Source organism: Myotis yumanensis, unplaced genomic scaffold, assembly GCF_028538775.1.
Source record: "Myotis yumanensis isolate MYYU_CA2020_CCGP unplaced genomic scaffold, mMyoYum1.0.hap1 SCAF_5, whole genome shotgun sequence".
Classification (NCBI taxonomy): Eukaryota; Metazoa; Chordata; class Mammalia; order Chiroptera; family Vespertilionidae; genus Myotis; species Myotis yumanensis.
This window is the reverse complement of record NW_027223756.1, coordinates 19,845,409-19,954,032: the sequence shown is the minus strand read 5'-3', so window position 1 is coordinate 19,954,032 and position 108,624 is coordinate 19,845,409. Positions and strand designations below refer to the sequence as shown.

The window sequence follows — 108,624 nt, the reverse complement described above, 5'->3', positions numbered from 1 at the left end:
GCCCAGTATATCCCAGGCATTTGTTTGTATGTAGAAGAATTTTATGTGCCAAATTTCATTTCTTTTCACAAGCTACTCCATTGTTCTTTCAGTTCATGTCATCACCCATGCCCCAAGTCTAAGTTGTCTGCTTCCCTTTTTCTTGCTCCCCACATCCAGTGTCCAGCTAAGTCTTGCCAGTTCTACCTCAACAGTCTTTTCACATCTCTTCCTCCTCACTGGGACAATTTCAGTGGCCTCTCAGCTTCTTTGACCTCTTCTTACCCCAGCCTACTTATACCCCATGCTAGATTCATCTTACTGAAACAGCTCTGACTATGGTCCCATGTAAGTGTTCTATCTCCCCTGCTAGACTGTAAGCTCCTGATGGGCAGGATCTGTGTCTGAGTCGTATTTGTATCTCCCTAGTGCACATATCAATAAATATTTCTTGAATTAATAATATAAAGCCTGTCTTAAGTGAAGTGATGTTTTCCAGATCATATGTAGGTTTCTTTCTGGGGTAATTGCAAGACTTCAAAAGTTCTTTAACATACAAAGTTGGTTGAATAATAACTATGGATTAACCACAAAGAAAATTTCAGAAAACTTTAATTTTTTTTCATTGGAATCAGCATGGATATGTGTATATGGATGGTTCAATAAATATATTTTTATATACATGTATCACAGAAATTTTACATTCCATCTTCAAACTGCAGAAATAGACTTTTTTTTTTACAAGCCAAAAAATAATTGCCATAACTTTTATGACTTCATGCAAAACAGGGAGGAGTAAGGGGCAAAAGGGAATAGGTTGGTTAAGGTTAAGAGTCCTGTAAGAAGTAAAAATGTTACATTAAGGAAGCGATTGCTTAACACGCTGCTTAAGGTGGTAGCCAAACAAATCCTTAACTGCAGCATTAAGGCCATACCAAGTTTATACATATATACAAAGAAATTTCCATATAAAAGACATACTGTCACATTTTCTTGTGGGAAAGGATGAGGAGCTTTGTGAGTAATTCTGACCCAGTTTTCCAGGCCACGTAATTGTTTAAGATTTCCCTAGGCTATTTCTTAGAACTCTCTTTTACTTTGGCTAGCTGTCAGTTACTACTCTGTGGGCTTACGACTTTTGTAGTCTCTTACGTGGAAGTATGAGTGATCTTGAACTTCCATCATAGGTGATCAAGCACTTTGTAACTTAACTAATTCACACTGCCCAGCGCAGCATATATTTTACATCTCCCTAAAGTATGGGAATCACAGAATTGTAACTTCAGTTGTCTTACCTGTAGCAGTCTCCACAGCCTGTGCTGGCATTGTCACCTGAAGAATTATAGGTGCCCTTCTGTCCTTGGGGTTAAAAATAACTTTGAGTAGCTATAGTGTAATGAATTGATGTGTGAGGTTTCAGGTAACATATGCTGGAGCTCTTGAAAGTTAATAAATACTAAACATTTACCCCACCCCCTGTCACAACACATTTCAGTTGGCAGCTACCTTTTTGGAAAAAAATAAATGTAAAAATGTAAAGTCACTTGCAGAAGAATTCTGCCTAAATATCAAATCAGGTAACTGTTAAGACAAAGGGTAGGTCTTTTGTGCGGATACCTAAACTAATGAAATGGAGCAAACACGAAGGGTGTGTCCTTTGGAGATGGCTGCAGTTACGCAGGAGCCATTTGCTTTGGTGAGACTTGAGATCGGACACTGGTTCTATTGGCAGAAACTAGCCTCTTAGTGGATAATCTTGAGTAAAAAAAAAAAAAGTTAAAACTAAGTTTATGATAAATCATTTAAATAAAATACCCTTTCCCCCAGTGAATGAGTGAGCCTTTATTTGATAATTTCCAACTCACTTTGGACTGTTTTAAATCAATCTAATACTGCTTTCTCATTAATGTCTTAGCTGTGAATTGGATATCACCAGTAGTCCTGTTCATCCTGTTATCAGGTATGCCTCCTGGGTGTTCACAAATATGGCTGCAAGTTAATTTGGTCTCCTCCCATGGGTTGGTTCCCTGGGCCAGTCAAGTGTGAGAATGAGGTCTCTGGAACTGGCCTTCCTGGGAGAGAGGACCAAATAATTTGTGATTTGGAAGCACTTTAGTATGTTTGAACACTTAGAAAGTGAGCAGTCACTGTCCCTTTCAATCATTCACCAGCCGCTCTTTGCCCAAATGACACTAGTTCTTTATATTGAAGTAATTCTCCTCAGTTTTAGAGAAGTGATTTTAGCCAACAGGTCGATCGTGACAATGAGATCCAGACAAGGAGACCTGGACACCCTTTGACAACCTTACTAGAGGGCTTAGAAGTATTACGGGTTTTTTCTTGGTCACTTTGTGGTTCACTTCGTACATTTCAATGTAATTACAGAAGGGGAAGATGTCCAGTTTTTCTAACAGAGGCAGGTGAGGTCCTTGCTGTGACTTGTCTTGAAATTAGAATTTGGCTGCATAGTTTTCTTGGATTCTTTTTGAGACCTTTGCACCATTGTTTGTCTAATATGCACAAGAATCACATTGGGTAGGCGTTTCATCTGTCCAATAGACAAGTAGGATGCACCCCTTTGGGATTTAACTATTGTTAGTGCTGAAAATACTATAATGGATTAAGTCTTGGAAAATAGAACGATTAAAATATGAAATAATATGACAAATTCATGGTATAAGTTTTAAATTGAATGCTTTGAAATGCATTATGGGAACACCCACTTTTTTAGCTTCTTACTATATTCTGGCTAAATGGCATGCTCAGAGCATGGTACACATACTTTTGAAAGAGGTAGAAATACCTAATGTGGAAAAAAATTGATTTCAGCAAACTACTTATTTGATATGTAAGCACCACTTTTAAAAAAGATTTGGGCCAATCATTTACTAGGGTAGGTAATTCTAATCTCTTTTCCCATAGTATTCTTTTTAAAGAGTTTAATCAAGAAAGGCAACTCTTTCTGAAAGAAACTTTTCATTTTACACACTAGCAATGACTTGATTAAAAACCAGTTACATTTGTCTTTTTAAAAAATTCATATTTGGCTTTTTTCCTCTTCACACCTTTTTTTCTTTATGAACATGACTTCATGCTTTGATTAGGGAGAGATGCTTTAGGCTGGGAGAAGTCATTTTAGATGCAGCTGAAAATAAAAAGGACATGCTAGGCTATACTTTCCTTCCAGGTCAGCTCTGTTTTCTAATTCAGTTTAACAAAAGGTAATAGTATTTGCACCACAAGCTCTCCTTTAGAAGTACCTGCATGTACTAAGTACTGGCCTGCTGGCTGGCAAAAGATGAAGCTCTAGAAAGTTTTTCAGAGTCACCATAAACCAGCAATCTCAGTGTAGAGTCAGGACTTTATTGTATCTCTATTATCCCCTCTCCAGTGCCTACTGAGCACAACCTAAGTGCTTCCGATATGGCAGGGTGAATTAATGCCCTTGAAGATGTGAATTTCTAGTGGGTACTATGTCTGCTTCTAAGATGAAGGAAAAGGTAAGTTCCCCCAAATAAGTATAGAGACTCTGAATGAGGCTGGAAGTGTCAGCTAATGGGAAGGAGATAGAATGAACTCTCGGCCCCTGAAGGTGTGCCCCGGGTCTGTTAGAACTTTAAGGTTGTTATGATGTGCTCCATGCTTTATCTGTGCCTACCGTTCACAACACTTGAACCAAACGGATAATCAACGGTACTTTGTACATGCCCCTTGTTTTTTTTTACCTCCATGTTTTTACTCCTGTTATTCCCCCTGCTGGAATACTCTTTCCTCACCTGTCAAAATCTCAGCTGTTCTTTAAGGTGCTACTGCTCAAATGGCCCTCAGGTCTTGAAAGGCTCCATGATCTGTTTTCTGTCCACTTTGGGCACCCTCTTTTCTCGTACATATTTCCTGCATTCCTCATTAGTGATTGTTTTGGAAGTTCTACTGTCCCCTCTTACATTGTAGGAAAAGAGGCTTTTATTCTGATGCTCTGCTTTTACACTGCACTTCTTGCCACAGTGATTTAATAAACAGCAGGTGGGTGGATGACAGGCAGGTGTAGGGAGGTTAGTCCTGGCTATGACACGAACTATGGAGACCTCCTCCCTGAGCTTCCACTTCTGACATGACCCCGAGAGGCCAAGCTGCTTTCTCCATGCTGAGACATTTTGAAAAATCATATCAAGGCAATTAATTACATAGCACATAGCAGTTACCTACACACCCAGTGACCCTGACGGCTCACTCAACAGGCCATTCAGAGTGCCCTTTGTCTCACCAGCATGCAGAGCTATGCAGGACTGGCCCTGGCCTTCAGAGCAGTGGCCCACACATTCTGGCATCACTGCTGTAGCTCATGGTCCTGTTCTGCCAAAGGCCAAGCTTCTGGATGCAGGTGGAGAGACATGGACAGGCCAACCGAGTCCTAGGAACTGGAGTAAGCAGAGGCCTTGTCCCGTGAACTGGTCTGGCCTAGTTTGTGCACATCAAGTCACTTAAGGGATTGTTAGGTCAGAAGCAAAAGGATGGGAAGACAAGCAGCAGCTTCTACTTAAAAAAAAAAAAATTTTTTTTTAAATTCTCACCTGAGAAATGTGATGTGAGAGAAACATGGACTGGTTGCCTTCTGCACACACCCTGACCAGAGCCAGGGCCAGGGCCAGCGAGGAGCCTGCAATTGAGATATGTGCCCTTGACTGGAACCGACCCCGGGGCTCTTGGGTCCACAGGCTGACGCTCTATCACGGAGCCAAACTGGCTACCGTCTGCCCCCACTTTTATTACTCATTTCAATGGCATCTCATAGAGAGGTGCTCCCTCTTTACCTGAACACCTGCTTGGGGTAAGTAGTTAGTCGTATTTAAAAGGTGAAACCACAATTATATAAATCCAGATAGTAAACTGCTATGGGAAATAACTTTAAGAGTCTGAGCTCACCTATCCTGTCCTCCAAGAGCGGTTCCTGTGAGACCCAATTTCTCGCCTCTGAATTCTTTCTCTGGTCTCTATTACCACATTATCCCCTGGGTTGGAGGACTCCTATCCAGATCACATATCACTTCACTAAGTTTAAATTCTGTAGTTAGGGACAGTCCTCTGATTCCCGTGCCTTGCAATGTTTGTAGGATGTGCCTCGTCTTAGTTGAATGAATGTTTTAAAGGGATTCCAGATTTAGGGAAGACCTCCAGAAAAGGTGAAGTCCTTACTCTTGATTCCAGGCAAATCTAGGCCACTCTGGAAACACAGTTAACTCCTGCAGGACTGTTAGCAGGGAGTGTGTTGTCACTGTCCTCCAAATGCCATCGATTCCCACCTGCCTGCTGCTCACCCTGCTTGGGTTCTTCCATAACTCGAGCTGGAACATGGCCTCACATCAGCTCTAAATCCTTCATGTACCAGACACTGGATTAGTAGTTGCTCAACCTTTTAAGGTGGGCTGATAAGTTTATGTTGCTTATGACCAAGTTCTGAGAAGATGAAGACCCAAGATTGTCTAGTTTGGTTCTTGATCTAAAAGATGATGGATTTCCATCCTAGTACAAGATAGTACTCCCTGGTATTTAACAGATTATCGGAGTTAAATTTTTGTATACTGGAAAGTACCAAAGGCTCCATAATTTTTATTAAGTTATAAGATTCAGTTAAAATGGACTAATCTAATATATTCTGCTTTTTAATGACAAACTACATCAATTACTTATTTTTATAGTCAACAATTTGGGAGGAAGGTGGGTGACTGAGGTCACAGGGTGAAATAATTTGTTGAAGGTCAAAAACAGAAAGTGGAAGATGTAAACCTGTCAAGCCTGTTTCCAAATCTTAGCTTCCCATTGTCTTTAGAATCATGTCCAAATTCTGCAAAGTTTCGACTTGGGCTGGTGAAAGGAACTTTTGGAGCCCACTGTCCTCAACTGTAAATAAGATCAGGGCCATTGTGGAAATTCTGTTATTTAATTTAAAAACACACAGGAGGTGTTCAATAGCAGTATTGTGATAGTCCAGGTTTCTTCACAGTCTGCTACTACTCTGCATGTGAATGGCAACTATTCGCAGAACTTAATATGGTGCCTTCTGTTCAGTGGGTGATCTCATCTCTGGGTAAAAGGGATGCAGGTGCTTGATCAGTGTAACCAGGACTAGAATTGAGGTCTCTAGAGCGTGCCCAGGCGCAGCAGTGAGCATAGAGTGATTCACCAGTGAGGAGGGCCTTGAGCTGGTCTTGAGATGTCAGTCAGCTGCTCCGAAGGATTTGGCCTTTTGGAGCCTGTCTGGGTTTGGAAAGAAAGCTCTTTGATGACCTCTTCTGGCAAACAGGAAGAAGTGATAAGAGTTTCATAGCGATTGAGATCCTGAGAATGCTTTCCAGTTTGCAGTGTAGGGGTGGAGTTAGCAGTCATGATGTCATTTTACCTGGACATTGGACCTGTGATGTGGAGATTACTGTCCCTGAACACATAAAGAAACTGAAGGTCAGAGAGGTCATGGTCTTGTTCAGGATAGTGTGCCTTTTGGTAGTTGCACTTCCAAGCTAGTGCCCTTCCCACCATATGAGGGAACCTGGGATGGATTTAGAGGAAAGCTGAGAGGATGAGATGTAGAGTGGGGCCACCTTAGAGTCTGGGAGAAGTCCTCCTATTCTTTTCTGCAATTAAAAGACAACTAGAGAAGTGGCCTTTTGAAAAACTTTACAGCTGGGAAAACCCTTCAAGCTTGACTACTCCTGTTTTACTGATAAGAAAATTGAGGCCCTAGGAAACGGGAAAATGTGGAAGCATTTTAGATGACTATCTCTATTAACCACCTGGAATACACAGTTACCATTTTGCTATATTTGTTTTATAGAAACAGCTAGCCCTTTTAGAGGGCTCTTCTTATTTTATTTATTTTTTGAGGTCTTTTAAAAAACATCCCTGATTTGAATCTTTTTCAGGGGCAAAGAAGGAGTGACTAGCTATATGGTGATGGTAGGAAACGGTTTACAATATGGTTTCCATATTATTATGGGAAATATGAAATTCTTTACAGTGTTAATTTTAAGTCTTAATTTTTAGCATTGGGAACAAGAAAAAAAATTGTCTGCAATATTCTCATTAATTCCAGGGCCAAATGAAGGGAGACTGAGAACATTTGTCATGTCACCCTATAGATATTTTGAAGAGATCCCGTTGAAATAGAGCATAAACACATCCCTGTTGGGAAAGACAGGAGCAGTGTTTTCTGATGACAAACAGTGTTTGTTGGAGCTACAGGAGTGTGGAAGCAATTTCAGGGTTGCCAGGGTGAGGTTTTGTCTGGGGGTGGGGAGTGGAGACAGCTGGAGTGGAGAGCGCTGGCCCAACTCCAGCTACACCTGCTGTAATATTTTTTCTTTTTATTAGTGTAGCCTACCTAATGGCATGAATTTAGATGACCCTTCCCCCTCCCCCAATTGTCTGGAGCAGTCCCATTTTTTTCTGCCTGTAACTACACCTACATTAACGGAAATATTCTTCAGTCTTGCTGGAAGTTTCTGGTTATATTTAAATTATGTCTGTTTGGGGGCTGGGATCAGGCTGGGAGGGGACTGGAGTCACTGTAGTCACTTCCCGAGGGCAGTTTCACGGGTTCTGCTCTGACACATTTCTCTTTGATTCTTCCAGAGGCTCTGGCAGAGCGAATTCACACAAGTGCCCTGGAAAGTGGGCCACAGCCTCCACAGGACATGCCTGCTAAAATGCCCGGTGCAATGTCCTGGTGTTTGATGGCATTCGCAGGTGAGAAGCTAGTCTGAGAGGCAAGTCCTTGGTGCTGGGAAATACCTTGACTGATGGCAGGAAAGTGAAGACTGTAATCTCCTTGAGGGCCAAGACCCCTCTGTCTCAACCTCTCCCTACCCGTCCCTGGAAGGCCTGGGAGGGGCTCTAAGTGTGACAGTGAAATGGGGAAATAGGGAAGCATTTTATAACACGCCCTCCCCATGAAAGTATCCAGAGTTTGGCTTCGAAAATTCTCCTTCAACCCAACCCCCTCTTTTTATTTTTTGTTAATCCTCAACCAAGGATATTTTTCCATTGATTTTTAGAGAGTGGAAGGGACGGGGAGAGACTGAGAGAGAGAAACATCGATGTGAGAGAGACACATTGATTGGTTGCCTCTGGCACATGCCCCAACCAGGATCAAGCCTGCAACCAAGGTACATGCCCTTGACCAGAATTGAACCTGGCACCCTTCAGTCCGCAGGCCAGTGCTCTATCCACTGAACCAAACCGGCTAGGGCCAATCCCCTCTTTTTACAGGGGAGTAGGCCAGCCAAGAAACGTGAGCCCAAGGTAGCGCCAGTACGAGGACCTTTTCCAACTGACCTCTGTCTACCTTGGAAGGCAGATGTGTTTAAATAGGACACTGGGTTTCTAAGGTTGCATAAGAAAGCAGCTGGATCTGAAAAAGAGTGGCAGGCCAGGAACAAGGCAATGCAGCTGACTGTGAAGCAGCTCAGGTGTGGGGATGGGGACCCATTATGCCTGGAACCTGCCTGCAGCCAGCAAGTGCTTTTCATCCTCAGACTAGTTAGCTGGTACTGCTCTGTAGCTGGTTATTGGCCTTACGTAAAATACCATTTTTGTAGCTGGGCTCTCTGAAGGGTATATTTTTGGCTTACCATTCTCTATACTCTGACTTCTCGACCCAGTGTTCCCGTGGAGATTTTCAGAGCAGTGAAATTTCAAACTGCACGGGCCAGAGGAGGGAATAGAAACCGCAGCCTTAAAACAAATGAGACAGGAGCTCCTAGGCCCGTTCTAGTCCCCCACATCCCCGCCCCCTCAGAAATAAACCAGCATCCTCTGGCAGAGCTTAGTCTCAAAATGAGATGCGCAGACTGATGAGACAGAGGAGATGCAGACAGAGGGAGGCGGTGGGAGGAGGGGAGCAACGGAGGAAGAAGTAATGGTTTGGATGCTAGCTGAAAAAGCCTTAATGATCCTAAAAATTATTGGGCAATAATTTCTACTTTGGAATTCATTTTGCTGTTCCAAAGAATGATAAAGCACCTTAATTATCACTTTAAATAACCACACAGCTCCATCTAAACAGCATGAAATAGCACCCACGTATGAGCAAACCCGTCTCCTGCCATTGCTGTCTTTACAGCTTGAGAAATCCTTAAGGAAGCAACAGGATGAAAAATTGATAGAAGCATCATCTAGCCTGGGCCCTCACGATTCTAGGCCACTCAGGCCTGGGAGAGATGCTTGCAGGGCACCCTTGAACGCCTTGGTATCCTCAGATCTTCAGCGTGGACAGTCAGAAAAAAGTCAGTGCTTTCATTCTCTTGATATTGGGTTAGGGTGGGGAGGGTAGCATTTCAGGATATTTAAAAGTGATTTTTAAAAGTGATTTCTAGACTTGAACTAAAAGAAGAGAGAGGGAAGAACAGAACTATCGATGTAAGAGAAACACATTGATTGGTTGCCTTCTGCACATGCTGTGACAACCCTTCAGTCCACAGGCCGACTCTCTATCCACTGAGACAAACCGGCTAGGGCTTGAAAAGTTTGAATCTACAGGGATTTCAACCTATCCAGGGTGTTCTGCCTGTTGGAATTTCAGGATACTGTGAGACCAAAACCTTTCCAATGTACGCTCTTCCTTACACTGATACAAGTTGTTAAAAGTAAGCCAGCTCAACCAAGCAAGGCCTAGTTCTTTTATACTTCCCGTTGGCCAGGATAAGCTCCTGCTGCTAGCTTCATGGAGCTGCAGGAAAAGAGGGGGGGTCCTTAATTCAAACTTCTAGAGTGGGTTTCTAAGAGAAGGGGCTTGGAGCAAAAAAAGCTAAACTATATCTTAAAAACCTATTTCCTGCTTGTCTATTTAGAGAATTTTTGGTCTATTTGGTTCATGAATTAACGATGCTTTATATCATGGGTAGAGAGCCATTCACTCTTTCTCAGCAGACCTCACCAGCCCTTCAGAGAAACTTTCTGGTTAATCCGAGAAATGGAGTCCAGAGAGAAAACCCCATCTCCCCAGAGCCTTGCAGAGTGGGGGTAGAGTGTGCAGCAGGTGCTGGTTGAATAAATTAGCTTCCAGAGGGGTGCTCATTGTCTAGGCCTGGGCTTCCAGCTGGACTGGGGAATGGCAGCAAATCCCAGATTTTAACCCAGTCCTGAAGCTGGTACGATTGCACCACTACCGAGCCCTCTGCTTGCCAGCTGTTCCTACGAAGGAGGCAGTTCCTGCAGACACAATGACAACTCCCTTCAATGTCAGTGTGTTGCAATTAACTAAGGAATCTAATTTTCACAAAAGACCGACTTATCAGTGATTGTATCCGCTTACCTGGGGCACCAATCTACTTGGCAACCTAACATTATAGAGCCTCTTTTTAATGATGCTCATGAAAATGGGTACTTTGAAGGAAAGGAACCATCTCCTGCCATATTTACTTTCTCCCCAGTACAAAAAAAAAAGCCTTTGAAAAAGATTGGTGAGCTTCATAGAGGGATACATTTCTTATTTATCGAAAGCTTAAAAGAAGAAATAATTTGGATCAAATGACCTTTTGTCTTTCTAGACTTGAACTAAAAATAGAGTTATATCCAAGGTATCTCTCGTTAGCATGCACACTCAAATTTTCTTTCTATTCACAGCCGTCCTTGGTCATTCCCCATAGCTTCAGCTACGAGCAGATTTTTGAGTGTTTAAAAGGACCAGAGGGTGGCAGAGCTGAGTCATTTATTTTGGCTGCTCTTGAAACAAATGAGATACATTATAAACTAATAGGTGGGAAGTTACTGGTATTAATCTGTCTACTTAATTGCTATCTCCTAAATTTGGCTCCCAGGAATAGCTGCAGTTTTGGGGGTGGGTGAAATCAACTCCTCTGTGCCAGTATAAACTCTCCCTTCATGCATAGATACTGGTCTATACATGTGTAGGGTGTGAAAACCAGTGAACCACTCATTACACCTAAATCAGTTTCCCCCTCACAGTGGCACTTGGCAGGTGTAGTGCTAAGCCATGGTATCCTAAACCATAAATTCGAAAAGTATTGTCCTATTTTTGGAGCCACCTAAAAAGCATTTGGCCTAAATCATCTAGTTTGATTTTCTAGAATGATGAAGTCCATGAAGTTTATTGCTGAATTTTTACTGACATTATACACGAATGAGAATGTCTTCTTGAGCATGCGCCCTGTAGGCATGATACCAGTTTTGACTTTATAATGGTTGATGTTTACCCCACCACGGGTCCCCCTTTGGTAAAGCAGAGCAAGAGAAAAAATGAAACTGCCAGTTTTTCAGAGGAGGGCAACAAGATTGTGTGGGTCCACGTACGTGTGTACATATGTGCGTGTCCACCGGGGAGGTTCAGAAATCAGGGTTACATTAAACTGTTTGCCGTGTGAATGTCCCGAAGACCAGCTCAAGCACAGTTAGAGCGAGGAGGGAGTTAGAGGCCACCTATGCCACTCTCCCCACGTGCATTTAGAGAAAGTAAAGGTTAGTCATTTACCCCAAGTCACCCAGCAGGTTAGAGGCAGGCCTAGAATTCAGGTTCCTTTCCCTGCTGTAAGGCATCCACTCACATTTGTTTTCCGTGAGGGATGCCATGTTTGGAATAATCCGAGAGAAGATTCCAGTGACATCCCCGGTCTGTGTCCTAAGGAGATCATTCGGTTGTCTGTTGGATACTGTCTGCTAGACCTGGCAGCTCCCAGTGGGCCCGCAAGTTGAATATGGGCAGAAGGTCAAGGACTCAGCCAGGCTTGGGCAAATGGCCCGGGGAATTCTGTCTCAGAGAGATTCCAGACACTTCATTCAGGGAGCCCAGTTTGAAATCTGCGGGTTTTGCTGTTTGGGTGGAGGCGGAATGTCTCAACAATTGGCACTGTCTCACGTCCCCGGCGGGGCCTGGCGCCTTCGTTGCCTGACTCACCCAGACTTCAGGCTTTCCGAATTCAGACCAGCAATGAGTAAAGTAGGGAGAAGGGCCTCTTTAATTTTTTCATTAAAAAGTAATTTTTCTTTTAAATAAAGTGCTAAGTGAAAGGGGCTAATAGCCTCTTCGAAGACTCACGAATGGAGCTTCCCCCTTAAATAAAGTGAACATCGTGCTGGCGAAAGGCGCTAACAGCAGCTAAGGCGGACATTCTGGTCTTGAACTGGTGGTGTTCCAATCCCTCTACTTAACTTTTCCTCCATACACACAAGTTTATGGTGGGAAAGGATGGTCTTGGATGAGAGACCCCCCCTCTCCCCACTTGGCTCCCCTTTGTCAGTGCTTCTCAGAAAAAGATTCCAGGTTTTGCCCACATCATCCGGGGCCAGAGCACAGTTCAGCTCTCTGGTCTGCACAGCCCCGAGAAGGGGAGGCATGACTCACTGGCCTTGGAAGCCCCTGTAAACAGCTCTGTCCTTAAGCCCCAGAGTCAAATCCCTTTTTGGCTGCATAGTGCATCTCCCTTACCTAAGTCCTTCTAGAATCTAGATCCTTGTCTTGGCCTTTGCAGGTATCAGCGATTGTGCCTCAGGGAACAGGAGAAGAGTCCCTACGGGAAGGTGCTTTAGGGAGGGGTTAGGCTCCCAGCCTCTCATCTGGGTCCTGCCCCAGGTTGGGGACACTCTAAAGACAGAAGTGAAACCCCAAGCCGCAGTACAAACTGATTGTCAGCTCTGTCTTACCATCGACTGACTGAGCCAAAGTCAAGACACTAAAGTGCAAAGAAAGAAGTGGAACCCGGTATCCTGGTTACTGACCAGAGCGGGGAGAAGGCTACAGCCCGTGGTGCCAGTGCTTCAGGCCTGGTGGGGTTGGCAGAGAGGGGCAGAGGCTGCCGGAGATAGCCCCTCTTTCCTCTGCAGCCCCCCTTGCAGGCTGCTATCTGGGGGCAGCTGGGCCTTTCTGCTGGATCTCCCTCCCCTTACAATCCATGTTCTAGTCTCTCCTTTTTTTCTGGGGTGCCCTCCCTATCCGGGGTTAGGTCTGGCACATCAGAGTTAGAAGGAAAGAGAAATAGTTGTCCAACTTTCCTAAATGTTAAAGCTAAACAAAGCACCGAAAAGGAAAAAAAAAAAAAAGACTTATAAAAATATAATGGGGTCACCCCCCCAAGCTCCCACATTATTTGCGGTACATGAAATGTCAAAATATAATGAACAGACTTTCTACACATTCCCATTTCTTACCACCCGTATATATCTAAGCTGCAGCAGCTTCAGTACCCGCCTCTCTTAAAACTTCACTCTGCAGAACCACCTGTAATAAATTCATTCATTCCACCGACCCCACCTTCCCAAATATATAGCCATTTGCAATTCCAAAGAGACTTTCCAAAAAAATAGACATTTGAAAAAGTGCATCTGTTTACACTCAAGTCTATGCACACTATTTCTTGAGATTATTACTTTTTTTTTTTAACCATAAAAAAGATTGCATATTGGCAATATAATGAGAAGATCATGGTGGCGTTTCTGGGTGGCGGTGGACGGTAAGGGGGTGCGTGCTGGAGCACAGAAGCGAGAGGGCGCAGAGGGGGCCGAGCGCGAACCTTAGCCTGAGACGTGAGGACTGCGCAGGGTTATCTGCATTCTCCATCCTTGCGCCTCTGAAATGTCCCATCTCCTTAGTCACTCCCTTCTGCGCTCCAGCTCTTCCCACGCGCACTGCCACGCTCTGGCCGCACAGCCCTGTGGAAGCAGAGGCGGAAGCTTTGGCATGTGTCCACCTGGGTGGGCGTGAAGATAAGCATGGCGTTTGGAGGGGTGTGAGGCGGCCACACACCAGAGCAAGATTATTTGTGACTGTTTCCACTCTGGGAAAAAGTGTCCATCACTTCCGTGACTTTAACAATTTAAGCAGTTACTAGGCTGATAGGTTAAGAAACATCGTTTGTTCTTGTGGGTTTGCATTAATAGTAAGCATGAATATATATCATATATTACATTGCTTTCCTTCTGCTCTGGGGCAGGCTGCACTCTCCTTCCAAACAGGAAAACTGCACAGCCCGTGGACCACCCCCGCCCCCCAGAAAAAACCCCAACCCTCCCTTCCTCCCCACCCCTCAGTTCCTATGTTAGAAACCCCCTCCCCCCAGCTCCCAGTGGTTAAATAGAGAGTGCCACATTGTAAGACTCATGCATCGCTGCCTCTTGCTATCGCACACGGTGCAGAGAGAGAGTGGGATCTTGTGTGCGTGCCCCGCCCTCTCCCGCCTCTTCCTCGCCTCTCAGATGCCTGTGCTGGTCCTACCGCCCGCTCCCAGCCTCCCCCGTCCCAGACCCGTCACTGGTTGTGGACGTCCTCCCTGCGGACGATCTTGTAGATGATCCAGTAGAACATGTTGAAGATGAGGAAGGCCATGGGGAAGCCGATGCGCGATACTTTGTCGATCTTCTTGGCCCTCTGGATGAAGAGTTTTCGCATCTCCTCCGGGGTCTTGGACGGCGCAGGAGCGGGGTTGGTGGTGTTGTTGTTATTGGCGCCCTTGACCGAGATGCCATCCTTGGCCTGTAGACAGGCTGGGCCCATCCCATAGGCAGAGAAGTTGAAGCGGCCCTCTCCCGCCTCATCCTCCTGGAATAGATTCAACATGGGGCTCTACTTAAAATAAGACAGGGGCTGGGCACCCTCCCTGCAAGGCACTCCCTGGGGCCAGGCCATGCCTTCTGGCCCTCCCGGCCTCCCTGCCTCCCTGCACCACTCCAGGATTCTGAGGCTTCCTGGCTGGCTGGGGAGTTATGCCTTATAGAGGGGCGCCGCTCGAGTGCCTTAAACAGATGCAAACCAGGGGATAGAAACGAGGCATAGGATCCTGAGACGCGAGTTCGCCTGTAAGCTCTATTACCTTCTCACTGTAGGACCTTAGGCAAGTCACTTTCTTCTGTGAGTCTCAGGGTTTATTTTATTGCATTTTTACCTACAAGTGGGGGTAAGAGTCATCTCACTACCTCAAAGGTTCTTTTGCCCATCAGAGGTCAGAGATGAGTACACACTCAGGATGCTGCTTTATTGGAAATCCAGGGGACAATTTGGAGAGATCCCCTGCTTTGCTTCTGTTGCCTCCTTGCCCTCCTCCCCCACCCCCATCCCCAGTTAATATCTTCTTGTGTGTGGGTGAGGGTGAGGGGGTGAATTGTCCAGCAGGGAGCAAGTGCTGTGGGCCTCACCTGCATTTCTTAAGCCGGGAAGCCACAGCTTCTTCCTACTTCCATGTCCCCATATCCCTGGCAGTTGTGGCCTCAGACATAGCTCTGGGCCTGTATCAGGTTTTCATTCAAGGCCCTTCATTATTTGGCTCCCACTTACCTTTACAGCAGTGGTTCTCAACTTTCCTAATGCCGCGACCCTTTAATACAGTTCCTCATGCTGTGGTGACCCCCAATTTCATTGTTACAAATTGAACATAATTAAAACATAGTGATTAATCACAAAAACAATATTTAATTATATATGTGTTTTCCGATGGTCTTAGGCAACCCCTGTGAAAGGGTCGGGTCGCGACCCACAGGTTGAGAACCGCTGCTTGACAGGCTTTTCTCTCCCTGTGCACACCTGCCAGCATTGTGGCACTTCCTGAGTCATCCCTGTGCACCGCACCTCCCTTAGGCTCACATTAACACGCCTGCTGCCCTGTCTTTCTCGTCTCTCCCTCCCTGAGCTAAGTCATCTTGCCTGGATCAGAATCATGGAGGCCCCATTGTCTGCTCTCATCACGTGTAGCTTTGTGTTCTATCCATGTGAGCTCTGAGGGAGGACCCTGCCTGCCTATCCAGTCTCATCTGTGCCGTTGTCTCCCTGGCATCCTGTGCTCCACTCACCCTGAAACATTTCCATGGGGTCAGAAATACCACACTCGCTCTCTAACTCCGGGCCCCTGCTCCATCTGTCCTCTCTGCCTGGGGCACACTCCCACCTTCAGTCCTGCTTCCAACTCCTTCTCTTCCACTGAATTAATTTGTACTCAGAAGCCTTTGAGCCCAGAAATAGGCTAGGAGTCCCTGCATGTTGTCCATAAGGTCCCTGTACACTGCCCCCTACCCCCTTCCTTGAAGCTCTTAACACATTGTATTCCTCAATTGATGTCTACCTCTCTCATTATACTGTAAGCTCTGTGAACTCAGAGTAAAGTCTATCACATTCATTGACCCCTCAACACTGAATGAACATATGAATAGGGCAAGATCACTTAGCTCAGAAACGGAGAGATGAGAAGGATGAGGGCAGCAGGCATGTTGGTAGTGAGCCTAAGGCAGGGAGTTGGGGATGCACAGGGGCAACAGAGAAAGTGCATAAATAATAAATGAGAAGATGGCAGCGTAGGTAAAGGCCGGTACTCGCTGCCTCCCACCACCACATCAAAATTACAACTAAATTACAGAACAACCATCATTCAGAACCACCTGAAAGCTGGCTGAATGGAAGTCCTACAACTAGAAAAGTAAAAAAGAAAGCACATTGAGACTGGTAGGAGGGGCAGAGGCATGGAATGGGCTGGTCCAGCATCCACGTGTACCATTTTTTTTTTAAACCGCAGAAGCCACTGTGAGGAACAAGGAGTCCCAGCCCCACACCAGACTCCCCCACACCGAGGGTCCCAGAGCTGGGAAGAGAAGTCCCTGTAACTTCAGGCTGTCAAAACCAGCAGGGATTGTGGCCGAGGACACAGAGGATGCCCGAGACCCAGGTTTTTCTCTTAAAGGGCGAGGCATGAAGTTACTCAGGCTCGCTTCCTCTGAGCTCCAGCGCCAGGAGGCACTGGGAGATCTAGACACAAAGGGGGGAACTGGATTGTCTGGCTTTGAGGTAGGAATTTGGGGTGGCTCACAGGGATCATTGTTCCTATGCCGAGACTTTCTCTGCCCCAGGGCTGACTGGCAACCATATCTGAGCCCCATCAATCTGGAACACACTGTTTGCTCTGCCCTGGTGATTCCCTGAGACCCCGCCCCATCCAATTTGTAGCCCCACCCAAGCTGTATGCAGCAACTTTTCCATATGAATGGCTTATCTTGGCTCAGGCTTCAGACTTTGCTAATATCTCTCAAGCTGCATTTGGTATCAGTGTGCCCCAAACTTATCAATAAAAGGCCCAAGACCTGGCACCAGCACCAGCCTGCTTTGCTTCACAGCTAGGCCTCACCTGGGCACTTCCAAACCTGATACAAATAGGAGGAATCTACAGATCTCTCTGTAGCTCCTGCTGGGTGGCCTCAGTCAATGACTGACTTTGCACCTCCTGAGAGGCCCCAGAGCCAGTGCACCTGGTAGACAGCTTCAGACCATAGCAGATTACAACTTTACACATCCACAAGCAACACTCAAGGGGCAGACTCAGCACCAAAGCCCCACTGAAGCAATCCTGCTCCATAGGAGTGTCTCCTGCACAGCAGCTCTCCCACTGTAGTCACAGCTTGTCCTCACAGCCAATTGGCTTGGAGGTCAAATCCTCCCAGTGACACCCACAGCAATCAAATGTGAAGATGAGGCTGGAGAGAAGAGTGGGTTCTCTGATCCTCCTGGGGAAGTAGCGATGGACCAGGTGTGGGGCCAGTTTGCTCCCACAGGCTCTCCAGTGGCATTTGGTGGTTGGTGACTTTTCAGAGATGGCCTGCCAAATATTCAATCCCTTAGTGAGAGAATCCTCTCAGGGGAGGATCTTTCCTGATGCCCCTTTCTTGGAGGTAGGAAGCAGAAGCCTGGAATGTGGACATTCTACTCTGAGATCTCACCTTCTGTGGTACAGTTCCCCTCTGGAACCACGCCCACTGAAATAGTGCAGCCTTGCAAGAAACACTAATAAGCACCTTGCAGCCTGCCATGCTTTGGGTTTTTAGCTAGTCATTATCTTGGTGCCATCAGCATTTGCTCCATCAGTTCTGTCTTCGGGTGCAACCTGATAATTTCTGCAGTGTTATCACAGTTGAAAGAGTGACTGCCTATAGACCCAATTGGGGCCTTATTTATGGGAGAGGAAGCCAGGACTTCTATGACTTTAATTCCTGTTTCATGCCTGCCTTTCCCACTGAGAAGGATGGTCCAGCAAAACAAGTATCACAAGATAAGGCTGCCACCAGCTGTCCCTCCTCCCTCGGGCAGTGACCCAAGGGCCTACCTTGTGGTGTCTTCGCTTCCTCCTGAACCGGAGCAGCTCTTTGTGCTGCCGAGACACGAAGTTGACAGCAGCATACTCAAGCAAGGCAGAGAACACAAAGAGCAGGCACACCGCCATCCAAATGTCAATGGCTTTCACGTAGGACACCTGAGGCGGGGTGGGGGAAGAACACAAGGGAGTGAGGGTAGAGGAGGGTGGAATATTGAGTATGGTGGAATGTTTTCTGCTGCTCAGTAACTCCTCTCATCCCCCACTGCTGTCCTCTCCTCAGCTGGGATATTAGGGTGGAGGCTACAGAAAACAAAGAAAAACACATCAAGAAGGACCGGGCAGAATATTGGGCACAACAGAACACGGTGCCTGGACGAGTACTGGCAAGAGGAGGACGGTGGGCCCAGGATTAGTATTCAGTGGAACAGAATGCTGTGTTTAGTCTCAGGGTGAAGGAATGGGATGCCACACCTAATGTCAAAGTGGAGATTGCCAGGAAATTGTGGAGTAAGAGCTTCAAAAACTCGCTCCTCCATCAAAGCCACAAGAGAACCAGCAAAAATGGTCACAATAGCCCTGACTGGTTTGGCTCAGTGGATAGAGTGTCGGCCTGCAGACATAAGGGTCCCAGGTTTGATTCCGGTCAAGGGCATGTACCTTGGTTGCGGGCACATCCCCAGTAGGAGGTGTGCAGGAGGCAGCTGATCGATGTTTCTCTCTCATTGATGTTTCTTTTTCTTTTTTTAATTTTTTTATCAGGGAATCAAAACGTTTATTTTCATTCTTACAAATTCTATAGCAGGGGTCCTCAAACTACGGCCTGCGGGCCATATGCAAATACAAATATTGTATTTGTTCCCGTTTTGTTTTTTTTTACTTCAAAATAAGATATGTGCAATATGCATAGGAATTTGTTCATAGTTTTTTTTTAAACTATAGTCCGGCCCTCCAACGGTCTGAGGGACAGTGAACTGGCCCCCTGTTTAAAAAGTTTGAGGACCCCTGTTCTATAGAAATAAACCCAAATGAAACAGATATGTACATATACATATGTACAAAATTTTACTTCTGAAAAAGAATCTATAAAAGTAGATGGTTGAAAATAAAACAAAATGAAAAAAACAAACAAATAAACATAAATGGATTTAAAACCAGTACTATGAAACTGATTTTCTCCAAGTAAAGTAAGAGTAATTTTAAATTGATGGTTGTGGCTGGTTTTCCAGGTTATTTACATATTTTATTGTGGTCATCTATATCATCGATGTTTCTAACTCTCTATCCCTCTCTTTCTCCCTTCCTCTCTGTAAAAAATCAATAAAATATATATATTTTTAAAAAGGTCACAATAAACTTTTTTCAGAACTCTGGTAATTAGCCATTAGACAACTGAATCTCACTGAGAACAGCAAGCTTTTAGTATTTTAAAAAGCAGCTTCATTGAGATATAATTCACATACTGCACAATGCACACATTTAAAGTGTTCACTTCCATGATTTTTTATACATTCACAGATAATGTGCAACCATCAGCACAGTCCATTTCAGAACTTTTATCACCTCAAAATAAAAACCTAGTAACTTTTAGCTGTCATCTCTCTATTGCCCCAATTCCCCTACCCCGGTCCTAAGCAGCTAGTAATTTATTCTCTGTCTCTATAGATTTCCCTGTTCTGGACATTTCATATGAATGGAATAATATGTGACCTTTTATGACTAATTTCTTTCACTTAGCATAACATTTTCAAGGTTTATCCACATTTTAACATGTATTAGTATTTCATTTAAAATATATGTATATATATTGATTTCAAAGAGGAAGGGAGAGGGAAAGAGAGAAACATTAATGATGAGAAAGAATCATTGATCATCTGCCTCCTGCCCCACACTTGGGATCAAGCCTGGAACCTGGGCATGTGCCCTGAAGGGAATTGAATGTGATCCCCTGGTTCATAGGTCGACGCTCAACAGCTAAGCTATGCTAGCAGGGCAGTATTTCATTTTTAATGGCCAAATAATATTCCATTGTATGAATCTACCACAATTTGTTGATTTATTCATTAGTTGATGGGCATTTGGGTTGTGTCTACCTTTTGACTTTTACGAATAATACTGCTACAAACATCTGTACAAATTTTTGTGTGGACATATGTTTTAATTTCCCTTGGGGCTTTGTGGTGTTTTAAATTGCCCCATTTCTATCCCCTTCCCTCAGCTCCATGCCAGCCTTGAAAACCAATGTCCTGGCAGCCACTGATGGGGCAGAACAGAGTTGGAGCTTGTGCAAAGCTCCATCTCCAGAGGACTGTCATTATTGGACCTAATGCGGGGCTCACTGAAAATTGCTGGCCCAGTGTGACAACCTCTCCCTGGGAGCATTTGATGAAAACAGTGACAACTGTTGAGCATCAGGTAACCATCGAGGCAAACAATAGGTTGATCAAAAAGCTTAAACAGGAAAGCTAGGGGTGAGATGTCCACAGGGGGCTTGAAATTACGGTGTTATTCCTAATTTAATAATAATTATTCAATTAATGTTAATTTTTTAGATGTCATAATATCATTATGATCCCTATTCTTTATTGTCATGATGTGGGTAGGTTTCAAATACTTGAGCAAAAACTTCATCTATCTACCCACTTCCCTTGCCCATCTACCTATCTATATATAGAGGGACAGAGATGAAGGGAATGAGGCAAAATGCTAACAATTGGAATGCAGGTAAAGGGTGTTATAGTGCTCATTGTGTGTTATTTCAGTGTTTCTGTATCAAAACAGAATGTTAAGTGTGGCATTAATTGGACATTGTGCAGCACATTGCATTTAAAATGAGGCTGAGGGAGCAGAGGGTGGTGTCTGGCATTGGGAGCAGTGCAGAATGTTGCATCTAGTGTTGGATGGATAAAGCAGAATGTGTCTGCAATGACAGCAGGGAATGTAGGCGGAGGCAGTGCCTAGCATTAGAAGAGAGCACAGCAGAATGGGGCACCCGGCATTCACAGCGAAGGGAACAGAACCTTGGATCTTGAGCACGGGGGAACGGAGGAGTCTGTGATGTTTGGCATTAATAGTAAATGAAGCAGCACATTGTCTGATGTTACAAGTGAATTAAGCAGAATGTGAGCTCTAGTGTTAATAGTGAAGGGAACAGAATGGTACATTCACAGCAAGGGTGACTGGAGGAGAGTTAGTGTCTGCTGTCAGTAATGAATGAAGCGGAATACTGTGCCTGGCCTTGGAAGAATGGAGCAGAATGTTGTGTCTAGCCTAGAACGAATGAAGCAGAATGCGTACCTGGCATTACTAGTAAACGGAGTGAAATCTGCGGTCTAGGGTTAATAGTGAATGGGGCAGCATACAATTCAAGAGTTAATAGTGAATGTGCTAGAAAGTGGTGTTTAACATTAGAAATATAAGAATCAGATTGAGGTATGTGTAGAGGAGGGTTAGCGTATCAGGCATAACATGAGGCTGCTATCTTACAAAGGACCTGCTTGCAAGGCTGGCCCTTGGAGGACATCTGGGAACTTGGAATTGGGGGTAGTTCCCACTTTCCCTAACTGATAAGCGTGCTTGGGCTGCTTGTACAAACAACATGGTTTATGCTGAACATCTGTTTTCCTTCTGGGGGTCTGGAATTTTGTTATGTGCTAGGCACCCAGCACCCAGTAAAAACCTCCAATAATGAATCTTTAAAAAAAAAATAAGTTTTTTTTATTGATTTTAGGGAGAAGAAGGGAGAGGGAGAGAAACATCAATGATGAGAGAGAATCATTGATAGGCTGCCTCCTGCACACCCCCTACTGGGGATTGATTTCACAACCTGGGCATGTGCCCCAACTGGTTCATGGGTCAAAGCTCAACCACTGAGCCACACTAGCCTGGCCCAATAATGAATCTTAAATGAATCTCTAAACACTTTCTCTTTCTGTCTCTCTGGGCAGAAACATTTCACACTTGTGCTGCCTTTCGTTGCTGGGTAAGAGGGTGCTCTCTCTGGTCCCTCATGGGAGGGAGGGAGAGAGCAAGGAAGCCTGCCCAAGGATTCCTCCAGACTCTGCACATGTCACTTTCCTTGTCATCTAGCTGTGCATCCTGGATATACCACTGTAAGATGTCTTAGCCTTGAGTACAACTATATGCTGAGTCTTTGAGTCCTTTCAAGTCTCTGAACATGGGGGTGGTCTTGGAGACCCCCAAGTCAGAGTATCTACATTAATGGTGAAAGGGGTGGAATGTTGTACTCAGCACTAAAAGTGAATGGAGGAGTTGAGTGTTAACAGTAAATGAAGCAGAATGTGTGTCTAATGTTGGTAGAGAATGGAGCAAAAGGTGTCTGGGGATTGCATTGAACAATTGCAATTGTTCTTCCTTCCTTTCTTCTTTCTTTCCTTCCTTCCTTCCTTCCTTCCTTCCTTCCTTCCTTCCTTCCTTCCTTCCTTCCTTCCTTCTTTCCTTCCTTTCTCTCTCTCTCTCTCTCTCTCTCTCTCTCTCTCTCTCTCTCTCTCTCTCATTCTTCCTTTCTGTCTTTTGCACTTGTATTGAACATAATGTTAACTCTGCAGGAAGGTTTTGGTGAATCAGAGTGCTGGATCCTGCCAAGTGTGGTAGATAAAGAAATAGTGACTAATTCCTCGCGTTGTCCTTATCGCAGGCAGGGGAGGGAGATGAGTGTCCTCCTACCTGTCCAGGTGCTCCGTGCGCTTGGGCAGTGGGACTTACCTTGGGCAGGGACGCTCGGGAGCCAGAGCTCTGGGTGGTCATGGTGAGCACGGTGGTGATGCCCAGGCCCACACGGGCTGGTGCAGCATCCATGTTGATCCAGAAGGAAATCCAGGAGAGGATGACAATGAGCAGGCTGGGAATGTACATCTGGATCAGGTAGTAGCCCATCTGTCGCTCCAGGTGGAACCGAGCCTCAATGCAGGTGAATTTACCTGCAAGAAATTATAATGAGAAGGCAAAGTAGCCTAGTGGACAGGAACAAGACTTTGAGGTCAGAACAATCTTGTCTATGGAAAATTGGGGATGATGATGAAGATGACAATAATAATAATAATAAATACCTACCTCACATGTTTACTCATATGGTAATTGTGATGAGAGAATGAGATGGTGCCTATAAAGAACTTAGCACAGTCCTCACACATCATTAGTGCTCGGCAATGTCAGTTGCGATCCTCATCCTCACTATTTTGTTGCAAAGAGTGGGCCTAAGTGGACCATTCTCTTTCCTTCTGCCAGTTTTCTTCCCAAAACATGACTTGATCCTGTTACTTCCCTTTGTAAAACCTTTCTTTCCTTCCTTCTCTCCTCATACAAGAAGGTCCCCATTACCTGCAGGGAAAGTTCAAACTCTTTAGTCTGCCTTTCACAGTGGAGCTCTGCCTGTGTTTCCATCCCACGTCCCTCCTTTCTTCACCTTAATCGGGACCACCTACACTCCATCCCTTGCCTTGAGCAGTTCCTCTGACATAGAGACACCAGAGGTCCTCCCAATACCAGCTCTTCCTTCTGCCTTAGGAATTGGGTCCATTTCGAGTTAGGTACCCTGCTGCCTGGAATAAAGACTATCTCCCAGCTTTCTTTGTAATGAGCTGGGACCTCAGTTTAAGTTACTTGCTCCAGGACTCACAGGAAGAAAGGGTCGGAGCCACTTTAATAAATATATAACCACTAGTAATAAACCCAGAGCTCTATCCATCATGTTGAAGCAATGACTGAATGAATGTTTGAGATGATCTCTGGCCCTGGTGGGGGTGGGACCTGCAGAGGGTGGCCCCTCGCACCTACCTGTGTTGTAATGCTTGGTGCAGTATCTCAAGTCCTTCTCCTCCTTCAGGATAAACTGAGGCAGAGTTAGTCCATCTGCCACCTGCACAGCTCCCTGCTCCTGCCACTCAAAGATGAGGTCATTCATGGTATAGCCAACTGGGATGGGATCAGAAGAAGAAGAAGCAGTCACCACCCAGAAGCACTTATTTGAGGCGTGTCTGGCTTTAGGGTTAGAGAGAGAGGCATCAGGCACTCGAGGGAACTCATGAAACCATGTTGCTTCCTCCCCCCTCCACACAGGAAGATAAAACTGGTTTAATTGTTTATATTTACCCCACAACCCTTCTCCCTCTCTCCCTACAACTCCCAGCACCCTACCTTAGCGTGTCCTGTTGCCCCTGCCCCTTACCTCCTGGTCAAGTTTAGTTGACATCTGCTATTCCTGCCTGTACACCATCCTTGCAAGCTCCCTCTTTTGCTCACAGCAGACTTTCCTCAGGGGAATGACTCTACGGGATGCTTTTGAGGTGGGACTATCATTTGGGGGCCAAAGTGTGAGCTAGGCCACGAGGCCTATCAGACTCTCTGCCCCAGGACTTTGGCCCTTGGGTGAAGTCACAGGAGGCTCAGAGTTGGCTGGTGCTGATTGTCTCCAGAGGTGTTGCTCCGAGGGGAGGACCCATTAGTCCCTGCTGCCTAAATGCTCTGCCCCAGTTTCTGTACTTCTGGTTTCTCCTACCAGTCCATGAGGAACCACCATATCTTTTCACTTAATTCTATTTTAAAAATGCGTCTGATTGCTCTCTGGCTTTACAGTCAAAGAATCCAGCTACCTACCCCAGCTGTTAAAATCCTGGTTCACTTGATCTCCATAAAGCCTTCTCCAGTACCGTCCCTCCTTCCCAATCAGAAGGAAGCCCGCTTTCTGCCACGAGGCCACCCTCTTTTCTACTTCTAATAGAACACTTACCACTCGCTGCCCTGTGTTAGCCAGTCATCTGTCTCCCTGCTGGAGGGAGCATTCCCTTAAGTTCAAGGACCATGCCTTATTCCAGCTATTTCCCTGTCACTCCCGGGGAGCATGTTCATGAGGGACAGGGGACAGTGCCTCTTCGGAGAATGCTGCTGGCTCCAGTGCTGGGCCTCAGACAATATAAGGGGAGTTATATTTCTAAAGCATTTTCTAAGAGCCAAGCCCCTCATCTGGCCGTTTGAGCTATTGCAGTAATCTCCTGGGGCCCAGCGGTTAGGAGCAGCTGTGTGGGGATTTCTGCCAGTCCTGTGGGTAAAGGGGAGACTGGTTCTTTCTAGAGGCCTCACGTGAGGGACTCACAGCTTTCCAGTTGCATGATACATGTCTGGACGTCCATGGGGAAATTCTTCAAGTCCATGGGGCAGGCCAGCGTCAGGGTGATTCTGGGGAGAGAAGGGAGTCGAATGACGCTGGGTCCACAGACCAGGGAAGATGTGCCTCCATTCTAGTTACTACCAGAAACCACTTAACTCGGAGAGGTCAAGGGGTCAAGGAGGTCAGGGAATCAACATATGTACATTTCCACACTTCAGATATGTAAATGGTTCTCAGAGAGATGAAGGTCACAGAGAGTCAATAGAACTTCTGTGTTTCTTTGGAGTCTGTCTGGCTCCTAGGGGCCTGCCTTTAGCAAGGTGCCCGAAGACCTGGAGGCCGGGGGCTGCCCCCCAGTCCCGCTCTTCTGCAGAGGCCTCGGGTAGGGGCAGGGCCTGAATGATCCTTGAGCAGCACCAGGCCTCAGGCATTCCCACGTGCACTGGCAGCAGGTGCCGCCAGTGGTTCTTGACTCCCTCACTTCATACCCTAGGCCAGTGGTCGGCAAACTCATTATCAACAGAGCCAAATATCAACAGTACGATTGAAATTTCTTTTGAAAGCCAAATTTTTTAAACTTAAACTATATAGGTAGGTACATTGTTATTAACTTAATTAGGGTACTCCTAAGGCTTAGGAAGAGCCACACTCAAGGGGCCAAAGAGCTGCATGTGGCTCGCGAGCCGTAGTTTGCCGACCACTGTGCCTAGGCTCATCAAAAGTTATTTCAAAAGATCTCCAAACAGCTGGTGTCCAAACACAGCTGGCTCACATCTGTGGGCTCCTGCTGGTGTCAGCTGGGAAGTGGTGGGCACCCCTGGCTTCTGGGCTAGCTGTTTATTCTGGGTTGTTCAACCCTTGCAGAGGGCTGCAGCCTCAGACCCAGAGGAAGCCCCCTTAACAGAACCCTCGGTCTGCAGCTCCAGCTGGAATACAGGTTTCTGCTTGAATGGCCTTTGCCAACATCTGAGCACCTGCTGCAGGGGATGGAGAAGAAAGAGCCTTAGATCATCAGGCCAACTCCCTCATTTGACAGGTGAGGTGCAGAGGAGGGTAGGGAAGGAGGGACTTGTGTAAGCCGATGGCTCAGGCAGGATTTAACCAGGTCTCCCAGTTGGGATGCTGAGCGTGGATGCTGGCTGGCTGGCTTCCCAGCACTGCTGTCCTGAAAGGCACCGAGTTGGTAGTGATCACTCAGTGCTGGCACCCTGGCTGCACGTGGTGAGGCACCAGGCCCTGTGTGAACCTCTGCCCTTTAGCTCACACCCACAGCTCCCTTGTGGGTCCCTTCATGCACAAAGTAGAAGCAAGAGGGGGAAAAGGAGAAGGGAAGGGAGGGGGAGATGAGAGAGAGAGAAGGGAAGAGGAGGAGGGGGAAAGTGAATGCAGTTGATTTCTTTAAGGTGGGGCAGCTGTCACACTGGGTTAATTTCCTGAAGTTGAATGACCTTGGGAATATCACTTTCTGCTGATTTGTTCCTCTGTCATGCTGCACTGGGGCTTAGCTTCCCAGAGACATGAAACTAGCCTGGCAGCAGCAAGAACCAGGTAGGGTGACCCTCCCTGACCGCCAGCCAGCCACCCACGGTCTTGGTGCCATTTCCTGAGCTCACCACCCTTCCAGTCTGGATGGGCACTGGGTGGGGTGGGCCCCCAGGTTTGGAAGGCGTCTGCCTCCGGTTCCTCCCAGCCTTCCCCTCTGTGGTGCTACTTTCCCTGCAGAGATTTCTAAGCCTCCTCTCCCAGCCAGTCTGCTTTTCGGCCACATCTGAGGATTGGGACCTGTGCAGCCTCTCCTATGAGCCTGGACATTTAAAGCTCACCTTCCAGCCCAGTGGTTGAGCACTGACCTAGGAACCAGGAGGTCATGGTTCAATTCCCAGTCAGGGCACATGCCCAGGTTGTGAGCTGGATCCCTAGTAGGGGGTGTACAGGAGGCAGCTGATAGATGATTCTCTCTCATCACTGATGTTTCTATCTCTCTATCTCCCTTCCTCTTTGAAGTCAATTCAAATAAAAACAATTTTTAAAAGCTTACCTTCTAATGGAAATGAAAAGGTTTAGTCCCCTGAGGAATGGGAGGACGAGAAGGGGGAGTCATTTAGGATCAGTGCTCCCTTTAAACCCTTCCAAATAAAAACATCTTCATTCAGCAAATATTTGAGCGCCCATTGAATGCCACACCCCTGTTCTTTAAGGTTCTGAGTGGACATCAGATTAGCTCTGGGAACTTTGCTAAGTACTCAAACTTTCAGCTCCTCACTTGTCTAATCTGCAAAATGGGCACAATAAAACCTACTTCATTGGGTTGTGAGGAGGATTAGAAATCATCTGTGTAAAGTACCCAGCCTAGTAAGTACATTTCAGTGAATGGTGATCTATAAGAATCATATGGACATTAGTCATTTTCTTCATGTCTTGGGGGACAAGATTGGGAATTGGGTGGGGAGGGGTAGCAGGAGACTCTGAAAGTTTGCCTCTGACCAGTATCTGCAGGAAGCTAGGGAAGGGGGCTCAGCTTCCTGGACCTGATGCAAGGTAAGGCGGATGGGAAGCATTTCCAGAAGGGATGGAGCAGCCCTGACTGGTACCTGTGAGCAGTGCCACTCATTGGCAGGCCATTTATGGTGAAGTTGCTGGAATTTTTCAGGTTTTGTGCCTTTGCTCCTGCTATTTTAAAAAATTTCAGTAAGAACATTTAACATGAGATCAACCCTCTTAACAAGTGTTGAGGCATTCAATACAGTGTTGTTAACTATGGCACCGTGTTGTCCAGCGGTTCTCTAGAACTTATGCATCCTGCATAGCTACATGCTCCTGCTATCCATTGTTACCTTTGCACCCTCTTTTTCTTTATCAAAATTCTGGGTAAGGGTAGGGGCCTAACTTTAACCCACCTTCTCCCAGATGCTTCCTGAATCTCCCTGGTTAGAATAAACCACTTGCCCCTAGGACTTTGCCGGGTATTTTATTCGCACTTGCTGAGTGTATGTTTCAGGCTGGCTCTGCCCATCTGGCGAAGGTGTCAGGTTGCCAGGGCCCCTTCACCTGTTTGACCCGCCTCTTTTGTCTGCTCCCAGAAGACAACGGGGCAGGGCAGGTTCTGAGGATGGAGGCGATGAGCCGTGGGCTCACCTGATGCTGTAGAGGACGTTCCCGCTGCGGGAGATCCGCAGCAGCTTGTTGTCTGTGGTGATCTCGTGGAAGTGGGCCCCCTTCTCATTGGCGAAGAACAGGTCGGGTTTCCAGATGGAGTCCAACATGGACGGGTCCAGGTCCAGGGAGTCGTCGGGGTATTCGTTGTAGGCCAGCCGGGGGTCGTTCCACTGCTGCCGCAGAAAGATGTTGACCCTGTAGTCCTGCAGCCGGGGGACAAGGGTTAGGCCCTGGGTGCCAGCCCTCCAGGGCCCAGGTGCTTCCAGCCTGTGTCCCCCAAACCCGCTGGAGGATGTGGTTCCCGTATGGTGGCAGCTTAGTGGGAGTCGGACATCAAGTCCGTGCATCAGGCAAAACCATAGGAGTCCTAACTATCCCAGAACGTTCTCTAACTGCCCCATCGCGTATATTCAGCTTGAACTGAGATTATTTAAATGTTATTCTTTCTTTTATGAAATTAAAAAATATAAAGTTCAGGCTGATATAAGTGCCTGTTTCCATCCTGTTCGATAGGAGAGGTAGTATGTTACAGATAAAGTTGAAGTTCCCCTTTTATCATCAACCTGTCAGTGCAGTAATTCTCACGTGCACCCTGGTTTGAGAGCTGCTAGTCTAGACAGATTGAGGGACAAGAGGAAAGACTAAAAGCTGATGCCTGGAACTAAAGTCCTTAGTTCCCATTCACTACCTGTGAAGCAATTAGTGGTAGGGCTAGGTCTCCAAGGCTGGGAACTGGGTAATAAAATGAAGAAATAGTTGCAAAGAAAAGTTTTAAATTTTTGTTAGCAAGGCATTATAAACCTGGGTCCCATGTCTATCATGACACTGCAAGTAAAATTTAGGGTACATCTGAGATTTTCCCAGGAACAGGACCATAGTTCTCTCTATTGGATTCCCACAAGAGTTTAAAGTCCTCCAAGATGAATAACCTCAGCTCAAATCCAACTTTAAATGCTTTCCTTCAAGACATGAGCTCCACTCATGAGCACCCACTGCCGATCTTTCCCGGAAGGTGCCATAAATGAGATGTGCTGTATTTCCTTTGCGGTGCTGCTTCTAAATGCTGATTACTCAATCTGTCATCAACAGGAATGAACCAAAACGAACATCCCCCCTCCCCGCCCTCCCGCCAAGTTCCTCCCAGCAAAGGCCTCATTCCGTTTGCCTACAGAAATATCAATAGCTTTATAAATGTTCCAAGGTATTTTACAGGATTGTTCTATAATTTAATTGAAGCCTCTCCCTCCAGTCCCATAGAAAATGACATTTAGTCTCATAATCTCATGTCTTATACGTCCCTTGGTGGAGGGAGAACTTCAGGCCAGACCTAGGTGTTGACAGTCAGAGACAGCTCCTGGCCTGGCCCCCTCTGACCAGGGGTCTAGAAACAGCTTTCTCTCCTGGATTTTACAGGAGAGAGAGAGAGAGAGAGAGAGAGAGACTGACTCTAAGGCAAGTCCTATCAGAGTAAACATACTATGAATGAATGGTTGGGCAGAAAAAGCCTTCAGCCCCCAGCTGTGCTTTTGGTGTTCTTGCCAGTGACATGTCAAGCCTGTTTACGTGGCTGGAAGGAAGAAAAGAAAGTGGCATTTCTTAAAATGATCTGTTAGGCAGCAGGCGCTGTTCTAGATATTGTCACATACATTTAATCATCAAAAACCCCCTAGAAGTTAGACATCCAGATCCCCATGGCGAGGAGGGTAAGGAAGCTGAGGTTTAGAAGGGCTGAGAAACTTGTCCCAGGCCAGGGCTAGTAAGTGGCAGAGCTGGGCTCTGCATCCACAGCGTCTGACCCTCCATGAGCACATCCCCCCCACGGGGTGGAGAGCCGGCTCTGTGCCTGGCTATGCTCCTCCCATCCTCACAGCCTAGTGGATTCTGCCTGCTCAGCTTAGCCTTACCTCCTGCAGGAGCCTTCCTGCCCTCAGGCTTTCCTGATCCCTTCCTTTTCTGATCTCCCAGCAAAACGGAATCACCAGAAACGTTTAATTTAGCACTTCCTCACTGTGTGTGTTTTATCTCCTCTCCTTGATGGGCAACAATTTGAGGGAATGAACTTAAGCTTATATTTCTCCCGCACCAGCCCACCTACTCACCCAGTCATTTTCTAAGATCACACAGCAATTCAGGAAAGGACCAGGGATTAGACCTGAATTGCTCCTCTGGGTCTCAGTGTTAAAAAAAAAAAAAAGGAGCTAGGCTAGATGGTCTCTTAACAACCCTTTCAAATCTAATCGCTAATTGTTATTAGTTTTGTTTGTGTAATTAAGAACATTTAACTGAACATCTAGTAAATGCCAGGCACTGTTCTAGGCACCAGAGAATATACTGAGAACAAGAAAGACATACTTATGCAGACACAGAGCCTACAGCATAACGTCTTCACCGCACTGAGGTAAGGGCTCTGTAGGGATTAAGTACAGGGAACTAGGGAGAGAGAGGAGACAGCCTCCCCATCTAGACTTGGGGGTGGAGGGCAGGGAAGGCTCCAGGAAGACACGGTGAGACCAGATATAGTTGAGCCAAAGAGGAAGGGCATTTAGGGCAGTTGGACCTGTTAGAGACAAAGCAAGAGTGTAGTACTCTGGAAGGACAGCAAGTGAATGAGGTGGGGAGGGGAAGCAGGCAGGGCTCAGGAGCCTTCCTGAGGACTTTGGACTTCATCCTGGGAGCAATGAAGCAATGAAGAATTTTAGCTATGGAGGGACATATTTATGTTTTCATTTTATTGCTGATATTTCATTTTTATTTTTTAATAGGAAAAGGACTGTATTTATTGATTATATACATCTATTAAACTGGTATATAGTGGATACTTTAACATACTACACATCATTTAACACTCATATCATTAAAAACTAGCTTATTATTTCCATTTTACAGTTCTTATTCCCATTTTACAGTTGAAGGCATTCAGGCTCAGAATAATTAAGTGATTTTCGTGAATTCATGAAGGAAATAAGTGGCTGGATTCTAGGCCAGATGCTTGCTGCTAGACTTTATAAATGCATAATGCATTTCCATTAATCTAAGTATATGTATGCAAAACATATTTATAACACTCTTTCATGGACAGGAATAGTCTCTATTTTGTTATTACTGATATTTAAAAAATATTTTACTCTTTCTTATTACAGAAGTAATACGTGCTGATTGTAAAAATACAAATATATACCACCTAAAAGAAGAAAAACAGCCCTATAGGGTCTCATTATGAAATGACGAAGGAAAGGCACAAGCTGAGACCTGGAGAAGGTATCTGGGTGTCCTCAGGCAGCCATACTTCCCCTCAGCAGCTGCTGCTCAAGCAAGTGCTGCCATTGACTTCTCCTGCCTCATTGGTACACAGCAGTGGGAAATGCAGTTTGGGAGAGATCAATGTAATTGGTGCAATAGCCTGAAAGCTAAATGCTGTTTTGCTCACTTAGCCCTGTGCTCACATGGGTTGGTGTTCGACATGACGGGGCGGGGGGCGGTCCATGTTCAGGTCCATGGGCCGAGGAGCAACATTTGAATCCTCCACCTGAGAACCTCGAGCTCCACCCCCCGTAATGGTTTCTAGGTCTCACACTCTCATCTAAGTCTGAGGCGGGAGGGATTCCCAGAGTTCTAGCTCAACAGTCTTTAGCACTGGCTCACCTTTCTTGCCTCTGAGATTCCCTGATGGTCTGATTTCTGGAAACTGGGCAATTGCCATGCTTGTAAGACCAAGGTGGAGCATTAACTAGTTCATTTTGACATTCAACAAATATTTCTTCAGGGCTTTCTGTGTACCCTCTGTCCATTGTGTCTAATTTTGGTTGGATTGTGTCCCCCCCACCCCGTTGTGTCTAATTTCAGATTCCAATCCTCCCCAGTAAACTCCTCTAAACTCACCATTGTTGTGAAGTAGCATGCACGAGGTATTTTAGTAGGAAAGAGCTAAGAACCTGATGAGTGTGTTGGTGGGAAGGGGTTGGAGAAGCCATTGCCATCAGAACCAAGAGATATCATCCAACAGGTAGGCAAAGAACAAGATTCTTATACCTGCTTAAGTCTCAGCAAGCACTTCAGCCCTCAAAGGGACGTCTCTTCTCTAAACTCAATTCAACTCTATAGACATTATGCCCTGAGGGAGAACAGTGAGGGTGGAGGCACACGGTCTTGATTTCTACCCTCACAGAGCTTGAAGTATCTAGCAGGCCAGGCAAGATATGGACCCAAACATCTACCATGCAAAACTGAAAGTGATAAGGGTCATTGAGAGCAATACCTAACAACTGCCTATTAGGTATTACTCTCAAGACATGGAGATTATTCCCAGCCAGGCTGGGTGAATCTGGAAGAGCTTTTGGAGAGAAGGTGGCATTTGAAAGGACCCTATCAGTCTATTCCATCCCCCTGAAGTTGGCTTCTCTAGATCTGGTATTGTTCTGAGATGTGACCAGTACCTGGTTTCAGCTGGAAAGGAGGCCAGTGATGTGTGAGGAGGTAAATCAAGGTACACAGAGACTAAAGAACTATTTCTAACATCACACAGCTATCAGTGTCAACTCTGAGATTTGAACCCAAGATGTTAATGTCAGAGCCCAAGTACTTAACCATGAGACTACACTACCCAGGATCTCCCAGACTTGCACTGAGCAACAGTTTGATGATGCCCAATACCATTGGATACTACCTCTGGCTGCTGTTATGTACCTGTGGATTTGTAGAGACCCACAATCAGCAGGAAGGACAAAAAGCCTCTGTCCCAGGTCCAGCAGTTCACTGGCACTCTTACTCATTCCTGTGCTGGCCCTCCAATTTGACCCATTGTCTGCTCTACACTGGAGTCCAGTACTGGCAACTCCCCAGATCCTGACTCATTGCCTCCTTGGCTCCGGATGCCTGCTCTGTGCCCTGAACTCTCCTAAGTCACCACCCTGCCTGTGCATTCTCATTTGGATCTCACACAATCAGAGCTACATTTGTTGTAAAGAACTGTAGATGGTTTGAACCAGTGGAGCTGAGCATCTTTGTTTGTCTCTAGGGGATCACTAAAGCCCAGCGTGAGTTTAACAATTACACGAACATGCTAATAGCAGCTACTTTTATTGGGTGTCTAACACTTGCCGGAACTTGATATACATTCTATCTCTAAACCTTTCATCAACCCAACACACTGGGTATTATTACACTCATTTTACAGGGCAGGAAACTGAAATTCAGAGAGGTTAGACAGAGGTTAAGCATCTTGCTCAAAGTTCCATAGCTGGTAGGTGCTAGAGCAGAGGTATGAATCCAGGAGTGGGTAGCACAGACATAGTGCATTGTGTCCCACCGAACTCGTGAGATAGGTTGGCTCATACATATCCTGATAGTGTCAGGTGGGGAACTTTGCACTGGCCTGTTAAGCAGTGAGATGGATTCATAACTGGTTGCCAAAGGTTGCAAATTGAAGGGCGGATGCTAACCTGGAAAAAGGACAGTGTTGGCAGTCCAGGCACCATAGTGAGATGCTAACAAATGTGGAAATGTGGAAAACAAGGTTGCTCTCTGAGAGTTAAACTAACAGCAGAGATGAGTGTGCAGGAGAGGAGTTGGGCGAGGCTCAGCATCAATCACAGGGACCTCTGTGCAGTCGCCATGATTGAGGACTGGCATGTGTTGTGATTTAGTAAGTGGAACCTGAATAGATTTGATCGTGTCTTGTTTAGAGAACTATTTTACAAACATGTGGGAGACATTTATAAGTAGTACTAGAGGCCCAGTGCACAAAATTTGCGCATGGGGGCGGGCGGGGAGGGTCCCCTCAGTCCAGCCTGCACCCTCTCCAATCTGGAACCCCTCGGGGGATGTCCAACTGCCGGTTTAGGCCCGATCCCAGGGATCGGGCCTAAACTGGCAGTCGGACATTCTTCTCACAATCCTGGACTGCTGGCTCCTAACCGCTCACCTGTTTGCCTGCCTGATCACCCCTAAATGCTTCTGCCTGCTGGCCTGATCGCCCCCAACAGACCCTCCCCGCCAGCCTGGTTGCCCCCAACTGCACCCCCTACCGACCTGGTCGCCCCACGTAGCCTGCTGCTTGGTCGTTTGGTCGCCCCTCACTAACCCCCCTGTGGGGCCTGGTTGCCCCACACAGCCTGTTCAGTCGTCCATTCAGTTGTGATGGTCACTTAGGCTTTTATATAGATAGATAAGAAAGGGCAGGCGGAGGAGCAGGAACCTGGCAGCAAGAACCTGGCAGCAGCACCTGGGGAATAGGACACTGGAATGCTGTCACCAGAAGGAAGGGGTATGTGTGGCGAGGTGAGGAAGGTGTCTTAGACCTCTCTCTAAAAAGGTCTGCTGAGAGTTCCTTCAAGACTGTCTTTTTCTCCAGTTCCAGGTACATCAGAACAACTTTTGATTGGCTCCCCTAATATTCAGAGAGTGGCCAGGGTGCGCGTTCATGGAGGACGAGAGCATTCCTCAGTCTAATTAGAATGGAAAGATCTGTCGTAAATGAAAATGACCTGGCAGTCTCACCCGCTTCAGTCTTCTGTGGGCTTGAGTGTCACGAGTCAGCCTTGCTGAATCTGATCTGATAGATCAGATTGGGCAATCCTAAACGCATGCTGGTGATGCCTCCCTTGGTGTTGTTGGGAGAGAGTCACCCCGCAGGTGCTACCAGGCGCCTATGATTTCGCTTTCTGCCTGTGACAGACTCTAGTGGCATTTCTGAGAGCTCTCTCCATGGCCTTCTCTTAGTCTCCAGTTTACCAAGGCTTTGCAGAGTATTGAACCATATCAACCTGGATGACATTTAATATAATTTTTCTTGGATTCCCCCAACCCACGAGTATAAGAAGTGACCTAGTATTAACTGTGTAGAAAGACTGAGGGTGTCATGGAAAAGTCAACCATATGGAAGGATCTCATCCACAATAGCAACCAATCCCACAGACTCTCCAGGAATAAACCTAACAAGCAATGTGTGAGATGTATATATTTAACAAACAACAACTCTTCAGCTTTACTGAAAAGAATAAGGGAATACCTACATAAATGGAGAGACACATCATGTTTATAAAATGTACTTAGGATGTCACTTCTTCCCAAATTAATCTATAAACTTGATTTCAAAAATTGGAGGCAATTTTTATAGGCTTTGACAGGCTGATTCTAAAGTTCATGTGGGAAAGAAAATGAGCTGAAAAAGTCAAGAAAACCTTAAAAAATAACAACAGAGGACTATCTCTACCAGGCATAGAAATATAATGTGAAGCAAGTAATGAAAATAGTGTGGCATTGGTGCAGAAACAGACAAACAGAGCAATGGGGCAATAAACGGAGACTAGAAACAGACTAGGTATCTATGGGGATTTATTTACTTGTTTATTTTTTATATGGGAATTTACTTTATGAAAAAGATAGCATTTGAAATCAGTGGAGGAATAATGGCTACTTAAGAATGATGTTGGAAATATTACTATCTAATCAGAGAAAAGTAAACCACCACCAAATACTTTACAGAAAACTAAACTAAACCAAATGGATTAGGGACATACATGTTAAAAAATAACCTATGATATTATTCAAACTGCCCAATAAACATATGCAAAGATGCTCAAATTCACTAAGAATCTGAAGTAAAAATTAAAAATGACTGTGAAGTACCATTAAAAAAAACTTACCTGGTAAAATAAAAAATAAATGGTAATATCTTGGGTTAGCAAGGGTGAGGAGAAATGAACACTGTTGGGAGGACAGTAAATTATTAAAACTTATTTGGAAGTTAGTTGGGCAATGATATCTGTCAAAATAATAAAACGAAGTGCATGCTTTTTTGATAAAGTAATTCCACTTCTGGAATATATCCTAAGGAAATGGGCAAAGAGCTATGCACAAGAAAATTCATTTGTAATAGCAAAAAGCTACATAAGCCTAAAGGTCCATCAGGAGAAGGGTGGTTAAAAACCATGAAATGATGTTCAGACCATGGAATTTTACAGGTAGGCCATAAAGTCTGGAAACATAGATTAAAGTCATTTTGTCATATATTGAATATAATAATACTAGTAATTACCTATTATGTTTCCAGATTTGGTGGTGTGTGGAAAGTTAGGAATGAGGTAGACCGACATGTAGTATGTGGACAGATTTCAGGCCATGATGGAAGTGAAAAACACAAATTGTACTGCACCATCCTATTTCTACAGAGATGTGTGTGTCTCCACAATGTATGCAGAGTCAAGGAGAGGACCTAGTCGGGTGCACACTAGATTGTTTGTCTGCATTCCTACTTCTCTCTTTCTTTTTTTTGGACTTATTATAAAGTTTGTTGTAATAACAACAACCAAGTGCCAGAGTTTTGCTGTCCATAAGCATGCTGTGGATAGGCGGTCACTAATCCCCAGGGTCCTGTCCAGTGTGCCTGGCTCTGAGCCAAGCTAGTCCGACCCTTGGTAAGAGAGGCTGCAGCTTATGACCTGATAATGGAAATACTTGGATTCATGCCCAGAGGACGCCAATACACACACACACACAAACACAGACACACACACACGCTCTCTCATTTGTTTACATATAGTTCCACATGAATTGGGCGATATACGTGTCCCCATATGTGCACACTCCCATGCACACCTGCGCACATGTATAGACAGACTCATACTCACATACCTATTCACATGTAAATTCTCTTTCACTTATTCACATGTATTTGTACATATATGCACATGCACATGCATAGATACACATATAATATGCTGCTTCATGCTGATGCATACTTCACTATGTGCTTATATATTTGCAAATATCTACACACAATTACATAAATGAAAACAGTATCATTCATGTACACTCACTCTTAAATACTTTCTCATATTTTTACATATATACATACATATATACATACACATATACATGCCCATTCATACTTATACATATTCACATGTACATTTATAACCAGAAATGTACATACTTATTCCTACGCATGGCCATACACATTTCCCTTTGAGGTTACATGTGCAAATACATTCAAACTAGCATATACTTATGCACATGCCTATGTGCACATTTGTACAAACAACCCCACAATACACTCATGTGCATGTATGCTACTCAGACACATAGAGGCTGTAGTGCACACTCGTAGTACGTGTGTCCAGACAAGCTGGTGGTTCCTGGAAGATTCTAGCTCCCGATCTTGCTCTTGGAGACTGCCGGAGGGAGACTCTCCATCAGGAGCCCCTTCCCACCTCTCCCTCATTCACTTCTGTTCCAACTTCTACCTTTGTCTTGCTGCTCAGACTTAAAGAGAATCCCTGGAAAGGTCAGGTGAAGGACAGGCAGCCTCCGCCCTCCGCTGATCTGGAATGGATCGAGGCCATTGCCGCTTTGCTGGCTGCCTGTCTCTGCTCTCAGGTCTGGTGAATAAGGCCAGGCCCTGGGAAGCAGACAGTCAAGCTCGGGGACTCCAGCTGTTTATAGAGCTGCTGGCACTCCTGCTGCTCCTGCAGAGCAGACACAACCTGGGGAGTTTCTGGCACAGGATACGTCCATATTACCAGGGACCCAGGGTGCGCAACTGCTCTTCACGTGATTGGAGAGGCAGAGCCCCGGCCTGGAACTGGGGCCTAAACATGTCTGTTCAATAAGTTTCCTTTCGGCCTTGGCCTGTTTGGCTCAGTGGATAGAGCATCGGGCCCATGGACTGAAAGGTCCTGGGTTAGATACTGGTCAAGGGCACATACCTTGGTTGCAGGCTTGATCCCTGGTCCTGGTAGGGGCGCATGAAGGAGGCAACCAATCGATGTGTCTCTCTTACATCGATGTTTCTCTCTCTGTCTCTCCTCCTCCCTTTCACTCTCCTTAAAAATCAATGGAAAAATATCCTCAGGTGAGGATTTTTAAAACATTTTTTTTCAGCTCTAACTCCCTATGACCAAAGCTTTCTGATCCGTAGTTTCCTTATCTGTAAAATGGGAATAACATTTCCTGCCCCAGGGGGGCTGCTGTGAGTCTAAAGGAGAGGGTATATGCAGAAGTACTCCGCATACTGCCTAGCACACAGTGGCGTTTAATGTGTGGTTGTTGCTGTTGTGTTCTGAGTGACAAGGGAAGAGGCTCGGATGGGAAAGTGGCCCACATGGTTTGGTTGGTGGGAGCTGAGGGAGAAAGAGTTGAAGGGAGAGTCACCCTTGGCTGCTGCAGAGAGCACCCATTCCATGCTCTGTGACCTCGTGACCTTGCTCAAGTGATGTCACCATTAGTCATCAGATTCCCTTTCTGTAAAACAAAGAACTGACTTAGATGGTTTCTTAAGTTTTTTGCTAGTTCTGAGATTTTTAGATTGTTTTCCTCCCCTAAATCATCTACAAAGCAAATTAAACACATATAGGTCATTAAGAACCCAGTGTGGGGAAAATCACAGTACTGTGGATGTGCAAGCTGGAGAATGGCAAGTCCTTCCTACTTTGGATTAACTTTAATAAGTAAGAGGGACCTCTCCCAAGGAAGCACATCATTGCCAATCCTGCATTTCCTGCCTAAGATCGTTGATCTCCTCCCTGGGGGCCTCGCTAGTTATCTCCTTATGAAAGTTGACAACCCTTTGCAGTAATGTGAACAAGACTCATTGGAAGCCTGAACTAGCCTGGCACAGGTGGACGTCCAGAAATGGGTGCTTTAGAGGACTTTATGGAAGTACCGTCTATAGTACTTGGTTACTGGCTTTTCTTACTCTGCTCATAAAGAGATGACTTTATTTTAATCCTCACCTGAAGATGTGTTTATTGATTTTATTTTTCCATTGATTTTTAAAGAGAGTGGAAAGGAGGGGGAGAGACAGAGAGAGAGAAACATTGACGTGAGAAAGACACATCAATTGGTTGCCTCCTGCACCCATCCCGACCAGGGCTGGGATTGAGCCTGCAACCCAGGTACACGCCCTTGACCAGAATCAAACATGACATCCTTCTTCCTTGGGCTGATGCTCTATACACTGAGTCAAACTGGCTAGGGCTACTTATTGATTTTAGAAAGAGAAGAAGGAAGAGAGAGAGAGAAACATTGATGTGAGACAACACTCCAACCAATTAAGCCACCAGCCAGGGCATAAAAAGATGACTATAAATGTCCTTTGTTATTTTCTCACAAGTGAAATCACTCCCTTCAAAACAAGCATAATAGATTATTTTTGTTTTCAAGGAGTGAGAAAAACATTTAAAGTTTCATTGTATCTATTTATAATTACTAATGTAATATTTACTCCTTGTAGAAATTTAAAAAATATAGAAATGCTTAAAGAAGAAAATAAAATTACCCATCAGTCTATGATACAGGGATAATTGCTTTTAACATTTTAGTATTTTTTCTTCTAGCCTTTTTTTTCTAGTGTAATTTATTTTAAACTTTCTACTATGGGACTTTTTAAAAAAATATATTTTATTGATATTTTACAGAGAGGAAGGGAGAGGGATAGAGAGTTAGAAACATCGATGAGAGAGAAACATGATCAGCTGCCTCCTGCACACCCCCTACTGGGGATGTGCTCACAACCAAGGTACATGCCCTTGACCGGAATCGAACCTGGGACCCTTCAGTCCACACGTTGAAGCTCTATCCACTGAGCCAAACCGGTTAGGGCTATGGGACTTTTTAAGTACATACAAAAGTAGAGAGTAGAGTAGAATCAACCCAACATATCCATGTCAGCTTCTATACCCAGTCTTCTGCTATTCTGCAGTTGCACTTGAACTTTACAAGTAAGTCTTTACGTTTTCTTTTCATCTAAAACTTTAGCCCATTGATATGATGTTGTTTTTGTAATCCTGAGTGTTTGGCATGTGCAAGCCCTGCTGGCTCTTTGGCCATTTTCAGATATATGTGCTCACCTAAAACATGGAATAGGGCAGTAAAAATGTTGAGTTGCTATACCACCGGAAACCTGCAAGCACACCAGATCCCCCACCTCCTTGGGAAGCCCAATGCAGAGGGGAACTATTTCAGGGAGCGAGAGATGTCCCACAGGAAATAGCAGCTTGTGTTTTGATTCACTCACCATAGTTGTCTCAGCAATGGAACCAAAGCTGTTGATGAAAATGTTGCAGCTCACATTCACCGGGGGACCTGCCAAACAAGAGAGATACCTGCTTTAGCTCCATAGTCATGAAGAAACCCACAGGACAGGACCCGTGCCTGAAACACTGACCTCAGGGATGGACACCCCTTGGTGAGGAGCCCCTTGCTTGTTCTCCACCCCACCTCCGAGCATCTGGGACTCCCAGCCACACCGCTCTGCCAGATTTCCCTGGTCCCCGAGTGAGCACCAGGTACAGAGCACCAGTGTCTGAGCTGGGATGTACTTTGATTAACACAGGATGATTCATCTTCCTGCCATATGGTTGAAATCCCTTCCCCAAACCTCACCGGCTGCCTTCTAATTTGTGGCTGAAATGTATTTACGGCTACAACATTTGGAGGCCATCTTGGGAATCACAAAGAACAGTGAGTTCCTTGCCTTGAACTTACGAACCACAAATGATTGCCTGAAAGGGTGTTGATGGGAATTACCAGCTGAGGAATCCAGAGGGAACCTCAAGGGAAGTCCATAAGTCTTTGTTAAATACTTCCTAGGCAGGGTTTTTGAATCCTGCTGCAAAAGATAGGAGAGAAGTGGAGGAATATTTGCTCTTTGGAATCATATTGCTAGAGGGACTTCTGTCCAGTTGAAGCTAAATATCTTCTTTTTATGCTATTAATTATAGCACTTAGCATTTATTGAGCATTACAGGGTTTGCTGCTGGGCTGAGTTTTGCTAACATGGATCTCCTATCCTCTCAGTGACTCCATGAGGAGGCATGGTTATTACCTCCATTTTACAGATGAGGAAACAGAGGCTCAGAGAGGTTTTTTGTCCTGAGCCATACAGTTAGTAAATAGACAAGTCAGAGTTTGAATTCAGATTTGTCTAATTCCAAAGCGAATGGTCTTCAAGGCTGTACTTGTAAAAATGAGGTTGAGAGAAAGGAAGTGTCATGCTCAAGGTCATATAGTGGCAGAATCCAGGATTTTAAGCACTGGGCATCCACATGAGCTGACAAAAGGGCCAGCCTAAATAACCAGAAAGAAATGTGAGACTGTGGCTAAGAGTGACATAAGCAGTAGGATCCTGGATACAAGAGAAGTTCTGGAGACTGAGGTATTAGGGAGGAACTCATGAAGGTGATGACCTTGAACTGACCTTGAAGGTGGGTAAGACTTAGATTATAGGTCATAATCCTGCACTTGAAGATTGCAATGTGCAATTTGTGAAATTTTCAGGTCCACTTTCTTGTTGATCCCCATGAGGGCCTGTGGTAGGCAAGACAAACTTACTGTCCCTGCTGTTCAAGTGGAGCACAGAGAGTCTTAGCAACTCACTTGGGCTGATTTAGCCAGCAAGTGGTAGAGCCAAGACTTGAACCCAACTTTCTGATTGTGGAAAGAAGGAAGCAGATATCCTAGTGTCCTGTTACCATGTCCTCTCTGTCCCTCTTGAAAAAGTAGCCCAAGCATTTCACCCAAGCTCAGCCAAGATTTCCTTCTTTTCAGAAGTCTTGGTGTAGAGGGTGGGACTCAGTCTGGTGGTGAGAATCCAGGTTTTCCCTCCAGGGGAGTGAGGATCCCTGGGTTTTGGACACAGCTCAGTGCTCATTGGCTGTTTCACCTCAGGCCCGCCCCTTCCTTGTTCTGGGTTGCAGTTTCCCCATCAATCTGGGAGAGTAGCTCCTTATCTGGGTAGTCACTCTGTGCTCCAGTGGTTTGGAATTCCCTTATGGAAGCTAGTCATTCAACTAACAAGGTTATAAGACTTCAGGTCTGGGAGGTTTCTTAAAGGTCACCCGAACTGATGTGCAGGCAGGGCTGTTGGAGGTAGCATCACCAGGAGAACTAGTTAAACTGCAGATTCCTCAGCCCAACCCCAGACCCAGTGAAGCCAAATCTCTGGAGATTAGCCCAGAATCTATATTGTAATGAGCTCCCTGGGTGACTCTCATGCGCAGCCAGGTGTAGGAACCTGCTATACCAGCTACCCTCTCAAAGCTCAGTGCTTGAACACCCCCAGTAGTGGGAACTCATTTTGTCTTGAGTGGTCCGTTCCATGGTGATAGCTCTGTCTGCTAAAAAATGTCTCTTATGCTGAGTGGACATCTGCCTCCTTGTCACTTCCACCTAAACGAAGGCCCATTAGATTTTTTTTCTTTCTCATTTAGACTCAGACCCAGGTTTTTCTTTCATTTAGCCTCATACCATTAAGATGCCCCAAAGAGTTACTGCCTGTGCCTTGAATCACGTGCACAGACTTCCCACCCAGCCCCTGCAGTGTCTGGCACTGTGATTCCCCTATAAAGTAGGTCCTGATTTATGTGTGCGAGAGGGCGCCTGCCCAGAAGACCCCATGGGGAGGTGAGAGTCATTGACATACATCTGAAATGAAATTATCCTCAAGAAAATTACAATCTGGCTGCCTTTGGCAGCAGGATAATGTATATATTTCATTAAATATTAAAGTTTAATTTTGCTTTTGTGTACGTGTTTGCATCAGGCTGTGCCCCTGATCCTGGGAACCATTGTCCGACAGAGTCTTGGAGGAGATGCAGACTATCAGAGCCGGAGGGGCCTCGGCTGCTGGATCATTTCGAAGATGTGGAAACAGAGGCCTGGTAAGTGATTCACTCTGGGTCACACGCATCAGGTAAGTAGTGGGCATTCTAGAACAATGCAGGCCTCTTCCTATTGTGTTGGGGTCTCAGAGGCCTTCTCAGGAGCTCTGTAGTTTGTGTGGGGCTTTGGAGGAATCTTATTGGTGTCTGGGTAGAAGTGTGAAGGGACCATGGGCATCAGGGGCTGGAGGTCCCCTCCTCATGCCAGTGTTTCAGTCCGTAACACCAGGGAGAGAGAAACCTTGTTTCCAGCTCCAGGCTGGGTTCCGGGAAGCTGTACCTTGCTCAGAGCCCTACTTGGAGGGGACTGAAGGAGCTAGAGATGACACAGTGTCGGGAGACTAAGATGATCTAGATCTGTAGATTTTTGGGTCCAAGTGTTAGAGGAAGGCTTTCAGAGTGGGGAGAGACTGGGCCCTGATTCAATGGTTTTATAGTCTGGGTGAAATTTTATTTCTTAAAGATGTTCACTGCTAAGTAAGTAAGCCAGTAAATAAAAGAATAAATGACCAGCATTAGATAAAGAACTGAGTCAGAGTAGCTAGCTGGGTTAACGTCCCTACAGCCTCGACAGCATGACTCAGGAGTCATTTAACTGCTCTAAACCTTAGCACATTTGTTGGTTCGTTCGCTCATTCATTCATTCATTCATTCATTCACAAAAGGTTCATTGAGGGCCTTTTATGTGCCAGGTGCAATGGTATGCACAAAGGATACCTAACACCTGAACCCGGGATGCATACATATTCAACAAAGGAGTCCCTCTTTTCTCAGGAGAGCAAGACCACGGCACTCAGTATGGAGTTCTGAGAGTGTCCACTAGGGGGCGTAGTGGACTGGAATTCCTGAAAACTGGACACAACCTGATGGTCAATTCTCCAATGTGTTTGATTTAGACAACGGCGTTTCTAAAATTTGTGACTTAGCTGCCAACCTTAAAGATTTCACAAAATCCCAGACTCAAGTCTTGGAGGGCCAGCATCCCAGGGCCTGTGTTTCTACCAGGCAGTTACTACTGCCAGAGCTGAGAAGTAGGTACCCTTAGACTAGCCCTGTGTTCTCTAGTTTTCTTTTCTCATGTTCCTCCTGCCTCACTCATGTGCCATATCTGTCTGGTTCCTCTGAGATTGAGACCCTGGTGAAGGGCTTGGGCCCAGTGCTATGTATGACAGCAGCTTTGGTCCTGACTTACCTGTCCTTGAGGGGACCAAGGTTATGCTAACAGTGCTGGGAGATGTGGCCTTGGGAATAAAGTGCTGGGGGAGCGAAGGAGCCTCGAGATAAGCAGGGTGGAGGTGGGCCCTAACCTCAGTGTGTCTCTCAGACAGTTTTCTACCTGCAGAGCACTGAGAATGGGGGTAAAGTGAGCAAATACTAGGAAGCCATACCAGCTGTCACCTCCCTTGTTTGGTTTTGGACTTGAGCTAAAAGGAGTAGTGAGGAAGGGCATCTGGAATCAAGATTGATGAGGAGGCTGACAGTGGGTGCTTGAAATAAGATTTTTGCAGGGGTGCTGGGAGGAAGGTTCGTGAGCACAGGCTCCTGGGAGGTCCTAGGACTGCACCTGCGGGGTTCTGCTCAGCAGTGTGAGGTGGGGACAGCCTCCTAAGGCACCAATGGGAACCGACTCCCTCTTGTTGAGATCTCCCAGGACTGTGAGAGCTAAAAGAAACCCCTCAGGTCACCTTGGGGAGGGTTTGTAAATTGGCTACCCATAAGGCATATTTGGCTCACAACAAACATGTTCTGTTTGAATGCACATATTTTAGGAATCAGGAAACTTTGCATAAATCTTCATTTCTGGCTCTTCTCGGAATACTGGGTGACCTGGCAACACGGGGCCTACATTCCAGTTGGGTAACTGTGGGCGGGGCTAAGAAGAGGCTGTCCCCTTTAGAGGGCCTGCACCTCTATTTCTCCATAGTCTCTACCACTCCCTATTGCTTTCCCCTGGCTCCCCTCACTCACTGAAGTTACCTACCTAATTCCTGTAGGCATTTGAAATTGTGACTCTGGTTTAGACTAGAAAGTTTCAAAAATTATTTGTTAATCCCTGGGACCTTTTCAGGAGGTGAATTTCAGTTGGATGTCTCTTATCTAAAACAAATAGAAGTGGACCGCTCGAGGAGAAGCAGAGTGGTCTTGGTCACTGTGCTCTCTGCTCCTCCCTTTGGGAGCACATGGTGGGAGCCCCAGAGCTCCCACAGATAGCCAGCTTCATCACTGCAGAGATGAGGAAATTGAGGCCCAGAGAGAGGAAGAGGGTTATCAGAGTTCAGAGAGTGAGTTTGTGCCTGAACCAAACCTGACCCCGTTTCTTTACATGTCAAGTTTATCTATCTGTCTGTTATACCAGAGGTAGCAAGTAGGTTTCAACTCACACACAGATTCCTGGCAGCCAGGGGGCTGTTAAGTTTGAGTGCGGTTTGGGTGGGTGTGGTGGAGGAGCAGTCCGAACGGATTAATAGCATCTGCCTAGGGCAGAGGGGTGTCCTGGGCTCCTGACATGTATGTACCATCCAATCCCATGCTGCTTACTTTTAATCTAGGAAAACAGATGCCTGGGGATCTGGAAGGAAAGTTTTCTCTACCTTTAAAATTGGGCCTGATCCTGGCATCATATCCAGAGGTTCTCCCCATGAGCTTATCCAGGAAGTCCGAGGGAGACATGGGCTTGGGCGCGGAGCGGGCGGCATCAGCCTCCTTAGAAGCAGCAAGGCTAAGAAAGGAGAGAGGAGAGCAGAGGGTTAACGGTGGCCCTTTCTTATGCGTGGTCAGATCCCAGCCTGGCCCAAGAAATAGGTAATATGGGTCCTTAATGAGGGAAGGCCCAGGCTAAATTGTTTATCCAGCCCAAATATCAGCCGGCGTGGGATCCTGGCAGGCAGCCGAGTGTCTGACCGCTGCTGAGACGCTGCTGCCTTTTCTAAGGCTGCAGCCTGGGGATCAGAGCAATCACACTTGGCTGCAGGTCTCCCCAGGAGAGGGGAGAGGAGGTTGAAGGGCTAACCTCCCGCTAGGCCCAGCCCTGTGTTTTGGGTGCCTGAGCCCTGCCCCATGGGTCCATGGAACAGTGAAAGAATCTTAGAGATCAAGTAGTCCCAGATTTCCCCAAAGTTTCTCTTCAGAATTGGTCACTAGTTGAAAAAAAGAAAAGTTGCCTAAGTCAAGCGCATTCAGGAACATAAATTTAAACAGGCATCTTTACCTGAGGTCTTCTCAGAGCCTTTAACAAGCTTAGATGCTATATGTATGGGACTAGTATCTCATGAAACACACACTTTAGAAAACCTCAGTTGGGAAAATGGAGGCACAGCTGGTGGGAGGGACCGGCCCCCCATTCCCACTCAACGAAGTGCTTTCAGGCTCTTATTCACACCATAGCAAGAGTTACTGAGGTCTAAGGACAGTGGCCCCCCACCTGCTGCTCTCAGTCAAAGGCGCGCAGAGTTCTAGAGGAGTCAAAATCGTCAGCCTCAGGGTTGGAGGACAACCATTTGTGCAAATGAGCTTTTCTAGTCCTGAAATGCCACCAGGAGTCCCCTGAGCTAGGCACCCTGTCGTGTCTGCTGAGGGGCTGGTACCTTAGAGGGAGTGCAGGTATAGAGACGTGCGCCTGTGTTTGCCAACTAGGACATTGGCTCCCCAAACATTTGCTCTCCACCCCTCTTGTTCATGCCCCGGCTCCTTTTCTGATCTTATCAGTCCTGTTAAAGTGATCACCTCTAATGGAGGACTCTCAAATTGATGTCCCCATGCCAGCTTCTCGCTGGAACCCCCTTTCCTCATTTGCAGACACCTGCAGGGCGTGTCCATCTAGACATCCTGTCTGTGCCTCCGGTTCCTCTCCCACCCTGCATGCCACAGCTTTCTTCCTAAACTTGCTTCTCCAGACCGCAGCGTCCTCAGATGCCCCGACATCTCCCCATCCTCTAGGACTGGAAGCATCCCAACGATCTTATCTCCTTGGCTCCCTCTCCTCGCACACCCCATCACTCAGCAGGTCCTGGCCATGCTACCTCGCAGTATAGTTACTTGTGTTTGTGTCTTAAGACCAGGAGTCATGGTGCTTTTATTTATTTATTGTTTGTTCTTTTAATCTCCTACTGTGTCCATGATGGTGTTTCAAAAACATAATTGGTGCTCAGTAATTGCACAGTAAATGAGTGACTGAATAATTTGCTACTTTAATCAAATATCCTGGCGAGTAGTATATTCGTAAATATGCATATGTGGATCAACAATTTAAAAGTGATTAGACTATTATATCCATTAATCAAAAACTACTGAAAGCAATGCCTGGTATTCCTTTGAAGATTCAGAAGGCATTCCAGGGTGATATAGACACTCATGTGTAATAATCTGGAGGTCCCTTATTCATAGACTGAAGAGCTAGTTTTGATTGACAGGACAAATGCGTTTTACTGTTTTCATGTGTGTGACTATGGATGTTTGTGAGTTTGTGTGAAGTGGATGAGTTTTCAGGTGTGATGTGTATGCATGTTATGTGTACAGCTGTGTGGGTGAGGATGGATGTGTGGGGATTAGAGTGTGCATGGGGGTGTTTGTGGATGGATAGTGGATCCTGTTACATAGATTTGTATGTGCAAAAATGTGAATACCTGGGATCATGGTGAAGTATGCTATTAAGTGTGACATTTAGTGTGGGCATTTTTGTGTGTGTATATGTGTATGGATTATAGGGTATGAATGTATAAGATGCCTTTGTGTATGTATGTATGTGGTGTGTACATTGCATGTGTGTGCTTCTCAAATGCATTGTGAGATGTAAAATAGGATAGTGCAAAAAAGAGTGAAAAGAATGGGTGATTTGGAATCAATGATGTCTCATACTAACTGTGTGACCTTGGGGAAGTTACTTAACATCTCTGAACTTTAGTTGCCTCATATGTCATTTTAGTTTTACACAAGGAGTAGCTGACGTAGCACAGGTAAAAAGCAACACCTAGTTCTTGGAACAGAGCAGACATTCAGTATGTTGTCTTGCTCTTGACTTGTTGTGTGTGTGATTGTGTGTGTGCGTGTGTGTGTGTGTGTGTGTGTGTGTGTGTGTGTTTGAAGCAGTTCAGAACCAGTCTGGGGACTTCTTTGGGTCCCACTGCTTTCAGCTGCACCACGGACCCCACGTGGCTGGGACATGCTGCCAGGTACCTTCCATGGCCCACAGGTAGTAAGTACCACATTCCCAGCCTCTTCTCCATTCAGCACCAGACTCACAGTTGCCCTGCGGCTCTGGTGTGAGCAAAGGGGACCACAAGCAGGCAGCTGGTGATTTACGACTTTTCTGCGGCTGTAATTCACTTCTAGAACCTCTCCAAGAATGGCAGTTATGAAGCTTTCATAAGCTCCTGTTCCCTGTCCAGCCCCTCTCTCAGATAATAAGATTTGAGAACATAGTACTCCCTCCCAGCAGTTACTAGAGCACAGGTGATCTCATGGCCCTTAGGCCTCTTTCATAAGCCTGAATCTTATTAGGTGGCCCAGTGAGAAAATGAATTCACCCCAAATTATTCCTCACCATTTGCTATTAGCAAAATGTGCCATTTAATACCTGAATCCTCCCCAGTGCTGAAGAGTCCTCTGGTTACCTGAGCTTGAGTGTCTGAAAGGTACTTGCAGCCTGGTCACCTGGTACAGACTCACGGGAGGGGTGAGCTGAACTGGAGGGGATGGAGACTCTGAGAGGTTAGGTAACTGGCCTCAGGTCACACAACACTTTAATGAGAGAAGGAATTAGAGCACAAATTTTCAAGTGTTGACTCACCCAATGGTACCATGTATGGGAAAGCCTTTTATAAATGGTGAAGAGGATAAATCATGGTAGCCACTATTATTTCTAATTGTTTTTGAAGCTTGTTATATTCTATTACATCCAAGAAAATCAAAACATGTGTCTGACTTCCAGCAACCCTATGTATACAATTCTGAATTTATCACACCTAAAAATGGAGGAGAAATTGCTGTGAATTACCAAATGAGCCTCTGTTTTGCAAAGTGATTGACGGAAGTCTTTGAAACTTTGCGGTTCTCTAGTCCATACCCTCCCATGTATCATGTAACAGTGGTTTCTAAATTGCCTTGTTTCTTTTAAAACTACCCTTGTAAAAAAGGGGACTTTATATTACACCACTCACAAATGAACAACCAGTATTACTTGCCATAATAGAAATAACCACGGTAGTGAATACAGTGAAAACAAAAAGAGAACAGAAGTTTAAAATTTAATGTAAATGATGTTGATTGCTAACAGGACTACCTCTTACTGCCCTGTCTGAAATTTCCTCAATTCTTTGTGAATTACAAAGGCTCCATTTTAATGTCAAAATAGCCACACCCCTCCACTTGACAATCATTGTACCTTTCTGTCTATCTTTAGATACTGTCCACAAAATTAGTTCAAGCTCCCCTGTAGTAAATCTGTTCTCTGTGCACCTGTGCAGAGTAAACAGGCATTAACGGGCCCTTGCTGCACAGTTGGAACCACTACCTGTGCTGAATGCAGACATCTGCTGATAGACTCAGCTACTGGACAGAGAAGCTGGGGATGGAGCCAAGCCATGAAACATGTGATTGTTAGGATTTGCTGACCCTGTACAAGTATTTGGAAGTGATGCAAATTGTTTCAGGGATTACTGCAATGCAATGTAGTGAATCAGACTTAGTTTAGACAGTTTTGATTATAGTAATTTCCAGAAAGACAGTGAGGTCTTCTGGGACCAAGTGTTCTGCCCCTTGTAGAGAATGCTTATGATGGTGGCTGACTGGATGGAGGTAAACTATCACCATTCAGTTAGGGGATTTGTCACCCAGGAGACTTAGGTACTTGACCTCCAATTTTTTAAAAAAATGTTTTTTATTGATGAGAGAGAGAGAGAGAGAGACAGAGAGAGAGAGACAGACATGGATCAGCCGCCTCTTTCACACCTCTACTAGGGATCAAGCTTGAAACTAGGCATATTCTCTGATCTGGAAATGAACTGGTGACCTTTTGGTACATGGAATGATGCTCAACCAACCAGAGCCACACCAGCCCAGCAAGGACCTCCTGTGTGACCTCCTCTGAGTCACTCCCCCTTTTGCTTTCAGTTTCCCAAGCTATAAAATGAGGGGGTTAGAATAATCTCTAGGAGTCCTACTGGCCCTAAATCATCATTTTATTAGTCTACAATATTCTTTCTTTTTTACACATCTGGTCTTGGGATTTGAATTTCTCAGAACTCCTTTGTGGGAATCTGAGCGTGTTCATGTCTTGGTTTTCCCCCATCCAGTCTCAAGATTTCTCCCCAGTGGACCAACTCATTTTTCAGGGATTTGTTGGAAGAAAGGCCAGATCAATGCTTAGATTCTCATTCTTCAGTTGCGACATCAGTTGGAAATAGGGAATCAATATGGAGCTGTCAATCTGAATTTCAAATGAGCTGGGGGTAGCAATGATACTGGGGAGAAACAGTTTCAATCACACCCTGCATGGCACCACACCTCCAAGAACCATCTGGGTTAGCAGAGAGGGTCCCCCCATGAGATTCCATCTCTGCAGTTCACCATGGGCAGAGAAGTCAGGAGCTCAGGGGTGGGAAAGGAGAGGAAAGGCAAGGCGAAGACAGAGTGTAAGTGGCTGAGGATAACCAAGGGAGGGACAGGTAGAGCTGGGGAGGGAGCTGGAGGTGCGGACTTAGAAGGGAAGGAAGATGGGGGTGGGGAGAGGAAGAGGCAAGTGAGAAAGTGGAGGTGTTTGAGGTATGGCAGTGAGCACAGGGGACAGGCACCCGACTGCACTTGGTGGAAGTGTGGGAGTTTCCAAGAGGCACGTGGAGAAAGTGGCGTTTTACAGTAAAGCTTGAAGGCTGGGAATGAAGTTGGCCTGGAAGAAAGAGAGAGGAAGAGTGTTTTGGGTAGAAGGAACAGCGCGTGTAAAGTCTAGAGGCGAGAAAGGGCTTGGAGAACAGAAAGTTTCGTGTGTGTATGAGAGAGGAAAGTAGGGAGAGAAGGAAAGAAAGAGGGAGGAGAGAGAGAGATTGAGAACAAGGATAAGAGGTGAGGATGGAACGCTGAGTCTGTGCGGTTGGAAGTAGTAGGGCTGGAACCCAGTTCTCTGCTTTACCATGGGTCTGAAAGCTCAAGGAAGATTATCCCTCCTTAATCCCTTTGCAGTAAAAACAATCCATCCAGTTTCTCAGTTGTTTCTGGTTACAGTGACTTGTGGCCTGGCCAAGCTTGGGAAATGGGTCCAAAGGCACCTCCAAAGACACCTTACCTGCAACTTGCCCTCTGACTGAGGCTAGAATGTCTGTTCCCTGTGCTTGGTCAGAGAGGTAGTCCAATGAACTGGTGCTTATTTTGTGTAGAAATAATCTGGTCAACTAGTCAAGGTCATTTGAAGGTCAGCCCTGTGTTGCCATGGGCATTTACTTAATACACAGTTATGAAGGTCACTGTGGAATAGAGCAGAACACATTAAAATGGGGGCTGAGAACCCCGGGGGTAGTCTTGGCTCTGTTTCTAGCTTTCTGTGTGGTCTTGGGCTAATTCTTCTTCCCGGATGGTCCTCAGTTTCTTCTTCTATGAAGTGGCAGTTCAGGATTAGGTCAGGCGCAGGGGACAGTTTTACCTTGTGTGCCCACTCCATTCTGGCAGTGGCTTCCCAGAGAAGCATTCTGGGGTCCAGCCCAGCAGGGAAGGGTAGCAGGATGGTCACCACTCTCTGCCAAGGGACTACATTGCAGAGTGGAGGCTTGTCTCATTTCTACGGGCCCTCTTGCTCAAAAAGCCTCTGATCCTGATGGATTAAGCACTCACTGCACGCATGAGGCACCGTGGGGGAGACACCGATAAGTATGCCTCCGCCTCCATGTGGGCAGAGTTTGAGTCTGTCTTGTTCAGTGCCTGGCGTGCAGCGGCAGTCATCATTGGTTGAATAGCCTCTGCCCTCTGATTGTTTATAGTCCAGCAGGTAGAATAGATGAGGCACAGAAACAATTATAAGAAGTTGCCACCCAGCCTCGGGGGCATAATTGGACTGCCATGGTAGTTCAGAGGAGGGAGGCGGGGACAGATCAGGTAATTTTCCCGAGTTTTATTAATTAAGAAAGACCCAACATTTGGCAATGTTCCTGTTGTGTATTTGGGAGAGAAAGCTTTCTGCTGCCCATGGGCTGTCCTGGGGAAAGGTGGTGGGAAGGCTCTGGTGACCTAGGCTCCCGGGGAGGGTGGGGCTGAGTGAAGCTAGCACTCTCTGGCCTTATGGGCCGAACCACCGTCCTGTCCCTGGCTCTGACACCCAGGGACTTTTGGGTTTTGGGCAGCACGAGCCCTGCTTGGTACTCTCAGCTTTTCCTGTAGGGTTGGAAGTAGTTGCATCCTCAGGTCAACATCTGGCTTCCCCCGGCCAGCTGTGCAATTTGGATTTTATCTGATTGCAGGAAGGGGCTTAGGCTGACATGCTTAGGCCTGACATTTTATTACTCTCATTCCATGATCTGCTAAGCACCATGGGAATGTCACAGTTGTCATGCTCTGAGCCCAATTTTCCCAGGGACCAAGACATCCTCCCTACTTCCTCACTCACCTCCCACCTCCCACAGCTCTATCTGCCTCCTATAAAGAACTTTTTCCTGGGTGAAAATCACAGGCTTAGTAAAATAAAATCTTGGAACTTTGCATCTGGTTCTTCCCTTGCCCCCAGGGAAGTGTGATTCTCCAGGGATCTCTCACACTCCTTATAACTTCTTCCAGTTGCCCCTCTGGCTAGCTTTCCAACCCCTAACTCTCCTGCTTTAGTTGCTGTTCCCCACCAAGCAGGACCAGCTGCAGGGTGAGGAGAATGAGGTGCCTAGCAAAATTTAAGGAGGCACTCACTCTCAGGGTTGTGTAAGTGGCAGCTCTGCACTCTCAGGGCCCGAGAAGGAATGCCACCTTAAATGCTGTGCCCTGGTTCACTTGCCTCACCCCAGTCCTGCTACAAAATCATAGACCCTCAAACCCAGTCATGGAGGGTAGGATTTCCTGTAGATAATCCCATGTATTCAGCTGGAGAGGAGTTTCTACTTCTCACAGCCTCTCATTTTATTTCCAAAAAGCTTCGCTTTTATTTTCTTGTTTGGTGGCAAAAAACACCGTTACATATCTTATCGTTTTGTCCTGCCAAACAGCAGGTGAGGTAGGGACGTCTGTCCCCATTTTACAATAAAATTGAGACAGAAGATGCGTGTCTTGATGTAGCTCTGGCATACCACACGGCTTTGGTTAAGTCATGTCGATGTTTTCCCTTTCTCACTTCTCCTTCCCCTGTGTGCGTGTTTCAAGGCTGGAATCGTGGCAGTCCTTGGCTCAGCCGTCAGCTCTCTGACCTTCCTTCCCCTTGGCATTGAGGTGATCAGGTGTCATGTAGACAAGACCCCGAAAGAATGATTTTTGCAAGCTTCTTTCCAGGCTCTTAATAAATATGGTTTTCATGAAGCACGGAGCCTGGCACATGCTCAGGGATCAATAAATATTTGTTAAATGGGTGACATACACCTTGTATTCCAGAGGAGGTTGAACTCAGCCGCGCAGGGGCTTGGCATCGGTGATGTGATTTGACTGGAGTAAAGAGCCCCACATTCTGCCCCTTTCGTCAGTCCCTGGGGGAAATACCTGATGTCCTCTGGGAAAATCCAAGGCAGGAAAACAAGAAACGAAGCCATCCCTTTTCTTTTAGGAGCATCCACAGCCTCTCACAGAATGACTCAGGCTAGCGGGCCAGGTCAAACCTATGTCTGCATGTGAACCTTACACTTCTCCCCATCTAGGTCGCTAGTTATAATTCTACAGTGACCATCTCACTTGGCCCTGGCCATCCCTGTATGTCTCACTTGGGGACATTTTTTGGTGCCTCTGACTCTCTTGGCTTAAGCCTGTGGACATCAAGAAGGCCCCCAGATGAGTCAGGGGTGGGGAACCTTTTTTCTGCCAACGGCCATTTAGATATTTATGACATCATTCAAGCGCTGTACAAAACTATCAAGTTAAAAATTAGCCTGCTATATTTGGTCAAACATTTAATTAACTCACCCCTAATGCTTTGGCAGGGCCAGGCCAAATGATTTTGCAGGTCTTATATGGCCCACAGGCCTGACGTTCCCCACCCGTGAATTACAATGCGAGGAGTCCAGCGGGATTCTTCAGAGGCTTGGATGCTGAAGAGCAGGCCTGCGGGGGTTACTCTGCTGGAGTCAAAGCTCTCAGCAGGCCCCGCATCATCAGCATGCATCCCACGAGCTGGACAGGAGAGCAAATGGCTCTCATTACCTTCAATGCCGCTTTCTTTTTAATCAGATAAATCTCACTGGGAAAGTACCTCTTTGCAGAGAATGGAGCTCAGGGCTTCTGGACAAAAAGTTTGGGGAAAAAAGATTGCATTAATCAGCAGGGATTGGTTATTTGAGGTTGCAGAGACTTGGGAGTATAAATATTGAGGAGAAGTAATAATAGGATGAAAACAGATACAGACATGATATTAGCTAATGATAGCAATAGCTGCCATTCCCTTAATACTAACTGTGTGCTGGGTACTTTAGATATGTCACTGCATTTAATCTTCCCAACATTCCTATGAAGATGACATTGTTGCCTCCACATTACAGGTGAGAACGGCGACACTTGCGTTTTTAGAGGTTTAGCTGAGGTCGTACAGCTTGTAAATGGCAGAGCTCCCCGGGCAGCTGGTCTCTAAAGCCCACACTATTAACCACTATACTCTATTGACTCTTCCAAGTGCTAGTGATTTACAAAGTCCCTCTGAGGACCTGCACTAGTCCACAATAGAAACGTATGCAAGGCTCTTCAGAGCTGCAAGTGAGAGTTCAGGGGGCTCCAGGAACTGGAAACTATGGACAGAGAACAATGCTACGATCACGTGCACACCGATAACGCCTTCAGTTTATATGGCACTTCCAAATCCATCACTGCATTTGATCCTCATACCATCCCCTGGCAGCATCCCCATGGACAGGTGCTGACACGGAGGCTCACCTGAAAGGTTAAGGGTCTCGGGTGGCAGGGCCAGAATGTGACCAAGGTCTCCCTCCAGATCTGCTCTGGGGCATCTTCCGCTTGACTATCTTCAGTTCATTCCCAAATGACTGGAAGGGGGAGGGCGAGCCCTTCTTGACTATTTATTAAATCGTCTCTCAGAATTTCTCTGCAGTCAGTTTGCCTTTCATTTTCTTTTTCTCCATCTCAGTTCACTCATCTTTAAAATACAACCTGCCTTTACCAATTGTAGGTGGATTATTTTTTTTTTAAGAGAGAAACATCGATTTGTTGTTCCACTTATTTATTCATTCCTTGGTTGATTCTTGTATGTGCCCGGACTGGGGATATAACTCACACCCTTGGCATATTGGGATGATGTTCTAACCAATTGAGATACCTGGCCAGCGCCTTGCAGATGTTGTTTGAATGGCAAAAGCTCATAGTGCTTTTACAGATGCTGTGGAGATAAACTCTTTTTATTCTCAGAAAGAGTTTATTTCCATTCACTAGGCATGTTGAGACAATCCTCATTTCATTGGAGATAGTATTAATGTATTACTTCATTTATTTACTTATTTATCCAGAATAATCATGGCTGCCTACTGTATGTCAGACATCAAACTAGGTGATTGAATAGAATATAAATGATAAAATAAAACCAGCTAGCCCTCACTGAGTGGTTACACAGTACCAGGCATTACACTAAAAGCTTTATCTGCAATAGTTAATCCTGAATGTAATCCTATGGGTTGGGTATCATTATTCCCATTTTAGTGATGAAGAAACTGAGGGTCATAGAGGTTAAGTAACATATCCAGTTACCTCTGACCCCACAGACTTCTCTCTTATCTCTATCAGTAATAGACACCTATATCATAAAGAGGTAATATGCAAATTAACCCTCACACCCTCACAAGATGTGACCAGGCCGGCAAGGGGGTTAGTGAGGGATGACCAAACGACTGAACAGCAGGCTGCATGGGGCAACCAGGCCAGTGGGGGGCCCATGAGGGGCGACCAGGCTGGCAGGGGGGGCAGTTAGGGGCGACCAGGCAGGCAACCAGGTGAGCGATTAGGAGCCAGCGGTCCAGGATTGTGAGAGGGATGTCCGACAGGGATGTCAGGCCTGGGATCGGGCCTAAACTGGCAGTCGGACATCCCTCAAGGGGTCCTGGATTGGAGAGGGTACAGGCTGGGCTGAGAGGACTCCCTCCCATGCACAAAGTTTGTGCACCAGGCCTCTAGTATGTCATAACCCTTGCTTTCCACGAGCTCCGAAACTAATAGAGAAAAACCTATGTGAAGACAAGCAAGTGCTTGAATCCAGACCCTATTAAAAAAACACATATCTTTTCCCCTCCCAAGTCTATACTAGTTCAAACCTTCAGTGAAAACCAAGCCAGGTTGCAATGAACCCATGGGAAATGCATCAGCAAAACGGGCTGTTTATCCCAGAGAAAACATGTTTTCATAAAGTGAAGACCATGTGTGTGGTCTTTAAGGATCCAACAGACTGATTCAAAGGAGAATGCTGAGAAAATAAATCCTTTTCACTGGGCACTGAGGAAAAATGGTTTTAGATTGTAGAAAGAGCCACTTGGATTAAAATCTGAAGTTGCCTTTAATAAACTGACTGACTAGGTCTGGCTAGGCAGCTCAGTCGGTGGGAGCATCATCCTGTACACTGGGAATCAAACACCAAAGGTTGCACGTTCGATTCCCAGTCAGGGCACATACCCAAGTTGCAGGTTTGATTCCCGGTTGGGGTGCATACAGGAGGCAACCTACTGATGTTTCTCTCTCACATCAGTGTTTCTCTCTCTCTCTGTCTCCCTCCCTGCCTCTCTCTAAAATCAATATAAAAAATAAATAAACTGAGTGACTAATCTTCAGAAAGAGAACACTTAACTGTGGGCTGAGAGGGTTAGGTGAAGTGGGTATTTGCATGTAAATAAAGAATTTACGGAAGCTTGGGGCTCTAATCAAGCTCTAAATAGCCTGGCCCTCTGTTGATTCCCTGAGTCCTCAAGACAGAAAGCTGCAGCTCTGCTCAGTGGATTGGAACTTCTTTGTCTCACTCAGCAGGTTCCAAAGTCTTGGGGAAGAAGTAGGGAGAAGAGTCTTAGAATTATGGGACCTGATCATCTTGTGCATTTAAAAGAACAGACATTTATTGAGCACCTGCTATATCAGTAAATGAATGACCGAATTAAGACTGTAATGTCAGTGGGGATGATCCTCTTCATTTTATAGACAAGGAAACAGACTTAGAGATGAACTAGCAATGATAGCAATCACTACCAACGATTGATCTCTAAGTGCCATGCACCGAGCTTTTCCACACGTGCTTACTAATCCACCCAACAACTCTGTGAGGTAGGTACCATTGTCTTGTCTATTTTTCAGATGAGGAAACTGATGCCTGGAGAGGTTAAAAGCCTAATCAAGGTGCTTAGGTGGCGGAGTGGATACACGAATCTAAATGAGGTAGAATTTGGCATAAGTTTTGGAGCAGCTGTTCAAATGTGCTAGAACAGCTCGCTCAACTCGAACATGCATTGTTGTAAGTTCCTGCTGCTCTGTGGTTTAGTATAAGCTTCTGCAAGGAGTATTTACAGAGCAGGATGTAGGAGAAGACGTGTGAGTGAAGCCTGTGGGACTTAATGAGATGAAAGGAAGGTAGATGGATGATGAGGGAAGGATAAGGAGCTGTGGCTAGTGTCCCTTCCTGGTTTCAGGATGAAGGGGGCAAAAGGACCACAGAGGTTACTGCTCAGTCTTTCTTTCCCTTCTGTGGTTTCTTTCCTTTCTCCCCCATACCTCAGGATTCTCTGGCAGGGCCACCTCTTTGTAGCTCACAGGGGAACCAAACAGGGGCCCCAAATTCCATGGCCTCCTGCTTCTTGTTGCATGTCACAGAGGCAGAGAGACGCAGCCCAGGGCACGGGACAAGCTGTGGGTATGGAGTCCACTTCTGCCTGTTCTGATCCTGTCTTATGTGACCTTGAGCAAGTCCTTTACTATCCTTAAGTGTAGACACCTCCTGTTCTAACTTATAAATTACTATTTGAAATCATGTTGAGGAAAATGTAAGACACTACACAATTAAAAACATTTCTGGACTGAAACAGGGGCATGCTCCAGGGTGAAGCACATGGACTCCCATCAAATCCAGCCTCTGCCGTTGACCAGCTTGAGGCCTTGGACAAGTTACTGACCCTGCCTGTCTTTGTTTCTGCATCTGTTAAATGGGGGCAAGGGTAGTTGCGGCTCATAGGGTTGCAGTAAATAAACCATTCTTTTGCAGGGCTTACGTTGGTGCCTGGCAAATTGTAAATGTGATTTTGATTAATGAGAGACTTGGTTGATCTAGGCTACATAATGGGGGTTGAGCCTATGAACTTCTTGAGGCTTCTCTGTGCTTTGTGCTAGAATCTTCAAGGACCACCCCCTCTCCCACCTGGAGGAGTCATCCCGCTGTGCTCAGAGTAAGTAGTAAATTAATAGCATTGCTTTGGCATTTCAATCAATAGGATTAAGGTGATCTGATGGCGACAGAGCAGTAATTGCTGCTGCACAGATGGAGACGGTCCAGTGGCAAAGTCTGCGCTTCACAAGCTGGCTGGCCGCCCTCAGATTCTTTCCACCCTTAAAAAAATAACACTTCCCTCTGACAACGAGAGCAATAAATGCACATTGGAAAAATACAACAAGGTTCAAGGAAGAGTATAACACGCGCCTGGAAATTTCATTATCTAGATACCTACTGTTAACATGTTAGTAAATCTCTTCTAATTTTTTTTCTTCTAAAGGTTATAATCAGTTTCCCTCTGCTTTTTTCCCGAAGATTCTAAATGAGCATTTTTCTCTCGTTATTAAACCTTTAGAAACACAATTATAAACGACTGCCTATGCCAGTGTGAGGCTGTAATAGTATTCATTTAGCTGTCTCTCCCTTGATGGGCATTTATATCATTTTCAATTTTTAGCTATTATAAATTATGCTGTGAAAAGCCCCTTGGTCACAAACCTCTGCTCATGTCCTCGAAGCAAAATTTTGCTGAGTCAAAGGGTATGAATATTTCTAAGGCAGGAAAGCTCTGTCTGTGTAAAGGAGTGCTCCCTACCCCAGGACTCGGCTCCTCACTGCAACCTAATTCTTCCTGAGGCGGGGGTTGTCTGGAGAAGAATTGTTTGTGTTGTACACGGTCCCACATGGGGCACTGCATTTCTATTATTATTATTATTATTACATTTCCCTGCCTATGTCTTCTGTTTGTGTCATACTCAACTTTTTATTTCTGAAAGTTCTTTCACATTATAAACATCCCATATGCAAGAGGTAGGGTAGTATGGAAGACTCAAATCTAATTCTGCAAGTCACTTAACCTCTTTGAACCTATGTATCATAAAGCGAAGGTAATAACGGCGCTACTAGGATTGTTGGGGTGAATGGAGCAAATATGCGTCAAGTGCTGATATAATGCCAGGCACACAGAGACCACTTTGTATGTTAGCCATTATTACAAATAAAAATGAAAGTTCCTGTTCACCAGATTCAAATATTCTTCACTACAGTTTTGTGCCAGTTTAGGTTACACCAGTAATTCTGAAGAACTTAGAAAAATCTAAAGACTCAAAGAGTCAGGTATGGCAGGAAACACCGCATATGGGCTGTACTTCAAATCTTGGCTAATTGTTTCTATTCCATCCTTGGTCCTGCATTTTAAGAGGGACATTAACAGGCTGGAGCAGATCCAGAAAGGAACAACTGGGCTGGTAAACAAACTTGAAATTGACCTGTAAGGAATAATGAAAGACTCCCTGACTGTTTGGCTCAGAGAAGACAGACAGATTCTTTTCCACAAATCCCTGTTGGGGAAGAGGGATTCAATTGAATAAAATAATGTTCTTGAGTATTAACCATTTGCCAGACACTGAGCTAAGCCCTTATAAGCAAATATTACTTATTTTTTTCTCCAGAAGGCTTAATGGGGTACCAATTTGTATACGTATTGTACAGATAAGGCGATCGAGGCACGGATGGCAGAAGTGACTTGGCTGAAAGTTAGATGGCTAGTTGATGGTAGGGTAGGAATAGAACCAGCTCTTTCTGATCCCATGGTTTAGGTGCCTTCTACAGCTCACTGATTCCTTCTAGGTGACCAGGGACAGTGGATGGGACTTTCAAAGACGGAGATGGCTGCCTAATGCATGCGAGGAAAGACTATTTTGACCATTCAGTCTACCCAGTAAGAGAAGAGGCTGCCTTCTGGAGTTGGTGAGTTTCTTCTCATTGAAGTATTCATGTACATTGTAGAGACTGAACTCTTAGTAGCACGCTATACACATGAACCAGCTGAGGAAGAGGCTGGAATGGTGACTTAACTACTTATTTGTATGACCTTGAAAGTTGCTTAACCTCTCTTGGCCTCAGTTTCTTCACCTGTAAACTAGGAATACGTAATTCTAATTTTAGGATTGTTGGGAAGGGTAAAACATTCAGATAAATTGTTTTGCCAAGAACCTGGTATTCTGAAGTGGCTCACCATATGCTGAGTGAACAGTTACCTATGGTCTTGCATTTGCACCGGTGCTTTTCATTTTAGAGTGGCAGTCTCTATTCCCGTCTTCATTGGGGTCAATTACAGATTTGGAGATGGCACCTGTAGGGTTGGTGTCCACCTCACTTCTGCAGAGGCAGGTGTCTGCCAGGTTCTGCCCCCTCAGGCAGAACTTTGAAACAAGGGCAGTGCAGTATAAACAAAAGGATGTTTACACGGAAATGGTAAGCAACAGAATAGATATGATTGGGTAGAGATAGAGCCAGTTCACCCTATTGACCAGTGATCAGATGGGTTTGGTGAGCGCACTGTGTGCCCAACACTGTGCCATGGGGATTAAGTATAACCAGGCATTGGAGGCACTGTCTTTGTGGCCAAGGACTCGAGGCCTGGGATGGCTCAGACACTATGAAAAGATTGGAGAAGAGGACTGAGTGTCATCTGTGCTAAGGCCTATGGCACCGGGAGGTTAAGGAAGGGATGCTTAGAGGCAGGAAGGAGGAAGAAGACCTTTGAAGACTCTTTCTGTCCTGGGATTTTCTCTGTCTGATGGGTCCCAGGATTGAGTCTTCCCAGGCACCGGGCACTGTGCAGAAATGTCCCAGGGGTAGCTCCCTTGGGCACATTTCCCTAGTCTTTCCCCCAGGACATCTCTCAGGGCCAGGAATATGCCAATCATTGTTGTCCATGGTCAGGCCCGGAGGAGAGGAGCTGTCCTGCTTCCTAGATGAGAACAGGGCAGCATCCTCCCTCCCCGCAGGCCCCTGTTCTTCAGACATTAGCCTCGGCTTCTCCCGACATCAGCCCTGGCTCCCATCAGTGGGCACATGAAGTTGGAGGCCTGAGGATGAATCTTTTATTGTTTTTAATTCTTGATGTGAGAGTCCTTCCTTCTGCGCTTTCAATAAGATAATCAGACTCCAACTCTTCTGGGGAATGCCCGCCTTTCTTTCTCTCCTGGTTTCCTCCTCTCATCATTCCTCCTTAGCATTTGCTTCTGCCCACCTGTGTTTCTCTCCCCTTCTGCTCCTCTACCTCCTTCCTTTTTTTTTCATTTGCTTCTAAATCCTAGAATAATGGCGCTAAGAGAGATCTTGAATATCATCTAGTACAGCCCACCCACCCCTTTTACAGGTGAGAATGCTGCTCAAGAGAGGGAAAGGGACTCACAGTGAATTATTGGCTGAACCAGTGAAGACCCAAGCTGAGCGCTCTTGCCTCTTTATTTCTCTGCGTGCCCCCTCTTTTTCTCCCTCTTTGTTTTTCTGCCTTTTTATTTCTTATTCTCTCTTGAAAATATGTCCCATTCATTACTTGTTCTAAAAACCCCAGTCTGTAGTATAACCTGGCCTTCCATTGTGAGTGACATTTCACTTCCAGTGCAATGATGTCAGTGGGAAAGCAACTCCCATTTGCCCAGAAATCCTTCCCAACACACCAGCCTCAGCCGCTGGCCTTGTTTTCACTTGTTCCAATCAAGCAGGCACTGGTTCCGATCGCTCCAAATGTGTTTTTCTCTCCACCTGTGCAGGTTGTCTTTTATTAAGGTGGGCTCTGCGTTTGATTGTGTGCCCACGCTGATATCCTTTAAAAAAAATCTATCTTCAGCTTTCAAAAGTAATATGTACATTGTTGTAAAACATTCAAGCACTTCTGAAATATTTAATGTAGGAAATAAAAGCCCCCCTGCCCCCCAAGTCTCATTCATGACAACTCTAAACAGTTTGGGGTCCATTTCTCTAGACTCACTCCGCCCCCATATGAGAAAAATAAAACATTTGAAAAATAAAACTGGGATCCTACTATACATTTTATTTTGCTGCTAGTCTCTCATCCTGGATATTTTGACTCTTCTGTGTGGAATGAGGCTATCTGCCTCTGGCACTTATTGGCTGTGAGAATTTAGATCAGTGGTTCTCAACCTTCCTAATGCCGTGACCCTTTAATACAGTTCCTCATGTTGTGGTGACCCCCAACCATAAAATTATTTTTGTTGCTACTTCATAACTGTAATTTTGCTACTGTTATGAATCGTAATGTAAATATCTGATATGCAGGATGTATTTTCATTGTTACAAATTGAACATAATTAAAGCATAGTGATTAATCACAAAAACAATATGTAATTATATATGTGTTTTCCGATGGTCTTAGGCGACCTCTGTGAAAGGGTCATTCGACCCCCAAAGGGGTCGCGACCCACAGGTTGAGAACCGCTGCTTTAGATGCATCACTGCTCCTCTCAGGGTTTCTGTTTCCTCATCGGTAAAAAAGGAACAGTCTCCTCCCACCTGCCATCTCCTGTGATTAAGGCCCAAGTGAAAGTGTAGGTGCCCTGGGCCCACTCTGGTGGACTGTTCTCTGTCCCATTATCCTGTTTTACTGGGTTTATAGCATTGACCATGGCCTGAAATTCTGTACTTTCCCAAGTCGTTCATTGGTTTATACTCCCTTACTCGTCTGTCCCCAGAACTTAGAATAATTGCTGGCATATTGTAATATTTTTGGGGTCATGAACAAATTATCCACTCTCAGCTGGGCTTCCAATTGATGAAAGACCCTTTGGGGGAGAACAGAGCAGAGCAGGACAGGGCTGAGCTTGGGTAATGGTGAACAACTGGTCCACCCTGTGCCTTGAGCTCCACCTCGCCCAGCTTGCTTGTTCTGCCAGCCCTTTCCCTCTGCCTGCATCATTCTCTCTTGGCACTCGTTGCCACCTGGTGAATTAGTCATTCTTTATGGCCCAGTTGAAGTGTCCTGACTCCTATGAGATACTCTCCAACTCTGTACTGTCTCCCACCTCCAGGCAGAGTTAGTCAGACTCTTCTTCATGCTCCCACAATGCTTTGCGCCTATCCCTCTTGAATAATAGTGATCCCAGCTTTCCTGCTTTGCACAATTGCTATGTGCCATATGCAGCGCTAACACTCTCCGTGCCTTCTTCCATTTCATCCCTAGGGCAATCTGTCAGGGAGGGATCATCACCATTGCCATTTTACAGATGAGGAAAACTGAGGCTGAGGAATCTTAAAAACAGTCTTGCTCCAAGGCATTCAGCTAGCAAGTTGTGTAACCAGGATGCTAGAACATATCTGGGTGATTCCCAAGCTGGAGTTGTTAACTGCTGGGCCCTTTGTGGGCCAGCTTAATTGAAGAATTATGCAACGACAGCTGGGAAGACCCATTGTCTTTATATGGTCCAATCTTATTTTAGGGATGGGAAGACTGAGATTCAGTTACAAAGTCAGAGTGGGGCTTGTGGGGGGGCGGGGTGGGGGAGGAAACCTCCCTCTAATCTCCAGGCTGCCCAGTTTGAGGCAGTATGGGGGTTACATCTTTTACTGAACCTTGCCACCCTGCTTTTCAGGAAGTGTAGCTTTTTATATTTTAAGGCACATTCCACAAATTCTTTCAAGTCCCCTTTGTCCAGTCATGATGCAATCTTTCCTTGGCTCCTGTGAAGGGTTTTTCTTTTCTACTAGATCAGCGGTTCTCAAACTGTGGGTCGCAACCCCTTTGGGGGTCGAACAACCCTTTCACAGGGGTCGCCTAAGACCATCGGAAAACACATATATAATTACATATTGTTTTTGTGATTATTCACTATGCCTTAATTATGTTCAATTTGTAACAATGAAAATACATCCTGCATATCAGATATTTACATTACGATTCATAACAGTAGCAAAATTACAGTTATGAAGTAGCAACAAAAATAATTTTATGGTTGGGGGTCACCACAACATGAGGAACTGTATTAAAGGGTCGAGGCATTAGGAAGGTTGAGAACCACTGGACTAGATGGTTTAGGTCCCACCAAGAAAACTATCTCCCCTGAGACCCACCCTCTCTGTAGACCAGGCAATGGTGGCAGGCAGCCTTGTCTGAGGTGGCTCAGGTGGTTTGAGAGGCCCAGAACTGGGACAGCTCTGCCAGACAGCAAGGGTAAGGCTGAACAACTCACTGCAGCAGCCACCGAGCCAGCCAGCGCTGAGCTGCCATGTCTAGCTCACTCGCACTGTGACTCATTTCTTGGAGCAAAAAGGGGTCACGGTGAGATACAGAAGTGCTTTGGGGTTGGCTGGTGGGAAGCCTTCTGATCCTGGGCTTCTGCAGAGCCAAAGAGAGGAGGACAGGAGCAGGCATGTGGGGACAAAGCCATTCCATTGAACAAGCACTGAATATCTAATATACATGAACCACAGGGATGGTGCTACCCACGAGGGGAAGTGGGACAAGCGGAAAATTCTGGGTAGTACTCTTTGTCCTCTTGTTGGCCTTTCACATGCACCAAGAAAGTCATTAAGTTCCCAGCCATGGAAGGGTGTATGATCCCACAGGAAGGTTAGAAGGGCACCTAACCGTATATGAGACCACTTAGAACAAACCAAGTACCAAGGGTGAAGCCTGCATTTCCAAAGGGATTTATGAGGAGAGTCCACGCGCAGTTTGGGGTAGGGATGGTGGCCGTCCAGGGGATTCCTCATGGAGAAAGTGATGCTAGGGGTGGATCCTGAGGCTGGGATCACAGAGAAGTGGAGAGGGAATTACCATTTGTAAAGGGCTTGCGCTCAGCTGGCGGGTGGGGGAGAGGCTCCAAAGGTGACTTTATTTATCTATCAGTGAGGTTGTTATTTCCATTTTTTAAGAGGAGGAACTTGAGGATCAGAAAGGTTGAGTGAGCAAACTGCCAAGACAACAGAGGGTGGAAGTGACAGAGGCAAGATTCAAAATTCAATGAGCTTGAATCCAAAGGGCAGAAATGAGGAGAGGGGCTTGTCTAGATGTATGGAGGGACAGACCACAGTGTGAGAAAAGCACAGAGTAGAGAATACTGTGCCTGTTACAAAGACCAGTGAGAATTTGGGCTGGAATTTGGTCAAGGAGCTGGAAATGGAGGGGTGGGGGGTTGGAGGCGGGCTGGATTGTGGCAAGCTGAGGGTTGTGTCATGCTGAAACCTGGTGTTCTCGGCGGAAGGCAGCACCAATGCAAAAATGAATGAAATGGCCGATTATGTACAATGGCAAGGTATTGACAAGTGAGAAGAGGGAAGTTGTAGAACATGGTGTTTAGTATAATCCCATTTTTGCAAAACAGAAACAGTTTACTATTGTAGCAAAGCAGGTGAAGGCTCCCTGAAGCCAGACTGCTTGGGTCTCAGTCTGTCATGCTGTTCCCAAGCGAGCAGCCCTAAGAAAATTATTCCAGTTTTCCGTTTCCTCATCCACAACCTCATCCATACAATGGATGAGCAATAGTATCTGGTTTATAGGATTGTTCTGAGAATTACATGGCTTTTATACACATGCAACTTTTAGAAAGATGCCAGGCACAGAGTAAGCACTCATGCTTTTGTCATTATTATGTTATTAAAATCATTTGCATAAGATGAATATCCAACTGTATAAGTGATTTACCCCAGAGAGTAAGATTTCTCAGTATTTCAGTTCTAAATATATTTCCCTATGCGGTTTAAATATCTTACAACAAACATGTATAATGTTTATTATGTAAACAAACAAACCAGCAAGTTTATTTCAAGAGCTGATATTAGGAGACATATATGTGTGTTGTGCTTTTTCTTCTACTAGCAACAGGCCTGCGGGGACACATTCAGAGCTGTCGCTGGTGTCACTCGGAGAACTATTGGAGACAGGTGTCTGCGGCAGCCCTGTTTGGGCTTCCCACAGGCCATGTGACACTCACTGTCAGAAAGGAGAGCTAGCCCAGTCCTCACTGCCTCTCCCCATTTTGCTGTGGGCTGACTGTGGCTTCCTGGCCTCGGGGTATTCTGAGAAGCCCTGTGGGTCTGCCTTGGGCGTGGCAGATCCAGATTTTGTGGTGAGACTCCCCTCTCCCTCCATGCTAGAGATTGGGCGGCTTCTTCAACCTCCCATAGTGAAGATGAAGAGACACTGGGTACACACAGTCCTGTGTGTTTGGGGGTTAGAGCACGAGGCTTGAAAAGGTCCTTGGTCTAAGTACTAGGGACCAGCAGTTAAAAAAAAAAAAAAAATTAAAACAGGCCTGAGATTATGCTATCCTACTTCCTGACCTCCCCACTCAGTCAGAAATTCTCTCCCATAATCCTCGACAGCTTTTTCAATCCAGTGACTTTGGTCCCAAGGCAGGTGGGACAGAGACGAAAGGGTGGGCTGCAGTTACCTGTCTTTACCCTTAGACAGAGGTCTAACCACGGACCTGTGATGGGGCGGACGTTAGTGCCATCTTCCTCCTGTGTGCAGGATGGAGACTGGACACTCACATCTGTCTACAGATGTACGTTAACTTTATTATTATCTAGAACCATCTGCAAACGACTGGGCCTGGATGATCTGGAGAGGCCAATTCTGCCTCCATCTCCCTCTTCCAGTCAGTCCTGCCCTCCTCTCGCTGGTTCATTCTTGGAGTAACAATGGCAGTGCAGTGATTAAAATAACGTTTTCTGTTTTTGAATCCTGGCTCTGCCTCTTACTAGTTGTCTTGCCTTGGGCAAATGACATAACCTTTTATGCTTCATTTTTGTCACCTGTAAAATGGGAATACAATAGTATTTATGTCTAAGGACTTTTGTGGGACGATGAGATGAGGCCTATGGTTGTTAGCACAGTACCTAGCATTCAGTAAACACTCAGTAAATAGCAATGGTTATCATTAGCGAGTTGCTGCAGTCAAGGCTGAGATGGAGCATTAGGAGAGCGGGAGGGGACAGTTCAGGAAGAAAGGAGTGTCCGCCTGCAGCATCTGTTAACATCGAAGGTGCGCATGCTCTGTGCCCCAGGAAGTCCATCTCTTGTTCTTGTTATCTGCCTGGCAAAACGTCACACGTGTTCACAAAGATGTAGGTGCCCTGTGATCATTGCAACACTGATTGCAGTGGAAAAGTTAGAAAAACTGTAAATGCCCATCAATAGCAGTGTGGCTGGGAAACAATGGGAGATCCATAACCAAGGACCTGTGCTCGTTAAATGAATGAGGTGGAGCCGGTGCTTCCACAGGGAGGCTTCCCAGGACATGCTGACCCCTGAATAAGACAGACTGCAGAATTATATGGGTAATCTGATCCCATGACATGGTTGTGTGTGCATATTTCAATAGATAGTATATGTAGCTCAGTAAACTTCAATAGATTTCAACCTGTGTGGATAACTACTGAAATACATATGTCATCATTCCATGTGTGTATAAAAATAAAATTAAACTGATCAAGTAAGACACTCTTTAAAGCAATAAAAGCTGGGATGACCTGGAGATCATTATCAAAGGGGATTTGTGGCTTACACCTGGTTTCAGGACAACAACAATAAAAGAATGTGTGCATATACCGTACAATTAAAATGATCAAGAGCAGAGAGAAAAATACCCATCTGGCTAAGAGTAGGAAGAAAATGACTGTCAAACCAAAGCCCTGATGGGAGAGGGGAGCCCAGCTCTCTCTCATAGGCTTTTCCCAGCCCTGCGGCCCCCTAGAGGGCGAGGGCTGCGGGCCTGACGTCTGCACCAGCTCACAGGGCTGCAGCTTTGGGAGGAATCTGTGAAGAGGGAGAGGTATACTGCACGCAGGGCTAGGGATGTGTATGTATTCCTCCCTTAAGGGGAAAGAGGCAGTGTGGTCGGCTGGGGGGAGGAGATCTGTATTTGAATCCTGGCTGTCCCCTGAGATCAACAGTGTGGTTTTAAGCAAGACACTTTTCTTCTCTAAGCCTCAGTTTTCTCAGCTCTAAAATGGGAGTAGTACCCACTGTTTTGTATCTATTTTTAAAGGTGATTGGGAAGCTCACCTGGGGCCATGGATGTGAAAATCTCTATAGACTGTAAAATGCTCTTGTACAAGCAACTGCATGGCTGCCTGGCAGTCAGGATTGCCGCATTCCTCTGGAGCTGGGGAGCCTTGCAGAATGGAGCACGCAGCCATAAACACGCAGCCATAAACACGCAGCTATAAACATGGAGCTCTCAGAGGCCAGAGATGCCAGCAGCTACTCTATTCGATGTGTAGGATACTAACGTGCTTTTGTAGGAAGGATGATAGGTCAGAGAGGTAGAGGAGAAGGAAGGACATGGGTCTGAGGTCAGACAGACAGATGGTAGATGGGCAGCAGGCTCTGCACACCTGGGCGTGCTAAGTAAGCCTGTAGTTCTGCAAGGTTGATAGTACAGCCTGTACAGGAAGACCTTGGTCACCTTGATCTACCTCTGCCATCGGTCCTCAGACTTTCGTGGCTGGGTCCCAGCATTCGAAGCCCATTGTCTAGTGCCCTTCTCCTACCCGGGGGCACACAGTGCAAGTTCCAGGCTGTGGGAATGGGAGCACTTGGGGTGCTAGGACTTCAGCGGTGGGAACAACTGCCTGAGGAGCCCTTGTTGCCGTGCATGTTCGTGTTTCTGAGGGAGGACTGTGTGTTGGGAGGAACGTGCAGTCGCAGAGTCCAGGCCACACGGGCTTTATAGACGACAGACGTGAACGAGCTGGGGAAACATGCACTATTGCGAAGGGCTCTGGGAGCTCTGCCATTCCCTCTATAACCTTGAGGAAGTCATTTTTCCTCTCCTCATCTGCAAAATAAGAGGGTTGATCCATGTCAGGGGCCCCCAGTCAGGTGACTTGGAGCCTTGCTATGCAAACCTTTGGTCCCCAGGAGCATCAGCACCGCGGGGGTGGGTGTGGGTGGGGGGCTGTTAGACGTGCAGACTCTCAGGCCCACCCAGACCTCCTGAGTCTGACTCAGCATCTTCATGGCATCCCAGGTGATTCACACACACACTGACGTTTGAAAAGCACTGCCTTAGAGACTCTTGTTAACATTACAGGTTTCTGGGTCCCGACCCTGAGAGCTTCTGTTTGGGTCGTCTAGTATGACAGTGGGAACCTTTCTACAGTCCCTCACCCCTAGCTTGAGAGCTGCACCTCCACAATTCTGATGGTACTTCAGACACTGAAGGCAAGTGTGATTCTCTGGGGTGAGTGGGTGGGAGATTGAGGACGGACCTTGAGGGGGAAAGGGGCAGAGCCTGGTTTTCCAGGTGCCTGTGGGCTGCCCAGTATATGAGGCAGGAGAGAATGCTGTCCATTTCGCGGCTGGGATTAATGCCGAGCGGCGGCTCCCTGTTAAGATGGTAAACTCATTTAGCAACGGACACTGAAAAACAGCCGAATTCAAAGTCAGCGAGTGGTAATCTAATTGCACTGAATTAGCCTCGGGAAACTTGGACAATATCAACTTCAGAAAACCACAAAGGGATCCTTTCTAAGGAGTTTCAAAAGCGTTGGGGCCACAGCTCCCCTCATAAGGGCCTGCATTACAAAGCATAGGCATAAGCCCCTCTCCCCGGCATCTCTGGGCATTGTTCCCTTCCAATGCGCTTTCTGAATGAATTTGCTGGCCAGCCGTATGGTGTTTTCCGTTGTGTATCAGGCTTACCAGGGAGTTGGTTCAGGAGAGACAGCAGGAGTTCAGGGCTGAGCGGCCTTCAGCGTATAGACCATCAGTCCTGTGAGCACCAGCCATGCCTGGCGACTTGTCTGTGGACCAGTGCATTTGTTGGTGGTCCTGGCTCTGATAGTCTCTTATTCTGAGCTCATTCTCACTGTGTAAAACCAGGCTTTTACATAATGAAGGTGATTTCCTGTTAATAACCCTTTGTCCTATTGTGTGTGCGTGGTCATTGCCCCCTTTCTTCATTATACAATTTGTTATAAAGAAGAAAAAGGGCCCAGCTGGTGTGCTCAGTGGTTGAGCCTCAGAGGTCATAGTTGGATTCCTGGTCAGGGCATATGTCCAGGTTGTGGGCTCGATCCCCAGTAGGGGGGGGGTGCAGGAGCCAGCTGATTGGTGATTCTCTCTCATCATTGATGTTTCTATCTCTCTTTCCTCTCCCTCCTTCTCTGAAATCAATAAAAATATATTTTTTTAAAAAGAAGAAAAAGATATGGGTAAGTATGTGTTTATGGCATGACTCAGAGAGCTTACAAAGATCAGATGGTAATTTGGGAATTAGGAAAGGAGGGAATGTAAGTATATTGAAGATTTGCCTCTGACCTGCATTTCATTTACTTTTCTGGAGCTAGTTACAAATCTCAACCCACAAAAGCAGTTTACAGTTCTTCTGTGTCCCTCCTGGAAAGAAGACATCCGGTCTCTGCTTGTATACTTCCACTGCCAGGACCCTCACTACCACCAAGGCAACCCTGTTCACCATGTGACAGATCTGCCAGAAAGTTTGAAATTGCATTGACTCAGAATGAGCACATGTGCATTAAAAAATTAATCTATCAATTTAACCCAGTTCTTCTCTTGGAGCAATATAGAATAAATCAAATCTAATGTTTTCTAAATGGGGTCCCTGAGTACCTAGGGGGTTCATGAAATAGTAATGAGGACTCAAAATCCATTTCAAACATTTCAGAGTCTAACAGATTGCATATTTACTTCTGACAAGGCTCTGTGGACTAATTAAAAACATCGCGTGTCTTAAATTTTGTATTTTCTTAGGTCAACTCAGTGTGGCGACATTGCTTATTGTATGATGCTTGTACTTCTGGCAGGTATGTGTGCCTTTGATTAATAAAGACAAGGACAATAAGTTAATTATGAATGGGGCTTGGTAAACAAAAAGTTTAAAACGTAGTCTTGATGTGGGAGAAAAAAACCAAGCAGAATCACTGATAAAAGTACAGAACACTTTGGTCTTTTTCTTAGACCACGCTTGACATCTCTGAGGATAGTGATCAGGCATCATGATTTCTCATCATAAGAAGCATTTTCTGGGGAAACTGACATATTTATGGGACCTGTCAATAATGGTTTCCAGGTTGAGATAACTATCCAGAGAGTGAAGTTGTTAGTGAGGTCCTCAATTCTTTCAGGACTTTGAGCCTGAATAGAATTCAGTGTTGCTCTTTCTTATAATAATTGAAATATGCTGATAGCTGTACCTCAAACCGCTCTATTATGGAGGAGATGGGGAGAATATAATTTTGGGCTGACACAGCTAAAAATTATTTTAGACAGAGTGATTTGTCGATTCCCTTCCTTTTGTGGCTAGGGAAACTGAGGCTGGAAAGGTCATGGGACCCTCTCAAGGTCATGCCACTAGCTAAATTCTGGATTCCAGGCCTCCTCCCTTTGGGCCAAGGCCGCTTTGCCCAAAGCAGCAGAAAGCCTGCAGGATAGCGTCAAGATGGCCAGGCGGGAGACAGTGCCATCCATCTTAAAAATCATTCTGGCTTCTGTCAGCTGATGAAGGAAATAAAGTTAATGATGCCACATGAATGCGCTGTCGCAGGATGCGCACAGGCTGCGGGAGGGGAGCTCTGCGGGTCCTCTGGAGAAGGAGGGAGGGTTTTGATGTAGCTTTACAGGGAGCAGTGTCTCCCCTTCCTGCAGGGACAGGGGCTGTGGCATCTGCTACCTCTGTCTCCCCTGCAGAGTGCTTAGTTTCAGGCTGGACACATGAGCACATGATAAATAAGTGCCTGGTCAAGAATGAAGGCAGTGTGAGCAGTGAGGCAGATTCATCCTGAGCCTGTGGGGGCACGGCCTCTGTCCTTCATAAAGACCTGAGACGAGGCTGCAGGGAACTGAGAGGTGTCAGAGTCAGTCATTTGGTAAGAAAACGGAGTCCCCATAAGGGGAAGAGACTTGACAAAGCCATGCTGCAGGCTGGGAACAGAACTGGCTCTGGGGATGGGGGTGGGGGAGCCTCAAATCACAGCCTATCTGCTCTTCCCACTGCACCCCATGGGTGCAACCTCCTTCACAAGGTGGTCTCCACAATGAATTCCCTGGATGCCCCCTGAAAGGTCATTATCAGTTTTGCAAACATGCGGAAGGTATGTGCCAATCCATAACTCCACTCACCAGTCTAGGGTCCTAGGCCAAGCAGACCCACGGGGACTTAAGACATGATGTTTTCTCTTTCTCATGGTTCCTAAACCCCCAAAAGGGGGTAGAGTGACATTTTGATCAGCCCTACTGCAAACTTGCCCTAGGGGCTTCTCTCCTTAGGAAAAAGTCCTTGACCCATTTTAGGAGCTCCTAGGCACTTTCCGCAGTGTCTCAACTGCCGCGGGTGAGATTTCAGGAGACTCCTGCTATGCTACCCGGAGGGAAAGATCCAGGTGGTCATCTGCCCCTCTTGGCAAGCTCGGAGACCAGGAAGCCAGAGGGGCCACTTCAATGGGAAGCTCATTTATCTTTCATCTGGGTGGTTTTCCAGCACCAAGATCTGAGCAAAAATCTATTTGCCATGTTTTTTTTTGACCCTGGTGTGCTAGAAACATCTTCCCTTCAAGGTTTCGGTGACCTTTCTTAGCAAATGAGCACCATATTCAGTCCAAAACCCTGTGCAAGGAAGCATTTGCTGGGACGGCAGGTGGAATTGGCACATAGAGAAAAGCTGTCATCATTTGGGGAAGCCACCCATGGCTTAGACTTGGTTTATCTCCTCTGCCTTTATTCCCTTCTCAAGCACAAGCCAGGGCTCTCTTTGCTTCACTGCGATGCTTTAAGCGTTTCATGAGGGGCATTTTCTTCCTTCCTTATTCTAATTAGTACATCAGAGCAACAGATTAAACAGTTGTCACTGTATACCAGTGGTTTTCAACTGCAGCCAAGTTGGTCCCCACCCCTGGATTTTTGGCAGTGTCTGGAGAGCTTTTTGATGGTCAAGACTGAGGAGGAGGTGCTATGGTGCTAAGGATGCTGCTAAACATCTTACAAAGCACCAGGCAGCCCTCATAACAAAGAATTCTCCAGTTCTCATGCCAGCAGTGCTGAGATTGCGAGATATGGTTATTTAGCACGGGTCTATTTGAGTTATTGAGTAGGTGAGAAAATTGTGGGGTCGCTCTGGTACCTTCCCACCCATAAGCCACTGTAAGGGCTCTGAGAGTCAAAGTCAGTTCTCTTTGACTCAAAAGGAATGCATTTCTACTATAAAACAACTCATCTTTCTGGATATAAAGCCCCATCCTCATTGATAAAAATAAAGAGACAATATTGGTTATTGCATCCTAGAATGGCACTTCTGGAATTCTAGACCCACAGGCTTTTCAAATATCAGAGCAGGAACTTCAGCCAAATCACCTCATTTTAGTAATGGGGACACAGTTGATGAGCACCGCAGTGCTGTTTGCTTGTCTCCCAGGACCCTAGTCTCTCTCCCCCTCAGCTCTTTCTAAGGCCTCGATTGTTCTCTGTGTTGGCACCGGAGGAGACTTCTGCCTCACGCACTCTGATTGTTGTTTTGTTTGTTTTGCTGTCATTATTGCCATTTTGCTGGTTATGTGCTGATGCAGCAGCATTTCTGTTATCCAGGCTCTTTTCTTCTCTAGCCCCCAGATTTCCCAACAAGGTGAGCATCTGGCATCATTCACTATAAGGAGTACCTGGGTGCCTGAGATTATTGGATTGTCTTATTTCAACACAGTGCCTGTCCCTTGGGGGAGGAGGGATTATTCACATGGAACCTTCTAGGGAGCTGCCAGTCTCCATTTACCCCCACATGCATTCTACCAAACCCCCGGATTTTAATGCTTCCTTATTTTCACCTAAAATTTAGAAATGAGAGAGTTAGAAATGAAAATGCCAATTAGACAAAGATAATACTTTCCCTCCTTGTAACTCCCCTCCTCCCCCCACCTCTCTGAAAAATTGCTGGGGGAATTTTCCTAGTTCAGTTCTCATTTTTATTATTTTATGTCTCAGGACATTTCTGAAGCAACATTGACTCCTCAAATAATGAAGCCATTTCTGTATTTTGAAAGTGCAATGGTACAAATCCCTTCCCAGCCCTTCAGTCATGACTCTTCCTTCCTTATAAACACATGGACTCATATCCCATACCCATCGTAGCTCATGTATGTCTTGACACACGCAGGGGAAGGAGATGTAGAGTGATGCTTCCTGATAGGCCACCACCACTTTCCTTAAAGTATTAACATGGTGCATTCACAGCCTTATCAAAACGATTGCAATGCAAACCTTTTAAACTGTGTTTCCCTTTTGTGAAAGACAATGTCTGGGAGAATAAAATAACCATACTTACTGTTCACCAAGAAAAAAGAGTTGGGGGTGGGTGATGTGCTTGGTTTTATTAATTTGTTCTTTAATCTCTCTGGTACAGTTCTGTCTTCTTAAGCCAAACAGAGAATCAATTTGCATACAAATGTGACCAAGTACAGTTCTACTATGTATATAGGGGAGGAAGGATTTGATATTGTTAAATTAAGAGGATACTTTCTGCCCTTTCCCCCATATAGTAGCTACATTTCACAGGGCCCTCGATTGTTGCACTTTTAAAATTCTATCTGACTCCCTGACTATTTGCATTCTGAGCTGTGGGCAGGACTATGGCCTATTAAAGAATGATTTGAACCGGGGATTAGAAGCTTTAGCATTGGGTAGCTCAGAGAAGGAGAAGGGTCTTCTTTTTATCTCAAGAGAAAGACATGAAGAAAAGCTTACATATAGACCCTTAAAATCTAGGGGGAGGTGTCATTCATTTAATAAACCAACCGATAGATTAGTCAAACCAACAATTCATATGCAGAACTCTCTAAAATGTAATAAAACAAAAAACCCCAAAATTACTTGCCGATTTATGAAAAGAGAGAATAATATTTGATGGTTACTTATTTTAAAAAGGAGTAGGTTTTTCAAATTACTGTTAACCCAATGCCATGGTAAAACATGAGAGGCAGGCATCTAAAATGAGAAAGATTAATGATCCCTGCAGGTCATGGAAGAAGAATAATTTTTTTCAATTCATGTAAATGGAATTTATCATTATCATCTCTGAAGATGGCATGATTCACCCACTCTCAAAAGGACTATCTATTTCAATGCTTCCTGAAAAGGCGATTTTTCACTTTTTGCTTGTATTAACATAAGAATGCTAAGCCTGTAGGCAAAAAATTTTAACCTGGGAGAAAATGGGTAGGGGAACTCAGCTATTTAGTCAGGAGTAGACATAAATTAAAAAACAAAACACAAACAAGAATTGCCAATCAGGTCAGGATCTTCAGCTAATAAAGTAGAGTTTGGAAAGGTGAGTCGGGGAGAGGAGAGAGTCAAAGTTTAGAAAGGAAAATGTTTCCCAGGATCTGATTCTAAATCAATCCGCTGTACACCCAAGTTTAGGGCTTTACAACCTGAGGTCGTAACACTATTTTTTTTCCAAGCACGAAGCCTCAGTAACATGCACCCACACCCCGCAGAAAATGGAAACAAAAAAAAGGAGAGAAAATGAAATGTTCTGTGTCCAGTGAGTTCGAGTGCAACCTCCCCCGTCACCACTAGTTGTCACTTGGTTCCCCCAGACAGGAGAGCTGAGATTTTCGGCACTGCGGTTAGAGAGAATGCAGTCCTAATTAAACTGAGTAACTCCTAAAGCTTCCCCTTAAAGTCCCCAGCTGAGTGAGAGCCAAATGCAGGGGTCCTGGGGGCCAGTGATGGGGTGGGGGTGTAGCAGGCGGAAGGACAAACAAATCACAAGAAACAGGTAAACAGCTGCCAGAGCAACGGCTGTCTCAGACCTCCACGCACACGCCAGACACCCTGAGGGCGGGGTAGGGGGTGGGGGGAGCGGCGGATGAAAGGACCCGATTGCAGCGGGGTATGGCACCCCCCCCCACCCCAATGAGGGGATCACGGACAGAGTCAGCCTCCGTGCTCCTTTCCCCCATTTTCATCAGAGCGATGTGGTCAGTAGAAAATTGCATACCTGAAGAATACAATGGTCTCCCAAAGGTAGAGTCGAAGAGTATTGAAGCTGTACATTTTCAGGTCCTTGTGCTTTGTAGTCCTCGAGTTATGAGGCCAAAAAAATGTTTCAAATTGGTACTTACAAAACCAGCGAGCGCTATTGAAAAAATAATCCAGATGCCGAGGGGAGGTGGGAAACGGGCGCGGAGGGAAAGCCCCAGGGGAAATTGGAGCGAGGGGGCTATAGGTACCACGGACAGCCGCCGCCGCGACGCGTTTCAGCACCACGGAGAGCGTCCAGCCCTGATTTTGGAGAGCGCGGAGAGTATTGCTGCTTGTTAAACTCCAGCGTGTCTGTTGGCTCCCTGCGGCGCTGGGGAGGCACGTTTGGGGGTGGGTATATTTTCTTTTTTACCCGTTTTTCTGTTTAAATGGCCAGCTTCATGCAAGAAAAAAAATCTTCTGTAGAGATCAGAGCGCTGGCCGCGGACGGTTAGATGGGGCAAGCATCTTGGGTAGTGAGAGTAGGGATTAATGCTGAGGGGGTTAGGGGCGAGGGGAAGCGATTGGCGGTGCTGCCTTCAGTTAAATCCCAGAGAATATGCCAGGCTGGCGCATCGCGACCGAGTCCCGGAATCTCGTTCCCCTGCCTGCGTGTCGGTCTGCTGTCGCCTTGCGATTCCTGTTCTCTGGCCCCCGACGAATAAGTTATGATCACTGCAGGAAAGGTGTCCCATTGCTCGGGGCTGCAGATGTGAGGGAGCTTAGGGCAAGTTTCGGGGGCTGCCAGGGTCCATGGCGACTCCGCGGGGCTCAGGAACCTTAGGCTTCAGATGCATCTTGGTTTTCTGAGCTCGCCCATCTTCCTTTTGCCGGGACTCCTTCAGATCTTCAGACTTTCTTACTGCATTAATTTAACAAACTGGCGGCGTTGGGGATTGGAAGGGGGGGGGGGGGGGCAGGCGATGGCCGAGGGGAGGGGGTGGAGAGAGAGAGAGAAAAAAAGGGGGGAAAACTACTTAGTATCTTCAAACCCTCCCACTGGAGATGCTCATTGGCCAATGGCTGCAAAAACCAGATCTTTTTCCAGTGCTTGGCCAATCGCATGTTAGACTCTGGGTTGAGTTTAACGCTTAGAGTGCTGGAAGAGATTCCATCTTCCCTCTCCTTTGCATGGGGGCGGTGGGGTAGAGGAAGTCATGGAGTTAATCTCTCCAGGTCTCTCAAAACAATGTCTTGTTTTTTAAAGAATGTAGTTGTATGTGAATAAAACAAATCCATGGGCCCCAGTTCAGACATACTTCTGGGCTCATTTTTTTCATCTTAAATGGGAAGAATTGAATCAGGTCCTTGAGTTTCTTTAGAGCTCTGAAGTTATAATATTTGGCCCCAGGAAAAAAAAAAAGAGAGGTTTCAAAAAGAAGCCTAGTCAATAAAAGAAGGCACCCCCGCCCCCTCCCTCCCCCAGGGCCACGGCAGCAGGAAAACGGGAAATTCCTTGAGCAATTTCCAGGATCAAGAGGGAGCAGTCCTGGCCTCATGCTCACACCCTTTTGGGAGACAAGGAAGACATGCCATCTTCCAGCCAGGCAGGAGACAGTTTCATTTACATCTTATAAGCTGGGGAACCAGAGCCACAGGGAGCTGTGGTTTGCTTCAAAATAATGGCAGGGCCAAGCGGTACATACAGGTATTCAGTGCTTACCACTCCCATCCCGTTGCTTTTTCTTCCTCCTGCTTCTGTTTTCCCACCTTATTTGAGTGTCAGAAACCAGCTATACATTTCACTCTAGAGCTCAGCTGGGGAGATGGAGTTAATCAGATTTTCTCCAAGCTACCGGGCTCTAATGGATTGCTGGTCTCTGAGGGTTTTCTGGCTGATTTGAATGGATTGGGACTGTGGGGTCTCTCCCTCTCAGCCTACCGAGTCTCCCTCCTATCCAGTAACTCCAGGGACTCCTTCTTTTGAGTTTTTGGAGGCTGGTTCTCTCTAGAATAATTCATAACAGTTCAGCTCCCTCCAAGTCCAGGCCTTCTCCCCAGGAAAAAAACACAATCAGGAAAGCTTTGTTCACCAGCCTCCTCCCCGCCCCTAGGATGATAGCACACCCCACATTCCTTCCTTTTTTTATTGGCTCCTGCACACCAGAAAGTAATGAGCTACTTAGAATTTCCATGAGGTCCTGAATAGTGACTGGAAAGAAAATGTTGCTTGGAAGGTGGGTATTCATATAAGTCTGATACAAATTTAGATCATGTATCTATTGATCACTAACCTTTATTAGCATGCCTTGTATGTGCCAGGTATTATTGTGCACTTCACATAATCTCATTTACTTTTACAGTCATACCTTGAGGTAAACATTATCTTCATGAATGTGTTTGTGTACTTGTGTTTTTACATTTGTGAGTATGCTTGGGTCAGACAAGCTTGTATATTTCTGTCTACATAAATTGATTTATGATTTGTAAAATGCCTAATTCTGAAGTGAATGTTAAGTGCATATGTGCATTTGTGTTTGTAAATGGGTGTCTGTCCACAGAAGTATACAGGGTAGGTTTATAGTTGTTTGTATGGAAAAATACAATAATTAATAAATAATAACACCAGAATAAACTCTGTTTTGCATACTCACAACTGGGGTGCATTGTACCCCTTGAGGTACCAAAACAAACTGTGAGCTGGCAACTCTGTCCTTGCTCCTCATCTGGTTAGGAAGCACCTGTGCAGGCAGATGTGAATACAGTGTGTAGAAGTTACTTTTTCTTTTTTTTCTCCTTCAAGGGTTGCTGTGTGTGTGTGTGTGTGTGTGTGTGGTGGTGCTCTTTGTGGGTGTGAATGTCTCTGAGGCTGTGGCCTCTGCAGGAGGTGAGAGTAATTATCACCCGAGAATAATTATTATCTAGTAGGCTCCTACTTTTATTGAATCAGTACACATGAACTGAGCATGTACCAAGTGTCGGGGATATGACAATATGTAAGAGAAATAATACTTTGAACCCCTGGAACATGCAAATCCTTCAGAGGTTCAGTGGGAAAAGCTCCTCATGGTTATGAATCTACACTTTTTACCCCATATCTCACATATTTCTTTTGCCAGTAAAGAGTACACCCAGATCTTCCTGTCTTGTGTAGGTCACTATTGAAAATAAACAACTGTAGGCTTGGAGGTCAGGGACTTAAGTTCTTACTGTATCTCTGCCTCAAAAAGGCTGGATGATATGGGATAAATGACCAAACTTTCTGGGCCTGAGCCAAATGAGGACAGTAATGCCTACTCTTTGCACCACATGAAGCTGCATAAAAGAAATGGTGTTCAGGTCTCATCTTATTGTGAAACTACCATGCTATGAAACAGAAACCCGAATGGAAGGGAATGGACTGGTTTCTGTTGATGGTCCATTTCTATTGGCAAGTATTCTGTGTAGCTTAATTCCAATACTGGACTGGTCCCTTATAGTTCCAGTAGCCAGATTTGAATCCTTCTAGGTAGGAATAAATTTCGACACACACTGAGGCTTATTTTATTATTAGAGGAGATTCATTCTTTCAACAGACATTTATTGAGGACTTACTATGTCAGGCACTATTCTAGGCAGTGGGACAAAGTAGGTAAAGATTCCTATTCTAATGGAGTATATTTTCTAGTGGCGGGAGACGGAAGATAAACAAGTAAGTTATGATGTATTAAGCAATCATAAAGATGGAAAAGAAAGAAGCACAGTAAAGGGACACGAAGCACAGAGAGTGACACGAAGGGGCAGTTTTATATAGGAGGTCAGATCAGGGAATGGCTTCCTAAAAGGAGACATTTGAACACATGACTGAAGGAAGTCAGGGAATGAGTCATGTGAACCTGAGGGAGGGGAGGGTGAGCTCTCCAGGCAGTGGAAAAGCAAATGCAAAGGCTGTGAGAGGGAGGTGTGCTGAGAGTGTGCAAGACACATCAAGGAGACCAGTGTGCCTGGGTGGAGTGAATGAAGGAAGAGTCCCAGGATAGAGAAGTAGTTTGGGGCTAGATCATGTACTACCTCCAGGGCATAGTAAGGACTTCGGGTTTTAATCCGAGTGCACCCCATTGGGGGGATGTGAGCAGAGGAGTAACAAGATCTGACTGAACATTTTAACAAGATTAGTCTGGCTGCTGTATTTAAAATTAAAAAATTGGGGAGGGCCCTGCCACTGTGGCTCAGTGCTTGAGTGTCAATCCATGAACCAAGAGGTCACCGGTTCAGTTCCCAGTCAGGGACATGCCTGGATTGCGGGCTTGATCCACAGAGCAGGAGGCAACTGATCTGTTTCTCTCTCATCCATGTCTCTATCTCTCTATCCCTCTTCCTTCCTCTCTCTCTAAGATCAATAAAAATATGTTTAAAAAAAGTGGGGGAGGGAAGGGGCAAAATGAAAGCAGGGAGATTAGTTAGGAGCTATTGGGAAAAACCTATGCAAGAGATTCTTAGAGACTGCTCTTGTTCAACCACTGAGCAACGCTGGCCGGGCTTGTTTAACACTTTTATTTACAGAAGAGGAAAATTATACCAAGCCAGGTTAAGTGACTTACCCCTTAGACTAGTAGCAGAGTTGGGACAAGAATACAGGTACCCTGATGAGAGCTAAGGAGTCTTTCCACTATTTTTTGCTTCAACTCAGATGAAAGGCATGCAAGGGAAGGTCAAGGCAATCTCTGAGGGAAGGGACACTACCCAGCTTCCTACTGATCTATATCTAGCACATGGCACAGGGCCTGACACATACAAGGCACTCAAGTAAATATTTCCTGCAAGGATGAATGGCTGAACAAGTGAAAGAAGAAAAAAGATTCATGAGGGGCCTGAAGAGAGAAAAAGAAGAGAAAGGAATAGTGTTAATCAGGTGAGAGTATGTTGTCCCCAGCCAGCTAATGAAATCAACCCAACGCCAAGCCTCTGACAATAGTGACATTCACAGAGGAGAGTGCTGGATGCTTCCACACTCCTTTGACAGGCTTCAATGGCACTTTGTAAAGGGAGATGGATATTTGGAGCAACTGAGTAGCTTGCCTAATTGTGCTGAAGTATTATGATGAATATGGGTCTGAAAATGGGACTACAGAAGAGCCTTTCCTCCAGGGAGCTGGAGGCTTACCGCCAGCCTCTCCTCACACAACTTAGAGATGCACTTTCTACCTTAAAAAAAATTATTATTGCAGCCCTGGCCAGTTTTGCTAATTGGTTAGAACATTGCCCCACAGACCAAAGGGTCATGGGTTTGATTCCTGGTCAAGGGCACATACCTCAGCTGCAGATTCCTGACCCTAGTTGGGGCATGTGCAGGAGGCAACCAATTGATGTGTCTCTCTCACATTGATGATTCTCTCTCTCTCTCTCTCTCTCTCTCTCTCTCTCTCTCCATCTCCTTTCACTCTCTCTAAAATAAATCAATGGAAAAAATATCCTCCAATGAGGATAAAAAAAATTATTATTGCAAAGTAATAGTCTGTTCTTTGTGCTTTAAAGAAGGGGCCTCAGAACTCTTTGGGAAATCTCAATGGTACCAGGAGATTTTTCATTCATAAGAAGTAGATGCATAACATACTAATGGATCTTCCCTTCATTTTACTGGTTAATTACATAGGGGCCAGGAAAGTGGCATGACAGGCTTAAGATATCACCACAAAGCAGAATCTAGAACTCAGGACTCCTGTCTCTCAAGTCATGGTCCCAACCCTTTGCTCAGGGACCTGAAGTAAATGACAAGGATGTGGGATCAGTAAGGAAAGAAAGCTCCGTATCAAGCTGGTTGGATCTTGACTTTCTGCCCAGAGACTCTCCAATTTTTTTGCAGCTAAGTCTATACTTGGGAATGACATATTTCCTCCATGTCATTATCTGTCCTCTGGGCTCTAGCAGCTCGACATCCCTGTGAGACTTTTATCTCCTTGTGCTTCATCCCCATCTTTTCCCCAAACCATCTCTGCCCCTTTCTCCTACTTTCCTCTCAGTCCTTAACTCTTATTTCATGTTTATTCAGTCAGTTTCTCTTACTAGGTCTCTCATTTTCTTCCCTCACAAGCACTTTTGACATAAAGAAGGTGTGGCTGATCTTGAACTCATATACGTATATGCATAACCCATAGACACAGACAATAGGGTGGTGAAGGTCTGGGGGTGGTGGGCAGGGTGGGAGAGGTCATTGGGGGAAAGGGGAACATATGTAATACTTTCAACAATAAAGATAAAAAAAAAGGTTTTCAGAGCACTCACTTCCCCGCCCCCCGCCCCCCTGAGTTTTCATTCATTCGCTTAAAAAGTCCATATATATTAAATTCTGGATGCATGTCTGATCCTGGTCTGAGGTTTTACATCTCTAACAAAAGATTTGTTTGTTCAGTTTTGAACAATTATTTATTAAGTACTTTCTCAGTATTAGGAACTACAGCATACGAAGCACAGGAGAGTGAAATGGAGGAGGTGATGAAAAGAGTTTCCTATACTGCATAATAAAAACCATTTAAAACAAAAATATACATATATCAAGTGCATACATTTTGATCAATTAATTTTAAAATGGGTGCTGTCCATATCACCATGTAGAACATTACCAGTGCTTTAGATGTCTGCTTCATATTCCTTCCATGTCATTATCTGCCGAAGGTACCTACTATTTAATTTCTGTTTCTTCTATTTTACTTGTTTTTGACTAAGTGAAATTATCTTTGTTCATGAGTGGGGCTGACCTATAACTTTCCTTTTTAAAAATCTCTTTCAGGTTTTGGTATAAAGATGTGGTGGCTTCATCTACAAGTTGTGGATATTTTCTCTTTTCTATTCTTTAGAAATGTTTATATAACATTGTAGCCATATATATATATATTTCAGAGAGGAAGGGGGAGGGGGAGAGATAAAAACATCAATGATGAGAGAGAATCATTGATTGGCTGCCTCCTGAGGATCTAGCTCAGAAACCCAGGCATGTGCCCTGATTGGGAATCAAACTGTAATCTCCTGGTTCATAGGTCGACGCTCAACCACTGAGTCATGCTGGCCAGGCTGGATATATTTTTAAGAAACACAGTGGATTTGAAATTTATCCATTTTATGCCCTGACTCCTGCTATACTTTCAACAGAAAGTATAAGAATATGTGATGTATTGTGACATATTGTAATGATATGAAGGATGATTAGATTTTGTTTATATAAGGACATCATAACACATATTGAGATAAATACCTATTATTACTTAGGTTTCAGGTTCTCCAACTAGTAGCAGTTTACACAGAAATGTCTCAATTAACCTTATCTTTCATGCCAATCTGTGATTCTTTATATTTTTAAAACAGATTCTTCCAAAGCAGAAAATAATCCTGATTACAAGTTAAGCCTCTTTCAAAGCTGCATACATTTTTTGAGACCAAGATAGTTCTATTTAAGAAACGCAGTTTGGATTGTGTGACTAAGAATGTAACCCTCATTTTTATGAGAGAGATACAAGATAATGTTTTCTTATGTATTCATCAACTCTTAGTGTTGTTTATTGATTCTTAATATATATATATTTGCAAGTAAAAAGTGCATATAGATTTACATACAATAAAAAGTTTGGTGCTTAAAAAAGGCGTCATTCCATTTTGTTTTTGCCTTATATCTTTGAAAGGTCAGCTATAAGTCTTATTTTTGATACTTTAAAGACAATGCACCTTTTTTAAAAAAAATATTTATTGTTGAATATATTACATAGGTCCTCCCTTTACGCCCATTAACCTCTTCCAGCTGCTCCTGTCCACCCCCGCCCCTCCCCCAGGCCCTCAGCACATTGTCTGTGTCCACGAGTTATGTATATATGCATACAAGTTCATTGGCTGATCTCTTCCCACCTCTCCCCCTCGCCCCGCCCCCCGAGCCTTCTCTCTAAGGTTTAACAGTCTGTTCATGCTTCTATGACTCTGGGTCTATTTTAGACCATCAGTTTATTTGGTTCATTAGAGTCTACATATGAGTGAGATCATGTGACACCTTTCTCTGACTGGCTTATTTTGCTCAGCATAATTCTCTCCAGGTCCATCCATGCTGTTGCAAATGGTTAATAGTTCTTTCTTTTTTATTGCCGCGTAGTATTCCATTGTATAAATGTACCATAGTTTTTTGTTTTTAAAAATATATATATTTTATTGATTTTTTACAGAGAGGAAGGGAGAGAGATAGAGAGCTAGAAACATTGATGAGAGAGAAACATCGATCAGCTGCCTCCTGCGCACCCCCTACTGGGGATGTGCCCGCAACCAAGGTATATGCCCTTGACCAGAATCGAACCTGGGACCCCTCAGTCTGCAGGCTGACGCTCTATCCACTGAGCCAAACTGGTTAGGGCCATATATTTTTTTTCATATATATATATATTTTTATCCACTCATCTGCTGATGGGCACTTAGGCTGTTTCCAAATCTTAGCTATTGTAAATTGTGCTGCTATGAACAGAGGGGTGCATATATCCTTTCTAATGAGTGTTTCAGGTTTCTTAGAATATATTCCTAGAAGTGGGATTACTGGGTCAAATGGGAGTTCCATTTTAAATTTTTTGAGGAAACTCCATACTGTTTTCCATAATGGTTGCACCAGTCTGCATTCCCATCAGCAATGCATGAGGATTCCCTTTTCTCCACATCCTCGCCAGCACTTGTTGTCAGTTGATTTGTTGATGATAGCCATTCTGACAAGTGTGAGGTGATATCTCATTGTTGTTTTGATTTGCATCTCTCAGATGATTAGTGACTTAGAGCATCTTTTCATATGTCTCTTGGCTTTCTGTATGTCCACTTTGGAGAAGTGCTTATTTAGGTCCTTTGCCCATTTTTTAATTGGGTTATTTGTTTTCCTTTTGTTAAGTTGTATGAGTTCCCTATACATTTTGGAGATTAACCCCTTATCAGGTATATCAGCAATGCATCTTTTTTCCTGGTGGTTTTAATATTTAGCTGTCTTTGTTTTTCATCAGTGTTATATGATGTACCAGGTTTTGTTTTTTTTCCCCCAGGGAATCGAAACGATTTATTTTAGAACTATGTAGGACAGATTGAATAACAGAAAATTTTATCCTCAAGTTTCTCAGTGGACATTCCCTCACTAGGTTGCATGCTATCGACCGTATCAGTCCCACCAGTGGCTCTCACAATACATTCACAAAAGTTCCACAAATTGTGTCATTTGGTTGAAGAGTCACGTTTTAAAAGAATAATCTTTCCATTGTTTGTGCTTTATAACAATTCTCAAAACACATTTGTTATGCTCCCTGCCCCAAATTATTCAATTAAGTTTTTATTCTAAAAATAACTGAGAGCAAGAAAATCATTTACTTTATACACATTACAAAACAGAACTCATCCGTTTTCTCCAGTGTTCCGTGGAGGGGAACACCGCCCAGCTGCACACAGGTAGCAGAGAGTTATGTTTCCTATTTGGCTTCTCTGTTTTAAAGACTAGAGAAAACCCGGCGTTGTTTTCATCACAATGGTGTCAATATTCCTTTCTTCCTCTGAACCTTGATCTGGCATCTAACACTGATCTTCTACATTTAAAAAAAGAATATTTCAAAGCTTTTGGTTTCCTTTCTTCTCACACGGCAGTGGGCTTTTCCTTCCTGGAACACACGGTCTTCCTGAAGCCGACACATGCCCAGGTCCTGTGCCTTGTCTGCTGCCTTATGCGGCCTGATCCCCTTCAGTCCAGCTTTGGTTTTCTTTATGAATATCCTGCGTGAAGCTCACAGAGCCTTTGGAATTTGTGTCTTGATGTATTTAATAGTATTTCCTTAATTATTGCTTCTTCACTCACTCCTCTCCATCTAGAATCCCATTTCATGTTAGACCTTTTCATTGTGTTCCCCACGTCACTTACACTTGTTTCTGGGTTTTCTATTCTTTCCCCATCGCCCCTCTGTGCCAATCTGAATCTTTTCTTCTCTTTTGTCTAATCTTCCCTTCGCGCTGTGTTTAATCTGGTTTTACACTTACCTACTGAATTAATTTCAATTAATTTAATTTTCAGGCTGATGGGGGTGGGTATCTTGGGGATTCGGTATTGAGCAAAAAAGAAAAAAGAGAACTCATAGACATGGACAACAGTGTGGTGATTACTGGAGGAGGGGCATGTGGAGAAGGGGGAGGTGGAGGGGAAAGAGAGCATAGAGGAGATGGTGATGGGGAAAAAGATTCTCTGAAGAAATTCTTCATCTTTTTTTTTCACTATAAGAATTAATTTTATTATTTTTTAATTAAATCTTTATTGTTCAGATTATTACAGTTGTTCCTTTTTTTTTTTTGCTTCTTCGTATTTCAAATCTTTGACTTGATTCTTGTGATCCTCTAGTCTGCTGTTGGAACTCTGTATAATATTCTTTATTTCAGTCAGTGTATGATTAATTTCTAGTTGGTCCTTTTTCATAACCTCGAGGGTCTCACTAGATTTCTTGAGGGTCTCACTAAATTTATCGGCGGTTTCTAGAAAATTCTTGAAAAACCTTATAAGTGTGGTTTTGAACTCTATATCCAATAGTTTGCTTTCCTCTGTTTCTGTCATTTGTGACCTGTTTCTTTGTCTCCACATTTTTTATGCTTCCCTGTGTTGATAGAGTGGCTTTCTGTGCTAGGTGTCCTATAGGGCCCAGTGGCTCAGCCTCCCCAATTACCTGAGGTGGACACTCTTGGTGCATCCCTTTGTGGGCTTTGTGCACAGTCTTGTTGTAGTTAAGCCTTGATTGTTGTAGGTATCACTGGGAGGAATTGACTTCCAGGCCAATTGGCTGTGAGAATCAGCTGTGTCTACGGTGGGAGAACTTCTGTGCTGGAAACACCCTTCTGGGGCAAGGCTTGCTTCAGAGGGGCTTTGGTGCTCACTGAGTCTGCCCCCTGAGTGTGTCCCTTATGGATCTGAGGAGTTGTAATCTGGATGGTCCCACTCTGACCACTGGGTACACTGGCTCTTGGATCTCTAAGGAGGTGCTAATTTAGCCTCTGCCTGAGGCTACCCAGCAGGAGCTATGGAGAGATCTGCAGATTCCTCTTCTTTGTTTGGGGTTTGGAGGTGCCCAGATGGGGCCCAGCTGTGAAGCAATGCAAGCTGCTGTGGGGCCTTGGGCCTTCTTTTGGAAGTTCTGGGTCTCTCTGACCCAGCTGCAGTTTGTTAGGTAATTTTCAGAATTCGAAGGGCCAGGCCTTTCATATGCAAAAGCCTCTGCACACAGCTTGGGTGGGGCGGGGTCTCAGGGGATCAACAGGGCGGAGCAAGCAGCTATGGCTGCTCCTCAGTCCTACCCTAAGAGGCCCCAAGTCTCAGTGTCCCGGTAATCGCTGCAAGCACCTCTGAGAGAAAGCTGCCCTCGAGTTCCGACCGATGCCAGACAGTCCAGTTTCTCCCCCTATGAGTCTGGGTCCTCAGAGACTCGCCTGGAACTGGAGTTCAGAGCAGTCGGGAGCTTGAGACTTCCTCCCGATTGAAAAAGACAACCGTGTCCTCAGTTACCAGCCCTTTCCATGTGCGCCTACGTACCTCTGCACTTTACTTCCGCACCTCCTCTGAGTCTCAGTGTGCTTTTCTCTTTCCTTCTAGTTGTAGAATTTCCACTCAGCCAGCCTTCCTGTTGTTCTGGATGATGTCCATTTTGTCTTTTAGTTGTATTTTTGAAGTTGTTGTGCAAGGCAGCAATTTCAGGTGTTTATCTATGCCGCCATCTTGGTTTCTCTCCTCAAAATTCTTCATCTTTTTATCTATTTTCTGGAACATGTTCATCATAATCATTTTATGGTTTCTGTCGGATAATTCTAGAACCTGGGTTATCTATCAGCATGCTTCCATTGCCTGCTATTTGATTTTATGGGATTTAGGTTATTGTGTCTGATTACTGGCATGCTTAGCATTTGTGCAGTGAATACCTTAAATCGAATATAAACAATTATAGTGGCTCTGAATCATGTTATCTTCTAGAAAGGATTAAATTTCTGTGTGACTGCAGAGTCTGAACAGATCACCTTGATCCAATCATGGGCTGCGATGATTTGAGCTGTGTTTCAGGCTTTGAGGGGTGCTATTTCTGATTTGCCTTACTTCTTGGGCATAGCCCATTGGGGTCTCAACTGAAAGCCAGTGCCTCTTCTTTGGTGGGCTCTGAAGTCCAACTTTTGTTTCCCAACTTATGGGACTACTAAAATCATTGCTTAACTGTTTCATTCTTAGCAGCTGCTTTTTCAAAAATAATTTTTTATTTTATTTTTATTTATGTATTTATTTCTTTGTATTATAGATGGTTCCCTTGACTGGAATCAAACCTGGGACCGTTCAGTCCCCTGGCCGACGCTCTATCCACCGAGCCAAACCAGCTAGGGCTTTATTTTATTTTTGTAATAAAGCCTTCCCTGATCATCCTCCCTGAAGAATGCCCCCCATTACTGTTGTTTATTTTTTAAAATTATTTTCAGGTATACAGAAAACTTCCCATATACCCTTCACTCAGTTTTCCCTAATGTTAACATTTTTCATAACATGGCACATTTGTTGAAACTAAGGAAGAAATATTGGTATATTACCTTTAACTAAACTGTAGACTTTATTTTTTCAGTTTTTTCCTTATTGTACTCTTACAGTTCCAGGATCCAATCCAGGAGACCACATTACATTTAGCACCAGTCTTTTTAGTCTCTGAATCTTGAAAGATCCTCAGTCTTCCCTAGTTTGTCAAGAACTGAACAGTTTTGAAGAGTCCTGGTCAGATATTTTGTAGAAACATCACTCAACTTGAGTTTGTATGACTTTTTTCTCATGATTAAACGGAGGCTATGAGTTTTGGGGAGAATACCACAGCAGAGAAGTGCCCTTCTTGTCACATGATATGTACTGGTACATGACATCACCGTGATCTGTCATGGTGGACGTGACCTTGACCATTGATTATGGTTGTATCTGGCAGGGTTCTCCGTTGCATACTCTGTCCTTGAAGTGAGTTATTAAGTCCAGCTCATACTCAAGGAGAGGAAACTTACTTCCACCTCCTGCAGGAGGTTGTCAGTGTTCCCTTGGCTTCCCAGACCCTCACCACAAATGTGCATCTGAGAATTTGGCCAATGCCGTAAGGAGACATTGCATGCAGAATGTCTATCTCACTTGTCTGTGGTTCTATTTTCTCCTGGATATCAGCTCCTCCGTTTCTGGCTGCCTGTAACTTACATTTTTGTTTTTCTATTTGTCCTAGCCTGGTGAAACTGCTGTAAGCTTCAGGCCACTGCTTTCTGTCTTGACTTTTTGTTCTGCAATGACAATCGAAAATGCCCCTAGTGGAGAAAACACAGATTTAAGACCCTCTTCACTATGTTTTCCTTTCCTCTGGCCCTTCCAGTCACGGCTGCCTTGGTTGCTCCCCTGATTTTATTTTTGATTGAGTTTTTATAGTTGTTCTCAGTAGGAGGCTTTGCCAGATACGAATTACTTCTTCAGAGGCAGGAGGCACTGGGGAGCCACTGCGGGGCTCCCACTACCACTCCGCACTATACTCAGGGCTCTCCTCAGCTGGCTCACTGTGGCCCAGCTTCCTCTCTGTCCCACCTGCTTTCTTCAGGGATCAGCTGCTAGTTCTCTTCTTCGGGTCTTTCATCAAGCATTTTTCCTTCTCTCGCTCTTACTGCTACTTTTATACCTTACCCATAGCCCATTCTTTACACAGTAGCCAGAGCCATCTTTAAAATATCAAGTCTTTGCATTGAATTCCCTTTACACCTAGAATAAAACACAATTCCTCACCACAGATTTATATGATCAGCCCCGACCTCCCTCTCTGACCAAACCTCATGCCACTCTCCTTTTATTTCATCAAACTACAGATTTTCCATTTGTCTTTGAGCTCAGATCCTCCTACAATTAGCTCTTGTCCTTCATATCTCAGTTACAATGTTACCTCCTCAAGAAAGCTTTCCCCGACCATCCTCTCTGAAGTACCTCTGCCCCATCACTACCATTCATTTCATTTAATTTTCTTCATAGCAATTATCCTTATCTAAAACTATTTTGCTCATTTACATATTCACTGTTTTAATTTCCGAATACATGCAGCACAGTATTCTTCTCCACTGTATTGCCAGTGTCTATAGCAGTTCTTGGCACGTAGTGAGCCTGAAATTAATGAATGAAATCCTACCAGATGTATTTACTATGTGACATGCTCTGTGCTTCATTCTCCTGCTATACTCTCTCATTAAATTATTACCATAACCCTGTGGAGGGGAGTCTGTTATTGCCTCCATGTTGCAGAGGAATAATGTTAAAGCACAGAGAGATCAAGTGTCTTGTTCATTTGAGCAGGTAACCGGTCATCCCGGGATCTAGCCCCATGCCTGCACTTTAACCCCTAACGCCATTTTATAGACTTAAGCTGTGTGGTGTACACTTTAGGTTATTTCTTGCAATCAATTTGGTTTTTTATTAATTTTACATGTGGCAATTTCTTCTCAACTAAAGAACAGTTTCCTTGATGACAAAAACATGGGCTTATTATAGATTTCCTCTTTGGATTTCCACCAGAAGAATTTTGAGAATAAGACATATGTTGTTTTTGCTCAACCAGCATCCATTCATTATTCTTTTGGTAACAGTATGTGAAGTTTCCTCAGGGAACACCTCTCACCTCCCCCACTGTCCGTCCAGGTGGTCTGGATGGGCTGAGCCCAAGATCCAAAGATGGGAGGGCCTGATGGAGGGCTGCTTCATCAACCCACACAGCCCCTGACCTGCTCAGGAATAAGTACAGAACCCAAACCCATCCAGTCACTTAGTGCTTCGAGGATGGAACTAGAAGAACACACTCTCCCCTCATCCACCAGAAGGAAACAAAAAGGACGGAGCCCATACTGAGGACATCAGAATGAGAGCTGGAGAGAGCCGAGAGCCAGGTTCCCCATGACACTGGCTGCATCCAGCCAGCCTCAAACCTCCAGCTCCTCTGGCCTTTTTAGTTAAACAGGCCAATTAATTTGTTTCGTGCTTAGACCAGTTGGATCTCGCTTCCCTTTATACCTGTGAGAGCCCTGGTGCCCACAGTGCTCCACAAATGCCTCTCGATGGTTGGCAGACTATGTGGACGTGGAACTTGTACCCAGCTCAGGAGTGTATCTGTAGAGACTGAATAGAGGCAAAAGGGCTTCTTGTGTGACCTTGCAGCAAACCCCACCATGCTCCCCCCGCCCCGCCGCAGCTCTTTGCTTGGAGCCCAGGAGAGGGCGGGCTCCTCTCTCAGGTGGTGGTAATAATGAGCCAGATGGAGTGGCGGCCGAGGCTTGGCTATCAATTAGTGACGCTCTGACTGCAGGAAAACCTCTCAGACATGTCCTAATCTCTCAGTAGGCCTTCTCCTCTAAAGGCTTAGGTGGCTTATAACATGTTTGAGCGGTTGATCCTTTCTTTGATCACGCCTGACAGGAATTGAGGCAGTTATTTGGTCGCCGTGGCTCACACTTAGGCCACGTGGCTTCGCTCTGGCGGTTCAGCTGGATTTCTTCTCCCTCTGCTTGTGCTGGGTCAGGAGCCCCTCAGCGGGCTCTTGCCAAAGTGTGTGTCTTCTTGTTAGGGGCAGAAACACAATATTGGGGACTAGCTATTGTAAGAAATAAAATAAGAAATATCAATCATGCTCTGTTAATCATGATTGTTTTATTCGGATGAAAGAAAGCACATTCTAACCTGGCTGGGAGCTGTACACCCCGGGACATGGGAGCCAACATCAGAATGCAGCCCAGCCTCCTGTCCTGAGAATGGCCTTATGGAAAGATTTACAACCTCGCCGCTGAAACAATCTACTCCTGGAGGCACCTGCTCTTTACAACCCCAGCCCCTATTGCCTGTAATCTGGTCTCAGGTTCCCATGTAATCTTTGTCCTTCTATCCAACATGAGCAGCTGGCTTATGGTGGGGGCAGAGCAGATTTCTGTGGATGACCTGCTGCTCTCCCATGCTGCCAGCAATATTGGGATAAACGCTCATATATGATTCAACCCTGTCTCTGCTTAATTGGCTCAAGTAGTGACAGGCAGCCCGGACCCCTAGGTTGTCCTGTTACATTCTGATTCCTCCAGCTTTCAGCAAACAGTGGAAGCTCCAGAGCAATCTTCAGGCAGGAAATGGGGTTTAAGAATCCCTTGCACACCCAGGGTATTTTCTGCTCATTATCACCTTATTTCAGAGCCCCTGCACGTGATCCCATATGGAAACGTGGGGATGGTCAGGACAGGTGTTACCAATTCTAGTTCCCAGGTGAGGAAGGTTAGGTACAGGTGTGCATATCCATTCCAAGTCTGGCAGTAACTATTACCCACCCCATGGCCCTCTCACCACCCAGTTCTTTGCCACAGCAGATGGTCCGTGATACTTCTTCAAGGCCAGGCTCGAGTTCCTCTCTTTCTGTCGTCCTCGCATGTGACCCAGCTGGGCAAGGTCCTCCTCGGCACCCGTGCTGCACTCTTTCAGGTGTGTGTACAGTTTCACAATGCGATACCTGGTAATAGAATCATTTGTGCGTATTTTTGTCTTCGCTCCTAGCACTTAGCTCCCTAGACCCCTCGGCACATAGATTGCACAGTGTTTGGTCAGTGGCTGGTATCGAGGCAGTGTTTATTGAGAGTGTGAACAAGTAAACAGATGCCTTAATTTTGTGTGTGTGTGTGGGGGGCGGTGGATTTGGGGAGATAAGGGTGGTATATCTGAAGGGTGGTATAACTGTTTCCAAAGTTGCAAAGAGGACTGTTAGGTGGAAGAAGGGTTGAATTTGTTCTGTGTCATCCCAAAGGGCAAAAATAACCAATGGATAGACATTTAGGGGAGAAATATTTTAACTCAGTGTAGGATTTCCTGTAGCCAAAGCTCTTAAAAGGTGAAGGGGCTGTCTTATAAGACGGTTAAGGTCTGTGTTGTTGAAGGTATGAAGGCGGGTAGTATTGGGTTATCACTTGGCAAGGATGGTGCAGAGGAGAGGCGGGCATCTTGGGAGGAGCTGGACTTTGGGTTACCTTCCTGCACACACAGTATCCAAGAGATCTTTGGTGCAGTTGGCTTTTGGGAGCAAACCTTATACTCAAGAGGTAAATCCTCACTCATTTGTTATACACATAGGCAGTGGTCACAACGACTAAGAATGTGGGCTCTGGGGTTCAAATCCTGGTTCCCCTACTTACTAGTGTGTGGCCGTGGCAAAGTCACTTAACATCTCTGAACCTCAGTTATCCTTATCTGTAATGATAACAACACCTGTGTTGTTGGCATGTTGTGTAGTCACCCACAAAGAGCACTTAGCCCAGTGGTTCTCAACCTTGGCTGCACATTAGAATCACCTGGGAATCTTTTTAAAATCCTGATTTCTGGGCCTCATCCTCAGGGAATTCTGTTTGTTACTAATGTTGTGGCCCCACCCCAAAACAAAGAAACAGAATTTCCAGAGGATGAGGCCCAGAAATCAGAATTCTAAAAAGATTCCCAGGTGATTCTAATGTGCAGCCAAGGTTGAGAACCACTGACTTAGCCCATAGCCCGGCACAGAGAAAGCGCCCAGTTATTGTGGTTGTCACCACCACTTCCTTTTCTCACCAAGATCCCTAGTCTGTGTGTGTGTCCTGCTCTTCCTGGGGCTGTCTCAATCCTACCCTGCTGGCAGCGTCTCAAGGCCTCAGGCAGAAGGGTCAGGGCAGGCCCCCCAGAACCCCCAGGGCTGTGCCTCTGAGCAGGTGGTGGGTGAGTGACAGCTGACTGTGAGACTGCAGAGCTAAGCCTTGGAGGCTACTGCCACCTTCCAAAGCCAAGAATGCAAGAGAAAAACACAGGATCACTTCTCCAGCCTCCTCTGGGCTCCTGGCTGCCGGCACTCACTAAAGTCAGTTTTCCCCTGAATTTCAGAAGCAAGGGGTCCTTTGTTTTGTTTTGTTTTAAAAGTTTAAGGTCTAACATTGGGTTCCCAAAAGGCTGACAGCATTTTCTTCAGTTTCCCCCCAAATCCCTGACCTGAATTTCCAGTGCCTGGGTTACTAGAGCTTCAACAGAACATGTGCCCCGGGGATAGAAAACTCAGGTTGTCCTTCATTTAGGGAACAGCAAGAGGAGCTCTCCAGTGCCCAGCCCGCCCTTGGCTGAGAGCACTGTTGCTCTCAGTTATCTGTCCTGCAAAGTTGGAGATTTAATAAGGGTGAAACAAAATGGACTCAAAGACTCTCATATAAATTCTTCTTTTATATAAGCTCCTTGATAAGAAATTATTACACATGGTAGGTAATTAATAAAATGTATTATCTACTTAATAGCATCTCCACTTAAAAGAAGATAAATGAAAAAGTATGATCACTTCTGCTTTAAAGATAAAGAGAGAGGCACGTAGCTCACCCTGCTCAGCTAGTAAAGGAGAGAGTGGGGGCTCAAGGCAGATCTATCTGACCCCAATGCTTGGGCATTTATGGTGAATCATGCTGTCTTCTGTTAGTAGGGCTTCAGGAGAGGATTTGTTATTTATATATAATAAATTTAACAAATGAGCAAAACACAGTGTAGAAATCTCAGACGTGATGACATACATGTATGAGGAGCTAATGTGGACGTTTTCACATTTAGCACCTGAGAGGTCAATGTTCATGTCTCTGATTTATATGTAGGAAGTACAGACGAGGAGGTTAAGGAGTTTGCCCAAGGGAGCAAACTAGCCCAAGGAAGCAAAGCTGGGATGCAAACCCTGCTTCTTGAACATTTGGGTGATGCACTTCCTATCACATCACAGTGGTAGACCTACAAGAAATACATTTTAAAAATCATCCTCAAAATATACCTTCTTTAATTTTTTTTCAAAGCACTTTAAGAAGTCTTCCTGGAGTCTCTCAGTGGTCCAACCAGCCTGGCAGGTGCATTCAGCACCCTGTTTTCACGATGACTGTCTGAAGCTAGGAGGTTTGCTTAACGTCAGACAAGGAGATCAATGAGCAAGATAGGTTAGGTAGGGCCAACCGTTCTCACTAACGTGAGGCTCAGCTTTGGTTCTTCTCTTTCTTTCTTGCTTTCTTTTTGTCATATTCATCTTGCCAGTTTCTTAAGTTGTTGTTTCGTTTGACCACTGAGTTTTCCAACCTGGTGCCTCCTTGTGTCTCTTCTTCCCAGTCATTCATTCAGTCAATGCCTTGCATGCCAGGTGGTTGCCTAGGGAAGAGTTTGCCTGAGAACCAGTTATCCTACATTACTCCTCACTTTCCCACTTCTTAGCTCTCTCCCCAACCCCATTTACTGGTACGCATCTTACCCCCAGGGACCTCAGAGTTCATAAACAAATTGTGTTTTATAGATTTTAGGATAACCTAAAGTGTTACCCTGGTGTAACAGGTCAGCCAAAAGTGGGAGAAGGTCAGTGACAAGTTCATAGAGACAAGAAGAGAGCTTGGTTTCGAGACTAAGGGATCAGATTTTGGAGCCAGGTACGTGCAAGGATCTGGTCCCTTGTGAGCCTTGTGACCTTAGGCAAGTTAAGTAACTCAGCCTTGTTTTCTAACCTACCAAATGTGCCTAATTTGTAGGGTTATTGTGAAGATCACAGGAGATAATGAATATAAACTGTTTAGCACAAGCCATGTGCTCTTTTATTACTGTAGCAAGTGGTAGCGCTGAATAAATGGTAGCACTATTAATAGGACAGATAAGACCTACATAAATACAGTAATTCAAATACAAAGCAGGGGCTATATCTTAATGATGGCCAAATCATCTGTGCCTAGCTAGGTACCTGGCATAAAATTGAGGTTCTAGGTCTACAGCTATGGGGACCACCTATTGAATGCTTTTCTTGCTCTAGGCACATGCTAAGAGTTTAGCATGCATGATGTCATTTTATCCTCCCAACAACCCCTAAGGAGAGTCTTCGGGCTCTCTTACACATTACAGACCATGAAGTTGAGGATTGGAAAGTTTGAGCACTCATGGTCACATGGGCCACTTTAGAGACTATACACTAGTAGGGCCAGGGCTTAAAGCCAGTTATGTCTGACTCTCAAGCCTGTGCTCACTTGCTTATTCAACGAGTGATTTATCCATGCAGGCAACATTCTTTGAGAATCTTCACTGTCATCGGTGCTGGGTTTAATGCAGTGGGGAAGATGGCATAATCCCTGCCCATAAGGAATTCATTGTCTGGGAAGCGGACTCCTATAACATGGGGATGGGAGGATGAGTGCATGGGGAGGGCAGTGTGGGGGCCCTAGGCACACTCAGAGGGACTTGCCTCCTGGTGGAGACGGACTTCAATCTTTGGAGATGAGGCAATGGTGGATCAATGAGAAGAAGGCATACTAGGGGGTAAATATAGCCTGTGGGTCTCAGCAGAGGGCATGGAGGCGAACAACGAGGAATGAAGCTGGGGAGAAAAGTGAGGACCGGACTGCGGGAGTGCCATAGAGCAGGTTAGGGGGTGAAGTAGGGTGAGCAAAGTCGAGGCAGAGATTAACACAGACTCAGGCATGTGGGCACTTGCACACTCAGAGTGGGCACCAGAACATGGAAAAGTCACGATGACTTTGTCACATTTTTGGGTTTTTTTTAGCAGACAATCTTCCACACCAAAGGCGAAAGCTGTGAATTTCAGCAGGTGGGCAGGATCGGGAGAGGTCATTTTAGGCAGTGGGAGTTGTGGGGTCATCTCACATCAGACACTGGGTCTCAGTGATCTAGCCCCACTTTTCTCCCAGGAGACTGTGCACATGGAATGAGATAAGGTTCAAAGCCCTCTGTTCCTTGGGGGGTGACTGTCACTAAGGAGGTGCAAGGATGGGCCTTGTTTCTCCCACGATTCTGCCAGTGGCCGTCCTGTGCCCGTCCTGCTGGTCCGTGGAGCTCCTCGGAGAGGCCCTGCTGGGCATTTTCTGCAGCTGCTCTGCAGCCACATTGCCTTACACTGTCATTCCTCCGACCAATCGTGAGGTTATCGAGTTATCGAACACTCCGGGAGCACTGCAGGTGGGAGGCAGCTCCGCAAACTGCATTTGCTTCTCTGTGATTACATTGCAGTCTGTAAAGGAGGAGCAGTTCCCATATTTATGTATGGCTTTCCAAATGAAGACGAAAGCAAGCAGTTGAGCACATGATGCCCTGTTTTTTCTTTTCAAAAATCACCTCCAAGGCCATTCCATTCCCATTCCTTTGTCAGTTCTGTGTGGGATAATATAGTTGGTGGCCCTGGAGAACTGGCCCTGAATTCATATTCTGTGTGTGGGGCCAGAGCAGGGCCGTGGGGCCCAGCGTGGAGAGCACTTGATTTGGAACCAAAGTTCCTCCCTACAATCACACGAATGAGACCACCCCAATTCTCTTCTGAAATTAGAGTAACTCAGTATGGTCAATGCCAGTCTCTCATGGTGACTGGGGAGAATGCATGTCATTGGTTAAGAAACAGAAAGACAGTCATCAAGGCTTAAACCTTTAGTTTGGTATTTGAAATATGTTTAAGCCAGGAATGCAAATGGGTCCCCATGGTACACAAGCCAAGAGCCACCAGTACTAATTATCCTGTCTGTCCCCTGGGCCTTCTCTAGAGACCCTGGTCCACATCTCCTTCTCTCTCTCACATAGAAGGACCTAGAAATATAACCGTGAGCCTCCCCTGACATGGGGACACTTGAGAAAGCAGAAAGGTTGTGTCTCAAACCTGTTCATGGAAGTCCAGGCCACTCTCAGTTTAGAAGCCACACCTCTCTTTTAGTCTTATCTCCATTCACTTTTGTTCAGTCAGCTGGAGTGTTCTTCCTGAATTTTATGTCAAATGAAGCCCTAGATCAGTGGTTCTCAACCTTCCTAATGCCACGACCCTTTAATACAGTTCCTCATGTTGTGGTGACCCCCAATTTCATTGTTACAAATTGAACATAATTAAAGCATAGTGATTAATCACAAAAACAATATGTAATTCTATATGTGTTTTCTGGTGGTCTTAGGCGACCCCCAAAGGGTCGCCACCCACAGGTTGAGAACCGCTGCCCTAGATGATACCCAAAGTCCTGCTGAAAGGCCACACCCTCCCCAAAGTCTTTTCCTGCACTCAGCCCAGATGCTTCTCTCCTGCTTGTACACACCTATGGCTCTTTGCTCGTGCGGTTCCCAGAATGTGGGCTTCATGAGCCCAGTGGCGGGGAAGGTGGTTTTACATCGACAAAGACAAAGACATGGAACTGAAGCACGTGGTGAGGAAGTTGTTTCCTCTTCAGTGTTTCTGACTGCAGCCAGGAGCAGGTCTCATGTTGCCACTGCTGTGACTTCAATGCCTTTTTGTCACTTGTCAGTTTCTTTCTTTTTTTTTTTTTTTCAAATAAAGGCAAAGGGCAGAGCAGACCTCAGGCTCAGAGTCTTAGGCATTAGCTGGAATTTAATAGCAACCATTGAATTGTATTGTTTTTATTTATGTTCATCTTCTGTTTTGGCAAGTAACCATGGGTTTTTCATTTATAAAGGTATTATAACATGAAAAAAGAAACTTAAATAAAAAAGTGAGTTGGGCCTGGCTGGTGAGCTCAGTGGTTGAAAGCTAACCCATGAACCAGGAGGTCAGTGGTTCGATTCCCGGTCAGGGCTCTATCCCCCATAGCGGGCGTGCAGGAGGCAGCCAATGGATGAGTCTCTCTCAGCATTGATGTTTCTATCTCTCTTCCTCTCTCTGAAATCAACAAAAACATATTTTTAAAAAAGGTGAGTTGGTAGGGGAAAAAAAGGATTAAATAATAGCAGAAGTTTCCCAAAGTTAGGGCAAGTGCCTGGAGGTTGTAACTCAGTGACTGAAGTTCTCTCAGAGCAGAATTGGTTATGCCTCCTCTCCTCTCGAGTCTCCGAGGGCCGGGGCTACTCCTTGTACATCTCTGAGATATTCCAGCACAGGGGTTGGCCAACTTCCATCTGGAGGCCAAATCTGGCCCACTGTCTGTTTCTGAATGTCCCACAAGCTAGGAATAGTTCTTACATTTCTTTTTTCTTTATTGATTAAGGTATTACATATGTGTCCTTATCCCTCCACTGCCCCCCCGCCCCAAGTTCTTACATTTTTTAAAAGGTTATAAAAAAGCAAAGGAATAATATTTTATGACATGTGAAAATTACATGAAATTCAAATTTCAGTTCTTTTGTAAACATGCCACCCACTCCTGTTCTGTGTCATCTACACTGCTTTCGCACCACAGCGGCAAGGTTGGCAGGTGTGACAGAGACTGCACAGCCCACGAGCCTGCAGTGGTGACTGTCTGGCCTTTGCAGAAAAAGTGTGCCAACCCCTGTTCTGAGGGTTACCAGGTGTGGGGTCAGTAGGCCTGGGGTGCCCCTGCCACTCCCACTCAGTCACTGGGTGACCTTGGTTGGATCAAGTCCTGTCTCCAGCCTTCCGTTTTTCCATTTGTAAAGTGAAGCTGATAATGGTGCCTACCTCATAGGGCTATTGTGAGATTGGATACGTGTGAATCCACTTCATAACCGTGAACACAGTATGCAAATAGGAGATATTTTTATTCCCCTCAATAGTTTTGTGAACACAGTGCATACTCATACATACCAGCTCAAGCTCCTCATGTTTTCAGTGGAATCTACAGGTCTACTTTTAAACGAAGGAGAGATCATGCGCTTCCTTTTTCTGCTTCTAATATTCACTGTCTTGCTATATTCTACTGTTTCATTACTTCCTCACTGGAAATCAAGAAAGTACTCCCTCCCCCCCTTTTTCTTTTGAACTTCTTCCTCTTGGCTATTGTAATCAGCTGGACCCCAACCCAGAATTCCTCATCCAGACCAAATTTTACTTAAGGAAATATCAGATCAGAAACAAGAACGTATTTCTATTCAATTCTGTCCTAGATCTGCTGTGTGCTGTAAGGAGAACATACTTAACCTCTCTTTGCCTTTTCAAACAGAATTTGCTTGGGCAGGGATATTTGCACAAACTTGTGAATGTGTGCGGGCGTGCATGTGTGTGATAGTACTTGCATGAAAGATTATGAAAGAAATCATTTAGCATTTATTGAGCATTTACTATGTGCTCCCAGTGGCATGCCGCGTTCCACCCCCCCCAGTCCTTGTGACACTACATGGCAGTTGTAAGCCTGAGGAAGGCGGCTACCTGGTCTTTCCTGTTCATTGCTGTGTTGTGGCACCTGGCACAGAACTGGCACAGGGTGGACGCCTGCTAATGTTTACTAAGTAGATGATGGATGGCTAAATGAGCATAAGGAGCATTTATAAAACTCAAAGTGTTCGCCTAGTCCTAGACTCTAAGGGGAAGAAAAGGGATATAGTCATACTTCCCGCCAGCCACAGACTTCTCCTGCTCAGACAATCCTGGGAGGGAAAGGGACAAGGACTCGGGGGAGCCCGTTTTCATTTCAGCTGGAAAACAAGGTCTGAGACACGTTATTTAACTTGAGGAAGTAAGAAAAACATTTCATGCTGTAAATTTCTTTCCAATTAATCCAGTGTTTCTCCAGTTTTCGTCTTTGTATTCTGTCTTTATGATTGTTGCCGTATCTGTGAACCAGCTAGAATATTATTAATTAAAAAAAAATCATACCACTTTAAAAACATGTGTGTATTTAATTTATAACACTACAATAAATGGGAAAGCCATTACCACTTGCTTTAGCAAGTAGGTGATGTGAGAACAAATAATAAAACAAAAATAAAAAGTAATTACATTCCAGCAGATACTGTCGCCTGCTGAAAGGAAGGACGTGGGGCCTGCTCCTCGGTTGAAAAGGATGATTCAGAAGCGGCCGCACAGTGTTAAGGACATACTAGGACCAAGCCGAGGCTTGCTTTCTTATAAGGAGAAGAATTTAAAGAGCGGGAAGGAAATAACTTCCTCACTGAGTGACTCAGCGCGATTTAATGTCGCGTCCGTCGTCCTACCCCAAACCGGCTCCTGGTCCATGGAAAGGGAGTGGCACGCTGATCGGAAAATGCTGAATCTGAAGCCGGCTTTCTCTCCCGTCTTGTGATATCTTAGACAGTTCTGCTAAAAGCTATCTTCCTCCTGAAAAGAAACAGGACGGGTTATTTCTTCCTGTCTCCATTTACAACTATCTTCCTGAAGGAGGCAGGGGGACAGAGGGCGAGCTGCCAATGGTCAGGGCCCTTCCGCCCACAGCCACCTCCACTCCGAGGCTTCAGGGCTAACCCAGGCCACGCTGAGAGTTGGGAGATGAGCTGCAGCCCCAGAAATCGAGGGGGTCTGGGAACCTCTGCAACCAAAGCAGACCTACTTCAAGTCACCTCTTCAGCTCAGAACATTTTATTCTAGTGAAATCTCTCTCCTGCTCCAATTCACTCACTGCACAAACCAACATAATTTATCTTCTGGAGGGAAGGGTGCAGATTTCAGCCTGGGTTTTTGTTTTGTTTTGTTTTTGGCTCAAGCAACAGCTCAACCTGTCACTTGAAGCAAAAGAGGGGAAAAGCCAAGAGAACGTTGCCAAGTTGCAAGTTTGAAAATAAAAACCAAGCCGGGCGCTATCTCCAAGGTTGGGGAGGAGATTGCCTTGGTGTTCTTGAGAGGCAGCGAAGGAGGTTGCTGTGTCCATGTTTGGTTTGCCCTATTTGCATCGGAATTACAGACCTAAACAATTTTACCAGTTTTAGGGCCAGGGGACCCTAGACCTCTGCATGCTCCCTTAGAAGGATGGAGGGAACCAGTGCTCACTGAGCTCCTGTGTGCCTGCAGGGTGCAGGGTTCACCCGCAGTGTCATCTCCTCCCCAGCACAACCCAGAGGGCGGAGGGAGAGTCAGCCCTTTTACCCATCAGGACACATCACCCAAGGTCATAATAGCAGAGCCAGGACTCCACCGGGTTATCCTGGTTCTGAGACCTCTGCTGCTTACACTGCTGCCCTCCAAAGATCACAGGGCTAGAACCCAAGATTCGGGAGGGCCTCCGAGGCCTCTGACTAATGTTCTACCCAAAGGATTCAGCATCCCCTCGACTCTTTGTCATATGGAGCCAACCCATCTCAGTGACCAAGAACCTTAATTGTTAGCAGGCTTTCAGTGAATGAGAACCACCTTTCTCTGCCTTCCCCAAAGGCCTCCATATTCTCTACTGACATCTCATCAAAGACCCCCAAAGTGGGGTTACCATCCACAGCCTCCACAGCACAGGCACACCAGGAGATTGGGCATTTAAGAATATAGTGTTGCGCCCTAGCTGGTTTGGCTTAGTGCATAGAGCGTTGGCCTGAGGACCCGAAGGGTCCTGGGTTCGATTCCAGTCTAAGGGCATGTACCTTGGGTGCAGGCTCCTCCTCATCCCAGGCCTTGGTCAGGGCGTGTGCAGGAGAGGCAGCCAATCAATGTGTTTCTCTTACATTGATATATCTCTCTGTCTTTCCCTCTCTCTTCCACTCTCTCTAAAAAATCAATGGAAAAAATATCCTCGGGTAAGGATTAAAAAAAAGAAGAAGAATATAGTGTTGTATAAGGGCAGACCAAGATAGGATTTTTTTCTTTTCAAATCAATAAACACTCTAGGATTTATTCTGTGTGTGTGTGTGTGTGTGTGTGTGTGTGTGTGTGTTTTCTTGCTGCCAGGATTTTTAAAAAAGTATTTCTTTGACCAAGGAAGCTATTTATTACAGAGCAGATGAGAGGAGTCCAAGGTGATTTATTTGGGCTGTATGGGGCTAGAGGGCTATGTTAGGTTAGGCCAGAGGTGATCACTTGCTGGGACTGGCAGCCTGGCCATGACATTGGAGCCACGGGCCTCTTGTTAGGGGTCCGTGCAGACGGTGGCACCCAGCCCTCTTGCAGGTGCGGGGTTGTGGGCAGAGGCTGGGGACCTGCTGGAACAGAGTCCAGATGGCGGGGATTTCCCAGGCTGCCTGTCCAGTGAGCGATGGTCCCTGTCCGGGCCTGCTGGGTGCTTCAGAGGACGTGTCTTGTGAAGAAAGGCCAGAGGGAGGAGCCCTGCATTTGGTTCTTTGTGCTAATTTACTCTGTTGTTTTGGTCAAGACCTTGCCCTCTTTGGGCCTTCATTTCATTTTCTCTAAGAAGGCAATGGCGTCACTGGCTCTCCCAGATCAGACAGTCCCGGGAAAAGAGAAACACACACTTGGCATGTGGCGCCCTGGGCTGAGCACAGCAGCCACGCCTCCCACTGGAGGGAATGGGATGTTCGTTCCCCAGGACCTCCTCTTCTGCCACAGTGCTGTTGTAAGGATGAACCTTTACGTCTATTAAGCATTGAGGATAGAGCCTGACATCGACTTAGAAGTCAGTAAAAGCTGTTATTGCCATGACTGTATTCATATTTTTATTACCATTAGTGTGGGCTCTGAGTTGCATAGAGAGGGAATTTCAAGTTGGGGCAGCGAGGGATGAATCAGCAGGACTTCCTGGAGGAGGGAGGCTTTCACTGGCGCTTGGAGCCTGGCAAAGTCTAGGCAAAGGGAAGGATGAAGGAAGGGCCCGAAATGGAAAAGAGGCCCAAAGGGAAATCTAGCTGTAAAATGCTAAATTGCTGAATGTGTCTTTTCTCCTGGAGCCCACGAGTGTGGGGCGGGTGGGGGTGCTTGTTTGTTTTGCTCCCTCAGGGTCAGGCTGTCACTGGCCCCGTTTGGGGTGGAGACTGAGGAGGAGCAAAAGAGCACTGGCTTCTCCTTCAGAGGGATCTGGGTTTGAGTCCTCTGCTCCTCACTGGCAGAGGCACCTTGAGCTAAGTAACCTCCTTGAGTCTCAGCTTTCGCACAATGAAGAGATCTCTTTTTCTCTCCCCCCACCCCCGTCCTCACCTTCCTCATCCTCGCCTTGCCCCGTCACCCTTTGGGGAAGGCAGTCTATGGGACTGGTCCAGGGCTGGCTCCCATGAGCACACCTGGTCGCCAGCTCTGGCAGGGTGCCCAGGAGAGGGTGCCCTGGGAGAGAACTGTAGACACCACTGAAACAAGGAAAGGGATCCATAGAATTGGAAAGATCCTAAGTGGCTTCAGGGAGAGTCACGGACAGGTGGAACGGAGTGTTTGTTTCGCTGTACCTTTTGTTTACCCCTCTGGAATTTCAGTCAGGTGCCAGTATAAGCAGCTTAGCTCTAGTACTATCTGCTTACCCTCTTGTATATGTATATGTATATGTGTATGTATGTAAACTGACCCCCCAGCCATTTACATTTGTGCACACTGATCTGGTTCACCTTTTTCTTCTTAAAGTCGAGGAAGCTGAGGTCAAGAGGTCAGGAGTGACCTGCCCAAGGTCACAGTGGTTGGGCTCTCAAATCTGAGCACTTTCTCTTGCCCCAAGAGTGATGTCTACACGACAGGATAGGGCTGGGATGGGAGGAGATACTTGGCAGGAGAAAGGGAATTTGTCTTAGAGGTGAGGTCGATTTTTCTCAGATTGTTTGAACTGTTCAGTCCAGAATGTTCCTCTTTGGATCATATTCACAGCGTCCTGCGGATTGGTTGCTTCTCACCATCCTTTAGGCTTGCTGAAAAAGAAAGAAAGAAAAAAAGACCACAAGCCTGAATTTCCCCGAGAACCTGCGGCTTGGGCTCCCCTGTCTCCGTCCTGGGCCCCTCCCGCCCGCAGGTTTTTAAACATGATGAATTGCGTGGTCAGCGCGGCAGCCCGCAGTGCCCAGGGGAGCCGCCCCCAGCTCCTTGGCCAGCCTGTATCTCCCCCGCGGGCTCGCCTGCTGCATGCGTCCCGGCGTAGACACTGTCACTGCTGCTGCATTGCCTCCGTCCTAATGCAGGCGTCACAAATCACCGAGAGGGACGTGTCCACTGCCCGGCTTGGCAGAGCAGAGAGAAGAGGTGGGTGTTGCAGAGTCGGGAGAAATCGCCTCGGGTGACCTGGGGCTGGAGTTACTCGCCCCCCCCCCCTCCCCCCCCCCCCGCCCGGACTCCTTAGCTTTCGCAGTGTTTCTTGTAGGAATGGATTCAACCTGGGGCTGTGCTGTGGCCATGCCTGGTGTCCTGGTCACTGACCCACAGGCACAGCCAGTGCTTTGCTGTTCATGCAGGGATCTCAGCATGCGTTTGTTGCACCTCTAATCTCATGCTGCATGAAAGGGGACACAGAATGGGAAGATAGGTCCTGACCTTCTGTACTTTCTTTCTATTTGAGGAGCATGTGCTGAGTTGTAATGTTGTAAACCTACAGGAGAGACATCACCAGGTAGCATATTAACCCACATATTCCGTGTTATTGACTGCCTACTGTGTGCAGTTTATGGGATTATGGGGGTTGAAGGTCACTGGTCAGTGAGCTCCAGGGGTCTGGAGGAAGGAGGCATCGCTGCAGGTGCACATTTTCATCATCATCACTGGCAGGGCGTCCCAACAGCCTGTGGAAACCTCATTATCGCCTCGGGAGGGAGGGGCAGCCATCGTCCCACTTTACAGATAGACCCCAGGGTCAGAGCATCTAAGGATCCCCCCCCTCCCCCAGGTCACCAGCTGGTGGGTGTCGGGGCTGAGGTTGAGCCCCACCTCTATTTGACGCCAAGGCCTCGATCCCTAAAGACCCGGCTCATTCTGGTGGGACGTGAGCTGGACATTGAAGAGCAGGCAGGGCCAGGAGGCAAGCTTCTCCCGGGTTGGGCATCTTCAGAGGTTGGGACTTTCCTAAGTGTTTCAAGCTTCCTTTCTATTCCAGAGATGAAAAGGAAACCGGTACCAATGTAACCTTCCAAATGCCCCCTACGAGGACATGAACTTTTCCATCGTTAAGCTTGTTCCTGTGGAAGAACAAGCAAGAAATGATTCCACCTTCCCGGGCCCATTTTCTCCCTTTGCCTGTGATGACCCTCAGGCTGCCTGGCTCCCCAGGTACTACCTGCACGGGTGTTGTGAGGATTAAATAAGATAATTCTAAGTGGGCCATTTCTAGAGTAAGAGCTCAAACAGGTTAGCTTTTCTTAATTATTATCCTGTACATTATATTTTGCTTGCCTTATTAGACTCTAATTTCCCCCTGGTACTTCTTACCTCCCACAACCTAATGCCAGGCCCGGAACACAGCACGAGGCAAAAATGAAGGGATGTCTAAAGAGTTGTTTTCGTATTTATGTTGGACAAGGCTCAGCAGGAGCTTAGTTAGCCTTTGGTCTCCTGAGCTTCAATCAGTTGTATTTGTGTTTACTTGTTCATTTTTTCACTCTTACCCGCCCACTCACCAATCATCAACTCAATTCCTACTAAAGACGAATAGTGGTGTTAGGACTTAAAAAAAAATTTTTTTTTGAGCACAGCCAGCGTGGCTCAGTGGTTGAGCATCAACCCATGAACCAGGAGGTCACAGTTTGATTCCTGGTCAGGGCACATGCCCAGGTTGTGGGCTCGATCCCCAGTGGGGGATGTGCATGAGGCAGCCAATCAATGATTCTCTCTCATCATTGATGTTTCTATCTCTCCCTTCCCCCCTCCTCTCTGAAATCAATAAAAAGATAGTAAGATTTTTTTTTTGTAATGGAGTACAAAAAAGGTACAAAAAATTTATAGAGAATGGTATAATAAGCTCATCACCCAGTTTTAGCAATTATTGACATTTTGCTGATCTTGTATTAACTGTCCCTCTACTTTTTTTTAACTAAAGCATTTTAAACACTAGAATCATGCCATTTTAGTTATAAATATTTCATATCTAGCTTTACCTGATAAAGACAAAAATTATTGTGCCTTGTGGCATTTATAATAATCCCTTAATATCATCTATAACCAGTCATATTTAAATTTCCCAGATTATCTCAAACATTGCTTTTGAATTGTTGATTTGTTGAAATTAGGATTTAAAAATGTGATTCTCACATTATATTTGGTAATTATCTGTCCTAAGTCTCTTTTATTTTCTAATAGTGTCCTCTTCTCTCCACTTTTTAATACCATTGACCTGTTGGAGAAATTGGGTCTTTTGTAGATCATCCCATATATGGGTTTAGGCGATTACTTCTTCCTGGTGGTGTTTAAGCTGTTCTTTGGGCCCCGGTATTTCGTGTAGAATGGCATTAGTCTAGATTAGAATGTGATTGTCTTCAGGCTCAATTGCTTAGGCTCGGTGACCTTGCAGTGAGTGTGTTCTTCCTTTTCTTTGAGGTCCTAGACATGTAATGCCAGGCTGTCCTGGGTTCTGTGATGTCAGCCTGGTCCCACCATGGAGAAGCTGTCCATCAGCTTTCAGCTGTGGGTTTAGGATTCACTGATCATCTCATTCACATTCACCTTCTCTTAGTGCTTGCAAATGGTGCCTTCTAAGTCTTTCCTTCCTTCCAAGCCCTCTTTTGTCTACCCTGATCTTTTTTTTGTAATACCCAGCAACCTTCAAATGTGAACACGTATTGGGGTTCCCAAATGTAGCTCATGGATCGGAGTTGGGCTGGTTTCGTAAACATCAATGGGGATCTTTATAACAATGCAGATGCCAGGGTTTTTTACTCCTGTGGTTTCTCACTCAGAAGGTGAGGAAGTGTTTTCAGTTTTTAAAAGAAGTTGCTAAAATGCAGCCAGTCCAGGGAAGGGGAGGTTTTTAAACCCATCACCACTTAAGACAGCAAAGGATGAAATTGGCCGCCATGTATGAATGTCCTTGTTTGATGGGACACCCGACTGGGGACAGCCAGGGTGAGAGAAGCTGGAATGAACGGGATGTTCCAGGGACCCTGTGGCTTCCCCACGGTGCCCCTTTGCTGGTCCTGATCTCCCTCATTGCACGAACCTCAGAAACTTTAAATTGCATTAATATATTATTCCTTTGTGCCTCTCCCTGGTCTAGGTCTAATTACTCTGAGCTGTTGAGACTTGCACATGATGACAGAGGATTTTCTAGGATTATGCTCAACATGTGACATTCAATTACCACTCCCCAGGCGGGCAGGGAGCTGGGAGGGACAGAAAGCATTTGCAGATGAGAATGGCAAGGGGCTCAGTTTCTGGAGGGATGCTTGAGGAGTGCCGCCTAAACTTTAAGTCAGCTGGTTAAAAAGCAAATCCTGGGACCCCACAGTGGACAGTGGGATTTTTTAGGCCTAGGGTGGAACCCAGGAGTTAGCATTTTGAGCAAACTCCCAGGAGATTTTGATGTGTGAAGCTCATGTACCTTAGAGAGTCACTATGATAGACCCTCAAAACCCTTTGAGATGGGAACTTGAGGCGTCTGGAAAAGCAGAGAGGGGTGTGGAGTATGTACTGACTTGGGAACTGGGGCACTAGGTCCTAACTTAGGTCTGTCGGTGACCCCCAAGGGATCCTGGCAAGAGCTTCTCCTCCCCACGCCTCACTCGTCCCTGTTTTTTTTTTTTTTTTTTTATTTTCCTCTTAAAGTATTACAAAGGGTATTACATAAGTATCCTTTTTCCC

At 45.6% G+C, this 108,624-nt stretch overlaps 1 protein-coding gene across 2 annotated transcripts; it reads right to left on the bottom strand.

Annotated features, from left to right (window-relative positions):
- Nucleotides 1–14,073: 14,073 nt before the first annotated feature.
- GLRA1 (glycine receptor alpha 1) lies at nucleotides 14,074–77,013 on the bottom strand. 2 transcript variants are annotated; one of them, XM_070417105.1, is made up of 9 exons: nucleotides 76,311–77,013; nucleotides 45,578–45,705; nucleotides 40,343–40,410; nucleotides 28,309–28,532; nucleotides 25,159–25,241; nucleotides 23,844–23,981; nucleotides 22,773–22,987; nucleotides 18,060–18,206; nucleotides 14,074–14,545 (listed from the first exon to the last, which is right to left on the bottom strand). In XM_070417105.1, the coding sequence occupies exons 1-9, from the start codon at nucleotides 76,364–76,366 to the stop codon at nucleotides 14,231–14,233; spliced, it is 1,374 nt and encodes a 457-aa protein (XP_070273206.1). In that variant the 5' UTR covers nucleotides 76,367–77,013; the 3' UTR covers nucleotides 14,074–14,230. The 2 variants fall into 2 exon arrangements, with proteins under 2 accessions (XP_070273206.1, XP_070273207.1); XM_070417106.1 differs by having other exon boundaries at nucleotides 14,074–14,521.
- Between the last annotated feature and the right edge of the window lie 31,611 nt (nucleotides 77,014–108,624).

What these genes read in the sequence shown, in the direction of transcription:
- GLRA1 (XM_070417105.1), bottom strand. Translation starts at nt 76,366, where the DNA reads ATGTACAGCTTCAATACTCTTCGACTCTACCTTTGGGAGACCATTGTA. An exon ending in AACGTCCTCTACAGCATCAG is followed by an intron (nt 25,242 to 28,308) that starts GTGAGCCCACGG and finishes TTCTCTCCCCAG; the next exon opens with AATCACCCTGACGCTGGCCT. An exon ending in CCCGAGCGTCCCTGCCCAAG is followed by an intron (nt 18,207 to 22,772) that starts GTAAGTCCCACT and finishes ACCCCGCCTCAG; the next exon opens with GTGTCCTACGTGAAAGCCAT.